Source organism: Dromiciops gliroides, chromosome 1, assembly GCF_019393635.1.
Source record: "Dromiciops gliroides isolate mDroGli1 chromosome 1, mDroGli1.pri, whole genome shotgun sequence".
NCBI lineage: Eukaryota > Metazoa > Chordata > Mammalia > Microbiotheria > Microbiotheriidae > Dromiciops > Dromiciops gliroides.
In genome coordinates, this window is record NC_057861.1 from 673,918,074 (window position 1) to 674,062,252 (window position 144,179).

At 41.5% G+C, this 144,179-nt stretch overlaps 4 protein-coding genes across 8 annotated transcripts; 1 reads left to right on the forward strand and 3 right to left on the reverse strand.

Moving 5' to 3' along the window:
• Window positions 1-4,362: 4,362 nt before the first annotated feature.
• On the reverse strand, window positions 4,363-69,194 carry RHOA (ras homolog family member A). Its single transcript, XM_044000871.1, is given in 9 exon segments — window positions 4,363-4,472; window positions 7,629-7,642; window positions 8,827-8,896; window positions 8,899-9,026; window positions 11,149-11,281; window positions 14,828-14,948; window positions 19,042-19,199; window positions 60,062-60,146; window positions 69,057-69,194. Coding segments are annotated over 7 exon segments (732 nt in total). The 5' UTR covers window positions 19,198-19,199; window positions 60,062-60,146; window positions 69,057-69,194.
• Window positions 69,195-69,239: 45 nt separating this feature from the next.
• On the forward strand, window positions 69,240-80,422 carry TCTA (T cell leukemia translocation altered). The gene is given in 4 exon segments (XM_043977344.1): window positions 69,240-69,669; window positions 69,671-69,947; window positions 70,540-70,594; window positions 78,814-80,422. Coding segments are annotated over 4 exon segments (447 nt in total). The 5' UTR covers window positions 69,240-69,597; the 3' UTR covers window positions 78,857-80,422.
• Window positions 73,170-101,017, reverse strand: AMT (aminomethyltransferase). 5 transcript variants are annotated; one of them, XM_043977341.1, is made up of 10 exons: window positions 100,343-100,885; window positions 98,943-99,110; window positions 94,988-95,068; window positions 92,809-92,940; window positions 92,530-92,608; window positions 92,165-92,310; window positions 91,656-91,836; window positions 86,862-87,017; window positions 84,224-84,327; window positions 73,170-73,540 (listed from the first exon to the last, which is right to left on the reverse strand). In XM_043977341.1, the coding sequence occupies exons 1-10, from the start codon at window positions 100,739-100,741 to the stop codon at window positions 73,523-73,525; spliced, it is 1,464 nt and encodes a 487-aa protein (XP_043833276.1). In that variant the 5' UTR covers window positions 100,742-100,885; the 3' UTR covers window positions 73,170-73,522. The 5 variants fall into 5 exon arrangements, with proteins under 5 accessions (XP_043833276.1, XP_043833274.1, XP_043833278.1 ...); XM_043977339.1 differs by lacking the exon at window positions 73,170-73,540 and adding an exon at window positions 81,148-81,975 and having other exon boundaries at window positions 100,343-100,886; XM_043977343.1 differs by lacking the exons at window positions 73,170-73,540; window positions 100,343-100,885 and adding an exon at window positions 100,975-101,017 and having other exon boundaries at window positions 83,792-84,327.
• Window positions 101,018-102,156: 1,139 nt separating this feature from the next.
• Window positions 102,157-111,054, reverse strand: NICN1 (nicolin 1). Its single transcript, XM_043978420.1, has 6 exons — window positions 110,846-111,054; window positions 108,694-108,873; window positions 106,450-106,563; window positions 104,611-104,682; window positions 103,885-103,992; window positions 102,157-103,804 (listed from the first exon to the last, which is right to left on the reverse strand). Exons 1-6 carry the CDS (start codon window positions 110,975-110,977, stop codon window positions 103,763-103,765), a joined length of 648 nt encoding a protein of 215 aa, XP_043834355.1. The 5' UTR covers window positions 110,978-111,054; the 3' UTR covers window positions 102,157-103,762.
• Between the last annotated feature and the right edge of the window lie 33,125 nt (window positions 111,055-144,179).

Below are 144,179 nucleotides of genomic sequence, written 5' to 3' on the forward strand. Positions count from 1 at the left end.
ACAAAAACCCCTCCCAATCCATTACGTTCATATACCAAACTTGGCTCAGACATTCTCAAAATTATGAACACCCTCTTAAATTGAAACTCTTTGCTTTCTTTTTCTTCCCCGCCCTTCAGGAAGTTTGTGCTGCTTACAATTATTCACTGACCATTAATATTTTCCCTCTTATCCCACCCCCTTATCACCAATTGTTTCCTTGTTGATGTTATTTCTATACCAAATCGTGTGTGTGTCCTATAAGATTGGCTAATATGACAGAAAAAGAAAGTGATAAATGTTGGAGGGGATGTGGGAAAACAGGGACACTAATGTCCCAGTTGGTGTAGTTGTGAACTGATCCAACCATTATGGAGAGCAATTTGCATATACAGCTGTGCATACCTTTTGATCCAGCAATACCACTACTAGCTAGGTCTGTATCCAAAAGAGATTTTTTTTAAAAGGGGAAAGGACCTATTTGTATGAAAATATTGATAGCAACTCTTTTTGTGGTGACAAAGAATTGGAAATTAAAGCAATGCTCATCAATTGGGGAATGGCTGAACAAGTTGTGGGAAATGATGGTGATGGAATACTACTGTATTAAAAGAAATGATGAGCAAGATGGTTTCTGAAGATCTTGGGGAGACTTATATGAACTGATGCAAAGTGAAGCATAACCAGGAGAACATTGTACAGAGAAACATCAATGTTGTATAATGATCAACTGTGAATGACTTAGCTCTTCTCAGCAATACAATGAGCCAAGACAGTTCCAAAGGACTCATGATGAAAAATGCTCTCCACATCCAGAGGAAGAACTGATGGAGTCTGAATGCAGATTAAAACATACTATTTGTCACTTTTTTTTTTTTTTAGTCTGTGTCTTCCTTCACAACAGGACTAATTTGGAAATGTTTTGCATGATTGAACATGTATAACCCATATCAAGTTGCTTACCATTTCAGGGGCAGGGGAGGAAGTGAATCCAGAACTCAAAATTGTATAAAATGAATGTTTTTATATATAATTGGGGGAAGTATTATTTTTAAAAATTGTGCGTGTTCAACTTTTGTTTCTGAAGTGAGGTTAATTTGATGCCCATACTCTTTACGTTTCCCTCCATGTTTGTATACTCTTCTCACACACTCCAATTATGAGAAATAGCAAGTTACCTGTTTCTTTCTCCTTTCTATATTAGCGTATTCTTCCTTTTACCTTCACTTGTTTCCCCTCTTAAAACCTCCAGAAAAGAATCGATTTACTCCTAGGTTGTTTTTCTTCTTTAACACATTAAAATACCTGTAGACTTTAAATTTTGAAGGGATCTTTGTTTTTTGTCCCCAATTAGTACTATATCATTATACAGCCCCTTCCAATTGTTCATGTAAGTTTATCTTCCTAAAGTTTCTCTGGACTTTTGTGCTTATATTTAAAATTTCTTACTTAGTCCTGGTTGTTTCATTCATAAAGGCTTGAAAGTCTTCCATTCCATTAAATAGTCTTTTCCCTTCCCATCTATTACTCAGATCTGCAGGGCAAGCTAGTCTTGGTTGTAAGCCATTATCTTTTGTTTTCAAATATTTTATTCCAAGATGTCCACTCTTTTACAGAAGTTACCAGGTCTTATAATCTTGATTGTGTTTCCTTGGTACTGGAACTGTTTCTGTTTCTTTTTTTTTTTTTGGTGAGGCAATGGGGATTAAGTGACTTGCCCAGGGTCACACTAGTAAGTGTCAAGTGTCTGAGGCTGGATTTGAACTTAGGTCCTCCTGAATCCAGGGCTGGTGCTCTATCCACTGTGCCACCTAGCTGCCTCACTGCTTCCACTTCTTTTTGGATATTTGAAATATTTTTCGATGTAGGAGCTCTGTATTTTGGTGATTACATTCATGGGACTTTTCATTTTGAAGTGACTTTCAGGAGGTAATTCATGGGTTCTACCTTTATTTTACCCACTGATTCTAATAGATATGGGTTTTCATTTATGATTTCTTTTTTTTTTTATCCTTCCAGGGTCACACAGCTAGTGAGTGTCAAGTGTCTGAGGCCAGATTTGAACTCAGGTTCTCTTGAATCCAGGGCCAGTGCTTTATCTACTGTGCCACCTAGCTGCTCCCCCATTTATGATTTCTTGAAATAGTGTTCCAGCTTTTTATTATTACTTTTATCATAGTATCCAATGATTAATTTTGAAGTTTTAAAATTTTAATATTTTCAATTAATGGAAATCTACCTTTTCTCCTTCCTACTTTTTTCCATTGATAAAAAACCCAAACTCTGGTAAGATATGTCAAGCAAAGTAAATTGACACAATTTGGCCAATGATTCTTTTTTGTTTGTTTGTTTTTGGCAGGGCAATGGGGGTTAAGTGACTTGCCCAGGGTCACACAGCTAGTAAGTGTCAAGTGTCTGAGGCCAGATTTGAACTCAGGTACTCCTGAATCCAGAGCTGGTGCTCTATCCACTGCACCACCTAGCTGCCCCTTAAATTATCTTTGACCTATTTTCAGTTTTTATATCATTTATCTTACATTTTCTTCAATTTTTTTTTCAGGCCATGGGGGTTAAGTGACTTGCCCAGGGTCACACAGCTAGTCAAGTGTCTAAGGCCAGATTTGAACTCAGGTACTCCTGAATCCAGGGCCGGTGCTTTATCCACTGTGCCACCTAGCTGCCCCCTCTTCAATTTTTAAAAATCTTTTGATACTATTCTATTCGTTTGGGTCTTTTTGGTGAGGCAATGAAGGTTAAGTGACTTGCCTAGGGTCATATAGCTAGTACAAATCAAGTGTCTGAGGCTGGATTTGAACTCAGGTCCTCCTTAATCCAGGGCTGGTGCTTTATCCACTTCACCACCACCTAGCTGACCCCTATTCTATTCCCCTATTCTATTTCTTGGAATCATTGATTTGTTTGGTCTATTTTAGTTTTCAGGGAGTCTATTTCTTGGATAAGGTTCACCATTTTAAAATTCCAAGCTATTTTCTTTCCAATTCTTTCCTCCAGAGCTTGTATTTTAAAAATCTTTTGTATTTCATTTAAAAAAAAATCTCTTTGGTGCAGAGGATAAAGGACTGGCGCTGGATTCAGGAGGACCTGAGTTCAAATTTGACCTCAGACACTTGACACTAGCTGTGTGACCCTGGGCAAATCACTTAAACCTCATTATCCACCCCCCCCACTCCCCCAATCTCTCTCTCTCTTTTTTTTAGTGAGGCAATTGGGGTTAAGTGACTTGCCCAGGGTCACACAGCTAGTGTTAAGTGTCTGAGGTCATATTTGAACTCAGGTCCTCCTGACTCCAAGGCCGGTGCTCTATCCACTGCGACACCTAGCTGTCCCCCCCACCCAAATTTCTTGCCTCATTTCTTCTTTGAATCTCTGCTTTATTAATTTCTCCAGCATTAGTTCATGAATTGGAACTTCATGTTTCGGCCAGGTTCCAATATGGTGCGTTTTTGGGTAGCATGGGCAGCTCTGTTTGGTCTTGCTTTACATCCCATGGGTTTCTGCACTGATCTCCTCCTATCTCTGGATCTCTGAAATTCAGAATGTTGGATCTTTAGGGCTTTCTATGGCATCTTAGGACAAGGTGCTAGAGACTTAAGCCCTGGGGTGTTCTGGTCCTGCCCAACTTTACTGCTGGTTCCTGCCAAAATCACACTGCTACTGCTAAAGGGATTTAAAGTTTCTTTCCCTCCCTATTCCCTGCCCCAGTGCTTTCTCAAAATTCTTCACTCTTGCTGCTTCCTAATAAGAGTTCTGCCTCTGACCCATTTTTGATCACTTTGGCCTGCTTTCCTATTGTCCATGGGCTTTTTGTGCAATTTTGGGCAGGAAGGAGTCACTATAACTTCTCACTAGATGTTTTCATCATTACTCAATCTGGTGTGAAGGTTTTTGCTGGAGCAGGAGTTGGAGGGACGTGGAGAACATCAGGAAGCTATTTTGCCCTGTGTTAACATTTTTTATCAGTGATTGGAAGGTAGAGAGGACATGCTTATTAGATTTGCAAATGACACACTAAATAACAGGATTCAAAAAGGTCTTGACAAGCTAGACCATTAAGCTAAAGTGAATAAGATTAGTATCATCCTTAATACCCTTCAGTTAAAAAATCAACTTCAGAAGTACAATATAGGGGAGTTGTGGCTGTACAGTTTGTCTGAAAATTTGAGTGGAATGCAGAGTTTAATGAGTTGTGATATGGTCACCAAGGAAGCTAATATAATTTTAGGCCATTTTAAAAGCATTTTGGTACTTTTAAGATTAGGGTATTAGGTTCAAAAATTTAAGAGTCAGAAGGAACCTAGTCTATATAGTTCATCTAAGCCAGCTCCCTCATTTTACAGAAGAGGAAATCAAAACCTAGTCAAGTTAAGTGGCCTGTCCAAGGTCAAAGCTGGGCTCTGAAGCCTGGTCCTCTTGCTCTTGACCATTGCGGTCTATGACAATCAGACCACATTTAGAGTACAAGTTGTAACATCCTAGAAAGGGAACAAACTTGAGTGTCCAAAGCAGGGCAAGCAAGATACCAAAGGACATCAAGTTCATTCTATGTATTTGTTGAAGGAAGTGGAGGTGGTTAGCCTGAGGAGAGAGCATGGAAGACATGGTAACCTTCTCAATATTTGAAGGGCTATTGTATGGAGAAAGAATTGATGGCCCCACACTAAAAAAGCTAGAATAAGTGGAAATTGCCAAGAGGCAAATTTAGGCTTGAGATAAGGAAAACGAATCCTAACAATTAGAGTAATGCAAACGTGTAAGAGAATGATAAGACACTTATTACATGTTTTCTATTTACCAGGCACTGGAGATGGGAATATTCCTTGCTCTCAAGGAGCTTACATTCTAATGAGGGAAGACAACATATAAAGGGGAATGTACCCATCCTCACACGGTTTGGAAATGTCCAGGAAGTTCTTTGGAGAACAGGCTCAGGGTAGGCTATGGTGAAAGCTCACTTATTAGAATTTAGGGTGGTCCCAAGGATCATTTGAGTAGTTCTCTCTCTCATGGAAGTCTGGACTAAAGGGCCTCTGAGATCCCTTCCAACTCAGATCCTCTGATATAGTAGAAAGAATGGACTTGAGTTAAAAGAATTCAGCTCAAAGTCTGGCTTTGCCACTTATCATACTCTGCACCTCAATTTCAGTATCTGGAAAATGGGGATATTCCATTTCTAACCAAGTACTTAACAAGCATTTATTAAGTGTCTATGTTCCAGGCAGTATGCTAAAATTAAAGTCTTTGTATTCTATCAGGAGATTTTTATGTGTGTGTGTATACACACACACACACACACGTGTGTGTATGTGTGCACATATATACATCTAAGTAGGTATATATAAAAATATAGGATAGGGGCAGCTAGGTGGCGCAGTGGATAAAGCACCGGCCCTGGATTCAGGAGTACCTGAGTTCAAATCCGGCCTCAGACACTTGACACTTACTAGCTGTGTGACCTTGGGCAAGTCACTTAACCCCCATTGCCCCATTAAAAAAAAAAAAAGAAAAGAAAAAAAAATATAGGATAAAGTATTTGTGGGGAGGGCAGCAGGATTAGGGGGTCAGGAAAGGAGGAAAGGCTTCTAGGAACTTTCAATTGAGAAGAATTTAAAATAAAGGGATTCTAAGAAGTGGAGGGGAGGTAGCTTCATTTCATAAGTGGAGGACAGTCAATTTAAAGGTACAGAGACTGGGGATGGAAAAGCAGTAAGTAGTTTGGCTGGAGTGTACAGTGCAGGGAGTGGTGTGTGCTAATGCTGGAAAGAAAGGCTATACAAGGATTGTGGAAAAACTAAAAAGAGGACCTTTTTGATCCTAGAATAGGAAGCCACTGGAATCCGAGTAGGGGAATGACATAGTTATATTAAAAAAAAAATCATTTTGGCCGCAGTGTGGAAAATAACTTAGAATAGGGAGAAAGATCAAGTAGGAGGCTTTAGTTCAAGCTAGTATTGATGAGGGGTTGAACTAAGGTGGTGGTTGTACAAAGACAGTAATGGGACAGATGTGAGATGTTATATAGAAATCAAAACTGATTGCAGGGAAAGATGAAATCAAGTTTGGACATGCTTGATATGCTTATGGGACAGAGAGTTTGTAAGGAAAGCCCTCTACTCACACCCTTACTAGATTACTTAACTCCATAAGGACAACGATCGTCTTCCTTAACCTAACTCTTCTTGTAACCAATAGTGTTCTGTATACAGTAGGTAAAATGTATAAGACAGGTTTGCTGAATTTAAATAAAATTACTCCCTAACCTGAAAGGACTTAGACTCTACTCAGAATACATCTTTTGTCTCCGTCACTAGTACCCAACAACCATTTATTGGCTAAAGGCATTCTACCCTCAACCCCCTTCCCTCCCAGGGAGAGCACAGTCACAGGAGTTCTAGCTCTAACCAAGGATCAAGTAGGGCTGGCATCTTGGGAAGGGCAATACTGTCCCCACACCCATCCTCAGAACCAAGAACAAGAACTTTGACAGGCCAACCTTCAGTAAACTTCAAAATTATTTCCCCATAACCCTCATGGTAGAGCCCTGATTGCCAGACTGATATCTACTGAAGGGCCAGACGGGAAGTAAAATTGATGTGAACTGGATATGTGAGGGGGAGGATGTCTCATCAACTTTGACATCATAGCCTAGTTCTGCTATTTCACCAATTATTAATCATTTGGAACATATGACAACTAAGGGATGAATTGCAAGCAAAAAAAAAGAAAAAAAAGTTGGCAAGAGTAGTGCAGAGTCCAGATGGTTTCTTCTTAATGAAAGCAATGGTATTAGTGGGATGAGGAAAAAATGATCATTTCTGTTTAAACCCCCCCCCCCAGTTGGCTTTCAAAAGAAAATATCCTCTGCAAATGTTGGTCACAAAAACCATCCTAACTTCCTAGAAGGTGGACTCTGGCCGGCAGGTCTCTATCTGGGGTGCGTACTCAAGTCTTATTCTCATAACCTTGGGATTACCTTTGATTCTTCCCTCTCCCACTTACCAATATAATGAGCAATTTAGGCCCTTTTGGAGGTTATCTCTTCCCCTCCCCAATGTGTTATACAAGTTCTAATAAACCATCACTCAGACTTGTAATATCTTTTTTTTGGGGGGTGGGGCAATGAGAGTTAAGTGACTTGCCCAGGGTCACACAGCTAGTTAAGTGTCAAGTGTCTGAGGCTGGATTTGAACTCAGGTACTCCTGAATGCAGGGCTGGTGCTTTATCCACTGTGCCACCTAGCTGCCCCTTGTAATAACTTTTTAACCAATCTTCCTACTTGTTTCTCTACTGATCCTTCATTCAAAATGCTAGGTAATCTTTCTTAAGCCACCACATCTAGTCACATTGCTCTACCTCATTAATTCCCAATTGCTTCCCAAGTCAGTAAGGACCTTCTTCCTTCTGTAGCATTTCATTTGCAACTCTACTCTAACTTAGGCATACGACAGTTATTTTCTTACTGGTGTCTGAGTTTCTCCCTTTTTAACTTCCATGATGACAAGGCCGGTGTCTTATTTATACTCTTAACTAATACAGGTTTCTGGACACAATAGAGACAATATTTTTTGAGGGTATCACTAAGCCACTGAAGTTAGCCTATCTCAAGTTTGTCCTGGGACACCCCCCTCACCTGCCACTGCTGGCCTGGAGAGTGAGCGAGACAAACACCAGGATACCAGAAGTTTAGAAAACTGCCTTTATTCTATTAGTAGTTGGAAAAAAATTAACTGATACAGAAAAAAGTTTAGTCAGCTGGATAGGAATGAGAAGTTCCAAGGGGGACTTTGGCCACCAACAAAGAGAATGGGTAGCAAGCTCCCCTAGGAGATTAAGGGGAGTCACCACTGTAAGAGTAAGAAATAAAGAAACATTGTATATATACCAAGATGCTGCAACTTGAGTTCAGACAAATCACTTGAATTTCTGAACCATCACATTGCCTTGGGGTGGAACCAATTTCCCATTCACTGACCCCAGCTCCAGGGGACAGGAGTGGATACAGGGGTATGTTGTGCAGAAAAGGAACTGCTAATGGCTATCATTCACTGGAGAAACTGACAAAAAGGGATTTCAAATGTTTTTCCATCTGACTTTATGTTCAAATGTACTTTCTTAAAAAAAAAAAAAAAAAGAAAACAAAACAAAAAAAACAACAACCCAAAGAGACCTTCTGTAGAGATAACAAATATCAGTATTAGGAAATCCAATTATACAAAAAATACTACATCTAAGCTGGGGTAGATATATTTATTTTTGGTAACATACATTAAGTGGCACTAATTACACAGTAACTATAAGGTAACTAACATGAGACCACAGAACTGTAACTCTGCAACAGCTGCATGGGGACTTGCCACGTCTTTGGCTGGGTCCCCATTTTTCAAACACTTGAATAATACCCCAGAGCTATACCAATAAAAGCCTTTGTAAGAGGTCCTGCTCTGAAGTGACTCCCATATTTATTCCCCAGAGGGCCCTGTAGCTGACAGCAACAGGACATGTTAGGTATAAAAGTAGTTAAAGCCCAATTCACAAAAGTTATCACCTTTTTTCTCTTTCTAGAAAGAAGCAAGAAGTTAAGAATTCCCTTGAATTAGTGCCAGATGTGCATGGTTGGGAGAATGAAGAAGGTTATTAAGAATAATGTCAGAGGACCCTGGTGTGCACAGATGTGTTGGACACAGACTTCATTAAACAATCATGGTTGGCCTTCTAAATACTGGTAGCAAGATGATTCTGATTTGTAAATCTCTTAAAGTAAATTATAGATAAATGAAAAAGGCCGTAATCATACACTAAGATTAATAAACAGCACTTCAAAAATTAACCGAGTGAGGGCTTGGGCTTTCCCACTGTGTTTACAAGACAAGGCACCAGATTTTTTCTTTCCACGTCTGGCTGCAAAGCCGCTCTTGTGGCCATTTCAAAAACCTCCCTCACACCGTCTTTGGTCTTTGCTGAACACTCCATATAACCAAATGCACCAATTCGATTTGCCATATCTCTGCCTTCTTCAGGTTTCACTGGCCTCCTGTTGGGGGAGAGAAAGAGAGAGAATCCTTCAGGAAAGTAGGAGTGAATTATAGGTTCATGAACATATCCTAAGAGCCATCCACAAGAAAAGAAGAACTACCAGTCAAAAAACCATCTACAAAAACATGAGGTCTCTAATTAAAATTAGTTTGGCAGTAGTATTCATAGGATCTAAGAATGTCATAGAGCTGGAAGAGCTACTTATTCTAACCCTTTCAAAAGAAGAGGAAACAGGGCGGCTAGGTGGCACAGTAGATAGAGCACCGGCCCTGGAGTCAGGAGTACCTGAGTTCAAATCTGGCCTCAGACACTTAACACTTACTAGCTATGTGACCCTGGGCAAGCTCACTTAACCCCAACTGCCTCACTCAAAAAAAAAAAAAACAAAGAAAAAGAGAAAAAAAAAAAAGAAAAGAAAAAAAAGAAAAAAAAAAGAAAAAAAAAAAGAAGAGGAAACAAACACTGAGAGAAATAAATGAGCTGGGACATGATCCCAGATTCTCTGGTATTAGTTCAATCTACTACTCTACACTATAAAGCCTCAGTCTCAAAGACACTTCCATCAGGGTCTAATTTGACTAAAATCAGCATCAGGAGTCTTCTCTTTCTATACTATCAAGTAAGGAGAATAAAGCTACTGATTTAAGATGGAAAGGTAGGGAAAAGTTTTCTGGTGCCAGCTCCGCTCCCAAGAGGGCAGTGAAGCTCTAGAATGGATAAATGCCTATTAAAGAGATGGATCCCCCAACTTCAAGATATCTAAAGACTGAAAACTTGGCCTGGCAAATACTGGTCTGAAATACAGATTCTCCCTTGAAAGGGGAACATTTGCTTTCTGAAAGCAACTTGAAGGATTTTTGAGACAACTGGGAAGGCTAATCTTGATCATGGGATATATATATCTACATATCTCCAGAGTTCATACTCCAAGAGTCATTATTTGCTAAATAACCCTAGGACCCCAACCGCCTCCTGAGCTACTGGCCCCGAGGGTTAGTTGCTCCAATTCTGGTAGAGAAAAAGATCCTATAGTCAGAGAACAGGAGAGCTGGGTGTGACTGGAGACCGCTGAATCCACCCTAATTGAAGTGATTTGCTCAAGGTTGTACAGCCAGTTAAGAAGCAGAGCTGGGACGTCTAAGTGCGTCTCTAGTAACTCTTCCTACTTAGAGCATACTATCTCCTTCAGACATGTTTGATATCTGACTCCTAGGAGTTGAATATAATCGTCTCCCGTGTTCTTCTCCTAAACCACTATTAATATTCATTTTTGGTAAATATAATTATTATAAAAGTGATGGGATCCTGATTTTAAAAGAAAAAAGCACTCTCACTCATCCCTGATTGAAAGTCATGAAAGTAGAGATTTCTGAGAACCTCAGTATCTTTGTTTTAAAGCTTTAAAAAGATTTGATGTAGTCCTCTAGCATTTTGCAGATGGATAAACTGAGGCCCAGAAAGGAAATAGACTAAGTAGGTGGCAGAACCAGAAGTGACTAGTCTGATTCTGGAAGACAAGAAATGAGTTTGTGGATCCATCAATTTAGGGTTGTTTTTTGATTTTTTGGGGGGCAGGGCAATGGGGGTTAAGTGACTTGCCCAGCGTCACACAGCTACTATGTATCAAGTGTCTGAGGCTGGATTTGAACTCAGGTACTCCTGAATCCAGGGCTGGTGCTTTATCCACTGTGTCACCTAGCTGCCCCCATCATTTAGGTTTTAATGACTGTGACTTAATGACTTTGAATGTGGGCAAATATGTCAGTCTTCTGACCCCCAGTGTCCTCTTTACATGAAGATAATTATTTCTGCCCAAAGTAAAGAGTCGAGTGGCAGGAATAGAATTTGCAGTTATGTGCCCACTACTGTTAGTCTCAAGCTACTTCTATTCTAACATGGTGTCTCCCAGTGATGAACAAAGAGAAGATGTTCAAAAACATTCTTGCCCAAATGGACAAAGGCCAGGAGCAGTGATCTCCCCACCCAACCTTGTTAACTGTGAGGATGCTGAGAAGAGGCTAGGGCCAAAGAAAGAGTTCTGAGCTGCTCAGAGAAGGTACTCTACATATTCAAGCATCTTTCCTTTTAGAAACATTCTAAGCCCACCACCTATGTACTGCTGCTTCATCTTGGCCAGCTCCCGCCTCGTGTGCTCATCATTTCGAAGATCCTTCTTATTCCCAACCAGAATAATGGGCACGTTGGGACAGAAATGCTTCACCTCTGGGGTCCATTTCTCTGGGATGTTTTCTGGAAGAACCAAAAACAAGAATCACGAGGGTGTCAAAATACATTAAAACTACAGAGAGAACTCTGATTAAATGATTTATTTTTTTTTTGGCAGGGCAATGAGGGTTAAGTGACTTGCCCAGGGTCACACAGCTAGTAAGTGTCAAGTGTCTGAGGCTGGATTTGAATTCAGGTCCTCCTGAATCCAGGACCAGTGCTCTATCTACTGTGCTACCTAGCTACCCCCTGATTAAATGATAAAGAACATCTTTCTGCTAAGGTGAGGTTAGACACTGAGTGAAATCCCTTTTGTTTCAAACTTTGGGGAAAAGGCAAAAATCAAATCCCAAGAGCTTCACAAACATTCCAGCAATTTCTTGTCATTTCCAAGTAGCCACATCAAAGCATTCAAGTTTACCAAGTGCTTATACAATGATCCAAGACAATTCTAAAGGAATCATGATGGAAAATGCTATCCACATTCAGAGAAAGAAATGATGAAGTCTAAATGCAGATGGAAGCATACTATTTTTACTTTATCTTTTTCATGGGTCCCCCCCTTTGGTTTGTTTCTTCTTTCACAACATGACTAATATGGAAATGTTTTTACATGATTGCACATATAAACTATTTAAGATTCTTACCTTTTTAGGGAGGGAAAAAATTTGGAACAAAAGTTAAAAAGAAAAAAGGATGTTAAAAATTCTTTACATGTAATTGGAAAAAATAAAATGCTATTAAAAAAAAAGTTTACTAGGTGCGTTCCTCACCACCATCCAAAAAGCACAGGCAGTAAAAAAACCCCAGCAATGCAGCACAGATTTTATCCCCATTTTTTTTTTTTGCGGGGCAATGGGGGTTAAGTGACTTGCCCAGGGTCACACAGCTAGTGTCAAGTGTCTGAGGCCGGATTTGAACTCAGGTACTCCTGAATCCAGGGCTGGTGCTTTATCCACTGCGCCACCTAGTTGCCCCATCCCCATTTTACAAAAGGGAAAAGGACGCCTGAATCAGAGCTAGTGTTCAAAGGTGAGATCTGAATACACATCTCTTCACAAATAGGTGGTGCAGTAGATAGAATGCCAGGCCTGGAGTCAGGAAGACATCTTCCTGGGTTCAAATCCAGCCTCAAGACACTTAGTAACTCACCTAACCCTGTTGGCTTCAGTTTCCTCATATATAAAATGAGCTGAAAGAAATGGCAAACAAACCATTCCAGTATCTTTGCCAAGAAAACCCCAAACAGGGTCATGAAGAGTCAGGCACAACTGAAACAATTTAACAACTCTTCACTTTAAATCAGTTATTAACTAATATGTTTCACATGGACCAGTCTGGTTGCCTTAGTGACAATTAAAATAGACTTTAAAATTACTTTAAGGCTGGTTTGCCAGAGAACCTTGCCTGACCTAACCCAACCAGGATCCTATAGGGCCTTGATTATCTCTTCTTAATTGTAGTCCCTAGACTCTGAGTTTATGATGGAAAGCTGGGTTTTTTGTCAACTTGATACATTCAGATACAACTGAAGTGTGAGAACATGTTGCTACTTTTTTGGTAACAATATGGCAACCCTGAAAGTGGTTTAAGAATTTACTTTTAACTCATAATGGAAAAATGCTATCCTCATCCAGAGAGAGAACTATGGAGTCTGAATGCAGGTTGAAGAACACTATTTTCACTTTTTTACTTTTTGTGGCTTTTCCGTTTTATTCCATTTCTTCTGTCACGACATGACTAATGTGGAAATAGGTTTATATGATTGCATATGTATAATCTATATGAGACTGCTTGTTGTCTTGGGGAGGGGCGATGGGAAAAAATTTGCAACTCAAAAATCACATAAAAAATGAATGTTGAAAACTATCTTGACATGTAATTGGAAAAAAATACTATTACCAAAAAAAAAAAAAAAAAAAAAGGAAAATTACTTTAAGCACAAATTATTCTTACTCCCTAGATTAGAGACATTTACTTAATTTTTTAATGTAATAAACATTTTTATTTATAATTTTGGGTTCCAATTTTTATCCCTCCTCTCCCTCAGGAAGTAAGCAGTCAGATATGGGTTATATATGTATGATTATGCAAAGTATTCCCATATTTGTCATTTTGTACAAGAAAACTTGATTAAAAGAAAAAAATGAAAGAAAGTGAAAAACAGCATGCTTCAATCTGTTGCATCAGTATTAGTTTTTTCTTCGGAGGCGGATTGTATGTTTTATCTATAGTCCTTTGGGACTGTCTTGGATCATTGTATTGTTGAGAAAAGTCAAGTCATTCACAGCTCTTCATCAAACAATATTGCTGTCTCTGTGCACAATGTTCTATTGGTTCTGCTCACTTCACTATATATCAGTTCATACAGAGACATTTGCTTAATTACCAACAGTAGAATCATGAAAGACATATTATGCCACTGGGCCAGAAAATCACCTTGCAGAAGGGAAGCTTTATTTGTCATAACACAAAATAATCAACAGCTCAACATAGTTCTCAATGACATTCCTTCAGCGTATAAAAGAGAGAGCTGATATCATACCACTTCACCAACTACAACTTACTTTATGAATACATTGATATTTATGTATGTTTTTCACAGTATTTATACTTCATCCAAACCCTGTTACTCCTACCACCTCTTTAGAGGGAAGACACATACACGGAGTTACAGAAACAAAAATGCCCATGACGCCAAGGCAGAATTAGAACCTAGAAAACCTTGGCCCAAATACCAAATCTGGCTATTTATTGTCTGTGCGACCTTGGGCAAAGTGATTTGTCCTCTGAGTTCTAGTGTCCTTATTTATAAAGATGCAGATAGAAGTACTTGTACTACCATAGGGCTGTTAATCAGAATCAAATTGGAGAATAGATATACAGCACTCATAACTATTATATGATCACATAAATGTGAGCTATTAGATTGCATCAAACAAAAAAATCATATTTGGAATATATTCTTTCCCCCAGAGCTACCAGTTTTCAAGTTCTGAAACAGGGTGCTGCTCTATCTATTTGGAACTTGTAGAAGTTTCCCACATTGTCACCCTGAGCTTGCTGGCTGGAAAGAGTTTCTCTCTTTCTCTGTGTGATAGCTATAAATTATATATCAGAGAAAAAGAAAGATCAGAAGAGCCAATTCCTGGAAGAGAGGAATTTCTCCCTGGGACAAAACAGTAGCTGCAAAAACTAGTGTTTCTCATGATTCAGACATATTAGATGGCAGGACCTCTATTCTGTTCACTGCTGTTTCTCTTCTTGGAAGAGCCTCCTATTTCTTAGCTTGAGTTCCTATAACTTCCATGAACCCTCCCTCAAACTGTTGTGCAATCTGGCCCAGATCTCACCACATGACATTTCAACTGCTTGGTGCAAGCAGCTTGTTACTTAGTGATGGGAAGGGGGAGGTGCGGGGGTTGGGGGTGGGATCCAAGTCTAGCACTGCAACTTACCAGGAAGTTACTGTCAAACAAAAGAAGTTTTATCACTAGATGTATATATACAGGGTTTGATTATTACTCCTTCCTCCACACATTTACTGATATACAAGCCACTGTTACTCACCTAAACTATCAGGACTATCGATGGAAAAACACATAAGTATAACATCAGTATCTGGGTAGGAAAGAGGTCTAAGGCGATCATAATCTTCTTGACCAGCTGTGTCCCACAAAGCCAACTCCACCTATATGGAGAAACAGGTAGATTATTCAGATAAGATCATAACCACAACCATAAGAAAGCAGGATGAACAGTCAGAGACAACAGATTCAAAGATGAAACTTTTTTATGCTTCCAAGAATCACTGCTCCCCTGGTTTACAAAGTGCATCTACATATGAAAGCCTTTATGTAGAAAGAATGAATAGGGCAGAGATAGTAAGTGGCAGAACTAGTCTTTGAAATCAGGCTCCCTGAATCTTACTGATCTTAGGATCAGTACTCTTTTATACTACATTGTGCAATTTCCCAAGCTGGGGTGGAACTGGGCAAGGACTAAATTAAATTTTATATCATTACTGGAGTATATCCACAACCTTAGTCACTAGGGGAAGTGGGCAGAGTCAGAAAGTATAAATATGAGCTGCCAAGGAAACTGAATGAACTATAAATAGCAATCTACTGGCTGAAAGTGTATGAGCCTGTCCAGGAGATGTTACATTTGCACAAAAACTCCAATCTAACCTTCCCTGACACAGAAACATGCCAGAACTGTCACTCACTTTAGTGCCTGTTAACTACAGCAGAAACAGGTTAACTTGGAAAGGGGAAAAAAAGTGTGATGGGAGCTGGAAGAAAGGGAAAAAGGCATCAGGCAGGACCCATTTTTTTTTTTTTTTGGTCTGAAGATAAAGCTGAGCCGTGATTGTCAATCTGTGGAGTTCATCTGGTTAAGGAGGCATTGATTATTTTACTCCCCATCTGTTAGGGAAGATGCCATTCACAAACATTCCCCACAGGACACAGCATAGAAGGTAGTCCCTATCACCTTGCTATTCCCGATTTTTAAAAATCGTCTGTAGCAAAGGATAAAACTGACATATGTACAAGACTCATGCAACACCAAAAGTCTAGCCTTAAAGATGGGAGGGACTAAGCATTTATTTAGTGCCAGGCACCATGGTAAGCACCTTCACAAACAGTACCTCATTTAATCATCATGAACCTGTAAAGAGGACTGAGGGTTACTGTGAAGTTCAAGTAAAAACAGGTATATAAAATTGCTTTTCAAAATGTATCATAGTATAAATCCATTTCTATTTTAAAAAGCTTTACAAAAATGAGCATATTTGGAGTCAAAGGAAGCCAGGCTCCAATCCTGACGAGATGGTGACTTTCCCACAGTCATACAAACTCATCAGGTTTGGCTCAGGTCCAATGGGAGTGGGGTAGGTGGAGGAGATGATCTCTAAGGTTTATTTCCTGTTCTAAATCCCTAACTACTTATCCTTAGCTGTGAGTAGCAAGCTAGGAAAATGACATATCCTAATCTTCCAACTAGATAACTCAGCCACCTCCGCTCAAGAAAAATTTTCCTCAAGGAAGAATTTTTGTTGGTGCATATTTGAGGGTCAGAGGCCAATGAAGATGAAAATATCAGGGAGCACCTGGATCTATAGTTCTCACTTTAAAGGGGAGCCAGGGAGGAGGGAAGGGACATTCTTCCTCTCCTAAAAGGGCACTCACTTCCCCATGCAAACCCACAGTACCATGAATAGAGTTGGGGAATTTCCATTAGGACTTCTCAGCCTGTCTTCCTGGTGATACTGTTCCCCTCAGACTTAGATATGGCATCTCTGCTAGGGGCCTGGCTTTCTAGCTACCACTGATACCACTTATACCTTTACTATCTACCTTAACATGTATGTCTCTCATCCCCATTGTACCTCTGCTTACTTTATTTGCCTGCCAAAAACCCCATTTCCCATCCAAGATATTTCTTACATTTCTTACAGCATCCCTGGAGTTTTTTTTTTGGGGGGGGGGGTAAGAGGGGGGAGAAATAACTCCAAATCTCATCCTTAGCTTTGCTTTAAGGTATTTCAACAATATAAAAAAAAATTTTTTAAATGACCTTTAAAATTGAACCAAAGGTCATCAATACTGGAGAAGAAAGAACATCAGCTCATGGAGAAAGAATTCTATGAAATGTTCTTAGCTCTATTATTTTAGGGCCCACAAGGAACAAGGTTGTTCACCTCTCATAGAAACTGACTATATATGACAGCAATGAGAGACTGTTTCCTGTATTGGTCTGCATGCACATTAACCTTTCAAAACATTCCCTTTAGCCAAGATTTTCATAGAGAGACCTCATTCAGACTTTCCGTAAACTAGACTAGGACAGAAGGATTAATCTGTTAGCTACTGGCTCCCAAACAAAGGAGAGTCTTACAAAAATAATGGTTCCTTAGACATAGCTCCCCTCATTTTACAATTTCTTTTACTGGGAAACACTATCACTGCAGTCTCCATGTACAAGCTGTGACCAGTTAACTATCCTGAACGACTGTTCATCAATGCTCTCAGACTCTGGGGTAGCATGGAATATACTGGAAACAACACTTAATTTGGAGTTGGAGAACTTGAATGTCAATTAACCCTTACCTGTGTGATTTTGGACAACCAATTTCATGTCTGAGCCTCTATTTCTTCATTGATTTGTAAAATGAAGGGGTTGGACTAGATGATCACTAAGGTCTATTCCAGCTTTTAATCCTATGATTTATGGCTCCAAAAGTACTCACCTGCCCTCAGTCCTACACCATCCTATAATAGTGTTGGGCTTCTACAGTCAAACAATTTCTGAAGTTCCAATAACATGGCTTATTATCACCTACTATCCCTAACTCTGACTGCCTAAGCAACCAACTCTAAGGATCCATATATGTAATAACTACTACTCTGTTTACATCATGCAAACACACTAGCTTTTGTGGATGTCCAAGTATTATCCCCATTTTGAAGATGAAGAAACTGAGGATCACAAGTGCTGAAGTCACTTGCCTAGAATCACATAACCATAATTGTCTCACACCTATAAGAGACCTAGAATTTGAACCTAGGTCTTTTGTCTTTAAGTCCAGTGCTTTTCTCATCATGGTTCTCTGTAACAGAAGGGACACTAAACCTTTTTCATAATTAACAGATGAAAAAGAATCCTTGGACTTGAGCAAGGAAAGGAAATGCTGTCAGTGTAAAGCCATCAAACCAGTGCATTTTTCCTTGTAATTTGGGGGTTGAAATGAGATATAGAAATATTAGTTTGGATGAGGGCAGCTGAAAGGGAAGAGAAGAGAAAGTGTGATGTAGCTAGGAGTACTGATGTAGAAGAGCTATATGTTCTTGCTATGTGACTTTGGGCAAGTCACTTTTCCCTCTTTGGGTCTCAGTTTCCTCATCTGTAAAATGGGGATATTACTCCCTTAGCACTTAGTTCTTGGCATATAATCATCAATTAATAAATATTAGGATGGTTGCATGAAAAACAATTTGGGGTAAATTTTAAGGCATCATAAATTTGAGCTTTTAAGACAAAGTAAGCTGAGGATCTATCTATCTATCTATCATCTATCTATCTATCTATCTATCTATCTATCTATCTATCTATCTATCTATCTATCTATCTATCTATCTATCTATCTATCTATCTATCTATCTATCTATCGCAAATAAGAACTTCAGCATGTGCCATATGAATCCTGGGCCTGAATCTAAGAATGGTGTGGTGAGCCTGGAAATGTACCCTAAATTACGGGCTGAATGTGAATGTAAGATCATTTAATGACCAAGATCAAGAACAAATGCGAGAAACTTTCTGTTTGAGGGGATTCCTGGTTCTTTTGTCACAGGTTGGAAGAAAAGATAGGGTCATGAGAGGATCTAGACTAAATGTTTTTTTCTTTTGACATCACTCTGTCATTGGGGCAGCTAGATGGCGCAGTGGATAGAGCACTGGCCCTGGAGTCAGGAGTACCCGAGTTCAAATCCGGCCTCAGACACTTAACACTTACTAGCTGTGTGACCCTGGGCAAGTCACCTAACCCCAACTGCCTCACTTTAAAAAGAAAAAAAAAAAGGAAGTGTCTACCTAGTTGATCTTATATATGGACTCAGACTGGATCAACACTGGGTTAAAGAGATGAGATTTTATCTTTTAACAACACTTACCTTCTCCAAAGAACCTTGCTCTATGGCCTCGAAATATATTTTAAGACTGCACATTTTCCTACTACAAAAAGGGGAATACACAAGAGCTCTTATAGAATGTACACTTACCTGTTTTCCATCCACTTCAATATCTGCTACATAATTTTCAAACACTGTGGGCACATAAACTTCAGGGAACTGGTCTTTGCTAAATACAATCAGCAAGCATGTCTTCCCACATGCACCATCACCAACTATAACCAACTTTTTTCGGATGGCGGCCATAACTGGAAAACAAGGAGAGGGGAAAATTTATTTTGATGTTCAAGTACATTCACACTCTGCAAAATGTGGATGGATGCTTACTAGTGCATTCAGGACAGGTAAAGGGAAATGCAAAGAAAACCTTCATCTTTAGGTCATAAAATAATTTTGACAGGTAGCCCTGGGATTTGCTACTTGTCCAAAAATATAGGGATTGAACAGAATTAGAAGCTATACGGATTTCTCAGACTGGTTGAAAATAACTATTATCAATGAATAGTCAGCAATATATATTTAAGACTAGAACAGAGATTTCTGAACTGAGTAAATGGAGAAACACAATCCAGCTCCTTTCTGCTTCCATTCAGAAGAACCCTCATTTTTTTTTGTTGTTTAGTCATGTCTGACTCTGTGACCCCATTTGAGGTTCTTCTCTTGGCAAAGATACTAGAGTTGTTTGTCATTTCCTTCAGGTTATTTCACAGATGAGGAAACTGAGGAAAACAGGATTAAGTGACTTGCCTATGGTCACACAGCTACTAAGTGTCTATGGCCAGATTTGACCTCAGGAAGAAGAATCTTCCTGACTCCAAGCCTGGCACTCTATCCACTGCACCATTTAGCTGCCTTCAAACCCTCCTTTTAAGGTTACAACATAAAATTCACTTTCTACTCTAAAGCCATTTCTTTTCCAATCAACAGAGACAATATATATGGCAGCCAGGTGGTACAGTGAGTAGAACAATGGGCCTAGAGTCAGGAAGCCCTGTGTTCAAAATTTAACTGAGACACTTAATAGCTGTGAGACCTTGGGCAAGTCACTTAACCCTGTTTGCTTCAGTTTCCTCATCTGTAAAATGGGGATAATAATGGCATCTACCTCCTAGGGTTGCTGTAAGGATCAAATGAGATATTTGCAAAGCACAGTGATATGTAAATCCTAGTTATAAATACATTTTACAGCCCGCTTTTCCAGTCCTTAGCTAACAATTTAAATGTGACATAAATAATGCCAATAATATTTTACAAAAAGTCAGGCAAAGGAGGAGGAAAAAAGCTTGAGATATATTAAAATGAGCTTATTCTCTGCCCTGATTCTCTCAAAGTATGTAAAGCCAGACCAGACCAGACCATTCATCATCTGGTTGGTTCCTTTCTCCTAAACATTTCCCACAGTGATTTTCTTAGGGAGGGAGGGTAAGGTCTGAGAAGAAGGTACAAGATAAATGGTTACAATGAAACTGACATCCTTGAAGAACTCAGTTCTTTTCAATCAAGTTGAACATAATGATGTCTAGAAAAGTCTGAAATAATATTGTTTTAAGGATTGTATTATAGTGGAAAGAACCTGAATCTGTAGTCAGAAAAACCTGGGTTTAAATCCTGGCTGTGATATTGACCAGTTGTGCAAGCACTGGAAAGAAAAACTCATGAAACCCCAGTTTGCCTACCTAATACTGACACCTTACAGGATCTTTTTGTGAGGTTTAAATGAGTTAATATATTCAAAACCCTAAATATCAACTATTATGCAGGACTGCTTAAATTGAAATACATGAGACTAGAATAGAGGTGACATCCTGTTCTAATAAAAATCACTAACAGAAGGATCTCCAAGTATCAGCTGAAAGCCTACTTAATTTTTTAATTTGCATTTCATACACTGTGCTGGGAGGGGGAAAAAGAAGACAGAAACCAGGTATAGACCAACACTTCACACTGTATACTAAAATAAAAGTCAAAATGGATACACATAAAGGATGATACCATAAGCAAATTAAAAGAGTATGGAATCATTTATCTGTCAGATTTATGGGTAGAGGAAGAATTTAGGACCAAATAAGATATAGAGAGCAAAATAAAATGTAAAATAGATCATTTTGGTAATATAAAATTTAAAAGCTTCTACACAAACAAAACCAATGTTACCAAGATTACAGAGAAGCAGAAAACTGAAAGAATTTTTGAAACGAATATCTCTGTTTTATAAAGGCCTCATTTCTCAAATACGTAGAGAACAGAGTCAAATTTATAAAAATGCAAGTCATTCCCCAATTGATAAATGGTCAAAGGATATGAACAGGCAGTTTTCAGACAATAAAAGCTTATCTATAATCATATGAAAAAAATGCTCTAGATCACTATTGAGCAGAAAAATGTAAATGAAAACAACTCTGAAGTATTACCTCATATCTATCAGAGTGGCAAATATAACAAAAATGGAAAATATTGGATGTTGGAGAGGATATGGGAAAGCTGGGATGCTAATCCACTGTTGGTGGAGTTGTGAAAAGATCCAACCATTCTGGAGGGCAGTTTGGAACTATGCCCAAAGGGTTACAGAACTGTGTATACCCTTTGATCCAGCAATATCACTACTAGGTTTATATCCCAAAGATATCTCCCAAAAGAGAAAAATACCCATCTGTACAAAAATATTTCTAGTAGCTCTTTTTGTGGTGGCTAAGAATTGGAAATCAAAGGAAAGCCCATCAATTGGGGAAATGGCTAAACAAACTGGCAAATGATGGAGATGGAATATTATTGTGGTATAAGAAATGACAAGCAGGATGAATTCAGAAAGGCCAGGAAAGACATGTATGAACTGATGTATAGTGAAGTGAACAGAACCATGAGAACACTGTGTACAGAGACAGGAATATAGTTTGATGAAGAACTGTGAATGACTTAACTATTCTCAGCAATACAAGGAGCCAAGACAATCCCAAAGGACCAATGATGAAACATATTATCCACCTCCAAAGAAAGAACTGATATTGATAGAACACAGACTAAAGCATGCTATTTTCACTTCATTTTATTTTTTCCCTTTTATTCTAGTTTTCTTGTACAAAAATGACTAATATAGTAATGTTTTACATAATTGCACATGTATAACCCATATCTGATAGCTTACTTCCTCAAGGAGGGGAGGGAAAAAATTGGAAACCCAAACTATAAATAACAATGTTTATTACATTAAAAAAAAAAAAGAAATGATAAGCAGGATACTTTCAGAAAAACCTGAAAACTTACATGAACTGATGAAAAGTGAAGTAAGCAGAACCAGGAGAAGACTGTACAAGGTAACAGTCATATTGTATTATGATCAATACGAATGACTTAGCTATTCTCAGAAATACAAAGATTCAAGACATTCCTGAAGGACCTATGATGAAACATGCTAGCCACTTCCAGAGAAAGAACCTGAATGCAGACAGAATACTTTTCAAAAACTTTAGTTTTCTAGGTTTTTGGGGGTCTGTTTTCTTTCACAACATGACTAATATGGAAATGTTTTGCATAACTGTACATATATAACATTTATCAAATTGCTTGCCTTCTCAATAATAGAAGAGAGAATGGGAGAGAATTTTGAACTCAAAAGTGTAAAGGAAAAAGTTAAATTGTTTTCATACATAAGTGGGAAAAATAAAATATTTTAATATTTTAAAACATTTTAAATATATATTAACCTTGGGGTAACTAGGTGGTACAGTGCACCTGCCCTGGATTCAGGAGAACTTGAGTTCAAATCTGGCCTCAGACACTTGACACTAGCTGTGTGACCCTGGGCAAGTCATTTAACCCTCACTGCCCCACTCCCCCCACCGCTTACACACTCCCACACCCCTTTTAAAAAAGGGAGGGGCTAGAGTTTGGATATGCTAATTTTACAGCACTGTTTTAATGATTTTGTTCTTTTCCTTTTATATTATAGTCATTGTGTCCTGCCTTCATTTTGCATTACTTTATACAAAACTCCTAAAATTTTTCTATCTTTATCAAGCTGATTGTTTTTTATAGCACAATAACATTCCGTAACATTCATGTACCACAATTTAACCATACCTCAATTGACAGGCATTGTTTCCAGTTCCTACCACAAAGTGTTGCTATCAACATTTAAATGTAAAATGAGCCTTCTTTTGTCAATGAAATTCTTGAGGTATATGACATTAATTTTGCTCACGCAAAAGGTTTTCAATTTCATGTGATCAAAATGATCTAATTTATCCCATGCACAGCTGTGCACACATAATCCTCTACTCTTCTAAGATGTCTGGTGCTATGATCTTTGGTATTCAATTCACTTACCGTTTAAAATTTATTATGGAATAAGATTAGAATGTTGGCCTAAATTTAATTTCTTCCAGACTGCTTTTTAGTCTTCAGAGAGTTCTTTCTAGGTAATTCTGTTTTCAGGTCTATTCAACACCGGGGTTATTGAATTCTACTCTTTCTTATTCTTCTTTATCTAGCCTGCTTCACTGATCCAACTTTTCTACTTACTAGCCTGTACTAAATGGTTTTAGAGATTAATCCTTTATGATGTTGTGTATGGCCTGGAAGTACTATTCCCTTTTCATTCTTACTCTTTTCCATTATTTCCCCTGATATTCTAGATATTTTATTCCTTCAAGTGAATTCTGTTGATTTTGCTCCATAAACCATGTTACCCCTCCTGTAGTTATTAGTAAAGCACTAAATTGGCACATCAATTTTGGTAGCAGTCATTTTTATTATATTGGCACAGACTAGACATAAGCACTGAATATTCCTCCAACTTTTTAAGTTGTTCTTTATATTTTATTTACTATCTTTAACTTATTTATTTATTTCACAATTATTCTGAACGGAAAGCCCTTCATCTTGAGGGGTAGTATCCTGATCTGTGAAATTGGGATAATATTTCTTTCACTACCTGCCTTCATAGAAAACTTCAGATGAGGTAAACTTTAAATCTCAAACACAAACTAAACTATTTTCCTCACCATTATCTTCTGTGATAAGTACAACCAACAGCCTTCAGTGTTAGAATTTTAAAGAACCATTTCAAACAAATATTGGTGCTCAAGTCTTGCAAGATTCATAAATTTGCTTTCATTCTTATTCATGTCTAGATATCACATGATTTATAATATAGTCAAGAGCTCATCTGTATTGTTTTATGCAGTCAACAAAAAACCAGAGCCTTTTTTTTGAAAACAAAAGTTCAATTCCAAACTCTTAACTCCAAATGGAGAAAAGTGAAAATGCCAACAGTACAAACCTCCAGCCAAGTGTTTTGATGGAGAGCACCGAAATACTGAGAAGTGGAACACTATTGTAGTTATTGGCTTAAGCAGGAACAAAGGAAAAGTATGAACATGAGTATAAAAGGAAAGTTCCACAGTGAGTGAGGAGATGGATTTTGGACAACATAGGAGTGGAAGGGCTACCACATGAGAACAGAGACATTTGCAGGGCAGACAAGGGAAAACAACAAACTCACTAGTTTTCCCCACTCTGCTTTTACTGAATCATCTTTTCTCTTTGCTATTACACATTGCTTTTCAAACACGGCTGCTTGCCAGTTTGGGGAAGGAAACCAGCTCAGGCTCTCCCTGCACAGCTTGGGTCAGATGACTCATTTTTATGAAGGGTTTTACTGAGGACATTTCCCAAGCTCAGTCCAGCTCATTTAAGTTAACTGCAATAGCTTTTCTTACAGTTTTGATTCTACTACCACTCAAAGTTACAACAAATCTGTTTATCACTTACCTGAAAGGGTACTACCAAAATAAAAATCCAAAAAAAGTCGAGTCTCCTCAAGAGAGGCATTCTAGAAAAGTCACTGTATTACTTGGCATCAGAACAATTGTTGATCATGCTAATGGGAACAAATTGAAACTGTTCCTTGTTCACAACAGTATGATCAAAACCGGATACTGGGGGGTAGGTAGGTGGCACAGTGGATAGAGCATCGGCCCTGGAGCCAGGAGGACCTGAGTTCAAATCCGAACTCAGACACTTGACACTTACTAGCTGTGTGACCCTAGGCAAGTCACATAACCCCAACTGCCTCACAAAAAAACCAAAAACCACGCCCCCCCCCAACTGGATACTAAAATTTCCTGGTTTTCCTTTTCCTTTTTTGAGACAAATTCTGCCTCTAGTAAGGCTCAAAAAACTCTAAAAATAATACCTGGCATTCTTTAGTTCTTCAGGTTTAGAATCTGGGTTTGAGACTTAGGTCTCTTACTATGTCATTTAACTACTCTGAGCCTGATAGAAACCTACTTTTTTCATTTTTTAAGATGAGGGCGTTAATACACTAAAGTCCCTTCCACTTCTCTCTCTGATACTATATTGTTGCTACAAGCTCACATTTGGCTTTACCTAGTGCTTTCACATACTTTACCTGAACTTTCTATTAAACAGCTCAACTGAAGAATCCCAAGGAAGGAATTCAAGCCCATGTTTTCCACATGGCCACAGCTAGTTCAGTACCATTAACAATTCAAAGTGTCCTATGGGACTACCCAAAAGCTATTATGAATAATGTAACGGGGGAGGAAACCAGAGTTGTTCAAACACTGACCTCCTTTAAGGTCTCTCACTCTCTGGCAAATCTTGTGTTTTACTGGGTACTATGAATCGTTCACTTTCTGACTTCATTTTTCACATCCCTCAAACAGATAGAACCCCCTGTGACAAAATCTCTGCACCTAACATAACATGTTTCACATGATTTTTGCACTACCAAACCATTTTCAACCAGACTTCCTATCTTCTTCTTCTTCTTTTTTTTTTTTTGCAGGGCATGGGGATTAAGTGACTTTCCCAGGGTCACACAGCTAGTAAGTGTCAAGTGTCTGAGGCCGGATTTGAATTCAGGTACTCCTGAATCCAGGGCCGGTGCTTTATCCACTGTGCCACCTAGCTGCCCCTAGACTTCCTATCTTCTTAAACTCAGACACCAGGTGTCTGTCCATTAGATTACTCTCACTGGAAGGTCAATGAAGACTAAGTCCACAACAATCCACACAAAGATGAGAAGGAATTAACTATTTTAATTCTTTCAAAACTTAGTATTCAATTTGTTGCCTTTCAGTATATTGTATTGTAAATGATGACGTGTGTAATCTGTCATTTATTCATAGTTCAACTATAGTCCTATTCTCACTTTTTAGGGTAGGGATAGAATATATGCAAGTGATCATATAATGTCAGCAACCTTCTGTTATTTATAATGGTTAACCTAATTTTCAATTGTTAAAGTGGTTTATAAAATATAGAAAACAAGAGACAAATATTGCTATGATACATATTTTATGCTCCCAAAATATATCCTCTGTCTACAATTACAACCTCAAATATTTACACGAAGCTAAAGGACCAGTAAGCAACGACTTTACCAACAAGATATGAGTATCACAGTTATGAAAATAAAACCACTTTAATAGCCCTAGATTCTCATCTCATTTCCTGACTCCTAGATAGGAGCTGAAATTAAAATATAGGTGACAAATGAAGGCTCTCTCTACATAGAAGACTAAATTTACCTTACTTAAAGATATGCCTATGAGTTAGGGAAAAAAAAAAAACACTTCAGTTTACTGTTCCTTACACCCACATCACTGTTAGTCCTGGGAGAAACAAGTAGCCATCTTCCCACTCACTTCCTGTTTCCCTCTGTTCCCAGAAGCAGCTGCTTCTCTGGACACAGGAAAAGGCGAGTAATCCTAAACTATTGAAGCAAGGAAATGGGAGATATACTTGTCTTGCTTTGTTTCTAATGTCTCCCTAAATCCTTGGGGATCGAGGCTTTAATTCTTGCCTCTGTTTAGCCCTGAGACCATCATTCAAAAGTCAGTTAACAGATTAAAAAAAAATATTAGTATTTTATTTCTTTCCAGTTACATGTAAAGACAGTTTTCAACATTTGTTTTTATAAGATTTTGAGTTCCAATTTTTTCTCTTTCCTCCCTGCCCTTCCCCTCCCCAAGACAGCAAGCAATCTGATATAGGTTATATACGCACAATCACATTAGTCATGTTTGAAAGAAGCATCAGAACAAAAGAGAAAAACAAGAGAGAGACGAGAGCGAATGAGGAGAGAGAGAGAGAGAGAGAGAAAAAACACAAAAGAAAAAGCAAAAAACAGTACAGTTCACTCATGCATCAGATTCCACAGTTCTTTTTCTGGATGTGGAGAGACTTTCCCCTTATGGGTCCTTTGGAATTGCCTCAGACTTGTTCACAGAGTGCCACCTCTGGAAAAATGGTGTTTGGCACTTTTTTTTGGTTGGGAGTGGGGAGGAATGTAGACAAGAGAGGAGTAGTGAAACTCTAACCTAGAAGGCCCAAAGGAGATAAAAGGCTGGTCTCAATGGAGTTAGACTAATAAGAGTTGGAAGCCTTATTGATCATCTAGTTCAACCCTCTCGTTTTCCAAATAAAGAAACTGAGCTTAAAGGGAGTTAATTGACATGTCCAACTCATACAACTAACAAATTATGGAGTAAGAAATTTGTGATTCAGAAGGCCTTATTTTCCAGTTCACTGCTCTTTCTTTCTTAGGAGGGCAGCTAAGTGGTGTAGAGCACTGGGTTTGGACTCATCTTCCTGAATTCAAATCTGGCCTCAGATACTTACTAGCTGTGTGACCCCGGGAAAGTCACTTGACGCTGTTTGCTTTAGTTCTTCATTTGTGAAGTGAGCTAGAGAGGGAATCAGCAAATCATTCCAGTATCTTTGCCAAGAAAATCCCAAGTGGGGTCACAAAGAGTCAGTCATGACTGAAATGACTGAACAACAAAGCTCTTTATACCTACCATGCTGCCTCTTATAAAAGAGACTTTTTGGAATCACAGAATCTTGGTTCAAAAGAGTTCTGCCACTTACAACCTGTGCAGCACTCAACAAATCACTTCAATTTCTTTGATTCTCAGTTTCCTCAAGAAGATTTCTAAGTTTCCTTCCAGCTCTAAATCTATAATTTCATGACTTCAAATACTAATATTCTTTTACAGAGGCATCATTAGGACTTATAAACAGCAGCAAATGCAGCTGTGCTGTCTGTCTCCCTGATGCATATTTTCGGTCCACTTGTTTCAAAAAACAAGCAATAGGGTCTTTTCCCTTGTTTCCTATTCCAAACACTACTAATATTGCCACAATATTAAAGGAATACAAAGATTATTATTTTTTTTAATGTCATAAAACCCTTGAGTAAGAGTAAATAAGGCTTTGCCCAGAAACACAAAAGGAAAAACTTGCCATTTTTATTCTGGATGACTGTCTTTATTCAGAAGGGAAAATGATCACTTCTCCAAATTAGAAGATGGATGGTGCTTCAATTTTAACTACTGCCAGGAAAGGTTGGATGTACATTTTAAATCTTTAAGACAGGGGCAGCTAGGTGGCACAGTGGTTAAAGCACTGGCCCTGGATTCAGGAGGACTTGAGTTCAAACACAGCCTCAGACACTTATCACTTACTAGCTGTATGACCCTGGGCAAGTCACTTAACCCTCTCTGCCCTGCAAAAACAAATTTTGAAGACAAACTCTTTAGCAAACTAAGCTTACTCTTTAAATTACAAACACTGATTAAATAAATGAGTAGGTAATGACTGACTGCCTATGGGTGGAAAACAAGTGGGCCAAAGTTGAAAAGCTTAGAGAAAAGCCATGTTCTACTTCTCTGGTATCAAGAAATAATCCATGTTTTAGTACCAATCCCATTTTGTAAAGGATTTACCACTCTCTGAAGTTAGGCAGAATTTGGAGAGAGGGATAATGGAAAGCCAAGGATTATTTGGTAAAGCATGAAAACTTCAGATGATCACTTGAGACCAGACAATATAAAGGCCAGCCAAATTATAGGCACAACCCTCAAATTAAAATAATAGGCATGTGTGTGGAAAGATATTTGCCTTTACATATATTTTTCATATGTGGAAGAAAGAACTTCAGTAGGCCTTATTTTCAAATAGACCACTTAAGAGAAGATGCTTTTCACTGATTTATACGGGCTTTCTTTAAAGTTAGTTCTTAAAGAGTTTAGACCACTAGCTTATCTCCCTTTATTGCTTGCAATATACTACATGCACAAACACATACATATCTCATAACTCTTAAATGCAGAAGTATCAAATGCATATATACATATACATATATATAATATATATATATATATATACACACATATATATATTGGATACTGGTTCAAATATCACCTCTGATGCTTACTACCTGTATCAGCTAGCTAGCAGCCTCAATTTCTTCACCTGTAAATTAAAGGGGTTTGATCTCCAAAGTCCCTTCTAGTTCTATGATGCTACTTAATGCTTACTGTTCAGTGGGGATGCTGTGCCAATGAATTAATTAGGGTCCTAAGAAAGGCAAGGACATACCATGAAAAGGAAAATGCCATTCCAGTGGTCTGGGTTCTTCCAAATCAAATGTACAATATTCTTTTCTTATTTGATTGGTGATGTGATGTGAAGTGAACTGAATGTGGTGGTGTTAGGTTTTTCTCTGACATAAGGCCTTCTTGCCAAGTTATCAATACCTGACACTTTTGTTCCTCCCAATGCCTCCTTTTGTACCCTAGTTTTCTGGTGTCATTATGAAAGCTCTACATCAGTCGCAATGGTTGAAAGCAGGTCAAAAAAAGGGACCAGAGGGGCAGCTAGGTAGTGCAACGGATAGAGCACTGGGCCTGGAGTTAGGAGTACCTGAGTTCAAATCCGGCTTCAGACACTTAACACTTACTAGCTGTGTGACCCTGGGCAAGTCACTTAACCCCAATTGCCTCACTTAAAAAAAAAAAAAGAGACCAGAGTGGTCTTTTTTAATGTTGAGATTTTTAAAAAGGCCTTATTTATACTATTGTTGACCAAAGAAAGAATAAAAAAAAATGTTTTGTGGGTCAGGTGGAGAATGTGGTCAATTTTCAACCAGGGCCAGTTTAGAATTCAGAACTAACAGCATAAAGATGAATACAACTACCTGTGAGACCCCTGGGTAAGTTCCAGTTTTTTCATCTGTAAAGTGCCCTAGGGGGTTGGACTAGATGACTTCTACAGTTTCTTCTAATTCCAAAATCATCCTGTGACCCTAAGACACAGATGGCATCAGCAACATCCCTGTACTCCCTAGTTGATTGATGACGTATGAGAAACAATGATAATGCAATCAACTGTACTCTTTAAAGGTTCTTTAAAAAAAAAAAAAGAAGAAAGGAAAAGAAAAAGAAAGCCATGGCCTAATTACTACTACCCAAAGATACAAACACTACATGTGCTGTGATTTTTACTTGAAAGACATTAGATATCTAGGACTTAAGCAGTTGCTTTAGAAATAATACATGAGTATGCCAATGAAATAGCTGAGGTTCCATGCATCAAAATGGGGACTTGTAAAGGTAGCATAGTAGCTCCCTTGAAAATAATCATACTTTATGAAAGAATAAATATCTCAGAGGTACAATTTATACTAATAAAGCTTGTCTTATAAGAACATACTTTGAGGGGCAGCTAGGTGGCACAGTGGATAAAGCACCAGCCCTGGATTCAGGAGGACCTGAGTTCAAATCCGGTCTCAGACACTTGACACTTACTAGCTGTGTGACCCTGGGCATGTCACTTAACCCCCATTGCCCCGTGCAAAAAAAAAAAAATTAAAATTAAGAACATACTTTGGCCAAACCCACATTAATGGCAAGGATGGTGAGGTGCATTTGCCACTTACGATTTAACTGATAATTGCTTTGGCTAGAAGAGGTGCATATATACACCAACGGAACATTATAGTAGCTTATGTTCAAAAGAAAAAGACTTGAATAAATGTGCTTTGGAGTATGCCAAACTGTCCTGCAAATGCAGGAAAAAAAATGACAAAACAGGTTGGAGATAATGGTTTTGAGGAGGCTAGGGTTAGATACACATTGGGACATTCTAACCAAAGGAGAGGACTTAAATTAACCAAAAGTGTTGGTTTCAGTGAACATGTCAAATAGCATCATTTACTAGTCTGTTCTTCACCTATCAACTATTGACAACTACTGCTGGTCTGGAACCCCAGAAAAAACTTGGTTCATGGCTATCTGTATTATCAAGCTGAAATCAATTTTATACAGCTTTGGTCCACAGACTTGGTTTCAAAGGAAATAAGGTTGCTTATAATTTATACATTACTTCATTGATATGTTTTAGGGAGTTGAGAAAATAACCATATATTTATTTCAAGCTCTGATTAATATGCCTGCAATAATTCTTAACATCAAATCAATCCTATAACAGTAAGTGACTATTTAGGAAAGCACCTTTAATGTGGATTATTCTTTTAGCTCCTGTGTCCTGGGTAATAGGCAATACAGTTACTGTAATGGTCAGTCTCAGAAGTCTATACAAATCTGTCATAATTTTTAGACACCATACACTGCCTTTGTATGTGTTAATTAACTTTTGTAATTATTGCCCCCCCCATAAAATTCAATATGGATAAAATATTAAGAGATTAATAGAGAGAGCCTCTGACCTAAAGTATAGGCCTTCTTAGTTACAAGTTACAATTTCAGGTTCCACTTTTGGGCACATACTTTCCCGCAAGAAGAGTAAAGACAGAAAGGAGATTTCATATGCACCAAAACAGAACAGCAGAACCAGAAACAAAGTGAGTGCCCATCAATGTGGGAATAGCTAACAAGCTCAGCTATGATTTTACACCCATTAGAGAGCAGGGACTGTGGTTTTTTTTTTTTTTTTTTGGTGGGGCAATGGGGGTTAAGTGACTTGCTCAGGGTCACACAGCTAGTACTTGTCAAATATCTGAGGCCGGATTTGAACTCAGGTACTCCTGAATCCAGGGTCAGTGCTTTATCCACTGCGCCACCTAGCTGCCCCATAAAACCTCTTTTTAAAAATAAAATCTTTAACACTTAGTAGAGTGCCTGGCACATAATAGATGCTTAATAAATGTTTCCTGTTTTGTTTTACCTGTCAGATGCAATTGATATATAGGGTAGTTTTGTCTAACCTTTATTTTTAAATGAGGCAGGACTCATTAAGAAGGGAAAAGAGGGAGAGAGATTGAGCCAAAAAAAGAAGCCTGATACATCATGGTTCATATTTTTCAGGAACTGTCTCCCCCACCCCCAAATCCCTCCATTTTCCTTCTCAAGCTATGTCCTTGCCCTTCTTAGGATGCTAATTAATTCACTAGCACAACATCCTTACTAAATAGTAAGCATAGAGTACTATTATAGCGCTAGAAGGGACTTTGGAGATCAAATCCCTTTATTTTACAGAAAAAGGGAGTGAGGCTGATACCTGTTAAACAGGAGATATTACACTTTTAAATATAAAAAGGTTTGTTGTGAATCAACATTTTTACACATAACATGAAATAAAACAAACTGAGATTACACATGACTATGGCCAAATGAAACTGAAGACAGGAATGCTGGTACTAAACACATTCTTAGTTCACAAGAAAACACAGAAGTCATTAAGTCACTTGGTTCTTTGTAATTAAAAAGTTAGCAAATACACTTAGATTTTTTACATACATATGTAACAATATTTCTTTTAACATTGTAAATACAACTTATCTGTCACTGTTCACAGAGGACAATTACAACCTCATGGGTACTCAGAGGAATTTTGCCTTTCTAAAGGGGGTTTTTGGAAAACGCCCAATACTGGTGTGTGTGTGTGTAAAAACCAGGTTTTGGATGGTGCACAAAGCTAGGTCTGTTTGCAAATGAGGTAGTCATAAATATAACTTGTGAAATCTGTTTAGACAAGGCAGAACTTAAGTCAGAACATTACTCACTGCTAAGGAGGACTCCAAGTCAACTCCACCCATGTTAGCCTGTACTGGGAAGTCAATGAAATAGGCCAATTCTACTCAGCCAACATGCCATGGAAACTCTCTGAACTCCCCCTGATTAATAACTTACATAAAGGTAAGTAACAGACCCTAGATTAAAAGGCCTTCTGACTTTCGATATAAACCACACTGGAGAATAGTTAGCCCCCCAAACTGATATAAAAGCACTAGATACTAGACTGAAAATAAAATTCAACAAAAATTTTTTTGAGGGTGGTGGGTGGGGGTGGGAAGCAGTATGATGAGAACTGTTCACATTTGAAATAAGGAGTTTCCAAGTCAGGAAAAAGTTGTCTTGGTTTGGATACAAACTAGAAACATGAGTTTGTTATCTGAAATGCTCCCTTGAAAACATTTTACGGTTGCCTGCTCTCTACCTGGCAATACCTGCTTGCTGGCTGTGGCCAGTGCTCACCTAGAACCTCAGAACAAACTTACTTTTGGCTCCAGGATATCTGTACACACACAGCCAGAATCAATTACACATAACTTTGAATACATGCACACAAAACAAGGATACCAGGATAAAGGCTATGGAAGGATTGGTCTCAAAGAGATTTCATATGCACCAAAATCAAAACACCGCAACTTCCAATCACTTCTCTATTCCAAACAAGCAGTCAGCATCACAAGGAGCTAGAAAACTGACATAACTCCTGCTCAACAGGAAAGCTTTAAGTTACGGTCTTTTTAGAAGTTTGTAAAAAGGAATTATTGTATCAAGACTTGCAGGAATCCTCCCCCCGCTTAGGTTCATTCTAACTGCAGAAGTAACGGGGAAAAAAAGTCTTTCCTTGGGACTGAGACTTGTCAGAGCTATACATAAATGAATGGTCTGAAACAGCCATTACATAGGATAAAAGTTTTGGGACATACACCATGAACAAGGTGTTTTTAAAAACAAACTAAACCCATGTCAGGCAAGGGTCCCCTGTTTATGATCCCTATTTTAATGAAAAGTTTTAAATTTCTCCTGGAAACCTAGGGAGTTATCCAGGTAACTCAAAGGGACAGACAAGAGACTACTATGGTTCCAGTAGGTTTTGGTGGATGAAATACTAAACTTATAACATTAAAAGACAGACACACCCCAATCTCTTCTTGGACATAGTGGTGATACCCTGAAGAGGCTTTTCTTCTTCATCGTGACTTTGCCCACACAGACGCATAGTACTCAGAAGGGGATTTTAGAGAGGGTCTGCTTTCACACGTGTCTCAAATGTAGACTGGATTCCAAGTCAGGCATCTCTTCAGGGTGACAGTCATTTCTTCTTATATATCTTAATTGAACTAAAGCTATGAGTGAGCTGAGCACAGGAAGGCAGCTTCTAAAACTTAGTTTTCTCATTTTCTGGGGTTGTCTTCAATTGTACATTGGTTTCATGCTTGATTTTTGTTGTGGTCCTTTGTTGTGTTAGAATGTTAAGAGGAGGTTCTGGTCCTCGGCTTACTGATGTAAATGAGAATATTTCCTTATGATGTAACAAACTAGCAACAAAAGGCTGAAAATTTCAAATAATACACACTGATTAGTCATACTCCGTGGGAAGTTTCTATTCTAAATTAATGAGAATGTATGAGTCCAGAAAAAAAAAGTTATTACCTCAGAGAAAGTGAGACCAATCTGCCACCAGACAAACTTGCGGGGTAGGGTGGGTGTTGCTTAAAAATAATGCTTCCTGGGGGCAGCTAGGTGGCGCACTGGATAAAGCACTGGTCCTGGATTCAGGAGGACCTGAGTTCAAATCCGACCTCAGACACTTGACACTTACTAGCTGTGTGACCCTGGGCAAGTCCCTTAACCCTCACTGCCCCTCAAAAACAAAACAAAAACAAAAACAATGCTTCCTAGTAGGATCAGAAGAGGCAGCTTTTCCTGATCTGACATCTTCTCCAGGAATTCTTTGAAATTCACACTAGACCAAATCCAGTGAAAAACTATAAATGTCTTCTTGAACACCAGAACCGCACAAGAGGTCACAAAGAAGCAGGGTTTCAAAGAAAAAGTGGATTTTCCACAAGTGCCACATGAATAAGATATGAATCAGGGGGGCAGCTAGGTGGTGCAGTGGATGAAGCACCGGCCCTAGATTCAGGAGGACCCGAGTTCAAATCCGGCCTCAGACACTTGACACGTACTAGCTGTGTGACCCTGGGCAAGTCACTTAACCCCCATTGCCCCCCCCCAAATGAATCAACATTAAAAAAAAAAAACCATGGAAGGAAAAAAAAAAAGGAAAAGGAATACCTTGTATAACTCTTAAACTTTACCCAAGAAAAGGACTACCTGAAAACTACAGTAGACCAAACAAATCAATGACACGCTTAAGACAACAAGAAATATTAGAATAAAGATGGGGCGGGGGGGGGGGAGAGAGAACACAAGACCCAAAGAAAACATCTACTTGATATCAAAAACAGGTTAAGCCCTGCAATATAGGTCTAAGAGAAAGAATCTGAGAATCAATGGATTTGCTGTAGAGGAGAAAGTATATAGACAGCTTTTTCACAGGAGTTTAGCCAAAAGAGGAAAAGAGAGCTATAGAGCGATAGCCTGAGTGTATGGCAGGATTTAGTAAAGGGTTTTTCAAGGCTGGAGGATACTTGGGCATGTTTTGAAGGGAGTGGCAAAGAACCCAATGGATAGGGACGAAACGAAAGAAAAGGGGTCGGGAGATGACTGAGGATGCAGCCTGCTGGAGAAGCATGAATTGACCTCAGTAAGGAAAAAGGAGCACCCTCATTTTCAGAGCTGGGGAAGACAGGAAAAGAATGGGAGCTGATGTGAGATACAGAGGAGGGGAAAAGATGATGTTCGCTCTGAAAGGCCTCAACTGCGATAAGGCAGTAGTGGAGATATGGTAAGATTGAAGTGGGGAGAGAAGGTTTAGAATAGCTTCTGTGGGGAATAAGATATGCAAATGATTAAGGAGGAATAAAGGGCCTGACTGGCTGGTACAGAGAGCCCAGCCGAGGTTGTATAACATGAATTTATAATGCACCTAATTAGCAGAGTTTTAAGACTTCCTTCAGCTGCACTCAGAGGCTTGTGAGTAGGAGTGAAGAGAAGAAATGGCTAAACTTATGGTTGAGAATGGTGGAGGAAGGCGAAATAAGGACAGGAGTAATGGCTGGAGAAGGTATTGACAAGCTGACGGACAGGTTGATCTCCAAGAGGGGAAAGATGTTTAGAAGGCATGAGGCATAAGGGGAGAGGTGGAATGAGAGGTGATGGTCAGACAGTTCCTGATTAAGAAAGTGGAGCACTTGGGACTAAGGGTGAAATTCACAGTATGAATCTCAAAGGCATATACCATGGGATTTAAGGAGGCTGAAGAATTGAGGAGATTAGAGAGTCTGAGGGAGCATCTATGTGGATATTCAAGTCCTCCAGTATAAGGGAAGGAGTCCAGCAGAGCCTGTTAGAGATTTTCCCCCAAAGACAATATCCATGAAGTATAGTTGTACTGATAGCATTAATATCAGGAACACAAAACTAAGTCAGTCAGTCAATAAGCTGGAGCTCAATTAAGAGCTTACTAATTGCCAGAAACTGTGCTGATAAGACTGGGATAACATACAAGCAAGAAGAGAAACGCTCTTGCTCTCAAGAGCTTAAGTTACACCACCATACAGGAAGGTACCTAGGAATAACTTTCCAATAGGAGGAAGGACCTGCAGGTGTAGAGTCAGGACGCAGCTTAGGCATGGTGGTATAACCACCTCCATACATCCCAGGGAAATAACTGTATAAGTAAAAGAAGGGCTAATGAGGATTCTAGTGGACTTCAAGCTCAACCTGAGCCACCTGGGAAATATGGCAGCCAAATTCGATCTTAGGTATCTAATGGAAATGATGAGCAAAGTGATTTCCCTACTACACTTTGCCAGGTCACACTATATCCAGTTTTGGATACCACGTTTTTGAAGGGATGCTAACAAGCTTGAAGCACATTTGGAAGGTGACACTAATAGTACAGGACTCAAATATAGAGGTTTTAGCTGAAAAAGCAGAAGACTAGGACTAGGGGAGGAAACGATGATAGTGACTATGACATGCCAATCTTCAAATATCTGAACACTTGTAGTGCTGAAAGGGAATAACTTGGTTCTGCTTAACCCAGATAGTTGAGCGAGAAGTAATGGGCAATAGTTATGGAAAGAAGTTTTAGCTCAATAACGAAGAACTTAAATTAGAACTATTATAAAATGGGGCAGGGGCACTGAATTTCCAATTATGGGAAGATCTTCAAGTACAAGTCTAATGACCACAGGTCAGGGATGTGGTATAGACAATCATGATTTGAGTAAAGCTTGCTATTTGACCTTTGAAGTCAACACAAAAAATAACAAATCCTACTTAGTATTTTAAGACACTGGAGATTTGGGTTAGGCCTATACAATATTAGCATCCTGCTGTCCAACTGGAGTTCCCATAAATCTAAACAAGCAACTATTAACTGCTTCTCAGCTAGTTTTTCCTTTTGCCTTTGGGGACAAGTATACCTAAACTAGAGAAAGCACTCTTCAAATCAGTAATTTATGCAGGAGAAATAGGCTGAAAGGGAGGAGACACTGGCTGTAATTATCAAGACCACTTCTGAATGAAGGGGATCATTGATGGGCAAGCCATAGTGGGTAATGATCTAAATTTGAGGGGCAGCTAGGTGGCACAGTGGACACAGCATCAGCCCTAGATTCAGGAGGAACTGAGTTCAAATCCTGCCTCAGACACATGACACTTACTAGCTGTGTGGCCCTGGGAAAAAAAAAAAAAAAAAAAAAACAAAAAAAAAACCACCCCAACCCACACCAAAAATCCCCCCAACCCCCAACACAAAAATGAATTCCAGCCCTACAGAAGATAAAGCCAGAGATGAAAATTTCTGTTTTTAGAAAGACATCCACTAAATACATGATCAGTCCTTATTATGTAAACATGGTCTGTAGAAGGTATGATTAATTTACATTAAATTCTTTTCTTTCGTTCTTTCCCCCCCCCCCAGGGCAATAAAGGTTAAGTGACTTGCCCAGGGCCACACAGCTAGTAAGTGTCAAGTGTCTGAGGCTGGATTTGAACTCAGGTCCTCCTGAATCCAGGGCCAGTGCCCTATCTACTGAGCCACTTAGCTGCCCACATTAAATTATTTTCAACAGTACCCAGGGCTCCAGGTAAAACTCTAAAGTATGTAAAATTTGTCTTTGATATTCTTCTGTAACACCCTATACTTCTAGTATCCTTCTACTACATGAAGCTCCTGAGTATTACTACACCCGTGCCAACCATATTCTTAGTGATCAATATTTAGTCTCGTCAGGAGGAAAGTAAATTGAACTAATGATAGAACAGAATTTTACCAGGAGGACATTTGTTTTGTTTTGTTTTTGGTAAGACAATTGGGGTTAAGTGACTTGCCCAGGATCACACAGCTAGTAAGTGTCAAGTGTCTGAGGCCAGATTTGAACTCAGGTCCTCCTGACTCCAGGATCAGTGCTCTATCCACTGCGCGACATTTGTTTTTTAAAGGAAGGATATAGCTAATTCAAATAAATGTCTAATCGATAAAATGTGTCTGGGATATACTTTAGGATAGGAAGGCCTTGGTACCCACGGCCTACTCCTCAGTCAGCAATCCATCCTTATACTGCAGACTCTTATGAGGAGTGCCCTATACTAATTACTGTGGGATATAAAGGAATATAGAAAAGATTTTCAACTATTAAGTAGCTTAAAGTCAAGCTAGGGAGAAAATATTACATTGAAATGAATAAGAACCAAATGGCTTCTATATTGAGTATTATGATTTTAGAAGCATTGACCACATGCAAAACCCCATTTTGGTCACCGAAATCTATTTTAAAATAAAAGCAGCAATAAATAACCTGTGTGCTCAAACACCCCCAGCAATGAGGAAGACTATTTAAAACAGGCTTTGCAATTTTTTTTTTTTTGGTGAGGCAATTAGGGTTAAGTGACTTGCCCAGAGTCACACAGCTGGTAAGTGTCAAGTGTCTGAGGCCATATTTGAACTCAGGTCCTTCTGAATCCAGGGCTGGTGCTCTATCCACTGCGCCACCTAGTTACCCCTACTTTGCAAATTATTGATCGATATAAAATAAGTTTTTGCAAACAGAAAAAAGTTCCTAAAGCGAGTATGAGGTGAATAGCTGTTTAGCACTTATTTTTGCATAAAGAAGCTTGGTTTCTAGACAAATTTCATTTATGTATTCAGTCACATTTATATTGACCAGAAAACCCTAAGGGGAAATTTAGAGAATTCAATCACTCAGAAAAATGCAGGGTCACAAGAAAACAGGGGGACATATAACATTAAGTTTAGCCAAAAGTGAAACAAGCACAAGTGATTTTTGTAAATATTAACATTTTAAGCTAGCAGCAATTTTAACATAAAAGGACCAAAATTTAAGAATACCTTGAAAAGACCAAGCTGTGTTACTTGATACAATGAATGGGGGAAAAAATCCATATGGTAAAGAATATGGAGATAGGATAAAACACTATTTCAAAGTAAAATTAGTAAATTTTTTGCATCACATGATGCCCAGTGAACAAGTGAACAACAGAAGCTAAGCTGAAACAGCTATGATATCAAGAACAAAAACCTTAAAACTACAGACTGACCACAAAGCTTAGGCAGGGCTTGGAAACAGTACCCAGTTATTGTAAAGAATAACACACACACAGGGGCAGCTAGGTGGCAAAGTGGATAGAGCACTGGCCCTGGAGTCAGGATGACCTGAGTTCAAATCCAGCTTCAGATACCTGACACTAGCTGTGTGACCCTAGACAAGTCACTTAACCCCAACTGACTGACCAAAACCAAACCCAAACAAACAAAAATACACAAAAACAAATGGGAGTGAAAGCTCTCAATTTTTGTTCTTTTTCTTTCTTTTTAAATGCCAGGATACACTACTGTGCCACACTGAGTAAGTCACTTAATCTCTGTTTTGCCTCAGTTCCTCCAGCTCTAAAATGGGGTACTATCTCTACCTTGCATGGTTATTGTGAGGATCAAATGAGATATTTATAAGTGCTTAACACAGTGCCTGGCACACAGTAGGTGCTATAATAAAAATGCTTATTCTATCTCCACTTTCCTTCTGATATACCTTTGCTACTACTGACCCTATGATGTAGATACTACAGATATTATTATTCTCATTTTACAAATAAGAAAACAGAGGCCTCAGCAAGGTTAAGGTTAAATAAGTGTTTAAGATACTGGATTTGAAACCAGGTCTTTCCTACCTCCTTTAGCACTCTTTCCACTATACCATGCTGCCTCTCCATTATAATTAAAAACAAACAAAGCCAATTAGCAACCAGCAACCAACAACAAAACAAGACCAGGACATCTGGCAGTAGGTAAAAAAAAAAAGGAATCTTTTTGGAAGACAGTCTTTAATTGTTTTTCTCTCTCTAAAAAAGCAATGTATTTAAAACCCTAACACTAAAAAAAGTACCAATGATGGGGGGGGGGCGGCGGGTGCAGGGCAATGAGGTTAAGTGACTTGGCCCAGGGTCACACAGCTAGTAAGTGTCCAAGTGTCTGAGGCTGTATTTGAACTCAGTTCCTCCTGAATCCCAGGGGCCAGTGCTTTATCCACTGTGCCACCTAGCTTGCCCCAAGGATTTTATAAGTAAAACCATATCTGACCAAGCATTCAAAGGACCAAAACCCTTGATTTTAAAGGATAAAGAGAAGATTCTAAAAGTTTAATTCTAACACTTCACTTATTTACTTAGTTTCTAGAAGTGTTCAAAATATCCCGAAGATTCACCAGACTGTTTTCATGCATTCGCTACCTGTTCTTTGGAAGGTGATGGGAACTGTCCCAGGAAATAATTTCTTGGGTGTCTGTTCCTTTAAATGGCTGTTTTTGATTTCTAAGCATTAGAGTATCAGGAGGTACACAGAGAGGAAAAAGTAAACAAAGAAAAAACCCAGCACTTTGCTAGGTGCAACAAGTTAGAACTCAAAGGATACTTTAATCTTATACTTTGGTTTCCTGTGCCACAATTATATTCATTATAATAATGATATTTAAAGGGAGGGGCTTCTAATCTAAAAGATTAGAACCCATGATAGCAACCAGCAACAGATGCTAGTTGCCCTGATTCATAGCGGAGTTGAATGAAGGGAAGAAGTAAGAGTATTAATTATCAAGCCAGGACTAATATAGGCTATCAAAGTTGAAATAATTTGACATTATAGAGCAAACAAAAGGAACAATACAGTGTTTTTCACGTAATAATAAGTAATGGAACACCTGCTAAAATGTTTAATGCCACAAGAATGTACCCCCATTCTGAAACTTTAAAGGCAGCAAATAAGTTTAGGAGGAAACGGATGCTTCCTTTGTTACTGACTAGACTTGGACTGGCCACCTCCAATCAGACTAAACAAGTCTCTTCCTAATACACTCGGTACACACCCTGGGCAGAGGGAGGAGTGTTTGTTTATTCCACAACCACTTTCACAACGTTAACCTGGTTGACAGCCTATATCTCATTTGAAATTAAACTTTATTCAAATTTAGTTAACTCAAGTGGTTCAATGAGGTCTCTCAGTACAGGATTCTAAACCCAACACCATACATTCTCCCCAACCCCCTTTTGACATCCACCGAGTTCTACACCTGACCTCCTTCTATGGTTTAACTACCATCCTCACAGTGAAGATTCACATTCCCTATCTTAGTACTTAGTTGTGTTAAAACATTTTAATACCTCAATTTTCTTGGAAAGAGATCTCTCTAGAGTCCCTGGGTATGCCAGTCACCCTGCTTCCTGCCACTTTAAATGAAGGGAGAAGGGTTCAGTCAACCAAATATATCTAAGTGCCTACTTGTAAATAAGAATATAAAGTATTTTAGAGCCTTAAAGTGCTATGGAAAGGTGAGGCAGTGTATTGCTCAGGCAACTGAGAGCCAGGCTCAGAGTCAGGAAGATCTAGATCCAAGTCTACCTATGATATAGCAGTTTTTTTATAGGCAGACCACTTATTCAGACTGTAAGGGTGGGCAAAAGAGTTGCTGACTTGCACTGGTAATTTCTCTCTGGGAGCTCCCTATACTAATGAAACGACAAATCCAGAGATCCTCCATCTCCTGTCAAATATTAAATGAAATACTAAGATTCTATAAAATGAAAAACACTAACAAAGAAAATATGGAAAGATCTGAACGAGGTTATGTAAAGCAAAACCAGCAGAAGTAGATGTAGTTACTGGTGTAGACTGCAAGTCATACATGCCTTTAAGCTGGGTGCAATTCTTGTTAAAGCCCCCCTCCCCCCCCCTTCACATTAGATCCAGAGAAGTTGGAGGTTTCCCTCTAGGCCTTTTTACACGTTACAGGTTAATAGTGCACCACGTAGATGTTTGTTAATCTCTCATGTCACATGACTGGCCCACTTCCATTTTCAATCATACATTTTCCCACATTATTTCTTTTATCATTTCCTAAACAATAATTATTCAATGAAAATACTCTGAAGCCTAATGGGATGCTACCCTCTGAGTTACTTTTTGATTCTTTGAAAAATGTGATGCTTCAATATTTAATGAATGAATGAATAACATTTAAGCACATAGTTGGTGCCAAACCCAGTGTTAAATGTTACAGATACAATTTCTTTCCTTTAAGGGGATTACATTTAAAGTAGATCAAATGGATTATTATTGTGCTATAATAAATGACAAGCAGGATGATTTCAAAAAGTCCTGGAAAGACTTGAACTGATGTATAGTGACGTGAGCAGAACCAGGAAAACATTGTGCAAAGTGACAGCAATATTTGATGAAAAACTGTGAACAACTTAACTATTCTAAGCAATACAATGATCCAAGACAATCCCAAAGGACTAATGATTAAGCACGCTATCCATCTCCAAAGAACTGATACTGATTGAACACAGACTGAAGCATGCTATTTTTCACTTTCTTTTATTCAAGTTTTCTTATACAAAAGGACTAACATGGTAATGTTTTACATAACTGCACATGTATAACCTCTTATTGCTTACCACCTCAGGTAAAGGGGAGGGGAGGAAAGGAAAGAGGGATAGAATTTAGAACTCAAAACTTTAAAACAAAAAGGAATGCCCAGGGCAGAGCCTAGGCAGGAAACAGAAACTTCCCTATTTTTAGTCACAGACTAAAAATGTTCTCCCAACCCTCGTATAACCCTATAGTCTAAAGCAGAGGTGTCAACATTCCCAAGTGCGGCTGAAAAGATCAAAATGTAATCGGAAAATATTTACTAAAATAAATAAAAATGCAACATAGATAATGTTAATATGGGGTTTTCTTAGTCTATATGTGACCCCTAGGGATTTGTAGGTAGGGCTTAATGACCCCTAATTCTATTTGAGTTTGACACCAGTGGTCTAAAGATTCTCCCAATGTAGTTCCTTGTGGATTTTCTGACATTTCTTAAAATGTAAGGTCACACGTGGGAATTTGTTTTGCTTATGCTTACATATCACAACGATTTTGTAATGGGGGGAGGGGAAGAGAAAAATAAACTCCTGATAATGGTTTTTTTTTTAAATGTAAGGGAACATTTCCCAACAGCTGTGGTCAAAGGATATGGACAAACAGTTCTCGAAAGAAGAAATCCAAATTATCAACAACTATACTAAAGATTTCTACAAATCGCTAATAAGAGAAATGCAAATAAAAAAAGTTTCATTTCACACCCAGCAAAGTGGTGTGATGTTTAAAATCTAAATTGTGGTCGCCTTAAATTAGAAGCTTCAGCTCCGGTCTAGCCTAGAGTTCCAGCCTGGTTGGGTTCTTCCTGAAGTCCTCCTCCACGAGCCTGCTTTAATCAGGAACACCCTTCCAAGCTGGAACAGAGGCGGGCCTTACACACTGCTTCAAGGTGATTGGTTGGCGTCATCCAAATCCATTGTCTTTGAAGGTGTTCTCAAGTTGAGTTCACAGTCTAGCTTCTGAGAACAATACCTTCTTAAGGGCTAGCCAGGTGTGATTACAATCCAATTAACTTGAAGTAGGCTTAATCAGCAGTCAATCACTCTCACTTGATTCAATCAGCATAGATTAATCTCCAGGTGGGTCTTTGAGTATCTGCTAAATCCCATTATTTCATCACAGTGGCAATTACAAGGAAAGATAGAAATAGTAATTTTGGAGAATTTGCAGGAAGATAGGCAGTTTAACAATGTTAGGGGAGTTGTGAATTAACCATTTCATAAAGCAGTTTAGAACTATGTTGAGAAAATGACTAAGATATCTATGTCCTTTAATCCCAAAGATCTCTACTTAAGGTATATATCACGTAAGTTGAAGATAGAAAGGCTCCACATGTAGTAAAATATAGCACCAATTTTGTGGGGGCAAAGGGCTGAAAACAAAGGTATGTATCCATCTGGAAATTGCTAAACAAAACTGCTACATAAATGCAATGTAATATGTTGCTGCACCATAACAACAAATATGAGCTAGTCAAAGGAACAGATAAGTTGACTGAAGCAAAGTGAAATAAGCAGAACCAGGAAAACAATGCAGACAATGACTACAATGTAAACAGAAAGAATACAATGAAGCTGAATGCTGTGCATCGATAATAGCAAAGCTTGGTCCTCAAGAAGAGTGGAGAAAATGTACATTTTTCTCCCTTCATTGCAGAAGTGGATCACTATGGGTGCTGGATTCTATTACTGTTAGATAAGGTCAATGTATTGCTTGCCTGGTTTTGTTCAATTGCAACCTCTCCCTCCTTTCTTTTTCAGTCTATGTTAAAAAGGAAAGTTTGAAGAATGGGGTAAAGGATATACTCATAAATATATTTTTTCATAAATATAATGTTGAAGGAAAAAGGTATTAATTTTTAAAAACTTTCAAGTTTCCAAAATTAGACACTAGCCTCCATTTAAATTTCCTTCCTTCTGAATTTTAGTTGTAATTTCATCTTCTCCAAATGATTACCTCTTTTTCAAGTATGACTTGTCAAGCATTCACCACTCCTGCCACTCCTCCTAAGCTAAGGGTATAGTAAGCAGTGGAAAAAACTCTCTCTCACTCCCCCTTACCCCTCCAGCATCAGATAAGCTCTTTGAAGACAGAAGTGTCTTTGGTTATATTCCACCGAATATCTATCAAGAAATTTGAAATTGACCCCTGCCTTACCAGGCCCCAATTTCAACTAGAAAAGGGAAAAGACATCACAAAAAATCATTTTTAATATGTACTCAAAGCCTTCTTCAGAGACTCTCAAGCCAAGGTGGCTCCCATACCTCTAATCCAGCAAAAACCTAAAAATAGCACTCTAGTGAATGATCAAGAAACCTAATGAGCAACTACAGTAAAGAAAACCAAAAACCTTCTTCCACTCTAGAACCACACCAAAAAAAATTTGCCAGAAGTTCACAAGCAACAGGAAAGAAGACACACCAGAAAAGCCATGGCCTGTGCTGAAGCAAGTCAGTACTCTCTCAGCATACCAGAAACACATGTAGCCTTCAAGGTTCTGTATGGGGGGGGGGGGGGGGAAAGAAAAGGCTTCCCTGTCAAAGTCCCAGGATGGTCAGAAAACTACAAGATGGACCTTGGAAAGAGGCCAGAGGAACCAGTAGGGTGTGTATGCTGTCACCATGGCTCTCACAATATACCTCATTCTGAGGTCCCTGTCTCAAGAAGATGCCATAGAAAGCCTTGAAAATACAGTGCTCTGAACTTCCAAGATCCTGAAGCACATAACCCAAGAAGGGAGAGGTCAGCACAGAAATCCAAAGCTACCCAGAGCCAACTAGCAAGAGGAAGAACTTGGCCCAGGAACAAAGCCCCAGTTCAGGAATTAAGACTGAAGATATGAATAAACCCAAGAAGATTCAAATCATTAAAAAAACAAAACAAAACAGATCTAAGGACACCCAAAATTCTAAGAGAAACTTGGAAGAGATATTTCCTAAGAAAGAGAAAAAAATGGACTTTCCACAAGGACCACTACGAATACTTAGAAAACATGAAGCAGGGTACAAGGCCTACACAAAAGAGTAGATTAGAAGACAAAGTGGTAAACCTCATCCAAGCTCTCTGGAAATTTGCATAACCCTAATAGAAATCTATGACTATGAGATAGCAAGAAATACTAAACAAAATCAAAAGACTGAAGAATTTGTAAAATACCAGCTATTAAAAACAAGTGTGGGGTAGCTGGATGGCGCAGTGGATAGAGCACCAGCCCTGGATTCAGGAGGACCTCAGTTCAAATCCGGCCTCAGACACTCACTAGCTGTGTGACCCTGGGCAAGTCATGTGACCCCCATTGTCCCGAAAAATAAATAAATAAATAGAATGTACAAATCACACTCTTTGAATGTTGATTATTTAAAAAGCCTGAAAACTATTTTCACAAATGGAAACCACCCTGATGAGAACCAGAAGATAAATGAATATATGGAAGAATTTTATTCTGATTGCCTGTGGAAAAGAAGTCTGAAGGAAAAGTCCCAGGTGTGTCATAGCCAAAATCCAAAGCTTTTATTTCAAAGAAAAAATATATTGCAAACAGCCGGAAAGAGTTCAAGTACTCAGGAACCATGGGTAGGCTCACACAAGACCTGACAGTCTTTTTATTGTAAATGAAAAATCTTGGAATACCATAAGCCAAAATGTAAATAATATAGGCTTACAACTAAGGATAATTTACCCTGCATAACTGAATATAATTCTCAATGAAGAGGTGTTAAGACAGAGGATAGGGGGCAGCTAGGTGGTGCAGTGGATAAAGCACCAGCCCTGGAATCAGGAGGACCTCAAATCCAGCCTCAGACACTTGACACTAGCTGTGTGACCCTGGGCAAGTCACTTAACCCCAACTGCCTCACCAAAACAAACCAAAACCAAAACAAGACAGAGGATAATGGATAATATTGGGAGTGAAAAAATAAAAAAACTAATCATATATTTCCTATTCCTGTAGAGGGGAGGGGAAGGATTCAAAAGGAAAACAAAAAGAACTGAAGTTATGACCAACTATGTCTTCAGAGGACTTATGATATTACACTCCTTCTGACAGAAAACTAATGTACTTAAAAGCATGGAGAGAAGTACATTTTTGGACATGTCCTCAGTGTGGATTTTTTACTTGACTATGCTTATTTATTTAACTCCCTCAATACCCAATGAATAATAATGACATTAAAGAAAAGGCATTAACATCTGCTTGCTTGGCTGTACCCTAAGGACTTTCAGCTGTTTCCATGTAACTTGAAGCGGAAACTTTCCATAAATATGGATAGATATCTATTTAAACATATAAATATAATCTCCCCATTAGAAGGTGAACTCCTTGAAAGCAGGGACTGTCTTTTTTATTTGTATCCCTAGTGCTTTGCACATAGTAAGCAATTAATGAGCTTCAATCATTCTTCCTACATGTCCAAAGGAATTGACATCTCATGCCCCTAATATTTAGAAGTTCTCTGATGGTAACCAAGGCTTAAGTGTACTGTCTTCTTTAGTGTTTAGTGTAAGTACTCTAGACACAAAGTACTTAATGATTTTAATTTGGTTTTATTTTTAATAATATTTTCTTCCTGATTTTTAGCTTCATTTCCATTGACATTCTATTTTTTTAAAGTCATTGTCCCAGCAAAGCTGTTCTATAGCAAGATTAGCTTTTTATAAAAATAGAAGGGAAAATTACTGCTTCCAGAGAAAATCTGACCTTTTCCAACTCTAGGGTTTGCCTCACAGTACACTACACCTTACAGAGCCAGAGTTCACTTATACAGCAATCTCAACTCTCGGAAACATTTCTTAGAGCTAGGAAGCAAGCAAAAAAGGCTCTTGAGCAGCCAAAACGGATGTCAAAAAGTCTGTGCTTTAAATCTTTTCCACTTTACTCTTTTTTTTTGGGGGGGGGTGGACCGGCAGGGCAATGGGGGTTAAGTGACTTGCTCAGGGTCCCACAGCTAGGAAGTGTCAAGTGTCTGAGGCCACATTTGAACTCAGGTACTCCTGAATCCAGGGCTGGTGCTTTATCCACTGCGCCACCTAGCCACCCCTCCACTTTACTCTTAGAAAAGTTCCTCAAAGCCTTACTCAGAAACTGAGTCTTGGTCGGTTTCTGAGAAGACTGAAACTTGGTCAACTGGTTTCCTAGGCCACAACATTTCAGGTAGAGGAGAGGGGAGAGGGAAAGAGAGGGAAGGGGGGGGGGGGGAGAGAAGCAAAGCTGCCATGACAGAAGGGAAAAGAGCTGATAGGCAGGGAAGAAAAAGACAAAGACAATCCACAATATTTGGAGCCAAATTGCTATTACGCTTGCCTAAAGTTTGGGTACTTAAAGTGCTAAGTCTTCAAAGTGTGGGGTGGAGCCCACTGGCTATGGCATCAACCTATGCCTTGACATCAAGGGGTATCTGATTGTGAAGACAGATATCACACCCCACCATTTGCAGGAATGGCTAAGTGTGAAGTTTGTCTTCAACATAAGGACACCTAACACCCCCAAACTACCCCACACTACTACCCCTTCCTACATCAGTGCCCAACCTTCTCTGGCTCTTCTTCTAAGCCAAGGATTGGCCCTTCAGTGGAACTATAATCTAACCCTGTTGGCACTAGGTGAGAGAGTGCCATAGTGAAAAATGACTCCTGTGCATACAAGAGAATTTTTATTTATTTTTTTTTGGTGAGGCAATTGGGGTTAAGTGACTTGCCCAGGGTCAAGAGTTGGTTTTTTTTTTAAATGACAGGCAAGAGATCAAATCGTGTTTAGAGGCCACTGATCTAAAAGAAAAATAAGACCTTCTTATCTTTGCTTTATTGGTTTTCTTTTAAGAAACTATACTCTAATTCCTGATAAGCAGGGGCAACAAGAGAAACAGCAATTCATTACTCTTATGCTGAAAACTGTTTAGGAGAAGTATAATGGGCAAGAGAAGCAAAGAGGACTGGTTCCAGTGAGATGCTTTAATATCAGGTTTAGGAATAAATGCCAAAACAAAGCAAAAGAAGCTATGAATCTAACTGGAAAGAACTAGTAAGCATACCTTTCCCCCTCTAGTCCATTCATTCCTTCTACACAGTCAGTTGATAGGTTAGTCAACAAGCATTTATAACATGCCTACTATGTGCCAGGCACTGTGCTAAGGACTGGGGATACAAAGGCAAAAAGAAAAAAAAAGTTCTGACCTTTAAGGAGCTCAGAGTCTAATGGAGGAGAAAACAATGTATAAACAATCTATATACAACGTGCAAGGGAGGTGATTTTAGAGGCAAGGCACAGAGTGGGTTGGGGTCAGGGAAAGAGCTCTTGTAGAAAGAAAGTAGGGTTTGAGTCCTAAAGGAAGCCAGGAGGTAGGGATCGGAAGAGACAGTGGGGAACAGCTAAAAGAAACCACTTATAATTTCAAGGAAATGAGCCCAGAGAAAATTGCTAGCAAAAAATGAGCCCAGGCAGCCAGGTGGCGCAGTGGATAGAGCACCGGCCCTGGAGTCAGGAATACCTGAGTTCAAATCCATCCACAGACACTTAACACTTACTAGCTGTGTGACCCTGGGCAAGTCACTTTACCCCAACATTTCCCTTGAAGGTCCTTTCCAACTCAGATTTTGTGAGTTAGGACTTGGGTCACTATCATTAGATTTTGTGATTTACTAACTATTCATGACAATTCAGTTTTAGCTTGTTCTATGGTTCTGATGAGTCAGTCAGCTCAGAGGGTCTTCACACCTAGAGGCCTAGATCAGTGGAAAAGAATAGGGATGAATTACACTACAGTAAACTACTATAATAATCTAGTAGGTGATTAAACCCAAAGATTCAAGGTTTTGGAACAAAAACTCATTATTTGACAAAAACTGCTGGGAAAACTGGAAAACGTATGCCAGAAACTAGGTACAGACCAACATCTCACACAATATACTAAAATAAAGTCAAAATTGGTACGTGATTTACACATAAAGTGTGATACTATAAGGAAATTAAGAGAGCATAGAATAGTTTATCTGTTGGATTTATGGATAGGGGAAAAATTTAGGACCACAGAAGATAATACAGAGCATTACAAAATGTAAAATAGTTCATTTTGATTATATAAAATAAAAGCTTTTGCATAAATGAAACAAATGTAACCAAAATTATGAGGAAAAAACTGGGAAAGCATTTTTATAACAAGTATCACTGATAAAGGCCTCATTTCTCAAATATATGGAGAACTGAGTCGTATTTATAAAAACACAAGTCATTTCCCAACTGATAAATGGTCAAAGGATACGAACAGGCAGTTTTCTAATAAATCAAAGCTATCTATAATCATATGAAAAAAAATGCTCTAGATCACAATTGATCAGAGGAATGCAAATTAAAACAATTCTGAGGTATTACCTCACACCAATCAAAGTGGCAAATATAAGAAAAATGGAAAATATTGGATGTTGGAGGAGATGTGGGAAAGCTGGGGTGCTAATCCACTGTTGGTGGAGTTGTGAAACGATTCAACCATTCTGGGGCAGTTTGGAACTATGCCCATATAGAACTGTGCATACCCTTTGACCCAGCAATACAACTTTTTTATCCCAAAGACATCCCCCCCCCAAATCTATTTGTACAAAAATATTTCTAGCAGCTCTTTTTTGTGGTGGCTAAGAATTGGAAATCAAAGCAATGCCCATCAATTGGGGATACTATAAGAAATGACAAGCAGGATGATTTCAGAAAGGCCTGGAAAGACTTATATGAACTGATGTATGTGAAGTGAGCAGAACCAGGAAAACCAGTGACAGCGATACTGTTTTATGGAAGAACTGTGAACGACAACTATTCTCATCGATACAATGATACAAGATAATCCCAAAAGACTAATGATAAAGCATACTATCCACCTCCAAAGAAAGAACAGATATTGATTAAACACAGACTGAAGCATGCTATTTTTCACTTTTTCTTATATCTTTTTTTCTTTTATTCAAGTTTTCTTGTACAAAAGGACCAATATGGTAATGTTTCACATAAATGCACATGTATAGCCTATATCAGATTGCTTACTGCCTGAGGGAGGGAACAGAGGAGGGAGGGAAGGATAGAATTTGGAACTCGAAACTTTAGATAAAAATGTTTATTATCAAAGAGAAAAAAATTTATACAATCAATGGCTCATGGTAAAACTAAGTGAAAAATAGCAAAGCATGCAAACCAATGAGAATTTTCAATTATGACCCTTAAGATCCACGCTCGCATTTCAAAAGAAAAGCTAGTTAATCCCCATGTAAAATTCAACAGGATTTACACTAGTATACTTTTTGTCCACTAATATTGTTGTTTGGGGGGGGGGGGGGCGGCTAGATGGCGCAGTGGATTAAGCACCGGCCCTGCATTCAGGAGTACCTGAGTTCAAATCCGGCCTCAGACACTAGACACTTACTAGCTGTGTGACCCTGGGCAAATCACTTAACCCCCATTGCCCTGCAAAAAAAAGGGACCATGACATCAGAGTGATGTCATGACTTGCATTAAATTGGATTTAAGTGAGGGAGGGCTGTGCAAGGTCACCAACCTCAATCTCTCTTCCAGACCCATCTGGGTCCAGTGGGGCAAGATATAAATCAGGATGACTGTAGATGGCCCCGGATGTTTAAGGCAATTTGGGTTAAGTGACTTGCCTGGGGTCACAGAGCTATTAAGTTTTGGAGGTGTGATTTAAACTCAGGTCCTCCTGACTCCAGGGTCAGGTACTCTATCCACTGACCCACCTGGCTGCTCCAGCTGTGAAGAAAAAAGATTTTCTTCAATGTTTTAGTCAACTGTAATCCTATGTCTCTGCTTTTAATCCATCTTTCCAACAGTTATAATCAAATCATTCTCCTGCTCCAAAACATTCAATAGTTTGCCTTTTGTTTATAAAATATAGTTCAGTCTGGCATTTGAGGCCCTCCACAATCTGGCTTCATATCATAAATTATATTTTTAATGACAACAGTGACAACAGCAGATATGTATAAATATAACATTTAAGGTTTATGAAGTATTTTATACCTCTCATTTGATACTCACAAAATCCCTGAGGTAGGTGCTATTATTATTCCCATTTTAAAGGTGGGAAAAATGAAGGTTCAGACAGATGATATGATTTGTATAAATGGGACTTTGAACCAGGTATTTCTGACTCTTAAATCTAGTCCCCTAGACTGGTCTTGCCTACCTTTTCAACTTTATCTTATACCAGAGGTGTCAAACAGACTTCCTCTGGCAATGTGGGGCAACCCTCCAGAACCAGATTAGTACGTAATGGGAAAGATTTAACAAAATAAATAAAAATAGAATGGAATATATAACATGTTAACATGTGGCTTTCCAAGTCAATGTGTAGCCCTCAGGAATGCTCATGTACCCTTGAAAAGCCTGTTTCTATTTGAGCTTGATACAACTGTCTTGAGTTACTTCCCCTTCATGTATTCTACTCTAGCTAAGCTTTTCTCAAAATGCATGTCACTTTTATCTTTCATCAGTCTTCTCAAGCAACTACTCTTCCCTTTCATAGCCAAACTCCCATTAAAAAACCATCAGCACCTATCAGATTGGCTAATATGACAAAAAAGGAAAATAATAAATGCTGGAGAAGCTGTGAAAAAACGGGAACACTAATGCATTGTTGGTGGAGCTGTGAACTGATCTTACCATTCTGGAGAGCACTTTGGAATTATGCCCTAAGGGCTATAAAGCTGTGCATATCCTTTGACCCAGCAATACCACTAATTGGGTCTTTTTCCCAAAGAGATCATAAAAAAGGAAAAAGGGCCCACATGTACAAAAATATTTATAGCTGGGGGCAGCTAGGTGGCACAGTGGATAAAGCACCAGTCCTGGATTCAGGAGGACCTGAGTTCAAATCCAGCCTCAGACAATTGACACTTACTAGCTGTGTGACCCTGGGCAAGTCACTTAACCCCCTTTGCTCTGTAAAAAAAACCCCAAGCCCCCCCAAAACCACCCCCCCCAATATTTATAGCTGCTCTTTTTGTGGTGGCAAGGAACTGGAAATTGAGGGGCTGCCCATCAATTGGGGAGTGGCTGAACAAGTTGTGATATATGAATGTAATGGAATTTTATTGTGCTGTAAGAAATGAAGAGCAGGTAGATTTCAGAGAAACCTGGAAGGACTTGCATGAACTGATGATGAGTGAGATGAGCAGAACCAGGAGAACATTGCACATAGTATCATCAACACTATGTAATACAACTACAACTGTGATAGATTTGATTCTTCTCAGCAATACAATGGTACAAGATAGTTCCAAAGAAGTCATGATGGAAAAGGCTCTCCAAATCCAGAAAAAAACAAAAAACAAAAAACAAAAAAAAAGGTGGAATATGGATGCAGATTGACCCATACTATTTCTCTTGGTTTTGGTGCTGTTGTTTTTCTTTTTTGGAGTTTTTCCTTTACACTCTGATTCTTCTCTGATAACATGACTAATGCAGAAATATGTTTGATGTTATTGTACATCTATAACCTATATCAGATTACTTGCTCTCTTGGGGAGGGGGGGAGAAAAAGTTGAAACTAGAAATCTTATAAAAACAAATGTTGAAAACTAAGTAGAAAATAATAAAATACTTTTATAATTAAAAACAAAACTGCCAGCAGTATTTTATTGCCTCCATTTCCCTTTCTCTTGCTGGCTTTTCAAACTCTTGAAATCTGGCTTCCAGGGGGCAGCTAGGTGGCACAGTGGATAAAGCACCAGCCCTGGATTCAGGAGGACATGAGTTCAAATCCGGCCTCAGACACTTGACACTTACTAGCTGTATGAGCCTGGGCAAGTCACTTACCCCCCCCCCCAAATCTGGCTGACAATCTCAAAATGGAAACTGGCATTTCCTAATAATCAATGATCTTTTAATTGATAAATTAAAAAATCTTTTCTCATCTCTCATGCTAGAGGTTTTTTCACTATTTGATACTGCTTACCACTCTCTTTCCTCTAGGTTTTCATCACATTTCTTTCTCAGTTCTCCGGTCTCTCTCAATAGCCTTTGCTAGTTTATCATCTAAACTGTCTCCCAACCAGAGACATCTGTCTCCCAAGGCTGTCTTGGTCTTTCTTCTTTTTTCTTCTTCACTCCTTCCAATATCCCTCTCTTTTCCCACTCTTCCTACAATCTATCTCTGTGATTTCATCAGCTCTCAAGGATTATCTCTATGTACCTGACTCACATGGAGCCCTGGTCTCTCCCTCTCTCTTCCCTGAGCTCCAATCTCATATCACCAACTGCCCACTGAATATTTCCAAGGGAATGACTAGTAGGCATTTCAAATACATAACGTCCAAAACAGAATGTGTATTATTTCCCCCCAAAAACTGTTAAGGGCCAGATCAAATGCCATTTCTTCCTGAAAGGCTTTCTTGATTCTACTCTCCCCATTTGGAAGTGAACACTTTCCTGGCTTTGTAATCTCACAGAACTTTGTGCCTCTTATATAACTATATTGCTTTGAAGACAGTCCACATAAATTGGCCTTGTATAAGACTGAATGCAACCTATTTTTACCCTAATTCTAACTCAGGGATTGAACCCTGAATTTACAGTTGCTCTGAGGTTACTTTTCACATTCAGCACATTTGAAAAGATAACAACAACAAAAAAATGGTAAATGGACAGGGGAGTGGTGCCATGAATAGAGTATTCAATCTGAAGTCAGGAAGACTGGAGCTCAAATCCAGCCTCAGACACACTTATCATGTATATCATCCCGGGCAAGTCACTTCACTTTTATTTGCCTCCATTCCCTCAACTATAAAGTGGGGATAAAATGGGGGTAGCACCTATCTCCCAGTTATTGTGAGAATCAAATGATATAAAATTGCAAAGTGCTTAATTAACATAGTGCCTAGCACACAGTAAGCACCATGTAAATGTAAGCTATTATTATTAGTCAATGTTGGAAGGGTCATGAAAAGACATATATTAATATACTGCTAGCAGATATGTGACTTCATCCAATCATTTTAGAAAGCAATGTGAAATAATGCTCAGAAAGCAATTAAAATGTCCATGACCACTGAGATCTGACTGCTAGGCATATGCCTTAAAAAAGATGTCAAAGACAGAAATTAAAAGTCCATTTTCATATATAGCAGCACCTTTTGTATGAGCAAAAGCCAGGAATAAAGCAAACACCCATTTATTAGTGGAACAGCTGTGGTACGTAATTGTAATGAAATAACAAATTAACATGAAGAATACAGAAAAACATGGGAAAACATACCAACTGATGCAAAGTAAAACAAATATAACCAGGAAAACAATATATACAATTACTACAAAAATGCAAAGAAGAAAATAACCCTAAACACTATAGTTATAATGATTGAGCTTAGCCCAAAGAACAAATGAGACAATGCACCCTCCTGTCTTTGCAGAAGAGGGGAACTACACTGCACATACTATCTGACTCAACTGATATGTCGGTTAGTTTTGCTGAATTCTCCTTTCGTCACCAATTTTTAAAAATTTGGCGGGCAATGGGGGTTAAGTGACTTGCCCAGTGTCACACAGCTAGTAAGTGTCAAGTGTTTGAGGCCGGATTTGAACTCAGGTCCTCCTGAACTCAAGGCCAGTGCTTTATCCACTGTGCCATCTAGCTGCCCCCAATTTTTAAAAATCTTAAAGTTGGTCCCCATTGATGTCTTACCTCCATACCCAGGTCTGTAAATATGGTAGTGGTACCTGCTGGTTTCTTCTTCCGTTCTGCTCCCTCCATTCCTGTCAGGGAATTTCCTAATACTGTACACAACTCTGGTTCATTACACTCACCCCTCTTCTATCATGCCATCATCCAATTTTCATAGAAATCTGGTTTTATACAATAATTTGTGCTTTTTTTGGGGGGCGGAGCAATGAGGGTTAAGTGACTTGCCCAGGGTCACACAGCTAGTAAGTGTTAAGTGTCTGAGGCCGGATTTGAACTCAGGTACTCGACTCCAGGGCCGGTGCTCTATCCACTGCGCCACCTAGCTGCCCCTATCTGTATGCTTTTTAAAAAAAGTTCTCCTTTTAGGGAGATAGCTATTAACTGGACCAACAACCTATCTTCTCTCCCACCAGACTGTAAGCTCTTTGAAGGCAAGAAGAGTGTCTTATTTATCAGTATATTTTACATAGTGCTTTATACATGTCAGGTAATTGAAAGACCCAGGTTGACATCACAACTCTGATATATACTGACTGTGAACCTGGATCAATCACTTAAGTTCTCAGTACTCTTGGCAACTCTCTAAGAGCAAACTGCAGAGAAGGGACTGGATTGGTGGAGGGAGTTCCATATACCAATTAAGTCACAGGTCCAGTCCTATGGTAAATATAGAGAGCTGACACCTGTAAAAATTATATTCTTCACACTTGCAAACCTCAAAAAATATTAGCAGTGTTGTCCCTCCCCCTAAGAAAAGAGAGAGATGATAATTACATTGGGAGCCAGTAGCAGCTATTTCTATAATGCTTTATGGTTTGCAAAGTACTTTAAATACATCATCTCATTTGATCCTCAATGACCTTGTGAAGTAGGTGTTATTTTACACCTCCATTTTCCAGAAAAGGAAACCGAAGCTCAGACAACTTATGTGACTTGCCCACAGTCACCAGCTACTATTTGGGTGGGAACCCAGATCTTTCTGATTTCAGGTTCAGCATTCTATTTGCTATACTTGACCATCAGAAAGTTCTCTTCCCCACTGCCCACCTTTCCCATTTGTAAACTGATGTTGAGAGGTGGACACAGGGAGCCAGTTAAGCTCAAAGATATGACAGGATCTCCACCACAAATAGTAAGTGGTAAAATAAAGAAAATATGTATTCAAAGTTAATAAGCAATCTTTCCTGCCTTTAAAGAGAGAAAAAAGAAAACCATTTCCTACTAAAGGATAATAGATGAGGGGAAGACAAGGAGAACAGAAAGTTAAAAAAAGATCCTGAATTTTAAGCTTACTATGAATGGTAGGTACACCTGTCAACAACCAGTCTAAAGCTCATAGCCAAAGCAAATCATACATTTATTTAAATGTTTGCTTATGAATATTTTACTTTGAAAACTTGGAAGAGAAGTGCTTAGCTTCTTGTGGGAGGGGAGAAAGAGGAGGATATAGGGGGAAATTTAGACTTTGCAAAAATGAAAGCTATCAAAAATTATTTTAAAATTAAAGTGCTATCATATGAATACCTCCTGTGCTTGGGAAAGGATAATTAATACCATCCCAGATTATTTTTTAAAGTAGGTTGAATAACTTGGTCACTGGTCACATGGCACATCACTGGCTAAGCCAGAAATAAAACCTAGGTCTCAAAACCATCTATTCCATTCTAGTGCTTTGTTCGCTGAACCATATCTCAAAAAAGGCTAGTCAACTAACAGTGATCAACAAATCCTACATGGCAACAAAATGTGAACTTAGTTTTTAAAAAGCAGTAAGAAAAAGAAAAGGAGCTAAAGGAACCACCATTAATGAAATGAAGAAAATTTTAAAAGTACTGTCCCTTTTATAGGAAGATGCTATTAACCGCCAGTAGAATATGCACTATAAGCTATATATACAAACACAACCATATCTACCCATATGCAAGAGCTCTGCCCTAACAAAATGGAGACTTCATGTTAGTCAAGCTGTGATGTTTAACTGAATGTAAGCTCATTTAAAGTAGTGACAGTTTTCATTCCCAGGACCTTGATTAGTAAATGCTTAAGAAATACTTGCTGGGGGCAGCTAGGTGGCGCAGTGGATAGAGCACCAGCCCTGGATTCAGGAGGACCTGAGTTCAAATCCAGCCTCAGACACGGGACACTAGCTGTCTGACCCTGGGCAAGTCACTTAACCCAATTGCCTCACCAAAAAACAAAAGAAAGAAAAATACTTGCTGATCCAAAAAACAAAACAACAACAAAAAACCTTGCTGATCAATGAATGCCACAGCAAGAATACACAAAACACTACTTCTATACTTTTACCAAACATATTTACTATGCACAGTTCCATTTTCCTAGTTCATTTCAACACCGATACTAGGTTTGTGCCGCACCAAGCTCACATCCTGGAAACAATGATAACATGAATTTGTTAAAATACTGCCTAGGGGAATAGTTGAAAAAAAAATGTACCTCACTTTTTTCATGAGAAGGGCTATTGGTTATAGAATTCTATGTTTGCAAACAGTTAGCTGAATTTGCCGATTTAAAAAAAAAACACAACTGATTCAAAGGAAGACTCCTTGATCAGGGGAAGAGGATATTTGGAAATTAATGTGATATAAAAACAAAAGGCACCAATAAAATTTTTAAAAACAAGAAACAACAGTGCTTTGAAGGTAAATGTACATTCTGTAGCCCTTGTTTGTGTTTTTTTTTCTAAAGGTAGAGTTAATTGCCCCATATAAGGATTAAATCCATGACCTCAACACTATGCTTAACTAAACGAACTCAACAAACTACAAGAAGGTAAGTATATTTCTTCTTTTTGTTTTGTTTTTATTTTATTTTTAGTGAGGCAACTGGGGTTAAGTGACTTGCCCAGGGTCACACAGCTAGTAAGTGTTAAGTGTCTGAGGTCAGATTTCTTTTTCTTTTTTTTTTTTTTTTTAGTGAGGCAATTGGGGTTAAGTGACTTGCCTAGGGTCACACAGCTAGTAAGTGTTAAGTGTTTGAGGCCGGATTTGAACTCAGGTACTCCTGACTCCAGGGCCGGTGCTCTATCCACTGCGCCATTTAGCTGCCCCTCTGAGGTCAAATTTGAACTCAGGTACTCCTGAATCCAGGGCCCGTGCTCTATCCACTGCGCCACCTCGCTGCCCCATAAGTATATATTTCTTACAAGGCTCTCCCCCCACCCCACGGAAGGAAGAGAAAAAATAGAGGGTTTTAAAAAAAGAAAAACAAAAAAAGATGCTGCAAGGAGAGAACAAGTCAGAGCAGTACAATATACATGAAAACACAGGATCATTGTAGCATCAAGGATTACTATGTGGGGAAGTTATACAGGGTGGGCCAAAAGTCAAAAAGGGGTTTCAATTTTTAACAACTCCTTTATTTTTTGTTTTTAATTTACAATACCATAGCATCATATACAGTGTATATGTAGGAAATGAATTATGATGTGAAAAATCAATGCTCGTAAATGGTGAAAAATAAAGAAAAAACAATTTCAAAAAGATTAAAACATCGTGACTTTTGGCCCACCCTGTATATACATAACTACATAGTAGATTATTTATGAATACATAGGAACACACTTTAAATTGTGCAATTCCTCCAGACATTTTATACCTAGCTGAGTATTTGAAGACTCACTGAGTTATGTGTATATTCTCTTTATCATCACCCTCTGTATCTCCAGTCACTGCTCAAACATCTTTAAGGCAAACTTTACTCCCTTTATCCTTTTCTTTCTGTCTGTTATTGGTACCTGCTCCTCCATAGCCAATCATGTTCGAGTAACAGTCACCATGAGCAAAAGGTTAGGAGGACCAGCTGATATAAACTAAAATAATGAAAAGAGATGAAAGGAGGAGGCATAGTTCAAAAAGTGGCAAACATAGGATTAAATTCGGTGAGGCCATTTAGAAAATTCAGTAAAAATAGAGATACCTTCAGAAACATAGGAAGAGCTATACTTATGAGTAAAAGGCAGGGAAGTTAGGGAAAAGTATATCACAGAAAGTTGAAGAAAAAGGATATGCTGGGAACTAGAAAAAAAAAGAATTAAGCAGAATTATGAGTGAAGAGTGAATTTGAACTTCAACTATATACATGAAAAAAAAAGAAAATTGAATGTTATGTATTTATGACCATATGTGGAACCCCTCCCCCCAAAAATATGGATGAGAAAATATACCTCTCTCCTTCTTGGAAGAGATTGGGGGAAGGAGAGAAGGGGAGAAACTGGTTGTGAAATACTATATACTATCAATTCAGCTGATATAGTTCATTTTGCTTAGACAACACCCCCCCCCCCTTTCCTTTTATTCCTTGTTACCCAGGATAACTCTTTAGTGAAGGGAAAGGGCTTTATTTGGAAATAAAGGCAATAAAAAGATACCAATAAAAAAAACTTTAAAATATATTTTTTAAAGAGTGCATTGGCTGACACTGATGAACCCATATTTTCCCTAGCACCCCCTATTACTTGTCCCTGTGGGGAAAAGGAAGCAAAGAACAAGTTTCTTATCACGTACCTACCTCACAGAGATGCTGTGAGAAATACGACCTGAATAGCAGATAGGTTCTGTAAAGCACCTTGAACTTCTCAGAGGAAAGGCACTATGGAAATGTAAAACAATAAATTTAAGAATTAAAATCTATTCATTTTGTATATGGAAACCCAAGTATAATAAAAGAGGCCCACCCCAAGAGTTCTACAAAGGTGTACAATGAAATCCAGTGGTCAACATGGGACTGATGCCCTAGATTTCATTTCTGAGAGACACGCTAAGATTTGCAACAAATACATATATACCTACATGTATATACACACATATATGCACGTGTGTGAATGTATGTATTCTTTCCATGGCTTATTTCATATGTTATGTAGATTATGTACTATGAACACTGAACACTTTATAATCATTTTCTCAACAGCTTATGGGATAGTGAATTTTTTCTCCTTTAAGAATCTAAAGAAAAAAACAGACTATTCTTGCACTTTTCACTAACGTCATAAACTTGCGAGGACATTCTAAGGAAATTGCTAGTTCTAGACCAAAAAATAAACTTATTTAGGTCATTGTGACTGAAATAGAAAGAAAATAATACTGGCAACATCATCACAACCTTTGCCTGGAACAATCTAAAGGAAGGCTGTGCATTAAGTCCAGAAGAAGGTCATCATTTGTTGTTAACTTTATTTTTGGCTGTATTTTGCTTTCTTGCTTCCTGTAAGTCAACTAAACTTAAAGGATCTTTCTAGTGCCTAAGTAAGCTTAAATAGATTCGTTATTTTGGCTACTCTTTAAAGAACATATCACTAACTTTCACACCCCATTTTGTACTGCAAATTAGTTGCAATTAACCAATGTATGTGTCTCAAAATATGATGCTTATTAACTACTGTGTCAGGAGCTGTTCTGTATTTCTACAGGGAAGCACATGAAACTGAGACAAAAAATATAAAGCAAGCAGCTTTTTTTCCTATTTACTACCAAACATCTACCATAATTACAAATACACGAAGCTTTTACTTAATGTTACAGTACCATGGACTGAATGGCATAAATTTTTTGAACAGAAATCCATAACATCAACTAAAAATTGCTACTTAGAAACTTTAAATGCCTTCTTATCTCAAGAATACTTAACAATGAATGTGTCCAAAATGGAAAAGCAAGAGAGTTACTAATCTGGAGAGATACACAAACATGCTTATTCAGTTTTAAACAAGTTAAGAAGTACAAAACTAAAATGGCTAGAATTACTGAGTTGTAAAGAACCGTGTGTACACGTAAGTGAACATAGATGTGGCTAGACATACAGAAGGCAGCCTAAATCAGGGGGTAGATTAAGGTAATATGGTAAATATAGCTCAAGAAAGAACTGGAAAAATAATCAAGTGGACTTTCTAAAAAGTCTATGAATCTGTAGGTGATTTTAAAAAGAAGCAAATGTTTATTTGTTGCTTATCTGTTCTTAGTGATAGCAGGCCATAAGCACAATAAAGAGAAGGAATATATCTTATTAATCTTAGTCTCTCTTCCAGGTCTACAATTGCACTATTATACATTGACATACGCTTAATAAATGTCTGAATTAATAATAAAAATAACTAAGCTCAAAAACGTGAAACCTGTTAAGTTTATTACAGGGCAAAAGCCCCCTAAACTAGGCCACAATTCTTATGAGGTTAAAATACAAATTCATCCTCAATGACAACCAGAGATTAACTATGATCAGTGATTAGAGCCTCAGTTTTCCTCTCTATAAAGGAGGTTGTATCATTGTCTAAGGAGCTAGTCATTTAATCTCTCTGAGCCTGTGTTTCCTCAACTGTAAATTGAGTGGGTTAGACCAGATGACCACTGAAGTCCCTTTCCAGACCTTCATCCATGATTTTAGGATCCCTTCCAGATCTGAAGCTGTGATTTTATGATTCTAACCCCTACTATGATAAAACTAAAACAGATAGGTAGCACTTTATCCATCTCACCTGGCTTTGATATGGAATCAAAGGACTTGAGCATAAAAAATAGTGTTTCTTCTATTTTTACTACCTGTATAACCTTGGGCAATATACCTTAACTACTCTGGGCTTCAGTTTTTTTCATTTGTAAAATGAGGCAGGTAGACTAGATGACTTTTAAGGTCTCTTACAATTCTAAATCTATGCTCCTATAAACCATTCAGGAAAGAGGTAAGGATTCTCTCACATACACATATGTATCCTCCCTATAACTCATCACCAACCTCAAATGACAAGGAAAATTTGGCTACATTTAAGTGGCTATAGTGGGGAAAAAATAAGAAAAATTTTAAAACCTTCTTATCCGTTCACGATCACGAAAAATATTGCAGAGGAAAACAATATGCTACACATAGTATTTCCTTTTTTTTTTTTTTGTGAGGCAATTGCCCAGGGTCACACAGCTAGTAAGTATTAAGTGTCTGAGGCCGGATTTGAACTCAGGTACTCCTGACTCCAGGGCAGGTGCTCTATCCACTGCGCCACCTAGCTGCCCCAGTATTTGCTTTTTAAAAAAGTTTCTCTGTAGGTCAAGAAAAACAATGAACAGAATAATAGGACTAGATTGTATACTAAGCAAACAGTCTCTGCTAAGGCTCACAGAGAGGGGAAAAAAGATTTTGGGGAAGAGAAAAAATGTCTTAACCTTTCAATGCTATAAAAGCATTGAAAAAATTTCTCATGTTATTCTTGTGGAAAAATAGATGTGGGCTAGACAACAGTACAATAAAAATTAACTAGAATTTGGGTGAGCACTTAATGGGTTCATATCAACTCGGAGGTTTTTAGAGTAGAGTGATCTGTCTTTTGCAAATGACCAAAACACAAAGTGTAACACACTGGGTCAAATTGAATAGGCACATAGGTAAACTCTAACACGAATTCAAAATTTTACCTTCACAAGTACAAAATGGGGGAGTTGTAGTTTGTCTCAAAGCAAAAAACTAGGGGTTTGGGTGGAGAGCAAATTCAATAAATCAAGGGTATACTATAGCAGTCAAAAAATAATTTATATGATCTAGGTTGCAGGACTAAGCAAGTGATAGTATCATTGTACTTTGTATACCTGGAGAATAGTACTATGTCCAATCTATACTTTAAGAAGGAATTGAGGGGCAGATAGGTGGCGCAGTGGATAGAACACAGGCTCTGGAGTCAGGAGGACCTGAGTTCAAATCCAGCCTCAGACACTTAACACTAGCTGTGTGACCCTTGGCAAGTCACTTGACCCCAATTGCCTCACTAAAAAAAAAAAAAAAAAAAAAAAAAAAAAGGGAAGGAATTGAAAGCTAGAAAGTTTGCTGAGGAAGGCAGCTAGGACTTCAAGAATATGCCAAAGTAGGGCAGCTAGGTGGCGCAGTGGATAGAGCACTGGCCTTGGATTCAGGAGTACCTGAGTTCAAATCCAGCCTCAGATACTTAACACTTACTAGCTGTGTGACCCTGGGCAAGTCACTTAACCCCAATTGCCTCACTAAAAAAAAAAAAAAAGAACATGCCAAAGAAAAAGGGATATTTTTTTTTAGTCTGGAGAAGGCTTGGGGTAGAGGAATGGACTCTCAATATCTATCTTCAAGGAGTTGAAGAGTTGTCATGAAGAAAACATATTAGATTTAGAAGTCAGGATGGAAGTTATAAATAGGCAGATGTAGACCTAATGTAATCCATAAACAAGAACTCATTAAAGTCTGGTCTTCTCTGCTCTAGGTACTGGAGATACAAATACCAAGAATGAGATTAATCCTTACTCAGAAGCAGCTTAAGATATGTAACAAAAACCTACCTAACAATTAAGGTAATCTAAAAATGGACTCCTTGGGTTCCTCTTCAATTGAGGTCTTCAAAGTTGGATGAACACTTGCTGGGTATGACGTAAAGAGTATAGGTTGGACTAGAGGAGGATTCTAAACTTGGGGTCTGTGAACTTAAAAGAACAAAAAAAACAAAAACACTTTGATAACTATTTCAATAATTGTAATCCTCATTTTATGCATTTAAAATCAGTTTTGAGAAAAGGTTCATCAGCTTCACCAGACTTCCAAAGGGATTCCTGACATTAAAAAAGTGAATTAGAATCTCTGCATACAGTGTTGCATTGAGACTTTTGAGAGCCCCAGTCTGTGACTTGTTTGTTTTTTTTTTAATTTAGTGAGGCAATTGGGGTTAAGTGACTTGCCCAGGGTCACACGGCTAGTAAGTGTTAAGTGTCTGAGGCCGGATTTGAACTCAGGTACTCCTGACTCCAGGGCAGGTGCTCTATCCACTGCGCCATCTAGCTGCCCCCAAGTCTGTGACTTGTTAATGGAAGAGTTCATTAACCTCCAAGGGCTGATGATAAGCACATGCCTCTTTCCATGACTGATATAAAAAAACCCCCACAACACCAGAGCTGCTCAAAGAGTCAAAAGGTCAATCACTTTATATGTACAAGGCTCATCTGATTATTACCAAATAAATACCTTAGATTTGGGTCCAGGCCAAGGCAGTTATCTTTAGTCCTGAGAAATGACCAACTCAGTATTAAGCACTCCAGCTAGGCATCTTTACTCTATAGCAAGTACTGAGGCTGGGGTTGCAGGGTCATCATCTACTATGGAGTCACTTAATGTTATTCAGTTTAGTTGTCACATCTATAAAGTGAAGATAAGATGACTTGTACTACCTAACAGATTAGTGCTTTCCTCATAGAAAACCTTGTGAGGTAGCAGAAATATTATTTCCAGTTTACTGACAGACTCAGAGGTTAGATGAGGGGCTCATAGCTAATATAAGATACCCAGGACTATCACCCAGGTCTTCTGACATCAAATGCAGTGCCCTTTTCTACTTGCCTACAATAAAGCATGGTAGTTCAGTGGAAAGAACATTCATTGGAGTCAGAGGAATGGGTTTGAACTCCATCTCTGATGTTAGCTGTGTGGCCAACCCCTGTCTCTCTCCTGAGCTCTAGTCCCACATCAAACCAAATGCTCCAGAGCCATCACAAACATATTATGTTCAAAATAGAATTCATGATCTTTCCCCAGCAAACCCGCCTTTCTTCTAAACTCATTTCTGTCAAAGGCACTGTCATTCTTCCAGGATTTCAACTTCAGCATGCCTTGCTCTCCCCTTCTTACCCTACATATCCAATCAGTTCCCAGGTCTTGGCATGTTTACATCCAAACAAGCCTCATAGCTTCTACTTTCTACTCACAACCACCACCTCCTTGGCTTGTCACTGCTCACCCAGACTATTTCAATACCCTTCTCATTGGTCTCCCTTCCTCAAGCCTTCCTTCATGCTTGGGTTGCACTTCCTCTCCTTACCTTGGCCTCTTCCTTCAAGACAAACTCAAGTACCACTTTGAAGGCTTTTGGCTCTATCCAATTGCCAATGCTCTTCAACTTCGCTTTGCATTTATTTTGCATCTACTCAGTAGGGATTCCCTCTCCCCATCATCCTGCATAGTGCTTGGCATACAGTAGGTGCTCAATAAATGCTTCTTGATAAATTAAGTGACCTTGGGCCAGTCACTTAATTAACTTCCTTGGGTCTCAATTTCTCTATCTCCTCTATGAGGAGTTTGGACTAATTGGCCTCTGGGGTCTTTTCCAGCTCTTCATCTGGTAATCTTTAATTATATCCTATAACTGAGCTGGTCCTCCTAAGATACTCAGGACTGGAATCATAAACTTGAACTTTGCTAGCCCAGACCTGCAAAGAATAAATGCCTGAGTTGAGTCCAAGACCTTGCTGGCTTTGGATATGGATAGATGTTACACTTACTACACTTGACTCTGTCATGCTGCCATCCAGATTCAGAGAGAAAAGAGACTGCTTTGACAATTCTTTGGAATTTGAAGAATTGTGATTTCCATTTGGCAACTGAATTCTGCAGATTCTTAGAAATTATAGACCATTAATACAGTGTACTAGAAAGAGTACTGGTCTAGGAAATCAGAGACCTGGGCTCTGATCCAAATTTTGCTACTCTTCGACCATTCAGAGTTCAACAAGTAGATACTGAGCTCCTACTATGTGCACAGGAGTTAAGAAAAACAAACAAACAAACAAACAACACATGAGGAAGCTCAAGGAGCTTATACTCTACTGGGGAAAACAAATAAAAAGGTTTTGCAAAACACGATGTGAGAAGGGAAAGAGAACTATCAATTATAAGTTCATCAAGAAGGCTTCCCATAGTAGGTAACACCTGAATTTGGCCTTGAAAGAAGCTAGGAGTTGTAAGAGGTAGAAATTAGGAGTGTATTTCATGTATGAGGAACAGCATGCTTAAAAAAAAAAAAAGACAGGGAGGTTGGATTTGTAATGCAGAGTTCAACAGCAAAACAGTTTAGCTCAAATGCTGCTTCCCTCCTTTCCATTCCCCCTCTGCCTCATTTCTTCATCTGTAAAATAAAGTTGGACTAGATAATGTTTACTGTCTCTTCAAAACAAAAAATTGTATGAAAACTTGACCCAGTGACTCTATTCGTACCTCCTCCCCTCTAACATTTCATATAACCTGCATGTGGAAATGTGAAAAAAAAAAATTAAGGCAAATTAAAACAAGGATCTGTTACTTAAAAAAAAAAAAGTCACTGGACAAAGGGTGGGAGATACATTTTAAAGTAATGGCCCTCAGAGATGATCTTTATAAGGAAAACATTGCCAAATTAGTTAATTTAGTTCAAGTTATCAATAATATTTTAATGTCATTTATTACAAACATTTATTGAACTCCTATGTACTTGCCAGGCTTTGTGCTGGAAAATCACATTACTCAACTATCAAATGTAGCCATCTCTGAGTAAGAAAGAATATGCATATGGGCTTAACAAATGCATATGCTAAAACACCAGGCTCCAGGTTGTGTTTCAAATTGTCAACATAATGATATAACTGTAAAAATTAAAATTCTCACCACATCAGAAACTACATAAAATGTAGATTTTAAAAGACAGTTTAAAGGCAAAATGTACTAAAAGGCTTAATCAAAATTAAAAAAAAAAAAGCCAAAATTCTTCTAGTGTCATCCAGTTCAAACCGAACATTTACGCGGAACCTATGTGCAAGATTCTAAGTGGTAGGCTGGGAAATGGGGGGGGGAAGGAAGGGATCCCTCCTTTCCTTCCTTTCTCCCTCGATAAGAGGAGGATATGTATGATTTTATTAATTTGAGAGAGTAGATTAGTTGTAAAACTTTATTTGCAAAGAATGCCTTTGGGGTTCAAAAAGGCATAAGAGAATTAAACCAGTAACTTTTTGGCCCAGCTAAAATAAAGGACTATCAGGTAGTTCTGATTTAAAGTGCCATCTGAAATGGAAAACTATCACTCCACTCTAATCCAACAGGATCTTCAAAATAATAAAAGCAGTTTTTACAAGGGAAAAACTACATGGGTATATATATACATACATATACACACACATTCTTGCGTTAGGCTTAGTTCTCTAATTTCAACCCAAAAGGAATGTTTGAGTAGATTAATAAATAATGGGATTAGCATATAAAACTAAGTTTGCAATCACAGCCACAGCAAAAACAAGGAAGCATAAAGAAAACTGGAAGGTATCTACTTCAAGTGGCTGTTTCCCTTAGTTACCGGTTACCGTATTTAAAACCAAAATTAACAGATTTTATATTATGAAGGTCCTATATCAACTGTTGGGATGGGGGGGGAAGTATGGTGGGATTTCAAGGAACCATTTTCTATTTCCAATTTATACAGGTTTGTAGCAAATAGAAAGGTCTAAGAGGTCCACCTCGCATAGGATAGACAGAGAAGCTACAAGAAGGCAGAACTCCGGTCTCGTTTCCTGCCCCAATCCTCCGCCTCACCCCCGGTCCAGCCTCCCCGCCCCCCCCCCCCGCCCCCCCGACTCAGTGCCTCGCACACCAGAAGGTGCTCTAGGAGGAGTCAATCTGCAGGAGCCTCTAAACCGCAAGGTACATCTCACTACCTGCTCTCTCTAGAAATCCCGCAGCCTAGGTGGGTTCTAAAGAAAGCCAAGTTTCTGGAGGTGACCACGCTCGGAGACGACCCACCAACTTTAAGGATAGTCTGGGGAAGCTGGTTTAAAAAAAAAAAAAAAGCCTGGAGGGTGGGACTAAGCGAGCCGTAAGTGAGCGCTCCCCCACCCTCCACGCGGACCCCCGGAGAGCCTTCCCCAGTCGGGCTCGGCCTTTCGGCGTGAATCGGGCCGGAGGCTGGGTCCCTTCGGTTCGGTTCGATGCGGTCGGGGCTGGGCCGGGTGGCGCGGAGGAGCGCTTCGGCCGGGGCCAGCCGTGTAACAGGTAGGAAAACAACCAAGAGGCGGTGTGAGGAAGTGCCCCAAGAGGAAGGAAGGGAGGAAGGGAGGAAGGGAGGGAGGGAGGGAGGGAGGAGGAGAGGTTTGAACCAGGCCGTGGCCTAAGGGGAGGGGGACGGAGCCAAGTAAGCCAGCGTACAGACCCTCCGGGCTCGGGTCTTGCCGGGGCCCAGCAGCCGAGGGCCGGCGCGGGGCCGAGGGGAGCCGCCGCTTCTCCCCCAGACACCGGGCGGGGGCGGGGAAGGGGGGGGGGAGCTCGGCTAGGCTCCCACCAAGTCCGCAGCCCGGACGGCCCCACACCCATTCGGCGGCCGGCGACCGAGTGCGGAACTCGGTGGACGGAGCAGAGAACGAGCCGGGAAGGAGCGTGGGCAGCGGCGGCGGGGCGCGGCTCCCGGGCTCCCCGGGCCACCCCCCACCCCCCACCCCGGGGCGGGGGCGAGGCGGAGGAGTTAGAGAGAAGCAGCAGGTGGGGCCCGAGCCGAGGAGCGACGCCCGGGGGGGGGGGGGGGAAGACCCTGCCGGCTCAGCGGGCGGCCGAGTCTGGGGTGGGTAGCCGAACAGCGACGCGGGCGGGCGGGGGCCGCAGGGCGAGGAAGGCCCAGGGAGGCGGCGGCACCTCGGACTTGGGGGTCCGGGGAAGGGAGCGAAGGAAGAAGACCCCGAGAGGGGACGCCCCCGCCGTCGGGAGGCCTCTTACCTCAGGCGGTTCTCGAGTCCTTCCGCGCCGGACAAGCTGCTCCGCGAGCCGCGCGTTCTAGGACTCAGGCAGTTTCTACACAAGAAACCGGCGGGCAGGCGGGCGGGGAGCGGGAGCGCGGGCGGGCGGCGGCGGCGGCGGCGGTGGCGGCGGCAGCGGCGGTGGCGGCTGGAGGGCGGGTCGCAACGTGCGCGCTCCCGAGCCCAAGACGGGCTCGAGCCGTGGCTAGCCGCGGCCACGCTCTCAGAGCCCGGCCCCTAGACAACGATTGCTCCAAATCACGTAACCTCCCGAAGAGGACGCCGTTTAACCAATCACGAACGCCGCGCTGGGCATCACGGGAGCCACAGGGCTATAAAAGACCTGGTTACTATTTTGTGCTCCCGAGTCACCCACACTATAGGTACGGTGGGGGTGCTCGCTAGCAGTTTTGTGCGCGTGCGTGTTTTCGTGTCATCCATTCTACTCCACCTTTAACTGCCACCTCTTTGCGCATGCGTTATGGCTTTTCCTTTTCGGGCTCGGGTGATAGGGGCTGCTAATGCTGCCTGATATTCCAGACGTCCCCCTCCGGAATACTCGGCGCCTGCGCAGTAGCCGCTGCAGCAACCGCCCCCCCCCCCCCCAGGGCAAGGTGGGTGAGCGAGAAGTTGATTAGCATGGCGGCTGAATTTGGGTCCGAGCTGGGCTGGCAAGCTCTGCCCACAGCCGTTCTGGGTGCCCTGAGCACACTGGGCAGCGAGTTCCTGCGCGAGTGGGAGGCGCAGGACATGCGTGTGACCCTCTTCAAGTTGCTGCTCCTGTGGCTGGTGCTGAGCCTCTTGGGGATCCAACTGGCCTGGGGGGTGTACGGAAGCACCGTGACCGGCCTGTACCACCGCCCGTCTTCGGGTGAGCTGCCCCCACCAGCCCCGCTCCTCTCTGACTCCGGCCCTACGGCCTAGTTGACTGTACCACTGCCCGCCCCCCATCCCCCGCCCCCGCCTCCATCCTGTACCACTCCGGGGGCGGGGTTGGAGGGTGGGGGGACGGGACTTCATGCCGTACGGAGGCCCCTGGTAGTGCCCTCACCCCCGCCCCGGCCTGTACCACTGCCCATCCATCCTGGCGGGTGGGGGTGGGGGAAGGCCCGTGCTGGGACCAAGTGGCAGCGCTGCTAGTTGTCTTTAAAATCTATTCCCTCACTCAGGAGATGCCCCCTCAGCAGGGGATGAGGTTAGCCCACCTTTCCTGGGGTTACAAATCTCATAATTAGTCAAAACAGCCTTGAATGCTCTTCTGACCACGATAGCTGGGGCTAGGGGTCCAGGGCCTAAACCTTCCCATCAATCAATCAAAATTTATTAAGCACCCACCATGTGCCAGGCTACAGCCCTACCAGTGTTGCTATGGCAATGAGAAGACCTGGATTCCCCTCCCACCCTTTGGCCTTGATCATACCTGCCTTCTCTGGGCTGAATGTTGATCCTGTTACCTCCCATAGGTCTGGGAGGCCAGAATGGTTCCACTCCCGATGGTTCTTCCTTGTTTCCTCCGTGGTAAGTGTCCCAGCCCAGGGTTAGCCTTAACCTCTCTTGCCCAGGTTAAGCCTTAACATCTTACATTATTCAATTAACAGTTGACAAAGCACTTAGCTCTCAAGAGTCCTGCTATGTAGGGTAGGTGATGTTATCCCCATTTCCCAGATGGGATCATAGACTCAAGAGAAGTGGATTTGCCTGGGCTTACAGTACCAGAGTCCTGCATTTGAACCCAGGTCTTCTTTCATGCTGTAGTTTTCTGTAAAATGTTAATGATACTGCTAATACTATCTCTCAGTTGTCATTGTATGGAAAGTATTTTGGAAAGCTCTACAATTTAGCAGTAGAAATGCATGGTATCATCTTAGTCTGATACCTGTGATTTTACAGACAGGGAAACTGATGCCCAGGGAAGGGAAGTGATCATTCAAGGTATCAAAGGGTGATTTAGTGGCAGAGCCAGGACTGAGACTCAATTCACACTTCTTTTAAATTGAGCATAATTTCCACCGTTCCCATAAAAGCTCTGCATCTGTGATTGGAGAGGGGATGAGGAAGGGGATAGTAGAAACAGATAACGCTGCCTTCCTTTGGTTATCATAGACCCGTGGATCTAGAGCTGGAAGGGCCCACAGAGACCCCCAGATTCAGATTGCTAAAAGTTTTATAGTTCTAGGCTAAAAATGTAGCTGGCTCAATGTTTCAGTCTGTGCCCTCCTGTCTCCCATGTTACTTTATCATAACCTTGGTGTGTTAGCTTTATCTCTTCTTTGTCCCTTCCCTTTCATATCCAGTCAGTTACCAGGTCCTGTCAACTCCACCTCCACATTTTTTCCCTTGGAAGCTCCTTATATTCCTGGTGGACCTACCCTAGTTTAAGCCTTCACCTCCATTTGCCAGCATCTTCTTATAGGACCTCCATTATAAGACCTCTTCCTTCTCTCATCCTCTCTCTTCAATCCATCCTTCATACCTTTGCCAGAGTATTATTTTTTATATTTCTGTCAGGTCATATAAGTCATCTGATCATAAAGACTTCAATGTCTAATTAACATTCTGGCCTTGGAAGCCCTTTGTAACCTGGCACCACCTTCCTTACCTTTCCAGCTTTATCTCATATTACTCCCCAGCCACACTGAATAACCCTTTGCACCCTGAAAACATTAGGTGCTCTCAGCACTCCTTGCCTTTACTCAAATGTACTACTCTATGCTTGGAATATCTTCCCGTTTTGCCTTCATTTTTATTTTTTTCATTGCTTTATTGATTTTTTTTGGTCCTTTTTATTTTCTTTTGGGGGGGGCAGTGAGGGTTAAGTGACTTGCCCAGGGTCACACAGCTAGTAAGTGTTGTGTCTGATGCTGGATTTGAACTCAGGTCCTCCTGAATCCAGGGCTGGTACTTTATCCACTGTGCTACCTAGCTGCCCCCTGCTTTATTGATTTTTAACCTTGCTGTCATTTCCCAACTGACAAAGAAGTGTGGGTAAACAAAACAATGCACACGTTGACCATATCTAACAACCTCCTTCCATAACTGTCTACTACCTGTCTGCCAAGAGGTGGAAGGAGTGTCCTCTAGAGTCAGAATTGGTCACAGCATGGATCAGAGTTCAGGTAGCTTTCAGTACGTAGTGTGGTGGTCACCACTGATTGTTCTCTTGGCTCTGATATAAACTGAGGCAGAGGGAAGTAAGCAATCTTTCCAAATTTCTCTGAATTCTTCCTATTTGCCATTCCTTATGGCACAATAGTATTCCATTATATTCACATATCCCATTTTATTCAGCCACTAAAAGTACACCCAGGAGAAGCAGAATGATTTCCTCTGATTAGCCCCACTGGGCAGGTGAGTTCTACAACTCTGAATCTCATAGAAAAGGCCATCAATGACATTCTTTTGACAAATTGGTTACATAGCTGACTTTTCGTTTTCCCCCAAGGGTAACAGTAAATTAAGCTACCCCTGTCAGTGATCCCAGTGTTACCTTGACAGTTCAGGTTTGTGAAAAGCCACCAGCCCCTCCCACTCATTTTTTTTTCCTTCCTTCCTGCCTTTTTTTTTGGCAGGGCAATGAGGGCTAAGTGACTTGCCCAGGGTCACACAGCAAGAACATGTCAAGTGTCTGAGGCTGGATTTAAACTCAGGTCCTCCTGAATTCAGGGCTGGTGCTCTATCCACTGTGCCACCTAGATGTCCCCCCCCCCCCCCCATTTTAAACCTCAGCTCAAATCTCCCCCTCTTCCAGGATTCTGATGTCTATCTCTCTCCTCCTCTCCTCTTCCAGGATCCTGATGTCTGTCTCTCTCCTCCTCTCCCTGACACCCAACAATCCTCTACACATGCACACTTGCCCCTGCTCACTTGATTGGGAAGATTCTAGTTTCCAAGACCAGAACAGGTAGGGCTAATGAGAGCTTCCAAAGGATAAGGCTTTGTGAAGGTGGTGAGATTTCAGTTCATCAAATGGTTACTAAGCCCCTTCTGGGTGCTGCTTACAGAGCACTATGCTGGGATGGGGGAAGGAGCCTTCATGAAATTTCCCATGTATTAGGAATGATGTGATATGTAAAATGGGGGGGGGGGGCTGGAATGGATGTCTTCTGTGTCCCCTTCCCACTTGCATATGCTTCTTGAAGGTACCTAACAGGGCCTTGCACACCATAAATGTGTAGTGTTTGAATGCAAATTTAAAAACAGCTGAAATGAGATAGGGGTTTAAGTTTTATAGTACTTCATAAAAATCATGTGGGGCAGGTTATGTGGACAAGGTCTTATGATTCACATTTTACAGATAAGAAAATTGGCCCTGAGAAGTACAGTGATTTGCCCAGGAGTAAAGATCTCAGACCAGAGCTCTTTGCACCCTGCCACACTTCTTCTTCTTCTTCTTCTAGTATATGATGAGCAGAGTGCTGTGGGAAGTCTGCCAGGAGAAGGTCATTATCAATCATGAAGGGCTTCCTAGAAGAGATGGCATTTTGGAGGTAGTCTTTAAAGGATGCCCAGGAATTGAAGAGCAGAAGGGAAGGGAAGGCAATGCAGGTATAGGGAGTAATGTGAGCAAAGACCCTGAGGGAGAAAGCACAAAATGTCCTCAGGATATGGTCTGGTTAGGATGTACAGAATACATGGTTGGCCCAGGGTGGGGGGGGGCACATAAGGCTTGCTGCTGCCAGATTATGGCAGGCCTTGAATGCCAGGCGGACAGGTTTCATTGACAGGGGGGAGGCTTTCGTAGATGGAGGGACTGTGCCATGTTCTTCCCTTCCTGAAGGAAAGCTAATTTGGGTCCAAGTAGTATTTCTCAATCAAGCGCCTACTGTGTGCAGTGTCAGAACAGCAGGAAAGAAACAGAAGGTCAAAAAGACACCATGTTATCCTTGCCCTCAGAGCTCATAATGTAGGAGCAGATGCAGATAAGTGCAGTACAAATTAGGCTGATTGAGAGTCATGAGATGAGTGCCAAGTAATGTTGGATCAAGTTGGAGAGAGATTTCTTCTTGCTGAGGACTTGTTGGAGGAGGAGGTGGAGGTAGTAATTGAGCTCGGCCTTGAAGAATGGGTGGGCTGTGCAAAGGCACTGATGGCCCAGGGAACAGGGTGTGAGCAAAGGCTCAGGTGGGAGAACGTGAGCTGTGTGACCCGGAGCAGACAGAGTAAACACAGCTCTCAGGAGTAATGTGTATAAAGAGCTGTCTGTGTATATACGGGCACAGGTGTAAAATGAGGCATTTGTGGTCAGACAGGATCAGCCTTGCATTTGTCTTCCATTACCGTACTCTGCCACAAGGAAGGGAGTAATTGAGAGAAAGCAATGTAAAGGGAAAAGAAGGACTGACAAAAGCTGGGTTTTTTTATTTTTAAGAGTGCAAGGCAGGGGCAGCTAGGTGGCACAGTGGATAGAGCACCGGCCCTGGAGTCAGGAGTACCTGAGTTCAAATCCGACCTCAGACACTTAACACTTACTAGCTGTGTGACCCTGGGCAAGTCACTTAACCCCAATTGCCTCACTAAAAAAAAAAAAAAAAGTGCAAGGCAGGGCACTCCTGCACCACCCCCTTGCAGAAGTGGGAAGTGCTCAGGTATTGCACATATTGTTCAACTTTTTTGATGTATTGATCAATTATGCTTATTTTCTTCCCCTCTTTAGTCTTTTTGTCATATGGAATGGCTCTCTGGGAAAAAGGAGGAGGGATAATGGGGGAAACAATGGTGATATTAAAAAAAAAATCCAAACAGAGATAACAATAAAACTAATTTTTTTTAAAAAAAAGGGCACATGGCAGGTGGAAGGAGAGAGAATATGTATGAGAGAGTCAGCTGGAAAGTAAAGATGACCCCAAATTATAGAGGACCCAAAAGACCAGGATAAGGGGGAGGGGTGGGGAGAGCAAGAGAGAGAGAGAGAGAGAGAGAGAGAGAGAGAGAGAGAGAGAGAGAGAAATCTATCAACTATTAAGGAGATGGGGATTTTTTGCCACAGACTAGCATTTCAAGGAGCTACTTGGTAATGTTAAAGGCTAAAATTCTAGCTAGTCAAATCTCACAGTAACTATGTGACCCTGGGCCAGTCATTTTACCTTTGTGTCACAGTGTCCCCATTGGAAAAAAGGGAATAATGATACAGTACCTATTTCACAGGGTTGTAGTAAGCACCCAATAAAATAATTTTGGCAAAGCATTAGATGGGGGCAGTTGGGTGGTGCAGTGCAGTGCATTGATCACTAGGCTTGAAGTGAGGAAGACTCATCTTCCTGAGTTATAATATGGCATCAGACTCAACTGTGTGACCCTGGGCAAGTCACTAACCCCTCCTGGCCTCAGTTTCTGCATCTTTAAAATGAGCTAGAGAAGAAAATAGCAAACCTCCCCAGTATCATTACCAAGAAAACCTCAAATGGGGTCACAAAGCATCAGATACAACTGGGAAAAAAAAGACTGACTAAATGTCAGTTACTTTATGATTATTATTATTATTAACTGACCAAGATGAAGGAGCTTAGAGTGTTCAGGTATGGATACAGGTACTGGGCAGACTACCAAAAAAAGTAAATGAGAAATCAGCCCTCCTCATCCTTGACCTGAGGTCATGCCCCACAGAGGAAGGAGAAAAGGCATGATCCCACTCTGAAAACACAGGTAGTGGAGTCATAGACCACAGATATCAGCAACATGGACACAAACCCCAACTGCTTCAACAAGGTTTTACGTGTGTCTAGATGGGAGGAGTTGGGCGTGCCTTTGGGGATGCTCCATGGCCGCCTCTGAGCTGCTTCTTGTGAACTCCTTGGTTCTCATTGTCTTCCTCCCCCCCCCCCTTTTTTTTTGGTGAGGCAATTGGGGTTAAGTGACTTGCCCAGGGTCACACAGCTAGTACGTGTCAAGTGTCTGAGGCCAGATTTGAACTCAGGTACTCCTGAATCCAGAGCTGGTGCTTTATCCACTGCGCCACCTAGCTGCCTCCTAGACTTATCTTCTTGGCCACAATTTTTGACGAAAGTACCTGTGATGCCCAAGTTTCAGTGGTAGGTGCTGAAATCTTCAAATGAATTTAGACATTAAAAAGAAAAGGAAGAAAGTAACTTCTCAAGACTCTGACTTAATAAATTTTAATGTAGAAATAGCCCTTAGTTCTTCTGAAGCCATGCTGGCAATTTGTTAGAATTTAGGTTGGAAATTATTAATGAAATGGTCAGTTGAAAGACTTTTTCTCCTAGTCTTTGATTTGGCCCTAGTAGACAGAATAAGAACCCATGGGTGGGAGATGAGTCTTAAAATTGGAAGGTGCCTAATGGAACATTGAATCCAACCCCCGACTGAAGACTTTTGGTGATGAGGAACATGCTCTTTTCTCCCAAGACATTGCATTTCATTTTTGGTAGAGTTAAGAAGTTCTGTTGCTCCTAGATAACTACTGCTAAAACCATCAAATGGCCTGTCCCACATCATGTTTTGCATGGTGGATGTTTACCATAATCTTAATTCCTGCTGAAGTCAACAGAGTAAGACATTCTAGAATATTAGAACTGAAACAGGAATCCCCTTCAGAACTCAGAATCATAACCTATTAGGGCTGGAAGGTGATCTCAGATCATCGAGTCTAATGGAACCTATAGTAGAATGAGTATTGGTTTTAGAGGCAGCAGGAGCTGGTTTTGAATCATGGGTCTGCTGTTGGTCATGTGACCTTGGGTAAGTCACTCCCCCTTACAGGCCTCTGATTGTTCATCTATAAAATGAGGTTAATAAGAGGGAGGTCTTGATCTTGATGCTCTCTTAGATGTTTCAGAACTTTAAATTGTGTCAACCTAAGATGGAAGCAGGCAGAGTGAGACTCAGTACAAGGTAAATCATTCCTACAATTAGAACTCTTAGCTACAAATGGAAGGGGTTCTGAGGTCCTCAGGTTCCTGATCATCAAGCAGAGATCGAAGAGACTATGGAGGGGAGCGCTGCTCAGAGAGGGGCTAAACTTGGTTCAGTTAAGTGAGCATTAAATAAGCACCTGCTATACTGGCACTGAGGAGGAATTGGGAATTGATGAGGTCGTGAACTCATCCAGATCTGAAATGGAAGAATTAGAGCCCAGGGCTTGACCTATAGCCACTGTACCACACTCCTTTCAAACGACTTCTAAGGTCTCTTTCAGCCCCAGAAAAGGGGCTGAGATTTCTAAGTTTCAGGCAGAGAAGTCTTTTTCCTGGCCAGATTGCATTCTTTTTTTTTTTTAAGTCATGCAAAACATTTCCATGTCAGGTTGTGAAAGAAAACAGACCAAAAAAAAAAAACCCTTAAGAAAAAGGAATTAAAAAAATTTATGCTTCAATCTGTATTCAAACATCACCAGTTCTTTCTCTGGAGATGGACTGCATTTTTCATAAGTCCTTCAGAGTTGTCTGGCATCATCGTGTTGCTGAGACTCACTAAGTTATTCACAGCTGCTCATCTTGCTGTTACTTTGTATACAGTACCATTTCACTTTATATCAGCTCATGTAAGTCTTTCCAGGTTTTTCTGATAGCATCTTGCTCATCACTTCTTTTTTTTTTTTTTTAACGGGGCAATGGGGTTAAGTGACTTGCCCAGGGTCACACAGCTAGTAAGTGTTAAGTGTCTGAGGCCAGATTCGAACTCAGGAACTCCTGAATCCAGGGCCGTTGCTTTATCCACTGCGCCACCTAGCCGCCCCTTGCTTATCACTTCTTATAGCACTATAGTATTCCATCATAATCTCATCTCACAATTTGTTCAGCCATTCTCGAATTGATGTACATCTCAATTTTAAATTCACTTTTTTGTTTTTTAATCTCTTTTTGAATACTGACCTAGTAGTGGTATTACTAGGTCGAAAGGAATGGTTTTTTAGCCCTTTGGCCATAGCTGCAAATTGTCCCAGGAATATTCTTTTTTTTTTTTTTTTGGTGAGGCATTTGGGGTTAAGTGACTTGCCCAGGGTCACACGGCCAGTAAGTGGTAAGTATCTGAAGCCAAATTTGAACCCAGGTCCTCCTGACTCCAGGGCCGGTGCTCTATCCACTGTGCCACCTAGCTGCCCCAAGACTTTTTTTTTTTTAAAGAATGTTCCAGGGGCAGCTAGGTGGCACAGTGGATAGAGCACCGGCCCTGGAGTCAGGAGGACCTGGGTTCAAATTTGGCTTCAGATACTTACCACTTACTGGCCGTGTGACCCTGGGCAAGTCACTTAACCCCAATTGCCTCACCCTCCCCCCAAAAAAGTCTCCATAAAAATCTTGCTTAACTTCATGGAGTTTGGGCTTCCTGCATTAAGGGAAGTGCTTTTAATTCCCTCCCTTCCTATGTCTGAGTTGAGCCAGTTGATCCATTGCATCCTGTCTCTTAGGCCAGTACAAAAACTATTAGATTGCAAATTCTATGAGGGCAGGGATTATGTCTAATTAAATCTTTGTGCCACCTGTCCCTACCACTCACAACAGCTTTGCACATAGATATTGAGTGGATATCAGAGAATATAGGGAGCTGAAATGGAATTTAAGAGATTTGTCTAGTCCTACTAAGCCAAGGATGTTAAGTAATTTGCCTAAGGTCATAGAGATAACAAGAAACAGCTAGAATTTGAACCCAGGACCTCTGATTCTCTTTTCACTTTGCCCTACTGATTGGGGGAGGGGAACAGGAAGGGAATGGTATATATTTGCAAGAAACAGCAGACTTACATGGGAATGACATCCATTTTCTCTTCCCAATTTTTTCAGGGAAACTTCAGAAAATGAATCCATCAAAACCCATCGTGAATGAGGGAAGAAGGCTTCGTGGGCCTGGTTTTCCTGCTGCCTCTACACCAGCAGCCTATCTTTGTTGGATTCCTATCTGCCAAGGGCCCCAGTGACACTTACTGGTTGGGGTTTGTTTCTGGGGAGATATCAGTCAAGGGAATGGTGTAGGTTTGAGGAAAGCAAAGGAAACAATACTGTGCTCTCGCCATTTTCCCTTTCTAGAGATACTTTGCCGTGCTGGGAAAAGACCCAACCCTATTGGAAGCATGGCCTGCTGTCTCCTTGCTAGCCTCCCCTCCCTTGTGGCTCCAAGTTACAGTACCTGCTGTGGTCCCTTGACAACTGACACCCTTGGGGCAACCCATGCCTGGACTGAATCCAGGAGGGAGGTGGCGGAAAGGAGAACCCTTAGACTTGTTTTCCTCTTCCAGTTCTGAGTACTCTTTAATAAGGCTGAGAATCACAGCCAGCACTGTCACTTTGGGGTGCTGCAGTTACGGGGTAGCTTTCTGCTTGTGCGGATCTGTGGTGAATTCTCCAATAGAACTCATTCTTGAAGGTGGGGTAAAAAAAGGTCCTTTGACCACTTAATTCCTCCCACCTTCCAGGAGATCTTTGGGCTAGAGACTTGCCCAGGGCATGCATAACTTCCAGTTCCAGCCTTGCAGAAACCTGTCCCCTCCTCCCAGATAAGCCAGTCGAGTGTGAGCCCCAGGGTGGGGCCAGCCTGGGTCTGAGAAGTGAGACAGGATTGGACTGGAACAGTTTCCCCAGCTCAGATGGGTCTAGCCTCAAAGGTGACACTGCATGTCCTGATCCACTTAATACAAGCTGCATTCTCTTCCACCTAGCACTGTACTTAGAGCTCCCCCCTGTGGGGATAATTGACTTCCCAAACATGTCTAGGGCTTAGGCCTCAAGTAAGGCTTCAGCTTTGATGGTTGTATTCCCCATTGCATGACAACAGACCAGATTGGACTCTGGACTTTTTTTTTTACCAGGACAGGAAGGTGAGCAAAGGCAGAAAGAATGTCTGATGGAATTGTCTCCATTTCCTCCTCTTGCCCTAGTCTGGGAAAACTGAAGAAGAGACGATAGATGTGCAGGACCATGGCCAGCCTGTGGTTTCAGAGTTGCCTGTTTCTTTGGTTGCTCTCAGCTCTTTCATGTACCCAGAGAGCCTTTGAAGAGAATAGGGTAGAACATCCCATGCTCTTGAGTGGTGCTGGCTCAATGTAGCCAAAGGACTTAGCAGCAGGGGTCTGGGCAAGGCCAGCACTAGCTTGCAGGAAGGATGTTTTTCTCTAGGGCCTCATTGCCCACTAGGCAATGCTACCCCTTCATGGCATAAATCTGTGAACAATAATGTTCTTACCTGCAGATTGGGTATTTTGGAGCCTCATCCTGGGGGAGGGAAGAGCGTATGGGGAAAGGCCCAGCGAGACGTGATTTCACATTTGTCATCCAGACTCAACAGGCCAGCCAGCTACTACCTCATCTCTCCCCTTCTCTGGCTCCTCCATCTTTGCCTTTTCCCCTTTCCCACTGATGCAGTGGTGCAAACTAATAAAAGCTTATGTTTGTGACACAGCTTTTTCCATGTGGTATTTGGCCAAATCCCCTCTCTTGTAGATTACCTTTTTTTTTTTTTTTTTTTTTGTAGATTACCTTTTAACTAGCCCTGCATGTATGTGCCTGCATTCAGACACATGAAAACAATCCTTGTAGGCCTTAACATGGAGTTGTGTCCATCATTTCACATCATTCAGAGTCAGAAAATGTTCTTTCCAAATGACAGGAAATGAAAACACACAGAGGTTTTCAGGGATGTATCTGGGGCCTAGCTGTACCTGCTTAGAGTCAGCTGACTCCCCCCCCCCCCCCGCCCCCCAAATAGGCACAGCTTGGATCAGAGAAGCCTGATATAGCCCCGACCCGGAAGTCCTTCTGGTGGCGATTTTGCCTTCTGCTAGTAAGCTACCTTTGAAAGAAGAGGGGAGGGGCAGCTAAGTGGCACAGTGAATAGAGCACTGGCCCTGGAGTCAGGAGTACCTGAGTTCAAATCCGGCCTCGGACACTTAACACTTACTAGCTGTGTGACCCTGGGCAAGTCACTTAACCCCAATTGCCTCACTTGAAAGAAAGAAAGAAGAGGGGGAGTGACTCCTGTGGGCTACCCTGCACTGACAAACTGTGACCTCCACGGCATCTCCCCCTTTCTGGGCCTCTCTAGTAAAATGAAAGGGGCTGAATGGGATGAGCCAACAATCCTTAATTTGACTGCTAGAATCAGTCTCTGACTGTAATGAGGGTATGACCTATCCTGCCTCCTACCTTGCTGGCTATAAGGAATATTTTACAGACTTTTGGTCTGGACAGAAGTGGATTAAGTGGACTGGAAGAAGATGAAGGCTTATTTGGGAATGCATAGACTCCAACTTGGAAAGTGAAAGTGGACAAATTCCTGATGTCTGTCCCCTACTAGCATATCCGCCTTGTGTCCACTTCAGGTACTACACCCTCCAAGGGTAAGACGAACTCCTGTTTGTGGTTCAGTGTACTTTGCTGACAATTTTACATTATCATCCCCATTTTCAGAGGAAAAACTGGCCCCAAGAGTGAACTTTCTATAAGTGTGGGAGTCACATCTCGTTTGTGGACAAAGCCATAGGTAACAATGACTGATGCAAAGACCCTTCCACTCAAAGAATACTCCCCCCAAATAGCAATGAAACACCACTTCAAAGGTTTGCAAAGTGTTTTTCATGTGATCTCCACAACATTCCTTGTGAGGCATGAGGTAAGGACGAAAATCTTCCCTATTTTGCTGAGGAAGAAACTCGGGCTGAGTGAAGGGAAGTCATTTGTCCAGAGTCATACAACTAGCAAATGTGTGAGGCAGCCTGGGACTGCAGACCCTCTTCATTTCCCAGTACAATGCCTGAATGTGTGCCCCTTCTAGTTACTAAGTGAATAAGCCAGCCAGTGCAGCTCTGGGCTTTTCTAAGGGAACCTATCCAGGATTGGTTCTGAAATAGGAGCTCCTCTTCAAGCCAAGCTGTCACTTTAACTGTTCCCAGTCAGCTCAAATTCAGGCAGGGAAGGGGTGTGGAAGCACCCCCTAGGTCTGGTGGTATCCACCTGAAGGAAGCATGAACCAGAGACTCAGACATGAAATAAACAGACTGATGACTTTCCCGGAAATTAACAGTAGGACTTTTTCTTTATCCAAGGGGATGATAAGGCAATAACAGGAAATGATCAAGCCCCATCCGGTATGGAAAGTGATCACAGGAGTCAGGACTGGGCCTTGGAATGTCACAGTATTGTAGAATACACCTTTCCCCAACCCTCCCTAGTCAAGAGAGTGAGGTTACATTTGTAAAGTGGTCCCATATTTGTTTAAAGGGTGGCTGCCTGGGCATTGGGATTTCCCATACCACCTATAAACTGAGGAGGGGAAGGGCCCTTCCTAGGTCATTGACAGTGTATCTGCAATCACATTTAGCTCTATTAACATGACTGCTCATCAGTGCTGGTGGAGGTTTGTCATGCTTCAGCATAATCTGTGGCAAACACACCCAGGCTTCCTTCCCTACCTAACATACTTAGGGGCTGTCAAGTGTTTTTGGGAAAATGCATGTCCCTGTCTAGGAATCTTAGACTCTACTCATAGTACAGGCTTGATAAATGTTGGTTAAAGGAATGAATAAATGAGTTATGTGTAGGCCCAAAGAAGACAAACTATTTGTAGAACACGACTAGGAAGGTAAACCAAGAAGGAAAATCACATGATAGAAGGATTAATCTCTGCCCCTCAATTTCTTCATCATGAAATTAACAGGTTGGATTAGCTAATCTTAATAAAGGCCCTTCAGCAAATATTAAGTGCATGCTATGGTCAAGGAACTAAACCCTATGATTTTACCATTAGACTTGTTCAGCTTGGCCACAGAGGGCAGAGAACTAGGCTGGGGTGAGGGGGAAGGTGTAGAGGCAGATTTGGGTTTAACATAAGGAAAAAAATTTCAACCCAGAAGGCTGTCAAAAAGTGAATGGGTGGGGCAGCTAGGTGGTGCAGTGGATAAAGCACTGGCCCTGGATTCAGAAGGGCCTAAATTCAAATCCAGCATCAGACACTTGACACTTACTAGCTGTGTGACCCTGGGCAAGTCACTTAACTCTGCCCTGTGTAAAAAAAAAAAAGTGAATGGGGCTGGCACTCACTGAAGTCTTCAAGAAGAAGCTTAGGGCTTGGTAATGTTAGAGAGGAGATGCATGCTTCAGGTACCATTTGGGGTTAAGTTCTCTCTGAGATTCTGCAATTTGCATTATCCAAAAATTTTGAATATCCTCTAGCCCAGAAAATTGAGTGTTTAAAAAACATGGGAGATGGCAATTGGCATTTGGCTACGTGCCTTTTGTCAGCACTCACAGAGCAAGATTCTTTGTGGACAAGAGGGTGGTGCCTCCACTCCATTCATGGCCACCTCTCATATATGCCAATCTTGGGGGCCTCAGTCTTTTTGTCCATAGCTACTGGAGTGTCTATCATAACCATTGCTCCCAATCCTGCATCACATTACAAAGGACTTTTCCTCCCAATAGGTATGTGAGGTAGGTGACACCAGGATGATTATTCCTCATTTGACAAAGGAGGAAACTGGCTCAAAGAGAAATGACTTGCCCAAGGTCATATCAAGAATGACTAGCAGAGGGGCAGCTAGGTGGCACAGTGGATAGAGCACTGGCCCTGGAGTCAGGAGGACCTGAGTTCAAATTCGGCCTCAGACACTTAACACTTACTAGCTGTGTGACCCTGGGCAAGTCACTTAACCCCAAATTGACTCAGTAAAAAAAAAAAAAAAGAATAACTAGCAGAGGGGCAGATAGGTGGCACAGTGGATAGAGCACCAGCCCTGGAGTCAGGAGGACCTGAGTTCAAATTTGACCTCAGACACTGGACACTTACTAGCTGTGTGACCCTGGGCAAGTCACTTAACCCTAATTGCCTCACTTAAAAAAAAAAAAAAGAATAACCAGCAGAAACAAAATTCAAACTTCGGTCCTCCTAAATCCAAATCATGTTTCCTCTAGATTATGGTGCCTCAAATTCTTTTTTTCCCTCCCCAGTCCCTGACTTACATACTCATCTCTCTCTAGAAGGCCCTGGAAGAGCTGCCTACCTATCCAATTACTAGTTAGGATTTCCTCCCTCTCCCAGACAACGACTAACCAAAGAAGGGACTCTGTGGGTGTGTGTCCCATTCAACCCTGAAGAAAGGCAAGAAGAAGGAGAGCTTGGAGGATCAGGTCACTTCAAGGTATAGTAGCGGGTGGGCACAAAGGGCATCTTGCTAACTACTGCCTCCTGCTGCTTCTTCCGTACCTCCACCAACAGTTGGGTCCCAATTTTACTGTAGTCTCCATCCACATAACCCATGGCCACATTCTTCTTCAGGCAGGGGGAGGGGCAGCCGCTGGTGATTTCCCCTGGGAAGGGCATAGGAAACAAGGCATGGAATGAGAGCAGAGGGCACGCCTGTGCCCACACAGGAAGAGACAAGGTGGATCACATCTGGCCACACCAGTGTAGTGGGAAGGCTAGCTTAGTTCAAGTGTCACCTATAGGAAGCCTTTCCTGATCCACTCCCCAGCTGCACATGCCTTTCCACCCCAAACAGGCTAGCTCTCTTGTATGTTTACATATAGTATGTGTACAGGGAACCCCTTCTGATGGAATGTACGCTCCTGGCTGCCAGGGGCTACTTCAGGTTTGTGGTTTTCATCCCCAGTGGCTAACACAGCTGCTATTCACACCTGCACATCATACCTGATGACCTGCAGTGCACTTGCCCAACACCCACATCATATTTCCAGTATTTGTAGGCTGAAGTGATATCTTCTTGGGTACCTCATCTACTGATCTGGAATGGGCACTGCACCAGCTAGGACCTCTGCCCACTGATTTTGGCCCAGAGACCATGTGGCAGCCAGAAGTGGCCATTCCTGTCTCTTCTTACCTGTCTGAGGATGACCTGGGGTTCTCAGCATCATGGACAAGTCCCACTAACCTTCTGATAGGGACCAAAGACACTGTAGTAACCAACCTAAATACAAATTGGGCACAGGACCCTTCCTGCCCACCTCTAGCAGTCACCTAAAAAGCTTCCCACCCATTGCTTTGGACTCATACCCCAGGATTCCTCTGCAGCTGCTTGAGGCCCACCCCAGCTGAGACCACCCCCAGCTCCCTTTCTCTGAAGCTTGGAGCCCAAGGATCCCTTCCTAGCTCTCAGCCCCCACTTTCTCAGATATACCCTAGCCACCTAAACTCACCCCAGGATATCCCTGTCCTCGGGGACTCAGGGCCATGTCCAATGGATGACATGAGCCCAAAGGCTGAGGAACAGCCTCTTGCAGTACTCCAGAACATTCAGCCACTTGGAAGACCCCACCTTAGACCCTTTGGATCTCCTGCCCAGAGACCACTCAGCAGCCACAAGTATCATCTCATACTTACCAAATAGTTGTTGATTAATCAGGAAAAATAAACAAAACAAAACACAACATGTGGAGTCAGAGGACTGAAAAAAAAAAGCCAAACCCCTTGGTTTAAACTCCAGCTCTGTTACTTCTGTGATTCTTTGGACAAGTCCCATCCTTTCTCTATAAAATGATGGGTTTGGCCTAATTGATTTTGAAGACCTCTTTTAGTTCCAAATCTTATTCCCCCCTCCTCCTCCTCCTTGCTCTTTCTCTTGGGTACAGGGGCCAGATGTAGATGCCCTAACCAAACAAAACCACTCCAACTCCAAAAGGTGAGTGACAAACCTGCTTACAGCTTTTGCCTACACAGTTAGCATTGAGATAGTGCTTTAAGGTTTGCAAAGCCCTTTACAAATGTTATCTCATCTTTATCCTCACAATAACCCTGTGAAGTAGATGCTCTTATTATCCCTATCTTATAGGTGAGGAATCTTGAGTCAGAAAGACATTAAGTGACTTGCCCAGGGTCACAGAGCTAGTAAGCATCTGAGACCAGATTTAAACTCAGGAAGATGAGTCTTCCTGTTTCTTTTTTTTTTTTTTTGCGGGGCAATGAGGGTTAAGTGATTTGCCCAGGGTCACACAGATAGTAAGTGTCAAGTGTCTGAGGCCGGATTTGAACTCAGGTACTCCTGAATCCAGGGCCAGTGCTTTATCCACTGTGCCACCTAGCTGCCCCCCAGAGTCTTCCTGATTCTAAGCCCAGTGCTCAGTACTATGTACCACATGAGCTGATCACTCATGATCACAGTTCAAAGCCAAGCCCTGCATCTGGGGAAAGGGATAGTTAGGACCATGGGGCACAGAGCACTGGGCTTGGAATCAGGAAGACTTATCTTCATGAGTTCAAATCTGGCCTCAGGGGGCAGCTGGGTGGCACAGTGGATAAAGCACTGGCCTTGGATTCAGGAGGACCTGAGTTCAAATCCAGCTTCAGACACTTGACACTAGCTGTGTGACCCTGGGCAAGTCACTTAACTCTCATTGACCCTCAAAACAACAACAACAACAACAACAACGACAAAACAACAAATCTGGCCTCAGACTCTCAGACACTAGCTGGGTGACCCTAGGCAAGTCACTTCATTCACCCTGTTTGCTTCAGTTTCCTCATCTGTCAAATGAATTGGAGAAGGCAATAGCAAATCACTCCAGTATTTTTTCCAAGAAAACCCCAAATGGGGATACAAAGAATCAGAGAGAATTGAACAACAAAGGATCACAGGATTCTGAGCTTGAAGGGACCTCATAGATTATCTAATCCAAAGGAGGAAAGGCTGAGACATAAAGGCTCTTGCCCAAGGTCATCCAGACAATAAGGACCAGAGCTGGCATTTGAACTGATTCCAAATCTTGTGTTCTTTCCATCACAACCTTATCCTCACTTGTGAACATATTGGGTGGCGTTTACATCTGCCTTACCCCCAGCTTTCTAGCCCTCCCAACCCCCCCATCCCTCACCTACCAATGCTACTTACCAATGACAGCTCCCTCTGTGTTCATGATGAGGCTGTGCTGGCGAATAGGTGCTCCTGTAGATGTCAGCCCCACACGCTTACGGGTCAGCTTCCCTTTCATCTGGGGGACAACAATGGCAGCACCAGGGAAGTCCATGGCAGCCCTGCGTCGTTTTCCTGTAAACAGCCCCCGCCACATGGGAGATAGATGCTAAATCCCCCTGGAGGGATTCATGAACCTCTCCTTTACCTCCAGGCTTAGGTCCATGGTACTTAAAGAATATTTAGTTGAATAACTGATTTAGAATCATGAATGAATTAAAGTCCTAGCACCTCTGCCTATTAGTGAAGGCCATTCATCTGACCCTAGAGCACCTTTCCAGCCTTAACTCCTATATCTAGACATTTCCAGACTCTGTACTGTCCTCAGATATATACTCTATGGCCTCCCTTACTTATTCCCCTACTCTTCCTAAGTCCTATCCATGTACCTTTCATGGGTACCCTCCTCTTGAAAGCTTTCTTTGGATCCTGCCCCAACCTGTAATGGCTTTCTCCACCAAGAATAACAGACTGTTGGGGGCAGCTAGGTGGTGCAGTGGATAAAGCACTGGCCCTGGATTCAGGAAGACCTGAATTCAAATACGGCCTCAGACACTTGACACTTACTAGCTGTGTGACCTTGGGCAAGTCACTTAACCCCCATTGCCCCCCACACACAAAAAGAATAACAGACTGTTAGAACTTAAAAAACGAGAGCTCTCCTTTCTATAGTGCTTTAGGGTTTACAAAACACCTTCCACAAAAGAACACTGTGAGGTAGGTAGTACAAGCATTATTCTCATTTTATAGAGGAATATGTTTCAACTCCCCACTCACATCCATCCTCCATCAGCTGCCAAACAGATATTCCAAAAATGCAACACTATCCAAGTCACCATTGCTATCTCAAAACTCTACCAAACAAGATCTAGAAAACACAATGGATTTAATCTTGGTCAGGAAAGTCAAGAGGAAAAAAAAAATCAGTCATTTTTTTCCAGGCCCAGTTAGCATAAGGAGACAGGGAGGGTTTGTGGACCCTAAAGACAGGGTCTGGCTGAGGGCATACTATAGGGAGCATTCTAGTTCAGAGAGAGGCCATGAACCAGTGTAAGAAGTCGTCCCATATCCAGCATGAAGGGACCTAAACCTGTGTAGGGTACAGGAACAGGTGCCAGCTGGCAGCTTTGTTACTCTACCCAGTGCTGGATTATAGATCCTACGTGGATTGAGATGGGGATGTGCTTAGGAGTGGTGTTCCAAGGTAAGGGGTGGTCAGGGGTGCTAGGTTGTATATTAGTAAGAAGCAAATTCAGAAGCAGGTAACTCTATCCTAGTCTAAAGCCTGCAAACAAATAAATAAATAACCAAGGCAGGAATCCCAGAACAAAATGAAAACTATAATTCTTTCACTCAAAACCAGAGCTTTTTGGCTAGCTAATAGTGGCTAAGTTCAATAGCAGTATGGTGAAACTCCAAACAGGGCTTCCCATATGTTTACTGCTCAGATCCAAACCCAGGTCAGGCGTTTACAGAGGGTCAAACCAGAGGCAGGAATGATCAGGTTTTGCCCTGGATCATATCACTTTGGAAGCACAGGAAGCTTACAGGACCCCAGCCTGAGCTGTTCCTAGGAGCCTGGAATAACATAATACTTCATACTCCAAAAAAAGCAGCAGCAGCAGCTCAGTCATTCCCTCCAGGGGTGCATAGAGCCTGGCCCTAATAAAGTCCAAAGTTGGGAAGTAAGCTGGAGGAATGAACAAATGGAAAAAATCCTCACCATAAAAAGCTATTATGGTTATAGGGACACTCAAGATACAAACCCAAAAGAAAAGAATAACCTCAAAACTTCTACAAATAAAGCCTCAAAGAAAAAAACAGCTTGGGCACAAATTAAGATAAAATTCCTGGAAGAGATGAAGCAAGAGTTTTTTTTTTAAAAGGTCAAAAATGTTATTATAAATAAAATGAGCAGGGGCAGCTAGATGGTGCAGTGATAGAGCACTGGCCCTGGATTCAGGAGGACCTGAGTTCAAATCCAACCTCAGACATTTGACCTTACTAACTGTGTGACCCTGGGCAAGTCACTTAACCCCAATTGCCTCACCAAAAAACCCAAAAAACAAAAATGAGCTCACTAGAAAAAAATGGGAAAAAAAATAAGAGCTATGGAAGAAAAAACTGGAAAAGTAATAGTGTGGCACAAGAGGTATAAACCTTGCCGAAGCAACAAAATCCCTTGAAAATTAGAATGGACCAAATAAAAGTTAATGAATTCATGAGACAACCAAAAATCTTAAAACAAAGTCAAAAGACTGAAAAGACAGAAGAAAATGTAAGGTACCTTATAACAAAAAAATAAGTGACCTGGAAAACAGATTGAGGAGAAAAAATTTAAGAATCATTATGCTACCTGAAACAAACAAAAAATGGCATCAACATCATATTTCAAGAAATCATAAAAGAAAATTGCCTAGGTCTCTTAGAAGTAGAAATAGTGGAAAACAGAATCTATTAGTCATCTCCTAAAAGAAATCCCCAAATGAAAACTCCCAGAACATTAAAGTCAAACTCTAGAGTTTCCAGGTGAAAGAAAATACTGAAAATAGCCAGAAAGAAAGAATTCAAGTACTGAGAGTGACAGTCAGGATCATACATGATTTAGCAGCCACCACTCTAAAAGAGCAGCAAGCTTAGACTATGCTACTACAGCAGGCAAAAGATACAGCCGTCAACCAAGAATAGCTTACCCAGAAAAACTGAGTATAATCCTAAAGGGGAAAAAATGGATCTCTAATGAAATAGAGAACTTCTAAGTATTCCTGATGAAAAGCCCAGAAACTCTGATGTGCAAACACAGAAGTTAAGGAAAACATAAAAAGATAAACATGAACAGTGATAAACTATTAAATAAGGATAAACTGCTTACATTATAATATGAGGAGATGATACCCTATCTGAACCCTATCACTGTCAGGATTCATAGAGGGAATCTAATCAGAAGGCCTGAGAGTGTTTTGTTTTATTTTGTTTTGTTTTGGTGGGGAAATGAGGGTTAAGTGACTTGCCCAGGGTCACACAGCTAGTAAGTGTCAAGTGTCTGAGGCTGGATTTGAACTCAGGTCCTCCTGAATCCACTGTGCCACCTAGCTGCCCCCAGTTTAAAAAAAAATACCTGGCTGACCTTAAAAAAATGAAAATGGAAGGGAAGAGGAATACACTGGGGAGGAGAAAGGAAAAATGGGGGAAATTATCTCACACAATTGAGGTATCTCAATCAGAAGTTTCTACCACAGGGAAGAAGGGGTACAGGAGTGGCTGAGACTTGAACACTTACTCTCATCTGAACTGGCAAAGGAGGGAAGAATAGCCATCTACAGACATTTGGGTACAAAAATACATTTCACCCAATAGTGGACAAGGGAAAATTAAAAGGAGGATCAATTAAGAGAGAGATTAGCCCTAGGCAAAACAAATTCTAAAATAATGTACAAAGATACAGCTTTTTTTGAGGTGGCAAAGAATGGGAAACTGACAGAATGCCCATCATGTGAGGAAAGTTTGAATTAATAATGGTATATAAATGTGATGGGATACTATTGTGCTGTAAAATAACAGAGGGGACGGTTTCAGAGAAACCTGGGAAAACTTGTATGAACTGAAGCAGAGTGAAGGGGGCAGGACCAAGAGAACAATTTCAACAATTGACAACAATACTATAAAGATAAACAACCTGGAAAGACTTAAGAATTCTGATCAGCATAATGACTAACCATGATTCCAGAGGACCAATGAGGACACATATTCCCAATCTCCTGATACAGAGGTGAAAGTTACAGAGTATAGAATGAGGCACATTTTCTTTTTACAGATGTAGAAATAAATTTGTTTTCTTTGACCGTACGTGCTTGTGATAGCAGTTTTGTTTTTCTTTCTTATTTGGGAGAGGATGGTTGGGAAGGAGAGAAGATGGATTTAAAAAAAAAAATTAATTAAAAAAAGTTCTTTACGGGGGCAGCTAGGTGGCCCAGTGGATAAAGCACCGGCCCTGGATTCAGGAGGACCTGAGTTCAAATCCAGCCTCAGACACTTGACACTTACTAGCTGTGTGACCCTGGGCAAGTCACTTAACCCTCATTGCCCTGCAAAAAAAACCAAAACCAAACCAAACCAAAACCAAACAAAAAGTTCTTTACTTAAATTTATGATTCTTTCCACTATTATCACACTTCTTCAAGGAGCATTTTTCACCTCCCTAATGTACTTTTCGTATATTATAACCACTCAGGAAATAGGCTGGATCACGTAGCAAGAATGAAGGATAACAGATCCTCAGCCTAAGTGATGTACTGGTAACCTTAAAATATGAAAATATATAGAAAAAGGCTTTTCTGGAGGAAGAAGCAACAAAGATAAGAATCACACCTCCGGGGCCTTCCTTTTCTCATCTATAAAATGAGTGTGTCAGATTAGATGCCCTCTGAGGATCCTTCCAACTCTAGATCTATGATTTGCTAAAGTACAAAAACAAGTCTGTGTTTTCTGTTGGTGCATTGCACTATGAGCTCTATGAGAACAGAGATCATGTCATAGCAAAACTCTGTACTTCCCCTCCACCCCTTCCTGAGTACAGGGCTCTGAATGCAGGAAGTGCTTTCTAAACATTGGAATCAATGCATGAATGATAACTTCACATTTTACCTCATGCCTGGCCCCAGCCCCCACCTCTCAGCAGGGGAAGCTGCTGTGGGTATCCCTGCCTTGACTCACCCAGGGTCCAGCCCAGGCTCCCCTCCACGGGGGTGGTGCGCTCATCAATGTCATTCCCATACAGGCACAGACCTGCCTCCAGCCGCAAGCTGTCCCTGGCTGCCAGCCCTGCCAGCTTGACCTCCTTGTTGTCTAGCAGCGCCTCTGCCAGGTGGACGGCCCTTTCTGCTGGCACTGAGATCTGCATGGAATATGGGTTTGGGGGTTGTAGGAAGGCAACTAGCTGTTCCCCAAGAGAGTGCCATGGCCCCCAGGACACATAACACAGGCTAACACCATCCTAGGCCTAGGGAAAGGGAGGAGGAGAGCATAGGAGTACTTCAGATTTTAGAGCTAGAAGGGACCTTGAAGACAATTTAGTTCATCATCATTTTCAAGGGAGGAAACTGAGGCCTACAAGGAGAGAGGACTCACCCAAATCTCCATAGCTTGTAAACGTCAGAGCTGAGATCTGAACCCAGGTCCTCTGACCCCAAATGAAATCCTCTTTCCACTGTGTCCTTACGTACCTCCACACCATCCTCCCCGGTATAACCACAGCGCGTCACACGGCAGCCAGGTATTCCAAAGACATCCATCACCGCACTGGTCATGAAGGTCAGCTTCTGAAGGTCATGCGACACGCCAGCCTGGAGCACATGGGCTGCTGAGGGACCTGGCAAGTAGAGCCAAGGGTTCAGAACTCTGCCTAGCACAGTTTGGGAACCCCTACCAGCTGATGTTCTGTGATTTTGTGGAATGATGGAGGGAAGAAAAGAGATTGAAAGGAGAGGACTATTTCCTACCCTCCTCTCACTGGTTAAGTCCCAGGCTACTATGGCAATGCTCGAAAGGTATACCTAGCATCCCGGCACTGGCCTGGAAAGGCACTCACCTTGCAGGGCTATCAAGGCATTATCAATCACCTCTAGGTTCACATCACAGCCCGCACTTCTCAGTTCTGATACCTTGTTCTGAAAACAGAGACAAAGGCCTTGTCTATAGGACCCTTGGGAACATGGGCCCATGTTTGGTCCCATAGCCAAATGTTTCTAAATCCCAGTTTTCACTGCCCTCCAGGACCCAGCTCCAGAGATGATTGTTCCCCTACCCCTACTCCCTAGGAAACGGATCATTCTCAGGGACTTAACAGCCATTGAAACACATCCCATACCTGCATGAGGGCCATGTCCTTCTCTCGGCACCCAGCATTGGACACCACGTACAGATACTCGTCAGATGTGTTTGTCACAATCAGATCATCTATGATACCACCTTTTTCATTGGTGAAAAGAGTCAGCGTCCCCTGTTACCAAAACCAAGTATGTCACCCTCCGGTCACTGGCCCCAGGCTTGAAGCCTGGATCAAAGGAGCCAAAGGCTACAAAGTAAATGCTACAGAGCAGAAACCAGGATCTATGAGATCACCCCAATGACTGGGGCATGCTCATCTTTTTTTCAGGATAGAGCACTGGCCTTGGAGTCAGGGGGACCCGAGTTCAAATCTGGCTTCAGACACTTGATCCTTGCTAGCTGTGTGACCTTAGGCAAGTCACTTAACCCCAATTGCCTCACCCTCCCCAAAATAATTTTTTCAATTATTTTTCCCCTTCCACCTATATTACCCTCTCCCTACTACCTCCAGCGGAAAAAAAAGAATACAAAACCCTTGTAGTAAATAAGCATGGGTCAAGCAATACACATTCCTACATTGGCCATATCCAAAAACATGTTTCTCATTCTGTATATTAATCCATCAGCTCTGCCATGAGGTGGGCAGCATTCTTCATCAACAACCCTCTAGAATCAATGCTGATCATTGCATTGATCAATGTTCTTAAGTCTCTCAGAAATCGTTTGTTTTCTACAATATTAATGTCATAGTATAAACTGTTCTCCTGCAGAGTGAACTAAGGAGCAGAGCCATGCTTATCTTTAATAGCTAACAAGAGCACATAAGAAGGGTCTCCTTTATAGGTAGACATCATACCCAGGCCCATAGTACCCTGGTGCTAAGCTGCATTTCCAGAAGAAAGTTTGCATCAGGGTAAGGGCTTAGTTTGTGATTGGGGCACATACATCTGTGACTAGTAGGGGCTCAGAGGCCAATATAACTCATATAGGGTCCAAACCTTTGCTTCCTAATGCTAATCCCTCCATGTGATGGTTCAATTCCTTTTTTTTTTCTTCTTTCAACAAACATTTATTTTATTTTCCATTTACATGTAAGGGTAGTTTTCAACATTCATTTTCATAAGATTTAGAGTTCTAAATTTTTCTCCCTCCCTTTCTTCCCCCCTCCACAAGATCGCAATCGGGTTATATATGTACAATCCACAAGTGTTCTTTTTATCAGTTCTTTTTATAGGGGTGCATAGTAAGCTTCCTCATTAGTTCCTTGGGATTGTCTTGGATCATTGCACTGCTGAGAGTAGTTAAATCATGGTTCAATTTCTTTCAGCTGAATTTTCTAATGGCCTTGATCATTCTTTTTTTCCCCCAGGGCAATGAGGGAGGGTTAAGTGACTTGCCCAGGGTCACACAGCTAGTAAGTGTCAAGTGTCTGAGGCCAGATTTGAACTCAGGTCCTCCTGAATCCAGGGCAGGTGCTTTATCCACTGCACCACCTAGCTGCCCCTTGGCCTTGATCATTTTTCTGCCCCCATCACAAGTAAGCCTTACTCAGAAGTCCAGCATCACTCCACAACCCAGATGATCTCCATGACATGGTATTCTTCCTGTCCTTTCTTCCATGAGGACTTCAAGAACACTTCATTGGGTTGGTCTGAGGACTCCCCACTCCACCAACACAGACTGAAATCCTTTCACAATTTAGAAGAGGGTCTTTGAGAGTTGCTGTGGCCAACTTTGTGATGAGGGCCTCCAACTCGAGCATGTTTATCATGGAACCACAGACACAGTCTGGCACCAAGCCCATGTACAAAACCCACTAAGACCTGCTATAGGTTGCATGCCATTGGCAAAGCCTGTGAGAAGTGGGAAGCCTAGACACATTACAGTGAGGCATTAGAATAGGACTTCAGTGGGGATTTGCCACATATATACAGCAGTTAACATAGTGTTAGTGCATCTGCTGTTGAAAATGGAGTCTGTCAGTGGGCGTATCCTAAGGACCTGTCTCTAGTTGCAGCCCTAAAATAAAGCCTGGATTGGGCCCACATGTAGTACAAACTTATCAGGGGCTAAGCTGCAAGTTGCAGTCCCTCTATTGGCAGTTAGAATATTGGCAAAGTAAGTCAGCAGGTATTTCCATATAGGTGGAGGTAAGTTAATCAATGGGGGTAGAGGCAGTGAGGGAGAAACAGCTGGGAGTTGACAGAGGAGGCTCTTACCTGATTTGGCTTTAGTTCAGCAATGTCACCAACCACCAAGCTCTCCATCAACTTCACTCGATCCTGACCAAATATCTTGGTCTTGAAAAAAGATTGAAAGATGGTTTTAGCAGCAGGACCAAGGATCACCCAATGCCTTTCAGAAGACAAGCACATGCCCATGAAACGAATCATGGAATCAGTGAAAGGGGCCTCAGACATTTAGTTCAACTCAAAATATATTACCAAGCAACTATCATCAAAACTGGGCAAAAAAAACCCCATAGAAAAACATATATAAAATATATATACATATGTCAGGAGCATGTCAGGACTAGAGGTAGCAGACAAATCTCATATACAAGAGATCAATATTTTATAAACCTACAGGAAAATAAAAACTGAAGAAAAGGATCCAATATTTAACAAATGTATGTGAGATTAGTTAGCAGTGTGGTGGGAAACTCAATTTGGACTTGTGCCTCAAGAAAAAGGGAATGGTTAAATAAGTAACCTTAGATTAGTATAAGAGAATACTAAAGTGCAATTAAGAAAAATAAGCATGAGGAGAATAAATCTAGGCAGATCTTTATGAAATACAAAGTAAAAGGGGAAAAAGCACAAGAAGAAGACAGACAGTAGTATATACTACCAACCAAGTAAGAGGAAAAGTGAATGGGAATGAATAGACAAAGACTCCAGATGGAGACTTAGGAGTACCTGAAAGGTTATGACATTTTATGTGTTGAAATTCATTTATTTAAATGTTGAACCCCAAATCAGAAAGACCCGAGTTCAAATTTGACCTTAGACACTGACTAGCTGTGTGACCCTGGGCAAGTCACCTGACCGATGCCTGCCTCAGTTTCCTCATCTGTAAGATGGCAAAAATAACAGCACCTACCTCAAAGGGTTATTATGAGGATGAAATGAGATAACTGTAAAGCACTTAGCACAGTCCCTGGCACATAGTAAGCACTTTATAAATGTAATTTTTCATTATTATTAACAGTTGTGAAACAACTTTTATTAGCTGTATTAATATTAAGTTTATTTTTGTAAAAGAAAGATTCCAAGAGTAATTTTATATCTCCTCAGCACCATCTAGAGTTAGGAGTCCTTTGATTAATGGGAAAGGAAGAGAACAAGCATTTATTAAGCACCCAATATAGGCCAAATGCAATTTGATCTTAACCACGGTGCCTCTTATTTAAACAAAAATATTCCTCTCATGGAGAAGAATGTTTCTGTTGCTGACCCCAGCCCCCCAAGTTTAAAACCTTGGAGTCACTTGGACTCTTCCCTCTTTCTTACTCACCCACATATGATCAGTTGCCAAGACTTGTTGATTCTTCTTCCATCCCCTCTTCTCTGCTTCTGGAGCCACCGCCCTAATTCAAGACCTCATCACCTTTCCGTTGGACTATTAAAATAGTCCTTCACTTTCTAACCCCCAGCAAAAGACTGAGTCATCCCTGCAGGTATGGCAACCTCTGTAAATCAGTGAATTGATCTCTGGGAGGCAGAGCAATTTAGTGAGAAGAGCCCTGGCGCTAGGAGTCAGTACCTAGCTACTAGCTCTGGCTCTGCTAACTCCCTGGGTGGCCTTTGGCCAAGTTTCTTCCTCTTGTGGGGCCTGTTTTTGATGAAAGTAAAATAGGAGAGTTGAGTCCTGGGACCCTTCCAGGTCTGACTTGCTTTGTTTATAAATGGAGATCTTGTGAGTTAAATTTATAGATTTATAGCCGGAAGGGACTTTAGAGGCAGTCTAATCCAAACCCCTCATTTTACAGGGAAAGAAACTGAGGTCCAGGGAGGTTAAGGGGCTCATCCAAGGCCACACAGGTAATATGTGGCAGAGCCAAGTTAAGAAGTATTTGTTAATCATGTATTATGTAGCAGGCACTGTGCTAAGTTTTGGGGATAAAAGGAAAGTTTAAAAAGTCTCTGTCCTCAAAGAGCTCACAAGTCTAACTGGGGTGATGATATGCAAACAAATATATACAAATGAGATATACACAAGCTAAACTGGAGGTAATCAATAGAGGGAAGGCATTAGCATTAAGGGGGATCAGGAAAGGCTCCTTGCAGAAGGTAGGATTTTAGCTGAGACTTGAAGCAAGCCAGGAAAGCCAGAAAGTGAAGATGAGGAAGAAGAGCATTCCAGGCATGGGGGGAAAGCAACCAAAAAGGCCTGAAATTGGGAGATGGAGTGGCTTGTACCAAAAACAGCAAAGAGGTCAGTACCACTGGATGAAGGAAAGTAAGGTATAAAAAGACTGGAAAGTTAGGGATGGGCCAGGTTATGAAGGGTTTTAATAACCAAACAGAAGACTTTGGGGGTCTCAACACGAAATAGGAGTGACATAGACCTGTGCTTTAAGAAGATCCGTTTGACAGCTGGTTGGAGGATGTCTTGAGACAAAGAATCCAAGCAGTTCACATGTAAGGTGATTCCAGCCTGCACCCAGCTGGTAGCAGTGTCAGAGGAGAGAAGAGGTCTTACACGAAGAGATGTCGTGAATGCAGAATTTGACAGGCCCTGGCAACTGACTGGATATGGAGATGAGATTGAGGAGTTAAGGAAAGGGTCTTGGTTGACAGCCTCAGCCTGAGTTGAGAAGCTGTATGACTGGGAAGATGGCAGTGTCCTGGATAGCAATAGCAATGTGAGGAAGAGGGAAGCCTTTGGGGGAAAAGACAGTAAGCTTAGTTTTGGACACGTTGAATTTAAGATGCCTAAGCAACACCCAGTTTTGATGTCTCATGAGCAGTTGGAGATTTGAGACAGGAAGTCAAGAGAGAAGTTAGATTTGAGAGTCATCTATATAGAGATGATAATTTAATTGATGGGCTCTCAGGACATAGTACAAAGTGAGAAGGCAAGAGAGCCCAGGCAGAGCCTTAGGGGACACCCTAAGTTGCTGGGCATGACCTGGATGAAGATCCAGCAAAAGACACAGAGGAGAGCAGTCAGCCTGGTAGAAATGAGGTAGAAAAGAGCAGTGTCCTTAAAAACCTAGAGAGAAGGAAATTTCAAGAAGAGGGTGCTTAACTGTGTTAAGAGCTGAAGAAAAGTCAAAAAGAATGAGAAATGCAAAAAGGCCACAACTAAGAAATCCTTGGCAACTCTGTAGAGAGCAATTTCAGCTGAATGATGAGATCAGATGCCAGAGGACAGAGAATTAAGAAGATAGCAAGAAGCAGACAGCCTTCTGGTCATGTTCACGGCTGTGTCTGTAAGCAGCAAGGAAGCAACCAGGAGACAGGAAGATAAGTGAGTAGGGATGAGAGAGGGGGCAATAAACTGGAGAAGAGAGATGTAATAGGATTACTTGTGCATGTGGAGCCAGAATTCAAACTGAGGTCATCTGATTCTAGAAACCTTATTTATTCCAGCAGACCAGAGACATCTCTTGATATGTTACCTCATATTGGTTGCCTGGAGCCTGATTTTTTTAGGTACAAATATTTCCATGTATTAGTTCTCAGTGCTTTGCTGGACCCTCATTACCCAGGTGAAAATTAGTTTCTGAACCCACAAACTGAGGGTCCAGGCACAATGCCTCACCCCAAAGCCCAGCCTGAAACCAAATTCAGGATTTTGGAGTAAATGCTAAACCATTTGCCTACAACATATTCCCACCTCCTCACAACTCTACAACTTAGCTTTGTTCCTCTCAGATTTCAAAAGCCTGTTTAAAAAAAAAAATCACTTCTCCAAAGTCTTTCCACTAATTAACCCCAACATTCCTTTAGCTTTGTGGGCATGGAGTTCCAAGGGAGGGACATTGTATTGGATAATCTCTAAGGTCTCTTCTAGCTCTAACATTTTGGGATTCTTAAATATTCAATCTACATAGTGCCTGGCTGGCATATTCAAGAGTCCAAGGAAAACAAGTGGCCATGGTGCCGAAACAGTCAGAACTGGCCCGCCTCCCTCCTTTCATCCTGAACTTAGGTCCAGGTCATTCACCTGCAGCATGTGGGATACATCAAATAGGGAGCAATGTCTTCGGGTATGCAAGTGGGACTCTAAGTGGCTGTCCCGGTACTGCACAGGGAGGCTCCAGCCAGCAAAGGACACCATCTTCCCACCGTGGCTCTGGTGGAAATCAAACAGGGGTGTTTTCTTCAAGGGCTCCTGCCAGGGAGTGAAATCATTGGTCTGAGAAGCTGGCCCCTCCACACCTACTCCCATCCAGTACAGGGCAGGTAAGATGGAAATGAGGCTTGACTCTACTTGGGACCCTTTCTATACACTCTCACTTTCTCCTGGGGTCTTCTTTACCTCTGACAGGATCCAGTCTTCTCAGAGACCATTTCCTTTTCTTCTACCCTCCTTTTAAGTCCCAACTAATATCCACAGGAACCCTTTCCCAAGCCCTCTTAATTCTTAGTGCCCTCCCTCCCTTATTTCCTAATTATCATATCTTGCATATAACTTGTTCCTACATATTTGTTATCTCCCCCATTAGATTGTAAGCTAGAGGGCAGGGACTGTTTCTTGCCTCTTTTCGTATTCTCTGAGCTTAGGTACTGTGGCCTGGCACATAGTAAGTGTGCTTAATGTTTACTGCCTTTTAAGCTCTATTTCCCTCTTCCATTCTCAAGACCTACTTCTCCCTCCTCTTCCCTGGCTGATGCCTTTCTCCAGCTGGTCAGATCCCCTCCCCGCAAAGCTACCCTCCTCCCCTACTTTTGGCTCTACCCCAAACCCGACTTATCCTTTCCCAAGTCTGCTCCTCTCCTTTTCCCTGCCCATATAGACTCTCATTAAGGCCCTTCCCCCTCTCCTTCTCCCTCTCCACAGCTTCCTTCTTCCCCAGGCCAAGCTCCCCTTCCCAGAACCCCTTGACCTGTGCTCTCTCTCCCCTTTCCTGCCTATAGCCTCTCCTCTACTTGTCCCTCCTTAGGGTGTTTTCCTTACCTGAGACCCCTCCCAAGGGCTTCTGCTCTACTCTCCCCCTTTCCTGCTTAAAGACCCTCCCTAGAACCCCAACTCCTCCTTCTCCTGCTTGTGTAGACTATCCCCAGGGCGTCCTTTCACCTCCCCTTTCCTGAACCCTCTTCCCGGGACCCCATCTCCTGCTTCCCCTTGCCTGCCTGCAGACCCTTTCTAGACCCCCCCTTCCTTCACCTTCCCTTTCAGAGCCCCCTCCCCAAGGTTCCCGCCTCTCTCTCCCCAAGACCCCAACTACTCATCTCTTCCCCAAGATTTCAGTACCACCCTCCCCTTCTCTGGGTTTGCAGGCTACTCTTCGGGACCTCCTTTCCTCCCAGAAGCACCCCTCCCCTCCCCTCTCCCGCCAGGGCTCCAGCCCCTTCACTTTGTCTCGTCTCCTAGGCCGCAGCTCCGACCGAACCCCGTCCCACCTGCCCCGAACTAAGAGGCCGTCGGGCTGCTGCGGGGCAGCCACTTCGCATCCCCGCCGCACCGGCGCAAAAAGGGTCCCAGAGCCGCCAAGCCGAGATCCTAAAGCGCTGCATCTTCAAGCTGAAAAGCTGGGACCGGACCCCTAGCCTGGGGCTCTGTTCTCTGACCGCGCAGGTGCTGGCCGGCTGAGCAGCAGAGGACAGTGGGATATGTAGTTCGGTTCCCCCTCCATTTGCCTCGAGGGGGTCTTTGAGTTTTAGTTTCAGCCCTAGGGCAAACTCCAAGATTTTCTTACCAAATATTAATGGTATCAATCGCTGCATGTTAGGACCAGGGTTGGATACTGCCTCTGAAGCTGGGCTTCTAGACCTTAGAAAGGTAAATTCATCCACCATCATTGTATTCACACGGGCAGGGGAACGTTTCCTTTCCCCCCCTTTTTTTTTTTTAACAGGGCAATGAGGGTTAAGTGACTTGTCCAGAGTCACACAGCTAGTAAGTGTCAAGTGACTGAGGCCGAATTTGAACTCAGGTCCTTCCGAAACCAGGGCCAGTGCTTTATCCACTGCGCTACCTACCTACCACCAACATGTTTCATTACAGTAGATAAAATGATAATTTAGATACCCACCCATGATATGTATTTTCCTTTTTTTTTTTTTGTGAGGCAATTGGGGTTAAGTGACTTGTCCAGGGTCACACAGCTAGTAAGTGTCAAGTGCCATGTCTGAGGCAGGATTTGAACTCAGGTCCTCCTGAATCCAGGGCTGGTGCTCTATCCATTGCACCACTTAGCTGCCTCTGTATTTTCCTAAAGTATAAAAAAATTAAATCTTATAAGAGAATCAGAAAAACAAGAACCAGCCACTCGGACAACCTGAGAAACAGAAAGACAGTAGCATATGTCCTGTATCGTGGGAAAAGCAATATATTTGGATTCAAAAATCCTGAGTTTGAAAAACTATTATCTGCTTCTTACTGTGTGACTGTCAGCAAGTCACTTAACCACTCTGAAATTGTTTCCTCATCTATAATATTACCCAGACTGCAGAACTTAGGAGGCCTGCCTTCTTGGAGAAAAGGTCCACAATCAAGGTATCCTAGCAACAGTTTGAAATCCTTCCCCTTCCCCCTTTTCCTTATGGAAGCAGTGAGGTTGCTTATCCTTGTATGCTTAAGATACAATAGTTGTCGATTTTGTTAAGAAACTTGTCAACTCATCCAGGCATACACAATAGGAGTCATCTGCACACCCCAACTGAATTTCTATCATCTCTTTGGCTTCCATATCTTTAAATTAACCAAACCTGTCCCTGACTTCCAGGGGAATGCTCGGGTCACTGCACTGTGGTGATACTTGAGCAAATAAGCCTGTGTGGAATGTAAAGGAACTTAGCTTTGTGAAGAGATCAAGCCGTACTTTTGTGGTCAGGAGAGGGCATTAAGGGGAAAAATAGTTAAACTTTAATTCAAAAAAGGGAGCTGATAGCCAAAGCAATTAACCCTTTAGCTGCTAAGCCATCAGAAACTCCCAATTTTTAAAAATTCACTTGTACCTGAATACTAATTTAGCCCTTACCCCACTACCAAAGCAGGAGCTGTGCACCCAAAATTTTGCAGCAGGAAAGAGAACCAAGATCTGGCAGTTTTCTGCTGTCCACCTGCATACCGTAGCTCGTATTTTCTTTGTAGAAATGCCTTTCTGCTGCCAGCACCTGTTCTGTACTTAGTCCCTGAGCTGAACAGACTAATTCATGTCCTGTCAAGTACTGAAGTGTTATTAGTAATAAACTTTGCTGGGCACCAGAACAAATGGGATAATATATAATGTTTTTTAATCACAGTAGGGAAGTTGGCTACCTACTGGAAGCAGTATACTCAAAAATGGTCCCTCTCAAAGTGCCAAGATAGCATGGCATAGAACTTTCAGGATTAGACAGTAGATATGTCTGCTTCGCTCTGCATAAATTCAGCATCTGCTGGGCTGTCAGACAGGGCAAGGGGAAAGAGGGAGAGGACCCGAAGAGACAGAGATAGAGAGGGAGACACAGAAGGAGGAGTAAAGTAGACCTAAGACAAGCCCCAGTCCATCCAGCTGCAGCTCTCTGTCTTAACTCCCCTCTCTCTTTTCTCCAATCTGTAGCTTGCAAATTCTGTTTGTTTGGGGGTTTTTTGGCAGGTCAATGAGGGTTAAGTGACTTGTCCAGGGTCACACAGCTAGTAAGTGTCAAGTGTCTGAGGTCAGATTTGAACTCAGGTCCTCCTGAATCCAAGGCTGGTGCTTTATCCACTGCTCCACCTAGCTGCCCCCAGTTTGCATATTCTGACTAGGAAAAGAGAAGTTGCTTTGTAACTAACAACCTGCAGGCTCTCAGGGTGCTCAAGAAAGATTCTAGTCAGCTCAGATGATGAAATGGGGGCTCCTCTCCCAAGTACCTTTGGGCCCTCTGTCTACTCTGGACTATAATTTAGATAATGGCTACTGTTTCCCATGATTAAGACAAATCCTAAAGCTTCCAAAGACCAAGATATTCAATTCAGGTTTGGACTTAGGCTGGAGCCAGGTAAGAGGTAGAGAACCGGCTCAAATTAGTATCTTTTGGATGCACCTATATATGTCCATGTCTTCTTCACCATTAGAATGTAAGCTCTTTGAGGGCAGAGTCTTCTGTCTTTGTATGTCCCTGCTCCTAGCCCAGTGTGGGACATATAGTAGGCTCTTAAAAACACTTGCTTGGGGCAGCTAGGTGGTGCAGTAGATAAAGCAGCAGCCCTGGATTCAGGAGAACCTGACTTCAAACCCTGCCTCAGACACTTGACAGTTACTAGCTGTGTGACCCTGGGCAAGTCACTTTACCCTCACTGCCCCGCAAAACAAAATGAAACAAAACAAAACAAAAAACGCTTGCTTGGAAGACCTCATACTGCTGACCGGTATGTGGACAACAGTTAGGCCAAAAGGAGGAGTTCTCCCAAGCCCAGATGAACTCAGGATTAGAAGCGATAGGAAGATACAAGCTACCATTAAGGCAATACACAAGCAGGCCTGGAACTGTCCAGGGGTGTGAAAGGAACTAAAAGGAACAGATCATGTCAATACTATGCACACATTGGTTCTAAAGAAATAACATTGGCGAGTTTTTATGATGAAGCTGAGGCAGGGAAGGAGGGAAAGCTGGCATTTCAGAGTTCAGGCTGAAGCCAGGGGATAGGAGAATTTCCACCCAGAGCCTCTATTCAAGCTGTTTATCAATAGCAAGAAGCCTTAGCAGCCTCAACTAGAAGCAAAGAGGAGAATGATACTCCGGGAGCAGTCAAGGGACATGGGCCTCTTTGAGGATGGCCTTGGTCCTCAGCAGGAATAAAAAGTAATCATTTCAGTCATGAACAAAGTCCAGAGGCCAAACGACCTCGAGGGTTCACGTGTAGGAGAGCAGGTTCAAGTCATAACAGCCATCCACCTGTAACACAAACAGAGCCGGTCAATCCTGGCCACCATAAGAGCGAAGGAGCTAAAAGCAGAGGCCGCTGGACAACTCACATCAAAGCGGCCAATCCGGGCTGTAGTGCGGTTGGCTCGGATCATCTCGGTCAGCATCCACATCTGCTGGACCTCCGAAGAGACCTTATCTGGGTCAGGGAGGGCTTGCTGAAAGAAACACAGCAATGACTTACTAGAAGAAAGGAGTACGTAGCTAGAATGAAAACCCTTCTAGCTCTGCAGAGCTTCTGTCTATGACTAGTGGGGCTTCCACAGCCATGAGTAATAATCACAGCTTTTAAATAGGTCTAGAAGCAACATCCAGCAGTCCAGCAGGAGACAACAGGTCTGAGATGTGCCCAGGGATGGGGTGGGGTAGGGTGGAGTGAGGTGAGTGATTCAGATCTGCCAAATATAGGTGTACAAACCATCCCCTCCCAACACCCAAACAGTTATAGTCACTCCCTACAGTCATGACCCTTTTGTAAGTGCCCTTCCTTGCACTGTGCTTCCTAGGCCCAAGGAGTCAAGGTTTACAGGAACTGGGAGCAGGGACATAGAGGCTTCAGGAAAAAGTGGGCAAAGTGTCCCCGGTTTAGTTCTGATGGCATGTCCACCAAAGCCAGGTTCTTGCAGAAAGAGGCCCAGCACCGGGTCAATTCAATCTGACAAACTCGCACTGATTATCTGGAAATAAAAAACTTTCAGCTAGGTACTATGAGGTTTGGGAGAGGTGGGGGGACAGGGCAAGGAGGAGTCAGAAATACAAACAAAAGGTGACCTTACCTGAAGGAGGAGAGCCGGCTGCTCATAGGGTGCTGGGTGGGAGAGCCACTTGGTAAAGGCGGATGAAGGGCTCTATTAGGTAAACCACCACCAAAAGAGATGGGGTTGGGGGAAGAAACACATGTTCAAAACGGAACTTCTCTTTCATTCCCATGCTCCTTCTAAATTTCCTTCTTTCTATAGAAGGAATCATCCTTCTATCTATCATCATCCTTCTAGTTACCAGGTTCACAAACTCAGAGTCATCCTCAACTTCTCCATCTCACTCACCCCATATAGCCAACCAATCAGTTGCCAAATCTTGTCCCTTCTAGCTTCACAACCCCTCTCAAATCCATCCCCTTGTCTTCACTTGCATTGCGTTTCACTCAACCTAGTCCAGTCCCTCACACTTCTGGCCTGGACTATTGCAATAGCTTCCTAATTGGTCTCCCTGCCTCAAATCTTTCCCCTCTTTATCTTCCATAAAGTTGCCAAAGTGATCTTCCTTTTAATATGCAGGTCAGATGTCACTCCCCTCAATAAATTACAGTGACTTCCTATTACTTTTAGGCTCCAATATAAACTCCTCTCTTTGGCACTCATAACTCTTTCCAATTTAATACCAACCTTGCCTTCCAGGCTTATTATATACATTACTCCCTTTTAGGTACTTCTTTGTTTAGCCAAGCTGGCCTTCCTGCTATTATTCACAAAAGGCAGTTCATATGAGCCTTTGAACAAACTCTCCTCCGTGCCTGGAATGCACCCTCTCCTCCCCCCTGCCTCTTAGAATCACTAGCTTCCTTCAAAGTTGAACTCCAATGCAGCCTTCTACAGATGCTCTCAGTTGCCAAGGCCTCCCCAGGGAGATTGCCTTGTCTTTCGTAATTAGATGTTTCCATGTTGCCTCCCCCAATAGAAGACAAGATCTTTGAGGATAGGAATTGTTTCATTTGTGTTTTCGTATTGCCAGCCCCTAAGCTCAGTGTTTGCATGGGGAGGCCTAACTATAAAATGCCAATCTTCCCTCTTTCTCTAATTCAACTTTATCACCATTCAATCCCCTTACATGGCAGGATAGGGTTCTGCAGTCCTGACTACACACCAGAGGTCCCACATGTAGCTAAGAATCTCACTGACTTTGGGATACGTTCCACACACCAAATACCCCATTTCCTGCCAAATACCCTGAGGGACATCTGGATATCTGGTGGATAATTTGCAGCCCTAGTTACAGCCTGGGAACCATTCATTGTCCCTGTCCTCCCAATTCCTATTCCAATATGGCTGCTATCCCTTACACCCCTTTCACATACCCATGCTCTTTCCCATGCCAATGGTCTGCCCAAAGATACAGTTTAATGATTTTCACTCTCTATTAGATTGTGTGTTTAGACTGTGTCATATATAAATTCGGTACCTTACCCACTACCTAACAAAGGGATCTGTATACAGTAGGCTTTTAATAAACATTTGGTGAATGACTCTATCCAGGCCTTGACCCAAAGGTAAGGATGTCTACCCACAGTTATAAGCACACATAGGAGTTTGGTATTCAAGGACTGATTATCTCATTGCATCCCATCCCCGATTTTTTTTTTTTTTTTTTGGTGAGGCAGTTGGGGTTAAGTGACTTGGCCAGTACGTGTCAAGTGTCTGAGGCTGGATTTGAACTCAGGTCTCCTGAATCCAGGGTCAGTGCTTTATCCACTGTCCCATCTAGCTGCCCCTCCCGACCTTTTTTGATGCTTATTGTACCTTTGGTGAATTTAATGTATACAGTCTAGCATAAGCCTCAAAACAAACATTATCCATCTTATCTGGCAGTACTCCTCATTGATCAGGAAAGTCTCCCACCTGTGGTCCATGCTGAAAAAATTGCAACTCCTCCAACGTGAAGTTGAGCCACAGTGGAGATGGCTGTCGCAGAATCAGGCGCAGCTCCAGCACCTTTTCCATGTCACACAGCATCTGCAGAAAGGCAGGCCCACCTCCATCACCAGCACGCCTCCTGTGGGGCCCCCTCCCAGCTACAGGGCCCTTAGGCAACAGGGAATAACCAGGGGAGCTACCTTTGGGGTATGAGAGAACTCCCTCCTATTTAGGACTGAAGATCCTGAGGACCTGGAGCCAACCTTGTTACAAGACCTTGGGGCTTCTGCCCAGAAAGCCCTGACACTTGTTCTATCTACAAGGTCCAAGCCGTTTTGATGCACAAAGTGCCATATAATAGCTAACAAATTTATTCAGCACTTACTATGAGCCAGGCACTGTAATTTACAATTATTATCTCATTTGATCTTCACCCTAACCCTGAGAAGTAGGTATTATAATCATTCCCATTTTACAGTTGAGAAAGCTGAAGCAGACAGGGATTAAGTGACTTGGCCAGGGTCACACAGCTAGTATATATCTTGGATTGGATTTGAACTTAGGTCTTCTTGAGACCAAACCTAGCACTCCACAGCACTCCACAGCCATTAGTTATCCACTGTGCCACCTAGCTGCCTGGTTGGTTCTTGAAGAGGACCAAAATGCTATTGCTACATTGGAGTCAAGTTACAGTGTGGCTAATCAGACCAATACAAGCCTGGAATGCTCTATCACAGGTAGGGCACAAATAGTCCACATGAACATTTCAGGTGGAGATGTCTCTAAATTTGTGCATCTCACACTTTTGAGCTTCTTTTTGCCCAGAGAGCACAGTACTTTCTTGGATATGGTCACGCCATTCTGGGTGGTCCTTTGCTAGCATCTCCCATGTCATAAATCAATTCCAAAGTTCTTCAGAGAGTTGCCTATAGAAAATCTGAACTATTATAATTCTTTGGGCTAAATATTCTCCACTTGAATATCTATTTTCCCAATTCAGAACACATCTAGAAAGTGATTAGGCACCACCGAAATCTAGCTCTGGGCTATGGACTGGGCCAGCCTTTCTGGAAAACAAATTGGAACTATACTTAAAAAAAAAAAAAAAAAACACAACAAAAAACGGGGCAGCTAGGTGGCGCAGTGAATAGAGCACTGGCCCTGGAGTCAGGAGTACCTGAGTTCAAATCCGGCCTCAGACACTTAACACTTACTAGCTGTGTGACCCTGGGCAAGTCACTTAACCCCAACTGCCTCACTAAAAAAACACAAAACAAACAAAAAAAACCCCCACTAAACTGTGCACATCCTTAGACCCAGTGACAGCACTACTAGGTTTATACACTAAAAAATTAAAACATAGGGAAAAAGGACCCATATGTATAAAAAATGATTCCAGAGGACCAGTGAGAAAACATGCTTCCCACCTCTTGACAGAGGGGTGATGGAATAGAGGTGAAGATTGAGATATATGTTTTTGGAGATGGCCAATATGTAGACTTGTTTTGCTTGACTATGCTAACTGGTTACAAGGAGGTTTATATTTTTGTTCTGGGGGGTGGAGAGTTGGGGGAGGGTGAGATGACAATAGTCATACAATAAAAGAATGATAAAAGTATCAATGCCACATTAAAAAATTTCTCAGAGGGGGCAGCTAGGTGGCGCAATAGATAAAGCACCAGCCCGGGATTCAGGAGGACCTGAGTACAAATTCAGACTCAGATACTTAACACTTACTAGCTGTGTGACCCTGGGCAAGTCACTTAACCCTCATTCCCCCCCCCCCAAATTTCACAGAGTAGAACAGAAGGAGGTGCAGAGGAAACACAGACAAATGGGACAATTTTGGAACTAATATCCTGAATGAATTATGTACCTAAAAAGAAACAATCTTTATACAATGGAGACCTGTACTTCCAGGTATAACCTTTTTTTGTTCTTTGTATGTGGAAATGCTCATATTTGCTGATGTTTATCAAGTATAAAATGACCAAATTATGTTAGTCCCCCTTTTTTAAAAGAAAGAAATCTAGCCTCTGGGTTTTCTTAGACCTTCATACTCCTTTAGTAAAGTATTAACTTTAAATTAAATTTTAATTTAAAAATTAAAACATTTAAATTAAAATTTAATTTTGTTAAAAGTGAGTTTCAAAGAGTAAGAAGTCAGGTCTATTCTCCCCAGATCCCACTTCTCACCTTAACTCTAATGGAGAGAGAGTTCTCACTGACCTGATGCTTGTATAGGGACACATAGTCCTGGGCCCCTTCCTCGTTGTGTGGATTAGGCATTAAACAGTAGTCTCGTAAACAGGTAATCCATTTGTTGGATGAGTGGTTCGGGGAGCCAACCTGGCGCACACGGATACTCAAGAAGGCTGTGTAATAATTCTTAAAGCTGATCTCCTGCAACTAAACACACACAAGGGCCCCAGCTAGGGCTGGCACTACTGGCAAGAAAAAAAAATCAGGCCATATCTACAAAATTTTTTACTCTGTGCTCCAATGACAAATACAGTGGACAGAACCAGGACAAAGCTTTGTGTATCCAGGTAAGCTTTAAAAGCCCATCCATTCAAGAATAAGTCTGTGTGTTCAAGGAATTTTTAAGCTTTCACAATAACATGTAGCTTGACTTCTTGGATACTTCATGGATCCGAGTTCCCATCTATAGGGGTCCTTTTTCCAATAATATACATCCCAATCTAGTCAGGCCTTCTCATCCTGTGTAACTCTTATCCATGTCCTCCTAAAATTCCATTCAATATGACAGGGTTCTTCCTCTGGATGTCTTGTTGTTACATGAATACCAATGAAGCACACAGATTTCATTAGTTACCTCTTGATCCAGTTAGATGACTTGCCCATATTTGTTTCCTATCATACATCTCTCTGATATCCCATTTGCCACTTCTATGTAATTCTTCATTGGCAATTTGTTACAGCCTATTAATAAGCATTATGTGCCACTCCATCATTCTTTAATTCTTCCCAAACTGCAGTGTGCCCTGACTCAGAGCCACACAGCATCACCAGAGGGATATTGGTGTTAAAAAGATGGGCCTTTGGGGTCATTAAAAGAACATCATGGGGGAAAAAAAAGAACATCATAATTTCTCCAAAACAATCCAGCCCACTTTCTTCCTTCTCTTCAATTCTGGGTCCCAGCCCACTACCCATGCATGGTTGTTTGTCCAAGTCATAAATACTAATACATCAATTCTATAAATTGTCTCTCCAATTGCCTAGCATAATATGGTCATTCCCTCTTCTATTTGGTCCCTGCACTGGGGATCCTCCATAAAGTGACAAATGTCTTTTTTTAAGCTTCTTTTAATATTAATAGTCAAACAGTTGTTAAACAGACACCTCTACTGAGCTACCTTCTATCATTTTGACATGTGTAGAGGAGTTCTTAGAGGGAAGACTTAAAGGGTCTGAGTTCTAAAATACCAGAGCCTGGGACTCCCAAAGTACAATCAAGAAATGCTCAAAGTGGGTGTAAATTGGCTTCAACAAATTACCAAAGAAATGTGCACAAAGAGTAGCAGAATGGATATTCTTATCAGAGAGATTTATAACCAGAAAAAGGGTTGGGGGGGGTCACATAAGAGTTAACCAGTGGAGAGCCCTGGGCTCCAAGGAGCAAGGCTTCATAGAGAGAGGTTGGAAGATGTAGATTTAAATTCTGCTATGCTGGACAATTCATCTTATCTTTCCAGGCCTTAATTTCCTCTACTGTAAAATAATAATACCACCTGTAGTATCTACCTTAACAGGTTGTGAGGCTCAAATAAGATGCCTGTTAAACATTTTGCAAACTTTAAAACACTATATAAATGTCAGTTATTATTATTTTTATTAGCTCCACTGGTAATCACACAAATGTCAAGAGAACTAGAGGGAAGGCATTTGGTGGACCCCCACCTGGGGTAGTTGAAAAAGACATTGGATAAGAGTTGAACAGGAGGGGTCAAAGTACGCACGTCCATGAGATTACAGATCTCCTAATTTATTGGGGGATAAGGTATTTTAATATCTAACTCCCAGGACCATTGTGAGCAAAGCCCTTGAACAAAGAGCAATAGAAATGGGGGGGGGGTGTCGTTATCATCACCTTCATCACACACTCTGCTGGGCAGGGACTTCGGAGGTCATCCGGTCCGACTGCCTCATTCTACAAATAGGGAAACTGAGCCCCAGAGGTGGGAGGAGTCTTGCTCCGGGCACCGGGCTTACAGGAGGGACAGGGTATGGGCCAGTCCGTGGAGCTGCAGCGTCGGCCCATCTTCCCTTAGTGGTCCGGGGGTACCCGCAGCGCCGGCCTTCCTCCTCAGCCCCGCCCCAGCCCGGTTTGGGTCCAGCCCCTCGGGCCGGCGCTCACCTCAAAGGGCCCGGCAGTGGGGAAGGTGACGTCGATGACCAGGACGCCGGGCCGGCCCTGAACCGTCCGCACATCGCCCACCTGCAGCGCCACAGCCCCCTTGATGTGACAGGGCACCTGAACCCGGGACATGGCGCCAGCGGCCGCTGCATCGAAGCCTTCTGTGGTCCGAGAATCCGGGGCCAGGAAAACTACACCTCCCAGCAGACCGTGCAGCCTGACAGAGAGCTGTCCTATCAGCATTCAGTAGCGGCCGAGCCCGGGACGGAAGGCCCTCCGGAAGCACCCCTTCAACCAATCCCCGGCCCTCTCCTACCTTGTAGCCCCGCCCCTAGCTAGAATCTCAGAGTTGGGCTGGGCGGAGCAGGCAGAGAGTCTCAACCGGTTCAGGCCAACGGTTTAGTATGGTCAACAGTCGTGTTTGCTCGGCCGTCCTTACGTCTGCTCCTTTCTCGCAGAGCCCGGACCCTGATGGAGGAAGTCGTGGTTTCTAAAAACCCTTGCAGTAAATGGATCTGGGCGAGCTGTTGAGACAGGGTCTCTGTCCTATTAAGTGGGACCAAAACACAATATAGTGTAATATACTGTACACCAAGACGCGAATACATACTAGATGTTTACTGCCGCTAGGTGGCGGATTGAGAGAGCACTACTCACAAAGGACCTGAGTTCAAATCCTACTCCAGAGTCTTCTTCAGCACGTCCTTTAACCCCTCTGTGCCTCCATTTTCTTATATTAAAATGGGGATAATAATAATTGCACCCCTTAGGTTTATTATGAGGATTAAATGAGATAGCACATGTAAAAGAGCTTCGCAAACAAAGTTATGTAAATTCTAGCTATGTTATTGGAAATAAACAAAATATAGCACTCTATGGGGAGAAAGGGGAGTTGTTTTGTTACAAGGATTATTATTTTTTCCTATTAGCACACTCCATGTCGATTTTGGTTTTGGGTTCTTATTCCACTGACCTCACTTTATAGCACAGGATCATTTATTTCAACGAACATTTAACATGCGCCTACTATGTGTTAGCCCCTGTGCTAAGCACTAGGGATAGGAAGAGAGGCAAAAGACAGTCCCTGTTCTCAAGGAGCTCACAATTTTAAGCTAGGAGAGACCTTAGAAGTCATTCTTATTTTACATATGAGGAAAATGAGGCCCAAGAGAAGAAAAATGATATATGTAGCAGACGACAGAACTGAAATATGAAGACAGAGCTAGCCCTCTGAATATAATAAATCCAGGCCTCTCCACTGCCTCAAGAATCCATGCTTTCTTCAAAGAAAGATGAGTTTCTTCATATTTGTCCTGTTTATGACACAGTAATAGCCCATTCTATGGAGAGACCACAGTTTATTTGGCCATTCCCAAATCTTTGGCCGTATAGACTGTTTCCTTTTACCACTAGCACAGTTAAAGCCTCTTAATGTTTTGATACATATCAATCTTTTTTTTTTCAAGAAAAGATAAAGTCATCATATTTTAATAAAAGATAAAGTTTATCCTTGGGATAAAGTCCCAACAGCAGGACAATAACTAGTTAATTCTGCTGCTGAGTCAAGATTATGACACTGTGTCCTCCTAACCTAATGGCATGGCATTCTTAAGATAGTAGTATTGAATATTTTATTTATTTTTCTTAGCCCCTTCAGCTTTGCTTGCCTTACCTTTGTTATAGCTGGGCCTAACAGTGAGATTAGTGGAGTCAAAGGTTTGTTTTCTTAGGCCAATATGACATTGTTAAAAAGCTTTCCAAAAAGTTTGAAATGGCCTAAATAGTTAAAAAATGTGGGAGAGTGCTTGTTTCTCCACAGTAATGCCAATACTGAAATTATATTTTTTCTGTTTTTAGTTTGTTTGGTTTTTTTTTGCTAATTTGGTAGATATAAGGTATAGTCTCAAAAGTTGTTTTGATTTGCATTTCTTGATCACGTAAGAGTTTGAACAACTTTTCAAATGATTAGTATGAATGAATTTCACTTTTATTACATTTGTATTTATATTATAAATTATAAAGCTATAAATTTGTTTCAGTTCATGAAATAATCTAGATATCAGATTTTTATATAGATTTGGGGCTGGGGAGGAAAATATGTTAATGATGCCATCTTGCATTTCTATATTATCCTTTTTATTTTTTTCATCCTTTTTATTATTATTATTTTTTTGCAGGGCAATGAGGGTTAAGTGACTTGCCTAGGGTCACACAGCTAGTAAGTGCCAAGCATCTGAGGCTGGATTTGAACTCAGGTCCTCCTGAATCCAGGGCCAGTGCTTTATTCTTTTTCATACTTTATCCTTTTTCATACTAGTCAACATCTGGACGATTACAATAGCTTCCTAATCATTCTCTCCTTCCCAATTTCTCCTATTTAGTTTCTCTCATTCCAATCTATCTTTAATCATCCTGCCTGAGTACACTGTTTATAGAGTCCAGCACTGATCACATCCCTTCTCTAACCAAATACTTCTAGTGACTTCCTCTTTCCTGCTACTTAAGGCTTACCACATTTTGGACCCAACATACCTTTGCATCTTTACTTCCCATTCTTCTAGCTGAACCATTTCCTGTCGATGACAATAAATGGATAGCCAAAATGGGATGTAGACTTCCTGAGATCTGGATTCAAATTCTTGTTTTGATTCTACCTGAGTGACAACAGGCAAAGGTCCCTTCTAACACTGAAATTCTGTGGTTCTGTAATGAGCCTTCTCACATTCATTCACACAAACTCCAAACCTTAGATTCATCTGGCTTGGCTTTTCCTTTTCCCTCCTCCTCTCTCAAATTCAGTCAAGCACCAAATCCTGACCTATATACCTCCTCTACACGTCTAGCATCCATCACTGCTTCTGTCCTGCTTGAGGCCCTGAAGCCTCTGGCCTGGACTACTGTGATCACCTAACAGTTGTTCTATCTTGCCTCTCTGACTCCCTGCCTCCCTGACTTCAGTTTCTCCCCTTTCCAGTTCATCATTCACACAATTGCCAAAGTATCACACAGATCTTAACCTTATCCTTGCTCCACTCAAAAACATCCAAGCTCCTTATTGTCTTTTTTTTTTTTGCAAGGCAATGAGGGTTAAGTGACTTGCCCAGGGTCACACAGCTAGTAAGTGTCAAGTGTCTGAGGCTGGGTTTGAACTCAGGTCCTCCTGAATTCAAGGCCAGTGCCTTTTCCACTGTGCCACCTAGCTACCCCACCCCTTATTGTCTCTCTCTTTTTTTTTTTAGTGAGGCAATTGGGGTTAAGTGACTTGCCCAGGGTCACACAGCTAGTAAGTGTTAAGTGTCTGAGGCCGGATTTGAACTCAGGTCCTCCTGACTCCAGGGCCGGTGCTCTATCCACTGTGCCACCTAGCTGCCCCCCTTATTGTCTCTTAATACAAACTACTTAGTATGGCCTAAATGCTTTCTAAAACCTGAAGTACTAGGCAAATGCTATTATTATTATTAAAATCCTTTCCTTCATTCAAGGCCCCATTTAGACTATACCTCATGTGAAGCCTTTCCTAATGCCCCTAGTTAAAAATAATCTCTCCCTCCTCAAATGTCCTTATAGTCTTTTTGTTTTGTTTTTTTAGTCTTTTTATTTTATTTTAAAGCCATGGGGTTAAATGACTTGCCCAGGGTCACACAGCTAGAAGATATCTGAGGTCAGATTTGAAGTTAGGTCCTCCAGGGCCAGTGCTCTATCCACTGCACCACCTAGCTATCCCTCCTTATAGTCTTATATATGATTGTTCCTTTGCCCATTTCACCTTTTCTCTTTTGTAATATTTATTTATGTACAGGTCATTTAGATAGTAATCTCCCTGAGGGCTAAGTGTTTTTCATATTTTTATCTCCAATGCGTACACATGGTAGGCAAGAAGTGGATAGGGTGTTGCATTTGGAGTCAGAAACACCTGCATCAGAATCTTGCCTCAGACATTTATTAGTTACTTAACCCTGCAAAGTCGCTTAACCTGCTCCAGACTCAGTTTCTTTGTCTGTAAAATGGGGATAATAATAGCACCTACCTCCTAGTCTTGTTGTGAGCCTCAACTGAGATAATATATGTAAAGTACTTTACAAACCTTAAAGCCCTCTATAAAAGCTTCCTATTATTGTGGTTGGGGGCAGCTAGGTGGCATAGTGGATAAAGTACCGGCCCTGGATTCAGGAGGACCTGAGTTCAAATCCGGCCTCAGACACTTAATACTAGCTGTGTGACAATGGGCAAGTCACTTAACCTTCATTGCCCAGAAGGGGAAAAAAAATGTTGTTATTTGCCCGATGTCATAGCAAAACTGGAATCAGAAAGTAGGTCTCCAGACTTCAAATTGTTCCCTCTTTCCACCACATCACAGTTGCTAGATCTCCAACAGATAGCCCATTTAAGTAAGTTCTTTGAAGAAAACACAGTGTTAACTACACAGACTCTAGGTTAGCTGAAGGGGCAAGTTCATGTATTGGGTGAAAAACAGTCAGAGTCATTTCAGGTATTGGGTTAGTAAATTCTGTACCAGTCTAATAGGTAGGCCCAAAGGAGCCAAATATTGCCAGTGGAAATCCAACACAGGCATGAGAAAAGATACCGCCTGACAAGTCTTGTTTTGTTTTTTGGCTCCAGAATTGAGGATTGAATGTTTAGCTACCCTGAGAGGTCCATTTTATTCATACAAAGCACTCACAGCACTCGAATTCCTCACCAGATTCTTTCTGTTCTTTACTCAGTATCCAGACTCCAGGAGACATCTCAAAATTGATTCTTTAAAAATCATAACAATGACATTTATAGAGTGCATTAAGATTTATAAAGCATTTTGGAGCCACTAGGTGGTGTAGTAGATAGACCACCAGTCCCAGATATCAAGAGAAACCTGAGTTCAAATTTAACCTTAGATACTTACTAGATATGTAATGGGAGCAAGTCACTTAATAACCCCAATTGCCGTTCCCCCCTCCAAAAAAAAAAAAAGAAAAGAAAAAAGAAAACTGGGTCTATCCACGAAGAGCTTATAGTCTTTTATTTATTTTTATTTTTTGAAAAATTTAAAGTGCTCTTTTTTCATTCTTTAAAATTTCATTTAATTGGGGCGGGGCAGGGCAATGAGGGTTAAGTGACTTGTCCAGGGTCGCACAGCTAGTAAGTGTCAAGTGTCTGAGGCTAGATTTGAACTCAAGTTCTCCTGAATCCAGGGATGGTGCTTTATCCACTGTACCACCTAGCTACCCCCTATATTCTTTTATTTTAACAAAGTTTTATTATTGCTTTTTTCTCTTTTAATACCACTTTATTTTCTCATTTACTTTACTTTCCCCAACTGAGCCCTCTCTTGTAACAAATACAATTAAAGAAGACAAAACAATAAGCTGGCCATGTTAGGAAAATGTATACCTCATTCTGCAGCTATCATTCACCATCTCTCTTGTGAGAAGCAGGAAGCATGCTTCAGAACCCTCAGGGACCTCTTACATATCACCAGAGCTGCCTAAAAAAAATGCTTTAAATAGGGGCAGTTAGGTGACGCAGTGGATAAAGCACTGGCCCTGGATTCAGGAGGACCTGAGTTCAAATCCAGCCTCAGACACTTGACACTAGCTATGTGACCCTGGACAAGTCACTTTTAACCTTCATTGCCTTGCAAAAAACCCCCCAAACCCAAAATGCTTTAAATGTATTAGAAATATGGTCCTTCTGTAAAGAGAAGAATCACCCAATAATTTTTCTCTCTCTTTGATTTTTTTTTTTGAGGAGTAGGCCAATGAGGGTTAAATGACTTGCCCAGGGTCACACAGCTAGTAAGTGTCACACAGCTAGTAAGGTCGGATTTGAACTCAGATCCTCCTTGAATCCAGGGCCAGTACTTTATCCATTGTGCCTCCTAGCTGCCCCTAAATTTTTCTCTCTGAAGTAGAATGTCAATATCCCAGGCCTGATGAAATGGACTGACTTGGGAGACTGCCCTTTACTTTCAGGGTTTCAAGAAGAGGTTAGATGGAAATATTGTAAACAGAATTCCTATTTAGGTAGAAAAGTTGGCCTAGACAAGGATTCTTTTTTTTTTTTTTATATGTAAAAACAAATTTATTTTAACATCAATTAAAAAAAAAATTGTTCCAACTTCTCTTCCTCCTCTATTCCCACCCCCACCCACTAGAACTCAAGCATTTCAAAATAAATTATACATGAGTAGTCATGGAAAACATTCCCACATTAGCTAGGTTGTGAGAAAAAAACAGTCAAAAAACTCCCCAAACTTCAGACTAAGGAATTAGACAAGGATTCTTAACCTAACTTATTTTGAAAAATATTTTGACAATTGTCTCTGAATGTAATTAGTTTCTTTTGTTATCTTAGGTATTTTATTTTGTACATTTAAAAACAGTGGTCTGAGACATGCAAAAATGTCAAGAACTCCCAGTCTAAATTCCAAAAGACTCATGATATAAAATACTTTCACATTCAGAAAAAGAACTATGGTGTCTGAATGCAGATTGAAGCATACTATTTTCACTTTTTTTGGTTTTTTTTTCTTCCTTGTGGTTTTCCCTTTTTGTTCTTATTCTTCTTTCACAACATGACTAATGTGGAAATATGTTTAACATAATAGTACAGACATAACCTTTCTTTTTTTAATGAATAGAACTTTATTTTCCAAAATATATGTAAAAACAAACTTTAACATCAATTTTTTCAGACGTGACCTTTAACAGATTGGTTGCTGTCTTATGGAGGGGGGAAGGATGGGAAGGAGGGAGATTAATTTAGAACTCAAAATCTTACTAAAATGAATGTTGAAAACTATCTTTACATGTAATTAGCAAAACAAACAAACAAACAAATGAATGAAATACTAATAAGGAAAAAAAGAAAAAGAAAAAGAATTCTTGGTCTAGATGACCTCTGGAGGCCCTTCCTGATCTGTGATTCTATGGGTAGGACAAAAGACACATGCCTAGCTGGGCTCCCTGCTCCATTGCTATGAGACCTTAGGCATACCCTTTCTTTGCTTTGGGCCTCAATTTTCCCCTCTATGAATTGGGAAGATTGGACTTTGAGGCAGCATCCAGCTTTGGGGTCTATGACTCTATGAGTCTTCATGCTCAGGTAAAAGACCTGACACCTAGTTTACCCTGTATTATACTTATCTCTGTCCATATTGTTTCTTTCAGTAGACTAAATTCCTTGAGGTTGGGGCTATTTTTTTTTCATTTTTGTATTCCCAGATACTGGCATACTGTTTTGCTGTACTTATATATATATATATATATATATATATATATATATATATATATATATATATTTTGGTGAGGCAATTGGGGTTAAGTGACTTGCCCAGGGTCACACAGCTAGTGTCGTGTCTGAGGCCATATTTGAACTCAGGTCCTCCTGAGACCAGGTGCAGTGTTCTATCCACTGTGCCACCTAGCTGCCCCATTCAACTAATTTCTTTTAAAAATATATAATTGGGGCAGCTAAGTGGCGCAGTGGATAGAGCACTGGCCCTGGATTCAGGAGGACCTGAGCTGAAATTCGGCTTCAGACACTTGACACTTATTAGCTGTGTGACCCTGGGCAAGTCACTTAACCCCGACTGGCTCACCAAAAAAAGAAAAAGAAAAAGAAAAAGAAAAGTTGTGAGGCAACTATGATATAGAAGGAAAAGCACTGGATTTGGATTCATAAGATCTGAGTTCCAATCCTGACTCTTTTCTTACCAGCTGTGTGGTATAGCATTAGTGCTACTGCTGGGCCTCTCAGCCTCTCATTACTTGCTCCCACAGCTCGGGCCTCAAAATACCTGATCTGCCTACCTTGAAGAGCTGTTGTGAAGCTCAAATTAGATAATGTGTGCCAAGGTACTTGAAAAACCATAGACCATTATGTAAATGGAAGCTATTCACAATAGCCATGGTAAGCAACCAAAACAGAAAAGAACAATGTCACCACCTGCTGTTGGAAATAGACATTACATGTCAATCTTTTCATATTGGAGGGAGGGCTGACCTCACAGGCGGCTAGAAAGACACTCTGTGTCACCGATTCTCAAAGATAACAGATATTTTTACCTCCATAATACCAGAGAAATGTCTCCCTTGCCTTCTGGGAGCAAGCCAACTCTACTTGACTTTCCCTGAGTTGTTCTCAGGATATTGACAAGTTGAATGGGTTCTCCACTAGGTCACCAGCATGTAATGGGAGCCCGTGCCACAGAAAGATATGTTGAAGAAACTGGGACTGTTTCTCTCAAGATTGAAAGAGGAAATGTAGATTCACAGATTCATAAAGTTAGATCTAGAAGGGACTGCCATTGGGTCCGACGCACTCATTTTACAACTGAGGAAACTGAGGCAGAAAGAGGCTAGGTGATTCGCCCAGCATCGTCTAGCTAGTGACTGAGGCAAAACAAAATCAAGGTCTTCCTCACTCCAAGCCCACTTTGATACCAACTGCCTATGATGCCTGCCTTCTAACATTTGAAAGGCTTGTCATATATTATACTGAATTGTCCCTCATGTCTGCGATGGGCTCACTCTTCACCTCCACCTCTTAGAACCCTTCTTCCAGGCTCATCTCAGGATTTTCCTGATTCCCCCAGTTATTAGTGTACCCTACCCCCTGAAATTATTTTATATTCATTTATTTTGTATTTGAGGGCAGCTATGTGGCACAATGGATAGAGTGCCAGACCTAAAATGAGGAAGACTCATCTTTATGAGTTCAAATCTAGCTTCACATACTAACTGGCTGTGTAGTCCTGGGCAAGTCTCTTAACCTTGTTTGCCTCTGTTTCCTCATCTGTAAAATGAGCTGAAGAAGAAAATGGCAAACCATTCTCGTATCTTTGTCAAGAAAACCCTGAAATGGGGTCACAAAGAGTTGGACAGGACTGAAAAATGACTGAAATGAATTTTGTGTTTATTTCTTTTGCCCCAGCCCTCAAGTAGAATGTAAGCTTTTTGAGAGCAAGGATTCTTTCAGTTTCGACTTTGTATCACATGTACCTAGCACATAGTAGGCATTTGCAAATGCTTCTCAAATTGAAGAGAAGGTAGAAGAAGATGGGGATTGGATTTACTCTGCCTGAGCCCAGAGGGCTAGACGTAATGGAGAGAAGTTCAACAGAAGCCAGTTTCTTCATATAAGGAAAAACTTCCCCAAAATGAAAGCTGTCCCAAAGTAGAATAGATTAAGACATAAGATAATGAGTTTTCCATCCCTGAATTCCTTCAAGAGGAGGATGAACCGTCAGGACATTATAGAGGGGATTCCTTCTCATATACGGCTTGGACAAGAAACCTATTGAGTTCCCTTCCCACTTTACGATTCTCCCTGATCGGGGCGGCTAGGTGGCACAGTGGATAAAGCACCGGCCCTGGAGTCAGGAGGACCTGAGTTCAAATCCAACCTCAGACACTTGACACTTACTAGCTGTGTGACCCTGGGCAAGTCACTTAACCCCCATTGCCCTGCAAAAAAAACAAAACCAAAACAAAGATAAGAATGAAAGGGACACCCCAAAATGAATCCATCATCTGAGTCAGATAATATAGTTAATATTCCATGACCATAGTCCTCCATCCCTGCAATACACATTCCACTAGAGGATACAACATGCATCCAGGTAAGTAAATACCAGATTATTTGAGGAAGAAGAGAAGACTAATATTTATCAGCATGAAGAGGGGCTTCCATAGAAGGTAGCATATGGACAGAGCCTTGAACAAGATAAGGATTTCCAGAGGGAAGGACATTCCAAGTGTAATGGAATCAAGTCAATCAATCACTACCACCCCACTCAAAGTAACTGACAAGACTCTAAGCCCTCATACTTTTGTCAGGTGAGAATATATCCCAACTGAATTCAACACAGGTTAGAACTAGGTGTGAACAAGGCATGCACAAAGACCTGGATATCTCCAATCAAGGCATTTAAAGTAAATTTCTCATACATTTTGGGGATTGTATAAAGCCAGGAAGTCAGTTTAGAATATAGGATTTGAGGGTCTGGAAGCTTAATGGCAAAAGTCTCCAGCCAAATTCCTGAGGGAATTGTTTGGGAAGGAGAACACCACCTTTGCCTGACCCTAAGCCTCCTCCCCTTCCATATGAATTTCGAAAGACCTGAGGATTTGGACTTTTTTGATGGAACATCCCAGCAGAGTTCCCAGGACAGTAATATATCGGCATTTGGAAGTGAGGATAAATTGGATATAATGAGGAAAAGTATATTCAAGAACAAATAAAGAACTCAGCAGAAAAGTTATATCATAAATAAGAAAGATTTCCAGGAGCTTTAAGTTACCCTTTGCCATATGTGCTCCCTAAGTGTTAGTCCCTTTTCCCCTAGAATTCTATACATACTTGTGGCACAGTGTGTCACAAATTTTTGGGTAGAATGTTTTGTGCCAACGGTTCTTGTCATATCACTTTAGTAAATGCCCTTTCTAAAATCTGGATGAATAATTGATATCAAATGATAATTACTGGGGGAGGAACCACCAATGGGGGCTCATGAGCTATCGCATTAGAAAACCTCCTCCCAACTCCCCAATACAACCCCTTAGAATTACCCCTAAAACTCTGAGGAAAGATTTAACAGCTAAAAATATAAGATGGGTTGGAGACTTAACTTGTTAATTAGAATAGGGGTTGGGAGAGTAGTTCTAGAAACTATGTCTGGTAGGAGATATTACATCTAATTTGGGGAATCACTAATAGTCTAGCTTGGCTAGAACATAAATTGCATGAAAGGTAGTATTATATAATAAAGCTGGAAAGATGGTTTGGAGGTAGACTTTAAAGGGCTTTATTTTGGCTTTTAAAGAAGTATTTGGGGGGGGGCAGCTAGGTGGCACAGTGGATAAAACACAGGCCCTGGATTCAGGAGGACCTGAGTTCAAATCCAGCCTCAGACACTTGACACTTACTAGGTGTGTGACCCTGGGCAAGTCACTTAACCCTCATTGCCCCACCAAAAAAAAAAAAAAAAGAAGTATTTGTATGTTTGATTTTTGCATAGCAGATACTGCCCAACAAACATCCAAATAAATCCATGAACAAAGTACACCGCCAGGTAGAGCCAAGATGTCAGAGCAGCAAGAAGTATAGCAAACTCTTCCCTCTACCTCCTCACTCTGCCCCCTCACTCCTCCACCTCACTCCTCTGCCCCCAACTTATCCAAACAGATCTAGCATCAGACTGAATCCTCATCTGGAAATCCAAGAAAAATAAATCATTTTCCCAGTCTTGGTCAGCACAGGGAGACAGACAGAGAGGCCTGTGGATAGTGGGGATAGTGTCTGGCCAGAAACACATTATGAAGAGCATTCAAGTGCATGGAGACACTATGCACCAAATTTATTGCAAGATTAATGTCTGGAAATGTCTTCAGTAAAGTAATAGGGGTTTGGAGCATGCCCATAGTGTTTTTGATGGTGTCTCCACAGGTAGAAGACCAGTGAAAAGATAGCATCTTTACATGTTGAAAACACTATGGAGCTGCTTCAGGGAGAACTGTGATGAGGAGCTGGCATTATATGACTGGTTTCAGCCAACTACATACATGTAAAAGAAGCCTCAGAAACTTACATTGGAGCCATGACCTGCTACTGTAGGATGCTGGAACTGGTACAAACCCACAGAGTTGTCAATAGTCCATACCCAGTTCTAGGTCATAGACCCCAGGGTGGTAGTAAGAAGAGGACCTGTCCCTTGGGGTGGCATTCCAAGGTGAGGGGTGGTTCTGGGTCCTAGGTTATGTACCTAGCAAGGAGCAAGTTCAGAAGCAAACTGCAACTGTGAGACTCAGATCCTGGAGACAGAATAAAGTTTCAGTTCTAGCTTCTAGCCTTATCTGAAATCTGTAGAGAAATAACCAAGAGCAAGAATTCTAAACCAAAGAGAAGACTCCAGTTCTATAATTCAGAACCAGCATAGATGGCCAGCATGCTGACTGTGAATGAGTCCACCATTAATCTATGAAACTCGTAAAGAATTGTTATTTCCTTCTGTTACTATATACATCATCTGTAATATGTATTTTCCCTTTCCTATATTGTTATTAGTATATTGTTTGTTAGTATTGGTTATGATATTCTGTTATTTTAAAAAATTTATTTATTGTTTATTGTTCTATCAAGGAAACACCCTGTGTTTCTTGGCGAAACAAAGGGGAGAATGTAAAGAATTAATTGTTATTTGAGGTTTTTATGCCTCGGTGCGCACTGGCCTGGGGCTCTGCAAACCCCACGGTGTTCCATCCACTGGTTGTAGCCATTGCCAGGGCTCTGGCACCTCAGGCATCACCACTCGCCAATGCCTACATGGGCCTGGCAAAATTATGATTGGAAGCCTAGTGAGGGCAGTCATGTGACTGTCAGAGTGGCCATCCCATTGGCTGGGGCTATGTAGGGTCTTTCTAGGTTTGGGGGAGGAGAATTGGGCGTTCTAGGTGGAAGCTGGAAAGTGACAGGCATTCTGCTGCGTATTTTCAGCTGATTCCTGGGTGGTGGTATTTTTTCAGGTATTATAATTTCCCTTTCCCCATTTTATTTCCTTTCCCTTGATCCTACAGATCCTGTTTGTGGTTGTTGTTTTTTTTAAGTTCGTTCTTGTTAAAATAAATCTTGTTCTGTTTTGAGGGAGGCTGCCAGTCTCCTTCCTTGCCCCAATATTGCAGTGAGCCGCTTAGCTAGCACTCCCCAATTAAAAATTGGTCCCCACAGACTCTAAACACAGCAGACCCACAAGTTTGTTGCTCAAACCCAAACTCAGGTCAGGAACATTCAGAGCTCAGATGAGGGGGTGCAGTGATCAGACTTTGCCCTGGATTAGACCACTTTGAGCCTGATCTATCTAATCTAGTAGTTCTCAAAGTATGATCTGAGGACCCCAGAGGTCTCTGAGTCTTTCAGGGGGTCTGAGAGATCAAAACTATTTTCATAGTAACACTTAAGATGTTATTTGCTAGGTAGGTGGCACAGTAGATAGAGAGCTGGGACTGGAGTCAAATCCAGCCTCAGACATTTACTAGCTGTGTGACCCTAGGCAAATAATTTAATCTGTTTGCCTCGGTTTCCTCATCTGTAAAGTGGGGATAATAACAGCACCTACCTCAAAGGGTTGTTGTGAGGATCAATAGTAAAGTGTTTAGCATAGTACTTGGCATATAGTAGGTACTATATAAACGCTTATTCCCTTACCCCCTTCCTCCCTTTTTCTAACTACATAGCTATGTGAAACCAAGTTTTCTCCATATACTTCAACAAAACAATATATAATAATAGGCAGTGTTTATATGGGTAGCTAAGTGACACAGTGGATAGAGTTCTGGGCCTGGAGTCTGGGAAGACCTAAGTTCAAATCTGGCCTCAGACACTTCCTAGGTGTGGGATGATCCTGGGCAAGTCACTTTACCTTGGTTGCCTGTTTCCTCATCTGTAAAACAAGTTGGAGAAGAAAATGACAAACCCCAAAGAAAACCCCAAATGGGGTCCTAAAGAGTTGGACATGACTGAAATGAATGAACAATAAAAAAGTATTTACATGGTACTCTATGGTTTGCAAAGCACTTTACAAATATTATCTCATTTTATGCTCACAAAAACCCTGAGAGGTAGGTGCTAGCATTATCCCCATTTTACAGATAAAGAAACAGAGGCAGACTAAGTGTCTCGCTGAGGGTTTCCAAGCTAGTAAATATCTGAGACCTGATTTGAACCCAGCTCTTCCTGTCTTCAGCACCAGTACTCCACCTACTGTGCCACCAGCTGATTGAATACAGGGGTCGATATGAAAATCAATCTTTCTTCTATTAAGCCACACATTAAAGAAATTTGCAAAAATATTTTAAACAACATAACTCCTATTTTTTGTTAATTTGAGAAAGTATTGTTATTTTTCATAAAAATGTTATTTTAAATGAATTAATAAATATTTTGTAAAAATTTTCATTTTCATTTTTAATGCAGTAAATATAGTTAAATAGAATCCACATAAACAAAAGTTTGTTACGGTCTTCAATAATTTTTGTTTTGTGTTTTTTTGTTTTGGTTTTGGTTGCAGGGCAAAGGGGGTTAAGTGGCTTGCCCAGGGTCACACAGCTAGTAAGCGTCAAGTATCTGAGGCTGGTTTTGAACTCCTGAATCCAGGGCTGGTGCTCTATCCACTGCACCACCTAGCTGCCCGCGGGTCTTCAATAATTTTTAAGAATATAAAAAGGAGGGACAGCTAGGTGGCACAGTGGATAAAGCATTGGTCTTAGACTCAGGAGGACCCGAGTTCAAATCCAGCTTCAAACACTTGACACTAGCTGGGAGACCCTCAGCAAGTCACAACCTTATTGCCAAAAAAAACAACCCCAAAACAAAACACTTGAGAGATGGTCTCAAACTAGTGATCTCAACCCATTTATTTTACAGATAGGGAAACAGGCCCTGAGGAATTTCATAACTTGCTCAGTATCTAGAGATCTTGAAAGTGACAGAACCATTGTTCAAAGGCAAGAGTACCCTTCCCGTGACACTCACACTGATCTGATTTTTCAGAATACCTCCTTCCCCTCCTCTACATTCACTCCTTAATCTCTCTCTCCTGAGCCACAATGTATCAGGGTAAGAAGGGGTTTAGACCGGGAATTAGAAGACCCAGGTTAGAGCCCTAGGGGTCAGCTGCTTATCACCTGTGGGACCTTGGGCAAGACATTTAATCTCTGTTTTCCCCCAGCAAAATAAAAGAGAAGGGCTAGATGATCTGTGTGATAACCTCTGTAGAGCAGTTTGTTGTAAACCTGAAAGTCTAAGTGTGAGTTATTCATTAGAAGTGAGAGCTTGAAGTCTAGGAACCGGTGAAACTCACGGGGATATGGTCCCGGTAATGCGATCTCTGGTTCAAAGGGGACAGACAATCCAAGCAACTTGGGGGGGCTTTAAATGCCAGGCTGAGAAATTCGTATCTTACCCAAGAGGAAAGAGGGAGCTGCTGAAGACTTGTGAGCGGGGAGTGACACGGTCAGCTGTGCCTTAGGAAGATGATTTTGGCGGCTGTGTCAAAGATAGAAGGGAAAGGAGTAACACTGCAAACAGGAACACCAGCGATGAGGTCATTACATTCGTCCAGGTGAGAGGTGATGGGGCCCTGAGCTGGGGCAATGCTCATATAAGTGGAGAGATGATGGTGATGGATGGGAAGGATGGGGAGGTAGAATCAACAGGAGTTAGCAGCTGATTAGATATGGGAGTGTGTGTGCGAAGGAGAGAGATGTCAAGGATGACTTTAGAGGTTATAAATCTGGGGGAATGGGAGCATGTTGGTTCCCTCAGCAAAAAATAGAGAAGTTTGGAGGAGTGGTAGGTGTGACAGGGGAAGATAATGACTTCTATTTTGGACACATCAAGTTGGAGGTATCTACAGGAAATCCCACAGACTGATTCCAGAGCTATGGCTTTTTTTCTATTCTGTGACAACTACAGGCTAAGACGTTCATGCCTCTTTGCTTGCCTGTAAAGCAATATACTTTTCTTTGCCTTGCCTTGCCTTGCCTTGCCTTGCCTTTTCTTTTCTTTTCTTTCTTTCTCTCTTTCTTTTTTTTTTTTTGGTGAGGCAATTGGGGTTAAGTGACTTGCCCAAGGTCACACAGCTAGTAAGTGTCAAGTGTCTGAGGTCAAATTTAAACTCAGGTCCTCCTGACTCCAGGGCCAGTGCTCTATCCACTGCGCCACCTAGCTGCCCCCTTTTCTTTTTTTTTCAAACTCAAATTTCTTTTATTTGCAAACTTGCATTCTCTCCCCCCTACACTCCCCCACCTCCTCCCTGGAGAAAACAAGAAAAACAAAACCCCCATTACAAACATGTAAAACAAGCAAAACAAATTCCTGCATTGGCTATGTCCAAAAAATGTCTCAATCTATCCTCTGAGGTTATAACCTTTGTATCAGGAAATAGGCAGCATGTCTCATCATGAGTCCTTTTGAATTGTGGTTGGTCATTTTCCTGATCAGTTTGTGAGTCTTTCAAGTTTGTTTGTCTTTACAATATTTCTATTATTGTATAAACAGTTTTCCTGTTCCTGTTCACTTCATTTTGCATCAATTCATGTAATTTCTCTGAACCCATCTCCTCTTTTTTTGGGGGGGTGGGGTGGGGCAATGAGGGTTAAGTGACTTGCCCAGGGTCACACAGCTAGTAAGTGTCAAGTGTCTGAGGCTGGATTTGAACTCAGGTCTTTCTGAATCCAGGGCCTGTGCTTTATCCACTGTGCCACCTAGATGCCCCTGTATCATTTCTTATAGCACAATAGTATTCACATTACATGTTACATATCATATTACATATCATAATTTGTTCAGTCATTCCCCTCAGTTTCCAATTCTTCGCCATCACAAAAAGAGTTGCTATATTTTCATACACACGGATCTTTTTCCTCATTCTTTTATCTCTTTGGGGGTATAGACCTAGTAGCAGTAAAAGGGTAAAGGGTATGCACAGTTTAACAACTTCTGGGGCATAATTCCAAATTGCTTTCCAGAATGACCAGTTCATAGTTCCACAAACAGGAGTACTATAATAATAAGAGCTAGCATTTATACAGCAGGTTAAGGTTTGTAAAGCATTTTACAAATGTTATCTCATTTGATTCTCACAACCACCCTGAGAGGTAGGTGCTATTATTATCCTCATTTTACAGGTGAGGAAATTGAGGCTGAAAGAGTGTAAGTGACTTGACCAGGATCACCCAGCTACTAAGTTTCTGAGATCAAATTTGAACTCAGATCTTCTTGACTTGAGGTTCAGTACTCTATGTACTGTGTCATCTAGATAGATGCCTTTGGGATTTTCAAAGTATTTTAAAAGACATCATTAAGTTTACCTTCATTCATCTAGAGTGTAGTGTAACTATTGGAATGATGCCACCTGCTGGAGATTTACTGTAGAAAAGCTGCACCATGAGGTGAAGGTCTCTGAGGGCAAGAACATGCATCTTTTCTTTGGCGTAGGGAAGTGAAGTTTGCTAGTAGGAGGAAGAAGGGGGAGCCTGGCGCTCTGTCTCAGGCTCTTTCCTGTGGACTCTGGCAGAGAGCGGAGCTAGGAATGCTCTCTCCCTTTAATAGATAGATGAAGCCAGGCCTTTCTCTTTCTCTTTCCCAAATTCTTATTCTCCTTAATAAATGCTTAAAAGCCTAACTCTTGCTAAAGTTTATAATTTATTGGCGACCACTCATTAGATATTTTAGACAGACTAGTTAGAATTTTAGCCTTTAACAGTAGTCAGAGATCAGTAAGAATCAAATCAGGTGCTGACCACTATTGCAGATTTGAGAAGTATAATTGTTTTTGTTACAGTTAGCACAACAATCAGAAATCCAGATGCATCAGCAATAATTATCACACTGGCTGTATGGCTCTGGGAGGTCATATAATCTTTTTGTGCCCAGAGGAACTCTCCAATATGGTGGGTTACACAACAGTAGCCAATCTGCATTGGTAAAGGGGGTTTCCTCTTAAAGAGTCCTCCATGCTAATGGAATAACAGGTCTGGGCCTCCCTCCCCAATTATTATCCAAGGTGGGGTGGAGGGTGGCCACCAAATTTATTGCAAGATTAATGTCTGGAAATGTCTTCAGTAAAGTAATAGGGGTTTGGAGCATGCCCATGGTGTTTCTGATGGTGTCTCCACAGGTAGAAGGCCAGGGAGAAGAGGGCATCTTTACATGTTGAAAACACCATAGAGCTGCTTCAGGGAGAACTGTGATGAGGAGTTGGCATTATATAACGAGTTCCAGCCAACTACATACACATGTAAAGCCCAAGAAACATAAAGAAGAGAGTATGACTTTTTGATTGGCACAAGACTCTATACCAGGAGTTGTAGAGCAAATGACTAACAAACAGGGTACCTAACCCCTCTGGAAACATACGGGCAAGTTGGGGAAATCACACAAGGTTGAACATAATAAATAAATTGAAAACTACTGGCAGGAAATGCTAAGGAAGCAATACCTTCTTCAAATTAGGACAGTCAGGAAGGATGGGTCAAAGAAGCTGGGACTTGAGCCAGGCCTTGTAGGACAGACAGAATATGGAGAGGCAATTGATAAGTCAATAAGAATTTGTTAAGGGTCTACTATGTGACAAGCACATAATGGGAATACAAGTACAAAAAGTGAAACAATAACCTTTCACAAGGAAAAGCACGTGTGTGTATATGTATACGCATGTGTATATATATGCATACATGCATAGGTATGCATATATGTATAGGTATGCATATATGTATATACACATACATATGTATATACATACAAATACATATATATGGCAGCTAGGTGGCACAGTGGGTAGAATACTGGGCTGGAGTTGGGAAGGCTCATCTTCCTGAGTTCAAATCCAGCCTCAGACACTTGCCAGCTATGTGACTGTGGGTAAGTCACTTTTTGTTTTTGTTTGTCAGGTCAGTAAGGATTAAGTGACTTGCCCAGGGTCACACAGCTAGTAAGTGTCAAGTGTCTGAGGCCGGATTTGAACTCAGGTCCTCTTGAATCCAGGACCGGTGCTTTATCCACTGTGCCACCTAGCTGCCCCCTGTGGGTAAGTCACTTAACCTTGCTTGCCTCAGTTTCCTCATCTGTAAAATGAACTGGAGAAGGAAATGGCAAACCACTCCAGTATCTTTGCCAAGAAAACCCCAAATGGAGTCACAGTCGGAGATGACTGAAAATGGCTGAACAACAAAATGTATGTATACTCACATATATGTATATTATATATAGGCATATACATGCAGCATAAATATCAAATGAAGAAATACAAAGATATACAAGGTAGTTTGTCAGGGAAGGGGCCTAGCATTTGGGAGAGATGAGGAGAGGCTTCAAAAGCAGAAGATAGTGGTTCAGCTCTATTGTAAAGGAAAAGGGGCACTGGGAGCAGAGTTAAGGTGGGAATTCCAGACAGTACAAGAGCATAGAGATAGGTCGTGGAAGCCTGTGTGTATGTAACAGAGAGAAGGTCAGTTTGTCTGGATCACAAAGTGTGGGAGAGAGAGTGATTCCAATGAGGCTGGAAAGATAGGTTGGGGGGCAGCTAGGTGGCGCAGTGGATAGAGCACCGGCCCTGGAGTCAGGAGTACCTGAGTTCAAATCCGGCCTCAGACACTTAACACTTACTAGCTGTGTGACCCTGGGCAAGTCACTTAACCCCAATTGCCTCACTAAAAAAAAAAAAAAGATAGGTTGGGGCCAGTTTACAAAAGGCTTTACAAGTTCAAGTGGAGGAGTTTGTATCTGATATGGACCCCTTTAGCAGTCTTTTGAGTCCTATGAGCCCATTCTCAGAATTATGTGTTAAAGTACATAGAATTACCAAAAAACCCATTATATTAAAATAGTTATCAAAATATTACAAAGACAAGTTCATGGGCCCTAGGTTATTAAGGACTGCTTTCCTAGCTATAAAAGGAAGCCAATAAAGTTGAGTAGGAGAGTCTCGTGCTCAGATCTTTGTGTAACCCCATTCCTGCCCATGTGGGTAAGGGGCTTTCCCCAGGTTAGTCTTCTGATTCTATACTTTGGAGATCTTTGTGAAGATGTCACTTCTGAGTGGAGGAAAAACTTTGGAAAGAGATTCAGTGAGAAGGAAGTATTGACTGTGAATGATGCCAGGAAACTTTTCAGGAGCTATGGGCATGTGGAAATTTGAGATTTCATCTCCATTCTTAGTCACGGAGCCCTCTGGTTCTTGTGTTCTCTAAGCTAATCTTTATAACTTCTCTGGTTACTGTTTTATGCCTTTCTTTGATAAATGTGTTTGCTCAATTTCTGAGGTTGTCTTTTGTGTACTTTTTGGTAGCAGGGAAGTGAGGGTGTCCAAGGGTTAGCAACTGTTCTTCTCCCTATTTGGGGTGGGACTATTTTCTTCTTGGAGTGAACTAAGGAAAAGTGGCTTTTATCCTGAATCCAATGTGCAGTAAATAGATATTCGAGACCAATACATGTTTTGAAGATACAAGAATGAAGGGGTGAGGGTCCACCCACGGCCCTTCTCTTAGTTTCCACTAAGGTGGAAATCATTCTGCCTAGAGTTGGGATAGGCCAGGTATCAGATCACACATACCTAAATCTATTACCGCAACACAGGCCGCATGAGTCCCTGTGATCCAAGTCTTCCAAGTTACTTAACAATCTATGTTAGTAATGCTAAAGAAAAAATCACTGGCAGCAGTGTATAAGATAAACTAGAGTGATGAAAGGCTTGAAACAATAATATAGGGAAATGGTGATGAGAACCAGACAATATGGTAGCTGTGTGAGTGAAGAGAAATGGTCAGATGAGTCATATGGGAGAGACATTGCAAAGATGGCAAGAGTTTGACGTTGATTGGCTATGCAGGGTAAAGGAGACTCAAGGATAATTCTGAAGATATGAAGCTGGGAGCCTAAAAAGATGGTGATACCTTTAACAGAAATAGGGAAGAAGGCAGGAGAGTTTGGGGCAGCTAGTTAGTGCTACAGTAGATAGAGCACTGGGCCTGGAGTCCGAAAGACTGCTGAGTCTTCCTGAGTTTAAATTTGTTTTCAAGACACTAGCTTTGTGACAACAACAGGAGAGTTTGGAAGGAAAGATAATGACTTCAGTTATGGACAGGTTGAGTCTGAGATATATTTAGTTTGAAATTGGAAATTGATTGAAAAAGGAGATTGATGATGCAGGATTGTAGCTCAGGAGAGATTCCAGGGCTGTAGATATAGCCATAGATAGAAATGGATATATACACATACATATAGTGTTGTTGTTTTTCTTCAGTCATTTCAGTCCTGCCTGATTCTTCATGACCCATTTGGGGTTTTCTTGGCAAAGACATTGGAGTGGTTGTCATTTCCTTCTCTAGATCATTTTACAGATGAAGAAACCGAGCCAAACAGGGTTAAGGGACTTGACCAGGATCACATAGCTAATGCACAGAAATCTATGTACTTTAAAAGCTTGCAGTCACAGGGTGACTCCCTTACTCTTCCTGTCTTTTCTTCAATATCAACCCCCCCCCCCCAAAAACCAAACACCCTCCTTGTTTTTATGCTTGGTTATTGCCACCCTCAGCACACCCCAATGCTGCTTCCCAATGATGAAGACAGATGGATCCTGTCCACATTCCAAACAGCTCCTATAGGCTGCCTTAATCCAGTTAAACAAACATTTTATTAAATGGCTATTATGTGCTGGGCACTGAGGAGAGGAAGAAGAGGTAGTGTCTTACCCACAGAGAGTTTATAGTCTAATGAAGAAAAAAGTCACATTCCTAAGTATGACTTGAGGTAAAATGTGATAAGAGCTGAGGAGAAACCCGGAGTGGTCTAGGAAAATGTGAGGGGGAAGAAGAGATCACTCCCAGCCGTAGGCACCAGTGATTCACGGAGGAGCTGGGTCATTCACAGAAATAGGGAAGTCAGGAGGAGGGGCAGGTTTTGGGGAAAAGTGAATGAGTTCAGTTTTGAACATGTTGGGTCTAAGATTTAACATGCTTTGGGATTAATTTCCATTCTGACGCAAGGTCATCTTAGAAGCCTATTTTCTCCAACCCATGGGTCCTGTCCCAACACAATTGACCCCCTTTCCCTGATCCCCAGTAACTGGACCCAGCTGGTCTCACTCTCCCGAGGCTCTAAGACCTCCTCTCCCCTTGGGGGCTGGCCAGAAAAAAAGAGGGGAACAAAGCTCTTTTCCATTACCCTATCCCTGCCCATCCGGCTTGGGCACAGCCTGGAACAGCTGAGGCCTTGGAGCAGGCACTGGGCAGCTGCTGGGAACAGGGGAGGTCCGGGGAAGCCAGGGAATGTTTGGGCCCCTGTGGGAGTCTTCCCTAGCTACTCTGTGGCCTGGGCAGTAGTGTCCTGGTTGAAGTCATCACTACTCCCACAAGGCTCCATTGTGAGGCTTCAGCTGGGCAGATTTTTGTCCCATTAAAAAAGAATCCAAAGAGAATATAACTCCCACATTGGATAGTGTGAGAACCAAAGATGGCCCCCACCTGGTTCACCGCCCCCTGCCGCGCTAACCTTGTCCCAGCCTCCTTCTTTACTGGAAAAAAAAATGTGTCCTTGCCCTACAGGAAACTGCAGGATCAGACAAGTTTTTATAAAGCCTAGGAATTCAGCAGCAGCTAGACCCTGGACATCTGTTCTCCTTATGACCCCTGCCCCACTCCCTGCCTTTCCTGGACTATCCAAGCCCAGGCAAGTAGCTGCAGCTTCTTTCACCATTGCTCCTGAGGACAGAGCCAGTCCTCCCTTCCACCCACCCATACACGGTATAGTCTCATCACCACCTATGTGCTACCTTTACCTAGCCTGAAATGTTCTCTTTCTCTTCAAAGATCCAAATCCTAGACTTTTTCTTTTCAAGGAGTCAATTGAAGGGTTGTTTATTCTTTTTTTTTTTTTTTTTGCAGGGCAATGAAGGTTAAGTGACTTGCCCAGGGTCACACAGCTACCAAGTGTCAAGTATCTGAGACCAGACTTGAACTCAGGTCCTCCTGAATCCAGGGCCAGTGTTTTATCCACTGTACCGCCTAGCTGTCCCCAGGGTTGTTTATTCTTGCAAGCCTCTCTTGACTGCTTGAGGCCGTTGTGATCTCCCCCTCTTCTGACTCCTGCAGGGTATTAAGGGCATAATTGGACCTCTTAGTATTTGGGAATATGTGATATTTGTTTCTCATGCTGACTTTCTAACTGAATTCTTTTGAGTTAATTTTGTTTATTCATCTCCTATTTACTGTGTTCAGTGCATTGTTTTGGCTAGCAGGGAATATACAAAGTTTAGATAGGACACAGTCCCTGCTCTGAGGGAACTAACAGTTTCTGTCAGGTAGGGGTGATAAAATACAAACACAGATAACAACAATACAAATTATCACAATGGAAGCACATAAGAGAGTGGCAAAGCAAAGCTCTATGGGAGCTGAGAGGGCTCTGGACTTGGAGTCAGGAGAGACCTGGGTCCCAATTATACTAGCTGTATGGTCATAGGCAAATCACAACCCATCTTTTTTTTTTTTTTGCTTGTTTTTCTGTGGGGCAATGAGGGTTAAGTAACTTGCCCAAGGTCACACAGCTGGTATCAAGTGTCTGAGGTCGGATTTGAACTCAGGCCCTCCTGACTCCAGAGCCACCGAGCCACCTAGCTGCCCCCACAACCCATCTTGAACCTCAATTTTGTCATCTGTAAAATGGGAATATTCTTAGAGTACTTTTTTCCTCCCATCAACTCACTGCCTTGTATTATACCTTTTCTGTGTACTTGTAGTACTCCTTTCCCTGTAGAATGAAACTTTCTCGACTGGCTCATTTTCATCTTTAACCTTAGGAGGATCTTGTTTGAGAAAACAAGTATGGGTTTAATAAATGCTTATTGAATTGTAAGGATTAAATAAGAAAACATGTGTAAAAATATACAAAGACTTCCTAAAAGTGGCATTTAAATTAGGTTTTAAAGGATAGATAAGAATTCTACACACAAATTGTTAAGGGTGAGGACATTCCAGTTTGAGCAAATTCAAAGGCACACGGCTGCCCTAGGTGCACAGAATAGTCTATGGCTAGAGTATAATGCCCTGAGGGGGAGCAATATGAGATAAAACTGGAAAGATGGGGTAGTAGATTGTGGCCTTCAAGTTTAAGCTTTAAGCTATTAAAACTTAAATGTGCACTAACACTTTTGGGATACCCTGTAAATACAAAATAAACACAGTTTTGGGGTGGGGCTGTGTGTGTGTGTGTGTGTGTGTGTGTGTGTGTGTGAAGAAAGACATCATGTAAGAAGCTGAACTTGAGTTGAGCCTTGAAGGGAGGGTGTTAACATTCCTGTCTTAGGGGATAGCCTATGCAAAGGCTTGGAGGTGGGAGATACAATGTCATATATGGGAAATATCAGGCCAATTTCTCTGGAGCATATAGAACATGAAGGATAGTAATGTGTAATCCAGTGTTGTCAAATCTCAATTAGAAATAGATCCTTGCCAGCAGCATGTTGACTTAGAAAACCACCAACTATTTATGTTTTATGGTATTTTTATTTATTTTGTTACACATTTCCCACTTACTTTTTTTTGGGGGGGGCGGGGCAATGAGGGTTAAGTGATTTGCCCAGGGTCACACAGCTAGTAAATGTCAAGTGTCTGAGGTCAGATTTGAACTCAGGTCCTCCTGAATCCAGGGCCAGTGCTTTATCCACTGTGCCACCTAGCTGCCCCTCAATTATGTTTTAATCTGGTTCAGCTGTACTTGAGAGTTTTGGAAGCTGCATGCTTCCTGCTGGCCAAGAGATTAACACCTTTGTGTAATCAATGTGTAAGACAGACTTGAGTCATATGGTAAAGTTAAGTGCCAAACAGAGATTAACCCAGATGTAGCAGGGAGCTAGTAAAGCTTCTTGAGCAGGAGAGCAACATTTTATGTATTTTATATAACATGTACTTTTAGAAATTTCAGTTTGGCAGCTGCAGATTGTAGAGAGGGGAGGTGATGAACAGGTGGGAGCCATATGATTGGAGATGGAGAAACAGATTCAAAAGATATTATGGAGGTATTAATCAACAAGATCTGGCAATTGATTAGGCATGGAGGAGTAAGTGCAAATGAAGTCTAGGATAATAATAAACTAACATTTCTATAGTGCCAGATACTGTGCTAAGGACTTTACAATTATTATTTCATTTGATCCTCAAAACAACCCTGAGATTATCTCCATTTTACAGATGAGAAAACTGATACAAACAGTGATTAAGTGACTTGCCCAGGGTTACTTGACTAGTAAGTGTCTGAAGTCTGATTTGAATTCAGGTCTTCCTGACTCCAGGCCTGGTACACTGTACCACCCAGTCAGATGACTCAAAAGTGGTGAACCTGGGAAGTGGGAGAATGGTATAAAATGGAGTTAATAATTGCACTTCCTCTCTCACAGTGTTGTCATTAGAAATGTGTTTTGCAGGGGCAGCTAGGTGGCGCAGTGGATAAAGCACTGGCCTTGGATTCAGGAGGACCTGAGTTCAAATCCAGCCTCAGACACTTGACATTTACTAGCTGTGTGACCCTGGGCAAGTCACTTAACCCTCATTGCCCAGCAAAAAAAAAAAAGAAAAAAGAAATGTGTTTTGCAAACCTAACAGGTTAAAGAAATCTGAGTGGAGCAGAGTTATTGAGCAGAGGTAGGGTTGGTAGGGAAACATAATGACTTATGTTCTGGATATGTTGAGTTTGATGTGCTTATGGGATATGTAGGTAATGATGACTAGGTGGCAGTTGTTGATTCAGGACCACAGCTCAGGAGAGAGATGTAGGAGATATGCAAATATGGGAGTTGTCCACCCAGATAGAAAAGATTGCTGAGCTTGTAAAAGGTGATGACATAATGCTCATAAAACAAGAGGAATGGGACTAGAACAGAGCTGGAGACACACTGTGACATGTGAAGCAAGACAAAGATGACAATACTACAAAGGAACCTGAGAAGGAGGGGTCATATAGGGTAGAGTAGGTCCAAAAAGGCAGAATCACAAAACTCCAGAGAGAAGAGAAAATCCAAGAGGAAAGGTGCAGATGATTCTCAGGTTGATTTATCCAACCCTAACTTCTCTCCTGACCTCTCATCTCATAGCAGCAACTGCCTATTGGACATGCCACACTGGACATTTCCATGGGCATCTTAACTTGCTCAAAACAGAGCTCCTTATCTTTCCCCCTAAACTTTCCCCTCTCTTGAACTTTTCTATTACTGTAGAGGGCACCACCATCCTCCTAGTCACCCAGGCTCCTATTACCAATGTCATCCTTGATTCCTCACTTGCACTCACCCCTTATATTCAATCTGTTGCCAAGTCTTGTGGTTTCTATTTTCACAACACCTCTTATCAGTGTCCCCTTCTCTCTGCTTACTCAGCCACCACCCTGGAATAGGCTCTCTCAGAGACGATGGAAATAACCTTCTAATTGGTCTCGCTATCCCAGGTCTTTCTCCACTACAGGATATCCTTCATTCAGCCACCAAAGTAATCTTATGTGAAAAAGTAATCAAAGTGAAAGTCACCCTGATATTTAATAAACTTTCAGGGCTCCCTATTGTCCCCAAGATCAAATATGAAATCCTCTGTTTGACTTCAAAAGTCCTTTACAATCTAGCCCCCTCCCAGTTTTTCAGTATTTTTATGCTTTTCTCTACTCCACACATTCAGTGATCCAGCAAGGCTGGTCTTACTGTTCTTCACACTTGCCACTCCATCTCCAGAATCTGAGACTTCTCAATGGCTGTTATACTCTCCTTCCTCATGTCTGCCTCCTGGCTTCCCTGGCTTTCTACAAGACTCAGCTTATATCCCACCTTTTTCAAGGGGCCTTTCCTGGTTCTTCTTTCTCTCCTCAATTGCTGGTGCTTTCTGTCTGAGACTATCTCCCCCTAATGCTGGTCCTTATCTTGTATGTACATGATGGTTTGCATATTGTTTCCCCATTTGACTATGACCTTCTTGAATACAGGAACCATGTTTTTTCTTGTATTCCCAGCTCTTAGCACTGTCTAGTATATAACAAGTGCTTAATAATTGCTTGTCGATTGACTAGTCAAACTCTTCAAATGCCATAGAGAGATGAAGGAGAATAAAGATTAAGAAAAGGCCATTGGATTTTGTCATTAAAAAAAAAAAATCAGTCACGGGCAGCTAGATGGCACAGTGGATAGAGCCCTGGCCCTGGAGTCAGGAGTACCTGAGTTCAAATCTGGCCTCAGACACTTAACACTTACTAGCTGTGTGACCCTGGGCGAGTCACTTAACCCCAACTGCCTCACTAAAAAAAAAAAAAAAATCGGTCATTGGTAACCTTGGAATGAGCTGTTTCAGTCAAATGATACAGGGTTGAGAAATGAATGGAAAGTGAGAAAGTAGAGGCAATGAGTGTAAACAGTTTCTTTTTAGTTTGTTTGGGTTTTTTTTTTTTTTGGTTGTTTTTTGGTGGGGCAATGGGGGTTAAGTGACTTGCCCAGGGTCACACAGCTAGTAAGTATCAAGTCTGAGGCCAGATTTGAACTGAGGTACTCCTGAATCCAGGGCCAGTGCTCTATCCACTGTGCCACCTAGCTGCCCCTAAACAGTTTCTTTTAAGAATTAGACTGTGAAAAGGAAAAGAGATATAGAATGATATCTTGAAGGGATGGTATGGTCAGGTAGAAGGTTTGGGTTTATTTTTTTTGTTTTGTTTTGTTTTGTTTTTTGGTGAGGCAATTGGGGTTAAGTGACTTGCCCAGGGTCACACAGCTAGTTAAGTGTTAAGTGTCTGAGGCCGGATTTGAACTCAGGTCCTCCTGAATCCAGGGCTGGCGCTTCATCCACTGCGCCACCTAACTGCCCCTAGAAGGTTTTTTTTTTTTTTTCAAAAAAAGGTTAAGGGACATCTTCTAGAGAATGTAAGGAGAAAAGAGGGCCAAGGAGAGGTTCTTGAGGATACCCACATATTGGAAAGTGTTCTAGGGAAGAAGGAGCTGCTTGCTAGTGGTTGGAGAAGTGGAAGGAGAACCAAGGGAGTCTCTGAAGCCAAAGGAGGAAAGAGCATCCATTTGGATGGAATGATCAAATGTGTGAAAAGCTAGCTACACTGGTGGAAATCCTAGTTCCGAGACTCCCTAGTTATTTTACTATAGTCAAGTCACTTTCTCTGAGCCTCAGTTTCCTCCTTGTTGTAAAAGTCAGTCAGAAGTACCATTTGTCATGTGGGATGACTCTCTGGGAGGACTGGGGGAGGGATGCGTGAGATGCTATGGTGATGTAAGAAAAAGAAAATAGCATCTGGGCATGGTGTGGGATCTACAGTGGGATCTGTGACTCTCTGTAATGAGGTGAAGAACTCTGGCTATATGATGATTTACCAATCCTTGGGGCTCAGGTTGGGCTTGGCTGGGTTCCTCTGGAAGCCTGGGTGAGATATGGCTTTACCACACAGATTCATGACCTTGGGACACAAATTGCTAAGCTGACATAACCCATAGTGGAAGGCAGCTGCTGTCCCAGATCAAAAACCAACAGGTGTCAGGAACCAGTTCCAGATCCTGGACTACTGCAAGGGGATATGGGGGAGGATGGGGAAGGGCAAAGGGCTTTGGCAATAGTGGTCTTTCTCCCTTGCCCTTCCAGGAAGGCATTCAAGGGCAGTGGGAGAGGAGAGAGCAATGAATAGCCCTTTGTGCATCTCTGGGAGGGAGGGGGGGGTCACAGTAGTTCAGTCCAGCAATGATCTCCCCTTCACTTGACACAGTTGCTAATGAACAGCTGGAGTGACCGCTGCAGAGTAGGGAGAGACCTGACCTTGGTAGCAGGTGAAGAAAAGGGCACTGGGCCAAGGCAGGGCCAGGCCAGTGGGAAACTGGGAAAGCCCTGGCAGGAAGCAGTCTTGAGCACAATGGAAAGAATACAAGTTGCATGAAGTTGGGTAAATCGCTTCACTCTTCTTGGAACTCTTGGTCTAGAGCAGAGATTTTTTTTTTTTAGAGCAGAGATTCTTAACCTGGGGTCTGTGGATAGATTTGGGGAGGTCTGTGATGGGAAAAAATACATCTTTATTTCAATATAATTGCTTTTCTTTGTAATCTTATGGATTCGACTTTATAGATTTAAAAACATTCTGAGGAAAGGTCCAGAGGCTTCACCGGACCACCAAAGGGTTCCCAGACCCCAAATAGTTAAGAACCCTGGTCTAGATCCACAGTTTCCTCATTCCTAAACCTGTGATGGATATATGTGTTGCAAATGTCCACACCTTTTACTGGGTTGGGGGTGGGAATCTTAGTATAATGGAAAGAGCATTAGATTGAGGGGCAGAGGACCTGGCTGTGAATCTCAATCTTTATGCTCCCTTCTAACTCTGAATCCTATGATCATATAATGTGCACAAAAGCTACAAAGCATTGTGCTTGAATGAGGGGATCTTTATTTTTGTTTGATTCTCTATGAAAGTCCTTCTACGATGCCTTATTATGGCATGGAAATAACTTTGGGTTCTCAAAGTCTGTTGTCGTGGAGTATAAGTTGCGTAAAAATTCTATGAAACTTGAGAGGCTTTGAGGTACTCCAAGCAATAGATTGAAATGCTGTCTAAGGACAAAACCAATTAAGTATGGAGAGACTCCTCATCAGTGGGTCAGTCACTAGATCATGAATTATTTAATGAGAAATATGTATTTACTCAACATGCATTACATGATAGCCCAAGAAATAACAAAAATATAAAATGGTCCTCAGTCCGTTGTAAATACATTTCACTTTGGCAGTAATGATATTAGAATGGTAGCTTCTAAGAATTATCCTGTCTATAACTATTGAATTAGTAGTTAGTACTTTAAATAGGAGATCTCTGTCTAGGGAGTTGTTACATTATATTACAGTCTCACTGTAAATGAAATCAGAAGACACAAAAGTTACAGCTAGAGGGAAGGACGGTTCACAGTTTCTCCTTGGGCAGGCAAACAAAGGATCTGGGAGAGTTGGTTTCATGAAGTACCCAAAGGAAATAAGAATTGTCATTTGGACACAGGGTCATCCTGCCTTATAGTATTCAAGATGAATATAGACAAAACCATTACTATGAAGACAACTTCAGTTTGTGTAGCAGCATCTGTTGTGGAGGATGAAGAAATTCTAGCATTTCCTAGGCAGGTTTAAGAGATGTAAAGCAGTTGCCACAAAGGAGCAGTCAGGGGGGTACAGAAACCCCCTTCTCCAGCCATTATTTGAGCTACTTGTTTTTGTTTTGTGGTTTGTTTTTTTTTTGGTGAGGCAATTGGGGTTAAGTGACTTGCCCAAGGTCACACAGCTAGTAAGTATTAAGTGTCTGAGGCCGGATTTGAACTCAGGTACTTCTGACTCCAGGGCCGGTTCTCTATCCACTGCGCCACCTAGCTGCCCCTGAGCTATTTGTTAACTGGAGAAACTGGAAGCCAAAGTCAGCTCAAGTTTATAGCACAAGTTCATTTGTAAATCATCATAGACTGGGTTGGTGGAAGTAGTATCACATCATATAATAGTGTAGCATTCTTGTTTTACTGTCTGTACTTACACTGGACTGGCAAGTGGATTCCCAGAGGACAAAATACTATTTCTCCTTTCAGGGTTTTGGGGATAACCTTGGGGAATAGGATGGGGGAGAGTGTTGTGGTTTCTAATACTATCTCATGGGGGCAGCTAGGTAGTGCAGTGGTTAGGGCACTGGGCCTGAAGTTGTGAGGACCTGAGTTTAAATCTCACCTCATTTACTAGCCATGTGACCCTGGGCAAGTCACTTAACCCAAATTGCCTTAAACATCCGGGGCCATCTCCAATTGTCCTGATATATATCTTGCCACTGGACCCAGATGGCTCTGGAGGAGAGAGTGGGGCTAGTGACTTTGAACAGCCCTCCCCACTTAAATCCAATTCACTGCAAGTCATGACATCAGCCCAAAGTCATGGTCCTCTTTGAAAATGAAGCACAAGGGGTAACTAGATGGTTCAGTGGATAAAGCACAGGCCCTGGATTCAGGAGGACCTGAGTTCAAATCCAGCCTCAGACACTTGACACTTACTAGCTATGTGACCCTGGGCAAGTCACTTAACCCTCATTGTACCACCAAAAACCAATCAACCAAACAAATAAATAAAATAAAATGAAGCACAAACAACTGTCTTATGAACCTCCATCTGGTTTGTACTTCAATATTGATTAACCAGTCGCTATCAATTAACTTTTACAAAAGGATATTTAATGAGAAAGATAGCAAGGACAGAGGTTATAAAAAAAGATTCACAAACTAGGGTTGAACTCTCTCCTCTGCATATATTCAGTCTCTGGAAAGGGTGGGCTCAAACTTAGAGCATAAAGGTAGTGAGGCACTTTTGTAGGGAATACATTTGGCTGACAGGGACCTTGTGACTCTATCTAGGAGTCCTTTTCCCTCTAGGAGTCCCCACCAAATTCACTTCAGAGAGTGAATCAAGCAGTGCTTGAATAGCTTCCTTATTCAGATGGGCAAACTCCTTGCAGGGTGCAGTGTCTTAGCTAACAAGTTGATCATTGGCAGTTTGGGTCAAGCAGGTCACTTGGCTGCTAATATTGCCAGTTTTGCTTGCTGGGGAGACCTCACAGATGGATATACTGAACTCGCTGGTCACCTGAGCACTTTTATTATAGTGCCCACTGATTTACCTGTTCCTTACAGAATACTCATTTGCCTGAGACCAGGAGAGAATAAATGCAAAAAAGACAAAAGAAGCAGAAGCACTATGGACATGTGGCAACCATGTAGGAGAGAATGTCAGGGCAGATAATGTCAATCTCCTACCTGGGGGCTTATAGTGTTTCTTGTTAAGACCAGGGCTTCTTAAACTTTTTCCACTCATGACCCCATTTCACCCGAGACATTTTTACACGACCCTATGTATATGGTTATATAAAATAGGTATACATAACCTTTTACTGTTGCCAAATTTTTCACGACCCCCACATTCAGGAATGCGACCCCATATGGAGTCGCGACCCATAGTTTAAGAAGCTAGACTCTAGATCACTGTCAGAAAGGAAAGACACAAAATGGCCAATGGAGGGCTATATTGATCTTTCTGTGTACAAACTCAGCAACAGGAGGTGCCCAGTCTACCAACTCAGAGTTCTATTCTCTCCCATTTCCCCAAACTCTCCTGGGCTCATGTGGTAACATTACTGCCGCCAGGTACTATGTGTTGGTCTAAGAGTATCATCTGGAATGTGCTGCAAAGTTGCTAAAATATGAAAATCTTCTCTCTGTGCTCTGATATCCCACACTGTATGGGGGAAATCTTCCACCTTCGACCAATTAACTTCATTTATAAGACTTAGATGATTGGCTTAGATGAGTGGCCACATAGCTAACTATGAGAGTGGTAGAGTAGCAGGAAAAAAAAGATATTATAAGAAATCTTGAATAGCAAAAGTATAAAGAAACTGCTTAGCTTAACTAACTTCTTTTTCCCTATACCCTCTCTAATCAGGAAGATGTTCCAGAGTTTGGAACTGTCTCCTGATGGCCTCACCATCCCTGGCAAGGAAGGCAAGCAGCTGTTGGTCCTATTGGCCTCACTTTGTCTTTCCCACAATTCTTGACCTTGTTCTGTTGTGCCCACAGTGCTCTGAGTTCCTCTGTTTCTACCATAATTCTCCAAGATTTGTCCCAGATTTTTCTTTGCTTTGTCTGGGTCATGCTTTAGAGGCAACTCTGTAGGTGGGGAGACCTGCATCTAAAAGCAACAAGTAGTTGCAGGCTGTCTTGCCAACTAGGAGGGCCCAGTCTCTCAGAAGCCTCTCTACTCTCATTAGCATGGAAGAAATGGAATGGAGGACCAAGCATCTCTCTCTCTCTCTCTCTCTTTCTCTCTCTCTCTCTCTCTCTCTCTCTCTCTCTCTCTCTCTCTCTCTCTCTCTCTCTCCCTCTCTCTCTCTCGGGGAAGCTGGGGGGAAAACAGCCATAAATAGGGAAAGAGTTTGTTATTCAGTAATGGATAGAAGGTATTGCAGAAGATAAAATGGATAAATTTTGAATATATGTAATTAAATTTTTTGACAAACAAAACAATTGCAGTGAAAATTAGAAAGGAAATGAGTAACAGGGGAAATCTTTGCAGCAAGTTTCTGTGATAGAGGTCTCATTTCTGAGACATATAAGAAAGATATATGAAGATTCAAATGCAAAATAAGAGCCATCTTTAAATTGATAAACAAAGGATATGAATAATTTTCACAGGAAGAAATCCAAGTTACCAATGCTATATGAAAATTGGTCCAGATCACTAATAATTATAGTAGTGCAAACTAAAGCAATCTGAGGTTCTGCCGCATACCCATCAGATTGGCAAAGATGATAAAATGGAAAATTGCAAATATTGGAGGAGTTTTGGCTTTGGGAGAAAAGGCTTATTAATTAATTGTTGGTAAGTTGGTTTAACCATTCTGAAAAGTAATTTGGAACTATGTCCCCAAAGTCACTAAACCATGTTTACTCTTTAGCTCAGCAATGCACTACTTTGATACCCCAAAGAAATCAAATAATGAAGAAAAGGATCCATATGTACCCTAATATTTTTAGGGGGGCAGGGCAATGAGGGTTAAGTGATTAAAGTGTCAAGTATCTGAGGCCAGATATGAACTCAGGTCCTCCTGAATCCAGGACCAGTGCTTTATCCACTGTGCCACCTAGCCGCCCCCTATACCCTAATATTTATAGCAGCCTCTTATAGAGGCAATGAACTGGGAACTGAGGGAGTGCCCATCAATTGGGGAATGGCTGAAGAAATTATGG

Bases quoted from the DNA above. Each gene is read 5' to 3' on its own strand.
- NICN1 (XM_043978420.1), bottom strand. From the start codon at position 110,977: ATGTCCCGGGTTCAGGTGCCCTGTCACATCAAGGGGGCTGTGGCGCTG. The intron at 104,683-106,449 runs GTGGGAGACTTT...TTTACCTAATAG, and splicing joins TTTTTCAGCATGGACCACAG to AGCCCTTCATCCGCCTTTAC. The intron at 103,805-103,884 runs GTGAGTTGTCCA...TTTGTGTTACAG, and splicing joins CCCGGATTGGCCGCTTTGAT to GTGGATGGCTGTTATGACTT.
- AMT (XM_043977339.1), bottom strand. From the start codon at position 100,741: ATGATGGTGGATGAATTTACCTTTCTAAGGTCTAGAAGCCCAGCTTCA. The intron at 95,069-98,942 runs GTGAATGACCTG...TCTTTTTTCAAG, and splicing joins ATGTATCCCACATGCTGCAG to ACCAAGATATTTGGTCAGGA. The intron at 92,311-92,529 runs GTGAGTGCCTTT...TCTACTTGCCAG, and splicing joins TGCCTTGATAGCCCTGCAAG to GTCCCTCAGCAGCCCATGTG.